Source organism: Manis javanica, chromosome 11, assembly GCF_040802235.1.
Source record: "Manis javanica isolate MJ-LG chromosome 11, MJ_LKY, whole genome shotgun sequence".
Classification (NCBI taxonomy): Eukaryota; Metazoa; Chordata; class Mammalia; order Pholidota; family Manidae; genus Manis; species Manis javanica.
In genome coordinates this window covers 34,186,579-34,330,757 of record NC_133166.1, presented here as the reverse complement: position 1 = coordinate 34,330,757, position 144,179 = coordinate 34,186,579, and the positions used below count along the sequence as shown (strand labels likewise).

The 144,179-nt window shown below is 38.8% G+C and overlaps 1 protein-coding gene and 1 long non-coding RNA gene across 5 annotated transcripts; one reads left to right on the top strand and one right to left on the bottom strand.

Moving 5' to 3' along the window:
* Positions 1-60,984: 60,984 nt before the first annotated feature.
* On the bottom strand, positions 60,985-124,796 carry FAR1 (fatty acyl-CoA reductase 1). 3 transcript variants are annotated; one of them, XM_037026828.2, is made up of 12 exons: positions 124,645-124,796; positions 97,647-97,842; positions 90,235-90,410; positions 84,276-84,455; positions 81,478-81,655; positions 80,420-80,464; positions 80,188-80,306; positions 79,150-79,217; positions 77,017-77,188; positions 70,781-70,910; positions 68,159-68,286; positions 60,985-63,926 (listed from the first exon to the last, which is right to left on the bottom strand). In XM_037026828.2, exons 2-12 carry the CDS (start codon positions 97,833-97,835, stop codon positions 63,764-63,766), a joined length of 1,548 nt encoding a protein of 515 aa, XP_036882723.2. In that variant the 5' UTR covers positions 97,836-97,842; positions 124,645-124,796; the 3' UTR covers positions 60,985-63,763. The 3 variants fall into 3 exon arrangements, with proteins under 3 accessions (XP_036882723.2, XP_036882724.1, XP_073072347.1); XM_037026829.2 differs by lacking the exon at positions 77,017-77,188 and adding an exon at positions 77,498-77,669 and having other exon boundaries at positions 124,645-124,795; XM_073216246.1 differs by lacking the exon at positions 77,017-77,188 and adding an exon at positions 77,498-77,669 and having other exon boundaries at positions 124,545-124,674.
* Positions 124,797-124,908: 112 nt separating this feature from the next.
* Positions 124,909-142,899, top strand: LOC108386179 (uncharacterized). Of its 2 annotated transcripts, none has more exons than XR_012122616.1 (3): positions 124,909-125,045; positions 133,821-133,963; positions 136,323-142,899. It is a non-coding gene; the product is annotated as an uncharacterized lncRNA (long non-coding RNA). The 2 variants fall into 2 exon arrangements; XR_001850503.3 differs by having other exon boundaries at positions 135,629-142,899.
* The last annotated feature ends 1,280 nt before the right edge of the window (positions 142,900-144,179 follow it).

Sequence of the window (144,179 nt, the reverse complement as noted above, 5' to 3'; positions counted from 1 at the left end):
GGGATTTTGTTCTTAGGTAGGTTTTTGATTACCAGTTCAATTTCGTTGCTGGTAATTGGTCTGTTCAGATTTTCTGTTTCTTTCTGGGTCAGAATTGGAAGATTGTATTTTTCTAGAAATTTGTCCATTTCTTCTAGGTTATCCAGTTTGTTAGCATATAATTTTTCATAGTATTCTCTAATAATTCTTTGTATTTCTGTGGTGTCCATAGTGATTTTTCCTTTCTCATTTCTAATTCTGTTTATGTGAGTAGACTCTTTTTTTCTTGATAAGTCTGGCTAGGGGTTTATCTACTTTGTTTATTTTCTCAAAGAACCAGCTCTTACTTTCATTGATTCTTTCTATTGTTTTATTCTTCTCAATTTTATTTATTTCTGCTCTTATCTTTATTATGTCCCTCCTTCTACTTTGGGCCTCATTTGTTCTTTTTGTAGTTTCATTAATTGTGTTTACAGTGTTGATATGGGACTGTTCTTTCCTGAGGTAAGCCTGTATTGCAATATACTTTCCTCTCAGCACAGTCATCCCTGCATCCCACATAGTTTGTGGTGTTGAATTATTGTTGTCATTTGTCTCCATAAGTTGCTTGATCTCTGTTTTTATTTGGTCATTGATCCATTGGTTATTTAGGAGCATATTGTGAAGCCTCCATGTGTTTGTGGGATTTTTCATTTTCTTTGCGTAATTTATTTCTAGGTTCATACATTTGCAGTCTAAGAAACTGCTTGGTACAATTTCAATCTTTTTGAATTTCCTGAGGCTCTTTTTGTAGCCTAGTATATGATCTATTTTTGAAAATGTTCCATGTGGACTTGAGAAGAATGTGTATTCTGCTGTTTTTGGGTGGAGAGTTCTGTAGATGTGTGTTAGGTCCATCTGTCCTAAAGTATTGTTCAGTGTCTCTGTGTCCTTACTTATTTTATGTCTGGTTGATCTGTCCTTCAGAGTGAGTGGAGTGTTGAACTCTCCTAGAATGAATGCATTGCATTCTATTACCCCTTTTAATTATGTTAGCATTTGTTTCACATATGTAGGTGCTCCTGTGTTGGGTGCATATATATTTATAACGGTTATATCTTCTTGTTGGATTGACCTCTTTTATCATTATATAATGTCCTTCTTTGTCTCTTGTGACTTTCTTTGTTTTGAAGTCTATTTTGTCTGATACAAGTACTGCAACTCCTGCTTTTTTCTCCCTATTAGTTGTATGAAATATCTTTTTCTTTCCCTTCACTTTTAGTCTATGTATGTCTTTGGGTTTAAAGTGAGTCTCTTGTAGGCAGCATATAGATGGGTCTTACTTTTTTACCCATTCAGTGACTCTATGGCTTTTGATTGGTGCATTTCATCCATTTACGTTTAGGGTGACTATTGATAGGTATGTACTTATTGCCATTGCAGGCTTTAGATTCATAGTTACCAAAGGTCCAAGGTTAATTTTCTGACTATCTAAGAGTCTAATTTAACTCACTTAATATGCTATTACAAACACAATCTAAAGGTTCTCTTTTTTTTCCTCCTTTTTCTTCCTTCTCCTTTCTTTATATATTAGGTATCATTCTGTACTATTTTTCCATCCCTTGATTGATTTTGGGTATAATTAATTTAGTTTTGAATTTGCTTAGTAATTAGCTCTTCTACTTTATTTACTGTAGTTTTATTACCTCTGGTGACAGCTATCAAACCTTAGGAAAACTTCCATCTATAGCAGTCCCTCCAAAATAGCCTGTAGAGATGGTTTGCGGGAGGTAAAATCCCTCAGCTTTTGCTTATCTGGAAATTGTTTAATCCCTCCTTCAAATTTAAATGATAATCTTTCCGGCTAAAGTAATCTTAGTTTGAGGCCCTTCTGCTTCATTGTATTAAATACATCATGCCACTCCCTTCTGGCCTGTAAGGTTTCTGCTGAGAAGTATGATGATAACCTGATAGGCTTTCCTTTGTATATGATCTTATTTCTGTCTCTGGCTGCTTTTAATACTCTGTCCTTATCCTTGATCTTTGTCATTTTAATTACTATATGTCTTGGCATTGTCTTCCTTGGGTCCCTTGTGTTGGGAGATCTGTGCACCTCCATGGCCTGAGAGACTATCTCCTTCCCCAGATTGGGGAAGTTTTCAGCAATTACCTCCTTAAAGACACTTTCTATCCCTTTTCTCTCTCTTCTTCTTCTGGTACCCCTATAATGTAAATATTGTTCCATTTGGATTGATCACACAGGTCTCTCAGTATTCTTTCATTCTTAGAGATCCTTTTTTCTCTCTGTGCCTCAGCTTCTTTGTATTCCTCTTCTCTAGTTTCTATTTCATTTATCATCTCCTCCACCATATCTAATCTGCTTTTCATACCCTCCATTGTGCTCTTCAACTATTGGATCTCTGACCAGAACTCATTCCTGTGTTCTTGAATATCTTTCCGTGCCTCCATGAGCATGTTAATGATTTTTATTTTGAACTCCCTTTCAGGAAGTTTCATGAAGTCAATGTCATTTAAATCTTTCTCAGGGGTCGTATTATTAATTTTACTTTGAACCAGGTTTCTTCAGTGTTTCATATTTGTATATGGCACCCTCTAGTGCCCAGAAGCTCTACTCTCTGGAGCTGCTCAGCCCTTGAAACAATGTTGGGGGTTGCGGGCAAGTGGTATTGATGCCTGGGGGGAGGAAAGAGCTGTTTCCTGCTTCCTGGCTCCTATGCCTATCTCCACTGTCTGAACCAGTGGGCCCAGCACACAGGTATAAGCCTCTATGCTTTGCATTTGTAGTTGCTGTAGACAGATCTTCCCTCTGGCTGGCCTAACACCAGGGTAGAGTTTGCCGGTTTGCGAGTCAGGTGGAGCTGGCTGGGAGAAAGGTGCAATAGGCTGCATATCATGGAGGGGGTTCTTGGAGCTGTGTAGCCAGCCAGGTACCTGGAACAACTGAAGATCATGAAAGCTCCCAACCTGCTGGGCAGAGTACACCTGGACAATTTTGTCTACCTGTCCTTTCTCCTGAGCAATAAGCTCTGTGCAATCCTTGCCCTTTTAGCAGCCCTCTTGCTAAGGGCTTCCTCATTAGGAAGTCTCTCAGACTGCCCACCTTTCTTTTGTCCCAGAGCAGCCAGATATGGATCCCTGCTTTCCACAAGTGGCTGGAATCTCAGTCCCTCCAGGAATTCCTCCTGTCTTAGCTTTCCAATCCCCTAATCTCAAGAGTATCATGCAAGCACCATGAAATGTAGGTTTGTGCTCCCAGAGAAGATCTCTGGAGTTAGGTATTCAGCAGTCCCAGGCCTCCATTCCCTCCCTGCTCCATTTTTCTTCCTCCCGCTGGGTGAGCTGGGGTGGGGGAAGGGCTTGGGTCCAGCTGGGCCACAGCTTTGGTATGTTATCCTGTTCTGTGAGGTCTGCTCTTTTCTAAAGGTGTATGCACAGTCCTCTTTCCTATTGCTCTTTCAGGATTAGTTGTATTAATTGTATTTTCATATATATATGTGGTTTTAGGAGGAAGCCTCTCACACTGCCATCTTTAATCCTCTCACCTTCATGTATTTTTTTAAAAAATCTGTTTCTGCTCTTGACGTGTGTTTATGTTTGTTTCCAATAAAACCATCAAATTTATATTTGTTAATTCCAATGAAACTATCAAAATGATCCTTTTAAAAAGCAAGTCAGGTCTTCCCAATCTTTGCTCAGAATCATCCAATAGGTTCTTATCTCACTATTAGTAAAGACCATTGGCTTATAGGCCCGCATAGATTGGACCAGTTACCTGTCTGACCTTACCTCCTATTGTTCTCCTTTTCTCATTTTTCTCCAGCTACAGTTTTTCCTTGCTTTTCCTCCCAGGCTTCTCTGCCTCAGGGCCATTACACATGCTTTTCTCTTTGCCTAAAATGCTGTTTTTTCATATGTACCCTACCTCCTTCCCTCCTTCTATCCTCTCATCCTCTCACCTCCTTTAGATCTTTACTCAAACATCAACTCAGTGAGCCCTTCCTTGATCCCTCTATTTAAAAATTTCTCCCAATACTTTCTACCATTTTTTGATATTTTTTCCCTACCTCTTATCACTCAAAGTACTATGTGTTCCTAAGAACTGTATAGACATTCAATAAAAATTAGTTGATGAAATGAATGAAAGTCCAAAGTCAGTGCCTTTTTTTTGTTTGTTTGTTTAAATACAATTTAAATGGAACTATTCTGGAATATGATTGCTAATTTTAGGTAAATGTGTTTTGCCAACTATTTACTCATTTTTTCTCAGTCAGCAAATCAACAACTATTTGGTGTTCCCTACATGCTTAACATTGTGCCAGGTACTGAGTACAGATTGGTAAGGGAAAGAACATTGTCCTTGCCCTCCTAAAGCTCATGGCTTCTCAAAAGGGAGAAAGACTATGAAGACAAGTTGATTGGAGTCTTGGCACTTCACCACTTCAACATGGATTTACTTATGACTGGGCAAGCCAGACCTGGAAACTTACTTTTGGCATATTTTACAGATCCATTAGCCCCAAACATACAATTAAATAAGACAGTAACATTATATGCAATGTCTTTTAAGTCAGGCATGGAAGATAATAAAAGCTTAAAAATCAATAAGTGCCTTAAGTTTCTTTTTAGTCTAATGTGCTGGGTTAATAGCTGTCATTATGAGATTTGATGACATCTGTATTTCTAAAAAAAGAAGGAAACAGTGGGGCTGGCACTTAGAGTTTTTGGACAGCACTCAAGCAATAAGATTTAGAATCTTTATCTAACTTAAATATTCAGAGAACATGTACATCAATTCCCCAACTCAGGCTGCCACAGATTTTCAACATCCTTTCTCACCCTGATCTCAGATGGCCATGATATTTTTTTGAATATGTACATCCTGTCTGCTTTAATACATAGTATTTCACAAGTTTTAATCATTCCAACTAGAGTGTGGGCAACAGTGGGGGTGGTGTGAGGGATGAGATTCTCACCCTGTAGAAATTTGAGATTGGTAGCTATTCAAATCAAAATTGTCTGTATGCCCTCTGGACTCCAAAACCACAATTCAGGGAAAAACAAATCACAGTGTCCAGCACATTGTAGGTTTTCAAAAACACACTATTAAATAAATTAACATTTTCAAAACTACATTCAGGAGATATTGCAGGCAGGGTCACACCCATTCAGGTTAGTAAACAGAATTGAGAACAAAAGGTTGTTTCTAATAAACTTAATTGCACTTTCTGTGATTTGGCTCATTTGATTGTAAATGTAACCCAGCTGGCCTCAAATCCACTAACATTCTGGACTCTTCATTCCTTCTTTTTTTTAATGTGCATGCATGCACACACACATGAGAAATAAAACACACAGAAAAGTAAACAAAATTTGGATATATGACCAAATGACTTATTACAAAATATACATTTTGTAACTAGCATCCAGGTCAAGAAATAGAATCCTGTCATCACCCAGGAGTCCCCCTCATGCCCCTTCCCAATTGTAGCCCCTTCCCTAGAACCCTGACTTTTATAATAATAATTTTCTTGAATTTCTTTTTAGTTTAACCACCTATGCCTATATCCTCAAATAGTAAAGTTTAACTATGCCTGTTTTTTTTAACGTTCAATAAACGGATTCATGCAGTATGCATTCTGTGTCTAGCTTCTTTAACTTAATGTTTAAGAGATAAATATTGTATAGTTACAATTTATTCATTTTAATTACTGTATAGTATTTTATTGTATGACTTATACCACCATAATTTATTGATAAGACATGTTTTCAGTTTTGGGTGATGACAAATAATGTTGTTATGTATATTCTCCCATGTGTCTCAAGGTACATATGTGCATGTATTTCTGTTGGGTATTGTGTTGTGTCCCCCAAAAAGATATGGTGAAAGCCTGACATCTGATACCTATGAAAATGACCTCAATGCTATTTCTGTCTCATCTAAGACATGAGTTTTTAATCAAGTCTAGTAATCCTTGATTTTTTAATCAGAGTGTTTAGTCCATTTCTTTTATTATTACCAATACTGGGGGGATTTTATTATTTTATTATTTACGTTTACTTTGTCCCACATATTCTATCTTCTTTTTTTTCTCTTTTCCTATTTTCTCTTGAGAAATTTGTAATTGTCCAATTTTTCTTTTCAATTAACTAGGACATCAAATGCTGTTTTATAATTCTTTTAGTGGTTACCCTAGAGATTACATCATGGTTTATGACCTTATCAAACCTAATATTATTTGCTGTTTTTATCTTCTTCTTGGACAATGTAAAGCTCTTACAACCTTTCAACTCTATTTACCTCCTGATTTATGTGCTCTTTATCATATAATTTATAACTTGAATTTAGACACTGTTAAACAGCAAATACTTGAAGTGGTTTTATATAGTAAATATTTTTGATATTTTTTTATTGCTCTCTATTCCTTCCTACATTACCAACCGCTATTTCCTTCTGCCCTTTATTATTTTGTTTAATTCAGGATTACTGGTTATGAATTTTCCCCACTTACATTGTATGAAAATGACTTTATTTCATGTATATGCTTGAAAGATGTTTTTGATGAATACAAAACTCTAAGATTCACACTTTGAAGCTCTTGTTCCACTGTTTAATGGCTTCTATTCTTTCTGTTGATTTGTCAGTTGTTAATCTTATAGTTGTGTCCCTCCAGATAATGTCTTTGTTCTGTTTCTGATTTTAAGATTATTTCCTTGCCTTTGGTTTTCAGCATCTTTTTTTTTTGATGTACTTAAATATGGAATTCTTCTTATTTATCCTGCAAGGTATTCCTAGGGAATCTTAAAACACTGGATTCATATCTCTTATCTGTTTTGGAAATTCACAACTACTATCTCTTCAAATATTGCTTCTTCCCCATTCTCTCCGTATCTTCCTCTCTCTCCCTCCTTCCCTCCCTCCTCTGCTTACTGGAATGTTAATAATACAAGTATTAGGACTACATAAGATATTCCTATACCACTTTCCCTCTTACATCTACTCTGTGCTCTTCCTACTTCTGCCTCTGCAATTCAGTCTGGGTGCTTCTTTTCAACCTATTTTCAAATGTAGTAATTCTCTCATTGGTTGTTAACCCATTCATTGAGTCATTAATATTGGTTTGATATCTAGGATATATATTTGGTTCTTTTTTAAAAGTAGTTTCCAGTTCTCTGCTAAAATTCTAGACATTGTATTTTATCTCCCTGAATACTATATTCATTATTTTAAAGTCTATATCTGATTATTTCAATACATGAAGACCTATTTGTTCTGCCTTTGATGGTTGTCATTCTTATTGTTTGGTCTTCTTCTATTTCTGACTAGTTTTTATCCATCCCAGGATGCTGTCCTTACAATATTGCTTGTGGTAATGATTTGTGACATACATAATCATATCTCCTTCCTGAGTGAATTGACATTTGCTACTGCTAGGTACTTAGGGCTATTGGTTCATCATTGTTTTTAAGGATTGTTAAAAAGCAAAGCTGAGTTACAGTCACTGTGATAGGCTTTCAAGCTCCATTTCATGCTTACTTATAGAGTACAACATTTGCCTAAACCTAAAGTAAGTGTGGCTCACCATGTTTCTCCCATGCCTAGCAAGCAAGCTGGTTACTAAATTATTACTCAGCTTCAAACCCACCTTTCTAGACTCTGCTTTGTGATGTTAGGGCTGAAATTCTGCAAACCACATTGCAAATTGAATAAAACTGTTATTCTGTATTATTAAACTTTTTATTTTGACCTACTTTCTTTTGTATTTAAAATATCCTAAATCCGGTGTGATCACTATGCTAATAAATGGTTGTAGGTGTATGTTTAATCTCCTTCCTTGACAAAATAAAAATTGGCAACCTTATGTTTGTCCCCATTGAATTTTCTTCTTATTTTATTGGGCTATGAAACTAAAATTTTTGGATCAAAACTGCAGTAGACATTGTGACTCTGGATTTCTGTTGGGTACTTGGCAAGCTCCTCATGATGTGCTCAAGGCCAAAATGGAGACAGGAGTTGGATGGAGGTCCTGTGGAGGCAGGGTGTCCTGATGGCAATGCTTTATAATGTGTCACCCTGACAACAGGCCTCACACCTTCTGTGCTGCTTTCATAAGCCTCCCAGTCCTTCCTCATGTGGTTCCCAGTCTCTCCCCTCTACCTCGTGTCCTGTCCTCCTTCTGATCCTTGACTTCATTTTCTATTTACAGTCCCTGCACCTGCTCTTTCCTTGATATCTGCATTTGAAAATTTTAACATAAATAAGCTTGGCATTCAATTAAAAAAATTAGAACAACAAAATAAATGAAAAGAAATATGAGGGAATCAATAAAGAGAAAATGTGGAGAGAAATGAATCACAAAAAAAAATGCCAGAAAAAATGATAATTTCAAGATTCTAGCAAGTTTGACAATGAAAAAATGCAGGACAAATAGATAAAACCATAGTCATAAAAAATAGTAAATATAATTATAAAATATCATGTAAGATGTTGCCAATGTATTTTCAAATGTAGATGAAATGTATGATTTTTCCAGCACAATATAAATTACCAAAATTGATTCAAGGAAAACTGTACTATCTGAACACGTTAAGAAAACAATACACTAGAGAGATTTTTCATAAATCTACCACATTAAAAAGTAAAAATAACAATGAATATTAGATCCTGGTTATTTTAGGCATGATCTAACTAGCTTAACCATCAAGGAACATATAATCCTACCTAAATTATTCAAAATGTTCCAGAATATATAAGTGGAAAGTTTCCCAAATAATTTTACAGGTCAAGCATAAGTTTAAACCAAAGCTTAATAAAGTATCCAAAGGAAAATAAGCCAATCTTACTTATAAATATCTATACAAAAAATTTGAAAAGAACATTTGCAGCTGGTGTATTAAAAGAGTAATACACATGATCAAGGATGATTTATACCTCAATTAAATACTGTTAGTATTATAGTTTTGTTAGCAATGTGTATGTGTATTCTTCTGCTGACTATGTTCTCCATAGGCTTAAATGCTTGGTCGGTCAATGAGATGTACCTACTTGAAGTCTTGTGTCCACCCCTTGCACGTAAATGACAATATGGGTGTCCCAGACCCTGGAGTTCCCTGCCCAAATGTCCCTGAAGCTACTTAACTGGGCTGCACAGGCTTCCTCACCTCTCCATTCTCCCAAGGGTGGACTGTGCTATTAGAATATCCATGCCTACATCCAAAGTGTGGCCAAGACTCTTTGCAAGGGATATAAATGGTGCATGAATGCAGAAGCTACTGTGTATACCAGTTGGGGCAGAAAGATAAGGGGAGCAGGCCATTCACCCAGGACTATCTTTTCCCATAGCACCACTTCTGATATAGAGCTCTGAGAGATACAAGAGTTCTAGGTTTGAATCTGGCCTTCCAGGTTATTATGAAAATATAATTGTCAGGATAGGAGGATAGGACACATTTATTTAACAGTTGATTAGCTTGATTTATAAATTTAAGTACTCAGTCATATGGTAAATAAGCCTTTCTTTTTACTCTTGCTTCAGGCCCCACAAAATTAAGAGTGAACCAGGCTGCTTCCTCCAGATTTGGCACAGGAGGAAAAGCAAGAGCAGACTAATAAATATAGAATTTATAAATATTAGTGCAACATATATCCATGGCATATATGTATATATATACCTGTGTGTATACATACATACATATGCATGTATGAATCTATCTAGCTATCTAACAAGAGATAGAAATAGAGAATGTGCATATGTACTTGTGCATGCATATGCACACAAATACTTATACATTGCACATACACAAACATATAACATCAGCATAAATACAGGAAAATTTGGAGCTTCCAGTCCCAGGCAAGATGGAAAACTAAAAGGAGCTGCTGTCCCCCTTCCTCCCTACCAAATTGGAGATTCCAGAAAAAAGAAAGGGAGACTGACAGAATGTAGAGCCAGTCCCAGAAACCTCATTCTTAGCCGACTGAAGGTAGTCATGTTTCAACATAGGAAGGGAATGACACGCTGAAGTTAGTAGAGTCCAGAAGTATAGGTGAATGTTGGCAGTCAATACAAAGGTGCTGCCTAGTAGTGGAGGCACTCTACTCCATATGGCCATGGGCAGTCCCTGAAGAAAACAGACTGGTCAGGTTCAGTCTCAACACCCCAGTTATGCTGCCCTTCCCCCAGCACTGTGCAGTTTCTGGCCTGATGTGCACCCAGCATGCCTGAGCTATTTCAAGAGGGATTGTGTCAGGACAAATCCATAAGTACGCTTCTCAGGCTGATGCCCTAATTGATGTTTATTGTCATTGTTCCAAGGGAAGAAAAGAAATGAGAAGAGCTGGAAGGGAGGGAACAAAGGCCTGAAGTGCTTCAGCCCAAGAGAGCAGGGAAGCCTACTGGAATGGATACAGACCAGCTGGCTAAGCCTTGAGTATCCATTCAATGCCCTGTCATGGAAAGTGGCTGTATCAATTAATTCTTGTCATATAACAAATCATTCAAAACTCTCGGGGGCTTAAAACAGCAGCAGTTACTTATTTTTGATCATAGATCTAAAGGTTGACAGGACTAGACGGATTAAGGCTAGGCTTTACTCATTGTGCCTCGCATCTTCCTCCAGAGCCTGCAGGCTAGCCTGGTATGGCCTTCTGATGGGGATGGCAAAACCTCCCCAAGGCAACTGGAAATACACAGGGCCTATTGTGCCTAGGCTTTGTGCTAGATTGCCATCCCTTCCACCTCATTGTATTGTCTGAAGCAAGTCGTATAGTCAACTTAAAAGGGCAGGAAAATATATTTTACCACTTTTATAGGAGAAATGGCAAGAACAGAAAATAATTTGCAATGAATTTTAAGAGATTGGAATCTTATCAAGTATGGACTCTGGCTGCAACAGGCAAAAAACCAAATACAAATCAGTAACAATAAATTGTCTATAAAATCTCTCCAAATATTTAGAAATTAAATAATAAATGTATAAATAATCCATGTGTCAAAGAAGAGTCACAAGAGGAACTGGGGAAATGTTTGAATGATAATTAAAATGCAACATATTTGAACATGTAAGATGCAGCAAAAAAAGTGCTTAGAGTGAAATTTGTAGCTTTAATGACTGAAATAGAAAAGAAAAAAAGCTTGAAATAAAAAATTCAGTATCTTCACCTAAAGAAGCTAGGTGGTGGGGGAAAGGTAAACCCAAGGGAAGAGGTAGGAAGGAAATAATAAAGATTAAAGCAGAAGTAAGTAAAATGGAAAATAGATGAACATTAGGAAAAATTAACAAAGCCAAAAGCTAATTCTTTGATTTATCATTAAAGTTGATAAATCTCTGATAGGAAATAAAGAGAATTCAAATTGCCAATATAAAATATGAAACTGGAGATATCAGTAGAGCTCCTATTTACATTCAAAATATAACAAGGAAATATTATGACCACATTTATGCCAAAAAATTTGATACCTTAGATGAAATGGACAAATTGCTTGCAAAACAGAACATACTAAAACCAACTCAAGAAGAAGTTAAAAACCCAAATGGCCATATATCTACTAAGGAAATAGAGCTTGTAGTTAAAAACTTAACAAATAAAATTCCAAGCCAGATGCTTCACTGGTTAATCCTATCAGACATTTAAGGAAGATATGATACCAATCTTATACAATTTCTTTCAGAAAACAGAACACCTCTCAGCTCATTTTATGAGGACAGCATTGTTCTAATAACAAAAACCAAAGATATTCTAAAAAATAAAATAACAATATAACTCATAAACATAGACACAAAATCCTCAAATACTAGCAAGTTATATCTAGGAATATATAAAAAGGATAATATATTATTACTCAGTGGAGTTTATCCAAGGAATGTAAGGTTGATTCAACATCTGAAAATCAATTAATGCAATCCACCACATCAATAAAGTGTATGGGAAAAACTACAAGGATCTCAAAATATGCAGAAAAATTATTGAAAAATCCCTACCAAATATTGGTGATACGTACATTTGATATGACATGATGAGAACAGCACTTTATGTCTGGGATCTTCCTCTCTGAAACCCATAACCCTAGTCTGATCAAGAGAAAAACATCAGACACATTCCAGGTAAGGTACGTTTCATAAAATATCTAATCAGTACTTCTCAAAATTGTCAAAGTCATAAAAAACAAGGTTAAGTCTGAGAAACTGTCACAGCCAGGAGGAGCCTAGGACACATTACGACTTAATGTATATGGTATCCCGGATGTGATGCTGTAACAGAAAAAGGACACTAGGTAAAAAATGAAGGAAATCTGAATGAAGTTATGATCTTTAGTTGATAATAATGTGTTAATATTGGTTCCTTAAATGTGAGAAATGCATGATATAAGATGTTAATAATTGAGGAAATTGGATGTGGTGATATATAGGAACTTTATTACCTAAACAGCTTCTCTGTAAATTTAAAACTACTACAAAATAAAACTTTATTTTAAAAAGAGCTGTACATGACTGTTCATATCAGCACCATTCATAACAAAACCTGGAAATAACCCAAGGTCCATCAACATGAAAGGAGAAACATTACTATGCATATTCATACAAAAGAATGTCATTCAATAATGAAAATGACTGAACTACTGAAACACAAAACATGGAAAATAGAAAGATATAAAAAAGATGCTTGAAAAGATACAGAAGTCCCCAGAACCTTCTTATAGGCAGGAACACACTGAATGCCAAGCAGGACTATTATTTCAATTTCTATTGTTTCCCTCCCTTACCCTAGGGTGTCAACTCATGGATGGAAACAAAATAAGCCCCTTAGCCCCCTTCTCAGACACCCCTGCCAGAAATGAACTTTGTTTCTTTCCCAAGTTTCTTCCTTAATGCTTCCACCCACTTTTAGCTCCCCTGTGTGGAGGGGAGGTAACTTACTCTATAATTATTTTTCCAAACATATTGTTGAAGTTCAGACTCATCTTAAAGCTCCAAAACAAAAACAAAAAAAATTATTTATTTATATTCTCATTGCAATGGTGAGAGCTGAGAATGCTCAGGTCTAGTTTAAGATAAATTAGGAAATAAAAATTGGAGGGATGGCAATGGGAAAACATGTCAGCTATTATTTAAAATTATTAATCTCCTCCCCCCGCCCCCCACTGCCCATCTACCTCTTGGAATAAAATGTTTTTTTAATCCATTATTTGCAAAATAAATGTTCTATGTTAGAAAGGGAAAATGAATCTTCCTTTGAGCTCTCCATTTTATTGGCAGACAGTATCAGCGAGAGATGGTTAGCAGTCTTTGGGTCTCTTTATGAAGTTGTCAGCACTTTTCATAAGCTCCATTTGCTTCTCTATCCCCAAAGAAACGCTTTGGTGCTCACTGAAAGCATCCTCAATAAGCAGATCTCAGGGCAACAGAAAGAGACAATAATGAGCTGTTGTTAATTGCTTCCTGTAAACATCCTGCTGACCCCCAATAATTCAGACTTCTTCCAGACCCTGAGCTGTAAGCCCCTGATGGGGAGAAGAGTGATGATATTTCAAATACCCCTCATTAAAATATAGAGATTATTCTAGAACCAAAACAATCCAACACCTGAAACTAATTTTCTTGACATAGTCATGGATTTTAATGACAGCTTCGTTGATTGAATTGAGTCATGTGGGGGCAAAAATCATGTGTTCCTTAATGATCTGCCATATGATGGATTTGTTTGGTTAGTTACTTTACTACGAAAAATTTTTGAGGAAGGAAAGAGCAAGAAGGATGAGCTCTGGGTATCATATCACAACTGAACTGGACCAAGAGGCCTTCTGGGGTCTTGATGATGAGCTAATGGGAAAACACATGGGTGGGTTTGGCTGGACAGGGAGGCAGTGTGATGCCATCGTTAGGAGCCTGTCATTCAAAAAGAAGTTCATGGACCCGTAATATCAGTATTACTAGGAAGCTTATGAGACATACAGCACCTCAGATCCCACCCTGTATCTACTGAATGGGAATCTGCATTTAACAGGATTCCTGAGTGGTTCTCAGGCACGTTAGAGTTCGAGAAGCACTGGTTGAGTAAACAATATTTGGGGTCTATTGGACCCAGATGGGGATTCCAGCTCCGCTTGTTGGTGGCTAGGACCAGGGAATGTTGTTAAGCCTGGCAGCCTCGGTTTTTTTATCTGTAAAACAGGTGTAATAGTATCTAACTCATAAAATTATGAGGATTAAACAAAATAAGCACTTAGCATATTTCCAAAAATGTAATCAGCATTGAATAAATGGTAGGTAATAGTACTATTGTAGCTTCTCCTGTCCATTTCATTTGGGAGACAAACCATTTGGGGGAATCAGAACTGAGTCCAAATCCAAGTTTCACAATTTAATAGCTTTGTGATCTTGTCATGTTACCTAACTTCTCTCACTTTCAAATTCTCCATCTGTAAAATGGGTATAATTTAAATGTCAGAGCCTCTCAAGTCTTAAGAGACAGACCAAGTACACAGTCTAGTGAAGTCATAAAAGTTCCCAAGATTTCTGCCACCAGTAAGATTTCAGCTCACTCCTGTGCTGCATCTACAGATGCCGTCCTTGTTCCTTTCCAAGTCTGTCCCAGTGCAAAGTTCAGACCCTTCACGTTTCCACAAGAAATCCACTTCAAACATGTCGTGAATCAGATAGAATTTTCTAAAGATGCAGGGCGTGGAGCACAAGGAAGAATCATATTACTTGGGCATGGCCTTATGCTATCTGCCTGGCTCTTTCCTTTCTCTCCTCTCATTTTCACTCATAATAGCCCCCTTGTCATCCCAAAGTGAGCTCAACTTCAGCACTTTCAGTGGAACAAGCAGTGAACAGAAAGATGTGTGCCATTCTAGTGCCATAATTATTACCTACTCTCCCTGGCCCTTCACTTCCTCCTCCATAAAACAGGGCAAGAGGGCCTCAGTCACACAGGTGTACAAGAACTAAAGGAGAGCTCATATTTGAAAATGCTTACAGAGCGCCTGGTACCTGGGGGGTTGCTGGCTGTGAAGCCGTTGGTTCTTGGCTCCCATTTTCCCCTCCTCCACACTCTACTCAGTTGCTGGGGCTGAGCTTCTGCAAACAGCTTTCCTTTGCCAGCTGGCTCCTGGTGGGCTCTGCCTCTCAGGGATGCCACAGGGAGCTGGAGGGTTGGAGGCAGGGATGGAGACTATCTCCTGTGTATGCTCCCTACTCCTATCAGTGTTGCCCCAGCAACATGCCTTCACCCTGCAGGAGCCGCTGCTTCCAGCAGTGCCAGGTGGATCTAGTCAGTAACAGTTCTACACACTTAGCACCAACCACGTTGTGCGCTCTCAAAAACACAGAACCAGCTGCTGGCACTTCCTCCTTAGTGACATAATCCCAGCTCCTACTAGCCTCTTCTCCAGGCCCCAAGCTCCAGCACCAGTTCCATCTGAACACACCTCCTCCCTAGACGACCCCTTCTAGAAGCTTCTAAGTTTCAGCAATCCCAGCATGTCTTCTAGAAGAGGCAGCTGCTTCCTGAAGCTACAACCTTTGTGATCCCTCATTATATCATTTTTGCCTGTCTCTGGTTCTCTTCTGTCTGGGAAACAGTTCTTTCTCTGTTAAATTCTCTCTGCTGAAATAACGGTGTGGTTTCTGGCTTCTGACAGGATCCTGTCTGATAGGGAAAGCATATGAAGGATACCAGTTTCCTTTCCAAACAAACCAACCAACAGATCTACCTTCTAAACACCAAGTTTTGCCACCAATAAGGATATTCAAAAGAACGTGCCAATGGCTTTGAAACAATTTCCAAATAAAATTTTCCAAACCATTTTGGGCTCCAACAGCATTGTTGGACTAGAACAGTAATACTGAGCATTTGGAACAAAAAGCCAAAACATGTTTCTAGGGAAGGAAATGCAGAATTAGACATAACTCACATGGCAGGGCTGATGAACACTCTGGAGAGATGCCAACCTGTGTAGACACCTGTGTAGGCAAGGCAAGGAAAGAGGAGAGGGGGAGCCAGGAAAGGACCCCCACGAGCCAGTTGCAGGATGTCACATTCCCAGAGGCCAAAGGGGTCTCCAGCCAAAGCTGAAATGGTAGGATTTGGAAGAACCTGGGAATAGCAGTTTAGATAGCAGTGCTTAAGAAATCATGAGTTCACCTTAATGAGAAGATGTACTTTGAACGTAGTGGCCATGACTTAAATAGAAATTGAGATGGAACTTAAAATAATATTTTATACATATTTAATTAGTGAAGATAAACAGGAAGTCAGAGCCCTTAATGCGGGTGATCTTGCTCTAACATAGGCAGCTATGCACAGTTGGTTCCATGTATATGAAGCAGGGTAACAATGGTTTGAGAGAGTCAAAGTGAAATTCATCTGCTTCAGCCTCCTGGCTCCATTAGTGAAAATTAATCCCAAGGAAGTATGCCAAAAGAACTTATAAAAACCTGTATTTTGTGAAGACATTTATTGAAGTTATATACAAGAGTGAAAGATCACATCATATAATTAGTAAATAAAATGTATTTATATTCACTTGATGAAAGATTGTTATAACAATTGTGAAGATCAGGTACCCAAACATGGAAGATTTTTAGAGTGTGATAAGTGGCACAAAATCAAGATATAAAATGTAGAGTGGACTGTATAAAAGAGAATAAGGAAGAAGGTTTGGTAATGTTACTGAATGACCATATGGAGCACTCTGAGAGTCCTATAAAGGCATCATGCCAACAATAGAAGTGAATAGGGCAAGTTAGGGTGGAGATGCCATGCGTGAGCCTTCACCACCCTGTGGATTCAGTATAGGCTGGAGCAATCTCTTGATGCTAAAATGAAGAACTGTTTTAATAATCTTCAGGATGATATGTGTGTATGAGTAAAGGTGACTTTGTTACAGACTGCAATCCTTCCCTTCTACAATAAGCAGCTGAGTTTTTAGGGTACACTGAGTTCTTTCTCTCCCAGGGTCAGCACTGAAGGTGGCTTTGCTCCAGGAGAAAAAGGAAGGAGAGGGATTGAAGGGTAGAATCTGAGCCAGGCAGGGACAGCATCTACAGTAGATTCCCCATATCTCAACTAGGGAAGGAAGTGATAGACCACTGAGTTAAACAGTTGGTCACTGGGGAAAAAAGCTGTAACAGTTGGCCAACGAATTAGTTCAAGAGACAGATGGCTGCAGGTGGTAAGCTATGAGCCAAGTCTGGACTCTGACTTACGGGATTTTGCCAGGGCTTGGTGTTCGGCTTTCCAGGTCAAACCTGGACCTTCCAGGGGCCTTGGCCTCCTGCAGGGAAGCCTGGAGGACTGAATACCTGTGAGTCTTAGAGACTCCCAGAGCTCTAAAAGCTATATGGGGTTGAGCTGCCATATAAGGCATAAAAGGAGTTATTCCAAATGGAGGAGATGAAGTGATGCTTATGAAGTACAAAGAGAAATCCCAGTTTCCCGGTGATATTTTCTATTCCTGCAGAATATCCATGAGGGTCAGTTTTGTTCCTTGAGATTGCCCATTAGCCTTTAGAGATGGAGAACAGCCAGGGTGGAGGTCTTCATAGGAATAAGCTGACTTTCTTGATTGTTGAGGGATAAAGAAGTTGAAGAGACCCACCTGAGTGAGGAACCTGCCACCACAACCACTTCTTTGCTCAGCAAGTGTCTGCTGAGCCCCTGTTCTACATGAGGCCCACACGGCATAGAAACTGAGACTGCTCCAATAGAAGCTAACTGCTTTTATAATCAAATTATACTGACTTCAGAAACAAAAGAATGAGTAGGTTATTTTTTTTAGGGTGGATTTCTGGGGAAGATTCCAAGAAGAAATGTCATTTCAGTTGGGTTTTGAAACAGGAACAGGTATTTTCTCAAAGGTGTGCTGGAGAGCACGTAAGGGAGTTTTGTGTGGCTGGAATGTTCAATATAAGAAGTGCAGGAGATGAAGTTGGAGGACATGTGGTCCTGGCCAAGGTCATGAAGGCTCTTAAATGCACAGTTAATGAATTAGACTTTACCTAGATGTTGAGAAGCACTGAATAGTTTTAGGCGGGGTAAAAAGATGATTAAACTTGCATTTTAGGAAAAGGATTCTGTTGTCTGTTGGGGGATGGAATAGAATGGAACAAGGCTAGAGGCAGAGATAGGACTCTTACAGTAGTCAAGGAAAGAGATAATGAATGCCTGAAGTAAGGCAATGGCCGTAGGGAGGAAAACCTTGCCTCTCCCACTGCACTTCCACTCCCTCATGCAGACGGTGCCTACCGTGCTCCCAGCTCTAGCGGTCACCCCAGCATAAGCTGGTGGCCTGCATACTCTAGGCTCTCTGCCAGTGGTCTGGCTTGGGATCAGGGGACAGATGCTGGCAGGTGGAGGGGTCATGTGATGGGACCAAAATAGAGGGATTTGGGTGTCAGAAGCGAGAAGCATAAATCCCAGTGCCACCCTATTATGGATGGAATTATGTCCCCGCAAAACGGATATGTTGAAGCCCTAACCCTGATGTGACTCTCTTTGCAGACAGGACCTTTAGGGAGGTAACTAAGGTTCAATGAGGCCATACAGAAGGGACCCTAACTTAATAGTATTGGTGAGATTATAAAAGAGGAAGAGACACCAGAGATGTTTTTCTTTCCCCATGTGTACATAAAAGAAAGGCCGGGTGAAGAATTAACAAGAAGGCAGCCATATAAGCCAGGAAGAGGGGCCTCACCAGACACTGATGGTACCTTGCTTTGGGACTTCCGGCCTCCAGAACTGTGAGAACAAATTTCTGTTGTTTAAGCCCCTGTAGGGTGGCAGATTCTGAGTGTGTAGGCCCAGAGCTTGGCATACATCACTTTGGCATAAGGATTATTTTGAGTTGAGGGCACCTGAGCAGAAGCAGATAGAAGAAAAGTTTTTTGCCTTTTCCTATTTGTCTAAAAATAGGACAAATTTTCTCCCCTATCTACCAAAAAGGGTAAGTTAATCACAGCAGACAACTTTAGAGCCTTGTCAGCCTGGAGATGGCGCCAGAGGAACACACATGACAAACTTTACTGACCAGCCTTTATGTCCGGTTAGTTTGCTGGGCCTACACACTTCAGGGTCTTTTCCTGTCTCGTTACTTCTCTGAAAATGTACTGTTTCTTTGCGAAGGTGCTATATAGGCTCAAATTCCAGCCAAGCCTTTGAGTTACTCATCTCTGAGCACACAGTGCCCATAAACTTCTCTTTTAATCTTGTTAATCTGTCTTTTGTCAGTGCCCTTGGCAGGGCCCAATCCAAGCATCTAAGAGGATAATAGGAAAAACAACTTTGATCCCTACACCATCCAGTCTTTGGAATTTTATTATTAATTAGGCAGTCTGAGCTGACTAATACATACTATTTGCAGCTAAGTCTCTCCAGCAAATCTTTTAAGCTGACTGAGCCTTAGTTACCTTATCTCTAAAATAAAAATGGTAAAACAACAACAGTAATTTCACATGGCCCTTGTTAGGGTCAAGGGAGCAACACAATTAGAAAATGGAGATTATGTTAAAGCTCTTTGTAAACTGTGCATAGCAAATAAAATAATAAATATTCCTCCCATGAGTACCCTGGATTAATTTAAAATTAAAATATTTCAATCATAGTATTAATTGAATTATATTTAACTGTAATATTTGTCTCTTGGATATATTTTAATGAATATAATTAGCCAATAGTCAAAAGCTAATTGATCACAGATGTTTAAAGATGTGATGTTAACCAGTGCCATTAAAACGATTTGGGGAATTTCTATGTTTTTGTAAAAAAGAGCACAGAGTTCCAAATATATGAAGTACCCCAAATATAGCCTGTATAAGAGACTTCCTCGAAATGGTGAACACTTGCAGACACATTCGGAAACAGTCTTTAACAGGTCTTCACCATTCATTTTGTTTTTACTAATATTTAGTGCACAGAAATCTATTAAGCATGGACAGAAAGATAATCACATAGAAAGGATATTTGTAATTGATGTAAATGTTCCTTTTATTTTAGGGTCATAAGAGCATTTCTCTACCTTTTTCATTATTGCCCCCAAGTAGCCGTTTAGGCATTTTCCCCTAATGCCCTCCCAGGAAATGTAATTACCACAGGTGTACTGTATATCGGCTTACATGTCTGTCTGTGCTTTATGTATAACGCACATAACCAAGAACCAATTTTCATCGCCTTGGGGTGATATTGCCCCTGTGGAGAATGCATGGCCTTAAGATGATTCATACAATAAAGCATCTAATTGGTCCTCACAATAAAGCTGATGGAAATGCATTCAGTGTGAGAAATGAACCCATTTCTCAGTGGGCAGACGTGGACATAAAGACAAACATAGCTGGAGGGGCCCTGCTTGAGGCCATGCTGTGGTTACCCTAGTAACTAGAGAGCACTAGACTTGGAGCACCTCTCTGCTGAGAACCTACTGGCATGAGGAGCCCTGGAGTCTTCAGGGAAGGAATTCACCCTAAAGGGAAAAAGCACAAGATTGTTCAGACCCTGGAGAGGTGAGAGGAGAGGTCTAAGCAGAGCATGGGGGCTGTTCCGTAGCTGGTCCCTCCTCCCAGGGGGCTCATACTGATCCTAAGGCAAAGATGCTGCAATATAAGAGAAATGAAAGCTGGTGACATGTCTTCCTCCCCATTTCCCAGGGCAAACTGAGAAGCAAGGCACCTGCGGCCAGGCAAGGACAGCATATGTACGTGCAACTGGAACGAGGGTTCTCATAGCTACTTCATGTAGGCAGGTGTGACTGTCACTGTCGCCCTCACACTAGTCTCAGCTCCCTCAGCTGTGTGGCCGGGGAGCCATGGATTGTGCCCATATTACAATAGAGGTGGACATGTCCGCCCACACTTGTATTCAAACATCTTAGCTCCACATTCAAGGCTCTTCATGACAGAGGCTGAGCCTATATTCTGAACTCTGGGGTTGAAGTCAGTTTTACTCAGGTTTGACTCCTGTTTCTTCCATCATCTAGATATGTGCTTGCAGGCACATTACCTAACCCAAGCTTCAGTTTCCTCTCTGTAAAATGGGGACACTAATAGTATTGATGGGATTAAATTAGATAATGAATGCAATGCCCCCTTTGCACATTGCCCAGCATGGGGTAAGTGCTCAATAAATATTAGCTGTTCTTAGCCCTTGACTGTGATCATTCTGCTCAATATTCCAGCTACATAAAATTGAGGAAAATTTCTCAGATGTGTTTTTCTGACTTTGTACATGTTTCCCCTGCCTGGAAGTTTTTTTAACAACGCTTCTCTGTCTAGACATCACCTAGACACCCTTTTACCTTTAACTCAAATGTCATCTCCTCTGAGGGGATTCCAGAAAAATCGGCAAAGCTCTGCAATTCTTTGTTAATCTCTTGTTAGAGCCCTAATCACACTGTAGGCTAATTCGCTCTCTTCTTCACCTTTGCCACTGGACTGTGAGCCTCTTGAGGGAGAGTGCCTGCTTCATTCACGTCCACATCTCCAAGGGTCTAACACAAAGTCTGGACCAAGAAATGATGCATTGATGTGTGACCTATTCATTATATTTCTAGAACAATACCTAACTCAGTGTCCCTGCCTTGCACAGCCCACTTTTGGCTTCCCTCTGAAGGCTCATAAAGCCTAAGGCACTGGATTTTTCCACTAACAAGCAGTCCTCCATTGCAACCCAAAAGTTTCTCTTCTTTCACACCAGGATGATATGCCAGTGAATGCTGCAGGTATTTCTGTGAAATTTAGTGCCTTATGATAGCAGGTTATAAGCACTGTGTTTGATACCTCAATCATTTATTAAGGGCCTCCTATGTGGCAGGCACTTGCCCTTTCAGAGTTCAGTTTGGAGCACTGAGGCTAAGAGAGATTAAGCAACTTCCCAACGATCACTAAACTGCAGAGCTGGGACTCAAATCCATGCCTCCTGACTCCTAGTTCCTTGCTCTTTTATTCTATCACCTTGTCTCTGATACTGAGGCAGACTTGAGGGTTGAGGAATGGTTGAGTCTGTTTCAGGAAGGCCTCTGAGGGGAGGATGGAGATGTTTTCTGCTCACAGGATTGGTGGTAGAGAGTGCAGAGTGGTAGTAGACATACCTAGAGGGCTGCCATCCTGTCCATATGTGAGGGGCCTTGAGTCTTTCAACTTCTACTCCTTTGAGTTCTAAACCACCCCATTTCCAGTCCTACACACACACACACACACTCTTCAGGTAAAATCAAAGAAAGAACGTACTTTTTTTTTTTTTTTTTTTTTTGAGAGGGCATCTCTCATATTTATTGATCAAATGGTTGTTAACAACAATAAAATTCAGTATAGGGGGGTCAATGCTCAATGTACAATCATTAATCCATCTCAAGCCTAATTCTCGTCAGTCTCCAATCTTCTGAAGCATAACGAACAAGTTCTTACATGGTGAACGAATTCTTACAGAGTGAATAAATTCTTACATGGTGAACAGTACAAGGGCATTCATCACAGAAACTTTCGGTTTTGATCATGCAATATGACCTATAAACCATCAGGTCAAATATGAATATTCATTTGATTTTTGTACTTGATTTATATGTTGATCCCACATTTCTCCTATTATTATTATTATTTTTATTTTTAATAAAATGCTGAAGTGGTAGGTAGATGCAAGATAAAGGTAGAAAACATAGTTTAGTGCTGTAAGAAGGCAAATGTAGATGATCAGATGATCAGGTGTGTGCCTATGGACTAAGTATTAATCCAGGCTAGACAAGGGCAGCAAGACATCCACGGATGCAGAAGATTTCTCTCAAAGCAGGGGGGGTGAGGTTCTGAGCCTCACCTCTGTTGATCCCCAAATTCTCACCTGATGGCCCCCCTGCGACTGTGCCTGTCTTAGGTTGTTCCTCCCTTGAGGAATCTTACCCGTCTCTGGCTAACCAGTCATCTTCCGGGGCCATACAGGGAAATGTAAAGTTGGTAAGTGAGAGAGAAGCCATATTGTTTGCAAAGGTTAGCTTTTTACTTCAGAAAGAACGTACTTTTAAACAAGTATCAGCAGGCCAACCAGAATGCAGGGGAACCCATTTCCCAGCACGGGTCTTAAGGGCCCTGACTCCAAGAGCAGATCAGCTTTGTGATGAACAAGGAACTCTTATATGTCAGAGGGTATCCTGAGCAGGAGGGAAGCTGCTTGGCAAGAGCTGGTTCTCTTAGAGCACATCAAAGATCTTCCTTCCTGCCTTTCTTTCTTAATGTATTTAATCAATCCAGCAATATCTTTATTTAGAAGACACGCCCAGTGGAAAGCCAGCCCAGCCCTGGGCAGAGGAATTGTCCCCCTTTCCCTGACAGGGAAGGTCCACAGAAAGGCTTCTGGGCAGGGTGCAAAGGTGACTCTTTCAGTGATTCTGAAAGAGCCAGTGCTTCTGAGAAATTCAGACAGGACTGGTCACAAGGCAGGCTTTCAGGGTGAGGCTAGCTGTCCCACCCCAGGGTCCCCTTCAAGCAGCCTAGCTAAGCCACATGCTTCTGGGAGCTTCAGCTTTCTTGGGCTTCAGGATGACTGCTGAGAAGACATGGAATGGAGAACAGGCAGACCTGGGCCCAAATCCTGACTCTGCTACTTACCAGCTGTGTGACCTTGGGCAACTTACTTTATCTCTCTGAGTCAGTTTTCTCATCTCTAGAATGAGGATGTTAATAGCATCAGCAGCTTATAGTTATTATGAGGATGGCATGGGATTTTATATGTGAAATTGCATAGCCCTGAGCACAGCACATGGCAGGTGCAGTGAAGTGACATCAAACCAGTACTCCAACACTGCGAGCACCCCCCCAGCCTTCTCTGACTTCCTGCTCACCTCAGCCACCGCTGAAGGCGGCCTCAGGCTCCTCTGCCCCATGTGTGACTTTCCCCACACAGTCCCTGGACACGTCCACACAAGCTGCTGGCTTCTCCTCTGCAAGAGGGCTTCGTTTCCCCTAAGTCCCCCATTCTGCCCTAAGGGGTCAGCACCAGACTCCACTGAGGTAGAGAGAACTGAAGAGGAAGCATGTGCAGCTGAGCCAGCACTGTGGGGGCCTCCAGGGGAGCCGCATCCCCCGAGGCAGCAGCCGTGGCGCCCTGTGTGGCCCCGTGCTCTCAGGTGGAGGGCTAGGTGCTGCCCGTGGCCCCACCACCTTCCCAGGAGACCTGACTCTCAGACCACCTCGCTCTCTGTAGAATATCTGCGAGCTGTTTCTGGACAGGCTTCCTAGCTTATGACACACGTCTGTAGCAAGGTGTCTACCCTGGGATGAGAGGATATTACTGTTTTTTTTAACTATGCTAAATATACATAACATAAATTTACCACTTCAACCATTTTTATGTGTACAGTCCAGTGGCAACAAGTACATTAATATAGTCATACAACCATCACCACCATCCATCTCTAGAGCTCTTTTCATCTGGTAAAACAGAAACTGTACTATTAAACAGTGACTCCCCATTTCCCCAGCTTCCAGCGCCTGGCAACCACTCCTCTATTCTGTCTCTGTGAATCCGACTTCTCTAGGAACCTCATCAAAGTGAAGTCATACAGTATCTGTTCTTTTGTGACTGGCTTACTTCACTTAGCATAAAGTCTTTGAGGTTCACCCATGTGTTAAGAGTTCCTTCCCTGTTAAGCCTGAGTCCTATTGCATGTATAGGCCTCATTTTGTTTAACCAGCCATCCGTCTACAGACACGTGCGTGTCTTCCTCCTCTTGGTTATTGTGAATAACGCTGCTGGGAGCGCTGCTGTACAGATATCTGTTCAAATCACTGATTTCAGTTCTTGGGGTACATACCCAGCAGTGGGATTGCTGGATCAAATGACAATTCCATGTTTATTTTTCTCAGGAAGCACCATACTTTTTTCCGATGTTAGTTATTTTTTTAATTTGAAACTTGTATCCTTTTATACTACTGTTCTCTATGTCTCCTCCCCACCCAACTGGGCTCCTGGGTAATATCTGTCAGGATATATACAGGCTGATTCTTGCTGCTTTGACCCTTTCCCTTCCATTTCAAGGACTCCAGCCTCCAAGCCTGTTTCTTTCCTGCCCTTGGAACGTACTACACACTTGGTGCAGGTGAACCTCAGATCCCGACTCCAGACTTTCCGTGGCAACCTGCACTCCTGCAGCTTTGGATTGTTGAGAAGACAGACTGGGGAAAGTATTGCTTAAATCTATTGTATGAAACGAGGGCCCAATTAGTGCAGCTCCAAAAAAGTAGCCATCCTGGTTTTCTCATTTGAGGAATGATGGACAACAAGATTTACACTTACCAAAGAATAAGATAAAGCTGAATTTAAAATAAGCAATGTTAACCTACATTTTTTGGTAAAATAAATAAATTCATTAATGTCCTTTGTTGTGATGATCCCTTAACTCCTCTCCCATTTTCAAACGCCTTCCCCGTTTCCTCTCTGTAGCATCCCCACGACCAGAATCTGCCTCCACTCGAGAACAGTGAATCATTAAACACTGACTGGAGCGCAATGGCCAGTGAACTCAGCCTCAATCCCACCAAGGCTGAGTGAAGCTAAAACTAAAGAGAGAAGAACACATAAGGAAACTTCTGGCTATGAAAAAAGAAAGAAAAGCATATTTCTTAATACACATCATGAAATAATGACCTGAGGCATGGAGCACTTATGCACAGGGTATGTTTGGGGACTTTGTAAGAAATGCTGACCCCACTTTGATGCCAGCTGTAAGAATCAAAGCCCAGCAGTAGATCCTCTTGGAATAATTATTTAATTTCTTTGGATTTTTAGGAGACAATTAAGCAAGAGAAGATGCTGAACCCAGGCTCCTCATAGGGTAAGTGATGTGAAGACACTTTCCAAGGATGGGAGAAATGTGGGGCTGCCGAAAGTCCCGTGTGGAATTTATATCAAAGGGGACCCCACCTCCAGTAAGCACAGACCAGTTTAGACCCCTCTAAAGGGGTCTGTTTGCCCCTTCCAGGCACAGGGATTGTGACTGTACATAGAGATGGGGTCATTCTCCTTAATGATATATCCACCAGTTATTGATTCAACAAACACTCATTGAATAGCTGCTTTGTGCCCGGTACTGAGGTAATCGTGGCCCAGCTAACTTGTTCATTAAGTGCAAGGCTCTGTACCAACTGCCTTATATGCATTACTGCCCAATTACTGCCCAGGATGATGCTGATTACCACTGACTCCATTTTACAGGTGAAATCCCTGAAGACTGGCAAGTCTAAGTAATTTGCTTAAGATCACAGTGATAGTGGCAGAAAGAGGATTTTAACCCAGGCACACAAAAGGCTCATATTCGTAACCACTTTGCTAGAATGAGGACAACCACTAGGGACTACTAAGGATACAAATCTAATAAAGTACGATCATTCCCCACTCCTCCCACCCCCTGCCAGGGAGCTCAGAGTCCCATCAAGATGACTCAAGGCGATACTACTTCACTACTCTTCTGGTAAGGACTGTTGCATGTTGTTCAAGACAGACATCAAAAAACAGGTAACAAAAGAAAAAATTCAATCAATTGGACCATCAACATTAAAAACTTCTGTGCTTCAAACATCCATAAAACATCCATAAAATGGAGAAAAAATTGCAAATTATATATCTGGAATTTATATCTAGAACATATGAAGAACTTTTATTTAGAGAGTTCAAATAAGCCCAGTGATAACTATATCAAGTGATAAAAAGACAAATACAATAAAAAATGAGCAAAGGAGCAAATGACATTTCTCCAAAGAGATATACAAATGCCTGGAGAGACACATGAAATGATGCTATCATTGGGCAGCAAGAAAATATAAATCAAAGCAGTAGATGCCACTTCATACCCAATGGGATGGCTATGATAAAAAAGGCAGAAAACAAGTAGGTGAGGATGTGGAGAATTAGAATCCTCATACAAATACATTCCTATAGTCAAATGTCCTCAACTACTAGATAAATAAAATGTGTTTGCCATATAATGGATATTATTTGGCAATAAAAAGGAATGACGTACTAATACACACTACCACAAGGGTGAAATCTGGACCCAGCATGCTAAGCCAGAGAAGCCAGTCACACGTACTGTACGAATCCATTTATAGGAGATGAGCCGAAGAGGCAAATCGACAGGGACAGGAAGTGTATGAGAGGCTGCCAATAGCTGGGGACCATTGATGGGGATGGGGAATGACCGAGAATAAATACTGCATTTCTTTCGGAGGTGATGGATGTGTTCTAAAAGTAATTGTGGTGATGGTTGCACAACTCTGTGACTTTATTAAAAACCATTAAATAACACACTTTAAATGGGAAAATTGTATGGTATGTAGGTTTTATCTCAATCAAGCTGTTATGTTTTAAAAGATATGCTGGTGACAAATAGAAGGAAGCAATCAGGAGAAGAAGAACGACATGCGCTCATAGTGCCTTCATTCAGGAAAACCTACTGGGGGCACCAGGTGCTATGCTGGGATGAGCAGTGACACAGCAGGGAATCAGATGCCACTTCTGCCCTCGGTCTGGTCTCAGTCTCCCCAGAGTACAAGGGGAGTTCAGGCAACCGTGAGAAGACCTGTATTTGGGGACATGCAGTCACCTTGAGAGCTCCTTGGGAAGGGCATACTTTGCCCTGAAAGGTAACGTTGCCTTCTGGGAGTGGACCTGGAGCTAGACATAATATGTAGGTGAACAGAGAGATGGACTGGACCCTAAGGATCCACTGGAGCTCATCATGACATGGTGCCATATCCAAAGTGGTGTTTCTCCAAGGGGACGAATTTGCCCCCTGAGGGACACTTGCCAATGTCTGGAGATATCTGCCATTATCGCAAGTCAGGGGGACAGAGTGCTACTGGCATCCAGTGACAATGCACACGACAGCCTCCCAGAAACAAAGAATTATCTGGCCCAGAGTGCCAAGAGGTTCAGAAGCCCTAATCTAAAGCAAGTCAACATTGGCCAGCAGGAGAATGGCCAGCCATAGGCAAGCTTAGAAAAGGGAGTCTCTCAGAAGCCAACTTCAGCAGAGACCATTCATTATGGGTTGAATTTTGTCCCCCCCACCAAAAGATATATTAAAATCCTGACTTCCAATACCTTCCATATTTGGAAACAGAGTGGTTGTGGATGTAATTAAAATGAGGTCATACTGGAATAGAATGGGCCCCTAATCCAACATGCTTGGCATCCTTATAAAAAACACTGTGTGAAAAAGCCTACACAAGGGAGATGCCATGTGAAGATGGACAAGCCAAGGAACGCAGATGACTGGCAGCAAACCAAGAAGATAGAGAAGAGGTATGGAGCAGGATTCTCACACAGATCCTCAAAAGAACCATCCCACCAACACCTTGATGATCAGATTTCTAGCCTCCAGAGCTATGAGAGAAGAAATTTCTGTTGATCTAAGCTACCAAGCATATGGCACTTTGTTAGGGCAGCCCTAGTAAACTGGTGCACCACCTGAGCACTGTTGATGGGAAATGATGCCTTGGCCACCGGTCTTGGCACATCCTGCATCCAGGCATGAGCGTCATTCAGTCCCTATAAGTCCCTTAACAAGTTATAGAAAATTCTGATACTCACTCCCTCTGTATCACAAGGGAAGGACGGGCTGATTGATCAGCACAAGCATGTGTCAGTCCCAGTGCCTCTCAGAGCCTGAGCTCTCCTGAATGTTGACAAAAGGGAATCTCACCCCCTCAGGGTGGTGGTTTCCAAAATGTACAAAGGCTATGCCCAGCAAGGGATGAAAATGTTCTACTGAGGGGCAGAGCATGAGCTACATTTCCAGGTTTGAAAATTCCACTGGAATCCAGGAAGAAAATAATGGGCATTATTCGGAATTTCTTTAAAACTAGAAATAATGGTTTACTAATATTTAATGTGTGAATTGAAAGGAAATCTGAATAATTATGAATACATATTCATGTATTGTGTATGTGTGCTTCAAAACAATTTCAGTGACAGGAGTCAGTGGTCACTGCCTTAGTTAATATCATTGCCATTTCTCTAATCTGTTATTGCTTGAAGCTGATTCATGAAAGACTTTGAGTGTCCTGCTAAGGGATTTGACTTCTATCCTGGGGGCTGTGAAAGCTGTCAGGAGATTTTAAGAAAAGAAACTGTAGCAGTTCTGGGGGAGATTAACAGAAGAGTAATGCCTGTGGATTCTGGAACCAGCTGGATAATTTCCTAGCTGTGATATTTGCTACCTGTTTAACCTTGGTCGTTATTTAGCTCCTTTCAGCTTGTTTCCTCATCTGTAAATCAAGAATAATAAAAGTAACAACTGCCTCTTGATGTTGTAAGGATTAAAAGATATACCACATTCAGAGCAGCATGGTCAAGGCACCTGACACACAAAGTCCATCAAAAATATTCATTACGTTTCTATTGGAGGACCTGAGTCTCTTGGACCCACATCTCAAGGTAAGATTCAGACCTGCACATCCTAGAACGTTGCCTAAATAGCTGTCTTTGAAGATACATATATCTTCATGGGTTTCAGCCCTGGGTAAGTTCACTCTGGATTCAGTGAGACCAAAAAATGACAATGGAATGTTCTTGGGGTGGAAGGGTTTATTCCTAGCTTTATTCTCACTGTGGCAGGTCAAGCACTCGAATCCCATCCCCTCAGAGCACGTCTGCATGCAGCAAGCAAGTCTCTGCCTCTGGGCCTCTCCGCCCCCACAGCCATCTGTCTCTGCCCTCAGTGCCGCCACCACTCCAGCCTCTCTGCTCTTCTGCAGCTGTGCAGCCCAGAGAACTGGGTAGAGCTCTTTATACAGAGTCAATAATAATGTATTGCCCACATGTGCGCAGTGAGCAAGCCGATTAGAGGCAGGTGAGAATCCTGGTCATGGGAACTTTCATTTTCTCTATCCTCCACCCTGGCAGGATTCTCACTTCACCATCTATATGCCCTCAATCTTCTGCAATGGTCCCTGTGCGAGAAAGCTGGAACACTGTAACCAAATTCCATGACAATAGAGGCTACAACAATATACAAATAACAAAAATTATGATACAGATAACAGAAATTATAATAACCCTCAAGCCTGAGATCAGCTGCCACCCAGTGGTCATTCTGGCTGTATTCAAACCAGTTCTACTCAGATGAGTTCATGACTCACACTTTCTGTGCACACCCAGCAAGCAGCAGTTTGTGCTGGGTGTGTGCCCAATCCACAGACATTAGAGGAGATTAACTGTACAGGTGATAAGCCACATGGTCTAGTGACACCAGCCTAGGGAAATTTCATCCACCAGCACTGCAATAAAGGGGCCATGCAGAGGGGGCATAACTCCACATAGTTCTCTGCAGCCCACAGTCACATGCCAGGGGCCATCCAGCTCTTCCACTGGCCACATTAGGGAACCAATCAGGCCTTACAAAACCCACCTTCTCTAGCCCCTGGAGGGCTTCTCCAGCCTCTCCAGCAGAAAGTCTTGCAGACACACAGGCCAGGCTTGTGGCTTTTTCTACAGTTTCCATTTCTTGGTCCTCAGCAGCCGGAACTGCTGGTCCAATTTCAATTGTTGCCACAGCTCCAGTAAAGTTTCTATTTGACTTTCCATCCAATTTCTCTCTCTGCTCCTGCCCCTATTAAATCAACACATGTCTGGGTCCTTGTAACCTTCACAGGGCCCTTTAAGTTCTTCCTCTGAGTAGCAGTCCTTACGTGCTCTCATTGCGTCAGCCTCTCTCCTGAGTCGGCTACCATACAGGTAACCTCACTTATGGGCTGCCCTATGCCCTAAGTGAGAGGCAAGAATGGCCACTAGGGGCCCAAAGAGGGATATGGGAATCATTTGAAGTACCACATTTCCTATCCCCACAGTAAAAGGCTCCTTATCTAGGTCATAATTCTCTGGACTATAAATGGCATTTTTCATGCCTAACTACTGTAACACCTGTTGGAGCTTAGAATACCTCTACCATCTAGCAAGGGTGGATGGTAAATCACCTTGCTTGGGCCACAAAGCATGAAGCATGGCCATAAGCCAATCGAGGAGGAAGTGATTTTCTGGGGTCTGATATGCATTTTGCAGTCACTGCGTCAGGGCAGAGTGAGTCATCAGGGAAGCTAGTTTTCCATTTCTAACCTGGAGAGAATGATTCCATCAGCACCTACATCCCAAAGACAAAGGAACGAAGCTGATATCAACTCTGAGGGCTTCTGTCCAAACAGGGAGCCCAAATCCACCAGCTCAGCCTTAGTACAGGGTCGGAGCATAGCACGCTCCATGACCAGGGAGAGGGCTGCACCTGTCCTGGAGAAACCCATGGTTGCTGCACCTTTATTTTCTTAACTACAACTGGGCTTTCAGCAGAGGGGGTGCCAGTGCCTCCAGCACCTGTACCGGCACTACCTCCACCCACTCCTGCTTGTCAAGCCCTGGCTCCTCCTCCATTTCCAGGGCTGCCGCCCCCCTACATCCTTCGCCTGCCTGACAGCACCTCGTAGCAGGCACTCTCCACCTGCTGCTTCTCTTGCTACCATGACATCCTTTACCATTTCCACAGCACCTCATAGTGACGTCATTTCAGCCATCAACAAACTTTTTACCTCCTCTAGGGCACCTCACAGCTCGTGTTCTCATGCTGCCTCTTCTCATGCTTCCTGCAGAAGTTTCTCCTTCCCCTTATGGCTTTAACACTGTGAGAAAAAGCCAAATGGTTCCTCCTGCCTCATGCACACTGTTTCTTTAAGGAATTGTTTATTTTGCTAAGGGTCAACTCTACTGCCTCAGGTGTTGCCCCCACCCCTTCCCAGTCCTGGGGTGGGGCCCAGTCCTCTAAGAGGCAAGCGGCCTTGGACGCATGTCCACTGGGGGACACTTGAATGTCTCCCCATCCGTAGAGGCAGACCGCTAAAGCACCCCTCCCATGAGGGCAGTCTGTTCTGTTCTTCGGTCTACAATGAATCCTGCCAATGTCACCAACCTGTCTTGCCAGTGGGTTTCAGCCCCAGGCAAGTTCACTCTGGATTCAGTGACACTGCAAAATGATAACAGAATGTTCTTGGAGTGAAAGGGTTTATACCCATTTTTATTCTCACCATAGCAGGTCAGGTGCTAGAACCCCGTCCACCTCAGAGCAAATCTGCATGCAGCAAGCAGGTCACAGCTGCTGGGCATCTCGGACTCCGCAGCCATCTCAGTCTCTGTCCTCAGGGCTGCCACCACTCCAGCCTCTGTCTCCTGCAGCTCTTTATATAGAGTCGGTTATAAAGTATTGCCCACACGTGTGTGGTGAGCAAGCTGACCAGGATCAGGTGAGAAATCTGGCCATAGGAACTTTCATGTTCTCTACAATACATAAATTTTTGGGCTCCAAAGCCTCCTTGTTTCCTCAGTCCTAGGCATAATGGTTTTGAAAGCCTCTGATAACATGTAAAGACTGGCCTGGAAAGTGTAAGCCATTCTGTCTGGCATTTGTGTATGTGGAGAGAGTGAAGGTTCCTGTGGCCACTATTCTCACCTGGCCCTGTCGGCTAGCTCATTACACACATGCGGGCAATACGTTGCTATTGACATTATATAAAGAGCTCTGCCCAGTGCTCTGGGCAGCACAGTAGCATGGCTGTAAGGCTGCAGGTGAGCATAGGCTGGAGTGGTGGCAGTGCCGAGAAGAGAGGCTGAAACGGCTGTGGGGACAGAGAGGCCCAGAGGCAGAGACCGGCTTGCTGCATGCAGACTCGCTCTGAATGGACGGGATTCTAGCGAATGATCTGCCACTGTGGGAATAGAGTTGGGTATAAACTCTTCCACCCCAAGGATGTTCCATTGTCATTTTTCAGTTTCATTGAATCCATAGTGAACTTGCCTGGGGCTGAAACCCTTGGCCAGACAGTGTATAAGATTTAAATCCCAGTCTACCACACTCCAGCATACCACACTATCTTTCTAATGTGGTAGGAACTAAAACTAGTTCTCCCTCGAATATCTTTTTTTTTCCCTCAAAATATTACTTCGTGGTTTAACATCACAGCACTGGGGCTTTACCTGCCCCCACTGCTAATCAGCATTAATTGGATTTTTAAATCCAAATGAAAAATTGACAGGTGGTGTTATGTTTATAGCTACTTCGCTTCTAGCTGGCTTTAAAATTGCATTCCCCTCCCCCTCGGAAAATCCACATCATTTTCTCATTTTAAGAAGGAAGTATTTGCAGGTGATTTTGTTCTTCCAGCACCAGCTCTGAGGGATCTCCTGCCAAATTGCATTTAAGAGCGCCATCTCCTGGCCAAGTTTAAAATAAAAAGAAATGAAAGAAGAAGCAGGTGCCCAAATGGTCTTGTGCCTTTAATCAGCCCCTTAACTACTTAACCATGAAAATGAGCTTCCCAGGGCTAATGAGAGTTGCCCAATTTGCTGAAACTGGGTGTTTTCTGTAGCATAATTTTCCAGCTGCCTGCATCCTTTACAATGTGTAGCATCTGCTTATGCTTCGTTGTTGGTGAATATTGTTTTGCTCTCCTCCTGAGCTAATTCTTCTAGGTTGAAAACTGAATTCGGGGATCCAGAAAAGCTTCTGTGTAGCCTATTAAGACCCAAAAATCAGGTACAAATCTCTTTATATTTTTAACAAATGGCTTAAACTTTGATCATACTGAGACGAATGAGAACTGAAGCAATGTGGTTGAGGGTTAGCACATCTATGACTATCTGTAATTCTTCTCTTTTTTAAAATTGCAGGTATTTCTGCAATAATGAGACAAAAGTGTTCCTGGGGGAGAGGAGGAAAAGATACTTTCTGCAAAACTGCAAACTTAGTAAGACTTACGGGAAAAATAGGATTGAGGCAGACAATTCAAAACATACACAACTTTGCAACCAGAGCATTAGCAAAAGCAATAACCATCTTAATAAAAAAATACCAGCAGAGTTTTAAAAGAATAAATTAAAAATTTCTGCAGAAAACTGAACTTTTTGTCTTGAAAAGAAAAAAGAAAGAAAAGATGGAAGGCAATGTAAAGAAGCTGTAGTCTTCTGAGTCATGGAGGTGAGGACTTCATGCACAGGATCAGGGAGAACAAGCAGAAAGCGCTCCTAAGTTGGAGGTTATGGTTCAGCTAAGGTGAGAGAAGCTACAGAGCCAAGTGAGAACTGTGCATCACTGCATCACTCCCTGCTGCCTCGCTACTCAGCCTGCAGAGGCCAGCTGTATTCCTGCACTTGGCCTGTGCCTCCTGACAGGCTGGGAGTATCACATATGAACCAATGCACTTCCACGTTTCACTGACATCGTTCCACTATTTAACTGCCACATATGAGCTAATTTATGTTAAAATCACTCACAAACACACACGTTATAGTGAAACGGACTGAATGTGAATGATTCCCTAGCACACATTTGACACTAACCCCTGCTGGAAGGGTGGATCTGCCAGCCTGATTCTTCCTCTGGCCTGTCTCCCTACAGCCTCAGTGTTGGACTTCCAGCCATGTGGGCCCAATGAGAGCTCTGGGCTCCCAGGTTTCAGTTATGTCCAAGATGCTATCAGGTAGTTAGTAACTCAGTATACATTTGACAAGCTTATTTTGGTTACTCAGGTGAGAATCCAAATTAAAACTTAAAGAGAAAATTTTTGCTAACTTAATCAAAAGTCCAGATGTAGACATAGCTTCAGGCTTAACTGGAATCGGGGCTTCAAGTTTCATCCTTGTCTCTCTTTCCCACCTTCACCTCCCCATTTGCTGCTTTCCTCAATGAGAGTGTAGCTTTTTTCCAGGCCCTCTCCCATTGGTGGCACCTGAACCCTCCGGATTCATAATCCTTGTAGCTAGTTAGCAATCCCAGAGGAAGGGACATTGTCTTTCCTAATAATTTTTGCAAAAAAAAAAAAAAAATCTAGGCACTGTCTTGTTGGCATAGCCTGATGCATGTGCTCCCCAATTTTGCCCCAGTCCACAGGAATTTGAAGGTGAAATTTCTGGCCAGGTCAGGGTTGTGGGCTGACTCTTGAATCCAACAGCTGAGTGAACCCCACCCAAACAACACAGACATGAAGAGGAAGAGGTCCCTAAAGAAGAGACAGGTCCAGTACCTGGAAAGTGGGAGAAGATCAACCCAGATAGACACCACCTATGGTAGGCCAAGCCAGGCACCTATCTAGTAGCTTGTGAGGTTGGGAGAATCTGATTTCTGATGTGAGGGGCTTAAATTAAAAGGAAAGGGTAGATCTAGCCTGCTTGTGTATTTTGTTTGGCTCAACAGTGCTGGGTTTTTTGTTTTGTTTTGTTTTGTTTTGTTTTTTGTTTTCGATTAGCTGCCAACATTTGGAACTTGCAAAAATTAGGGCTTCTCTTAAACTGGAGCTATACTGTGCCCATTTCTCACATGGTAACAATAGGCTGAGCTGAGCAGAGGCTGCCACTTTAGTGAACAATTCTCTTCTGTTCACAACAGTCCCCACCACTACTGTAGTACCCTGTGCTCCCCCATCAAAACAGGTTCACTGTTTTTGATGCCTGCCTGGAGGCATGTGAATTTGCAGACTGCCATGGGGGTTTAGCTCTAGTCACCAGCCCTCTCCAAGGGCAGCTGGTAAGAGTTCTTTAGTCAGGAGGGGCTGAGTTAGGTGCCTTCTGTTTTGCTCTGGTCCTGCCTTTATGGTGGTTCAAACATGCCTGAAAGTGAGTCAGTGGTCAGGTGCTCTATTACCAGGACTTTGTTGCCTTAGCATTACACCTTTAAAGTTAACTAGCAGGTAAATTATTGAGATATTTATTCTAGCTTATTTCCTAGCTGTAGGCAAATTAAAAGATAAACTTTCCTTCCCCCATTTCTGGAAGAACAACCAAGCATTTGTGTCCAAGAGCTCTAAGTAACCTTTGCCTTGTGGTAGAACTAACAGGCTTTTGTTTTCAAGGGCCTAGTCATACAGCACCTAGAACTGGATTGCTCCAGCGTGGAAAGTATTGCAAGGACAGAAGAGAGAAAAAACATCCAAACTAGAAAAAAATTCATTCTTTGAGACTTAAGGATAGAGAGGAGATGCTGGATTCATAATGGCCATGACATCTGCTTCATTTAAAGTCCCCAAGTAAATATTTGTTAGGATGCCCTCATCACTGGGTGCCACATTTCAGTGGCTACACCTGCCTTTTCTCTGCTGGCATTAAAGCTGTGTATTTTGTGCAGCCCTGGCTAATCCAGTCCTAAAGTACACAGCCAAAGGAGTTAGTTACATCTCTTCAAAAAGCTGCTTTATGTATGTTAGAAAAAAATGAGCCCCTTAACCAACACTATCTCCAATCAAAGACTTTTTAAATGATAATAAAAATATCTCTGACAAGTCCTTGATTGTGGCATTTGCTGGTCTCCTCTTTAGAATGGTATTTTTCTACCATTTTTAATCTCTGCCCTCTTTTGCTAAACACAAAAATCCCATACCCTCTTACTCTAAGGTACTTAGAAATTTTAAACCAAATATTTTGATTAAAAAATTAAATCAAAGCAGTAATACTTTTAGATCACACACACTCCACCCAAAAATTCTGAAACAGTGGGTTGGGGGCATTTGCCTAGCCATGCCCCCCAAAAAAGAAACTGCTTTGAAGCATCTCCCAGCCAGGATAAAAGCAGCAAGAACTTCATATCATAGCACATAAAGGCCTTAGGGGTTTTATCATCTTTTTAAGCCCTTTCTACTACAGTAAAAGTCTACGGGCTAATGGTACATTTGAAAAACAAGCATGGACATTGACCAACTGAAGTCTCAACCTTGTGCATATCAATAGATGCACATAAGCAAATATGCATAGACATATACATGTTCATTTTGTTTGTAAGTGCACAGCCATATGCAGATATATGTAACTTGCTCATTCACTCATTCCACAGGTATATATTAAGCTGAGTCAGACAGCAAAACCCAGACCCATCCTGTCATCACAGAGCTTGCAATCTAGCTGGGGAGACAGATATTAATCAATCGCACAAATGTGACAGTGGAGCTGTGCTCGCTGCTGCCCCAGCTCAGTGGCAGTTACAAATTGGTTCCACCCAGCCCTTCCTGGGAAAGGGCAAGGGTTTCCTTCTTACCTCCTGCCACCCTTCAAGGCATCAAGACCCTCTACCTTACATTCTGGGGGTTACTGCGTGTGCTGGGCCACAGAAACGGGGTATGTAACTGTGTTTTTCATCTGCCCCTCCCCCTCATCATCTCCCCAGGACAGGATTTGATCTCTTTTAAATGAATCTCTTAAAAAGGAAGAAAAAGAACATTCACTCTGCCAGTTTGCACTGGAATATTCGGTCTTGTGCACAGTCCAGAAACATTTTCTTCTTTGCTTTCAGTTGCAAATCTGCAGGCTTTCGTGACCAGTTCACAGTCAGGGATTTCTGTCTAGCTTTTCAGACCCGGCAGGGAGGAGGCCCTCAGGGTCCAGTCACAGAAGTCCGTGAGTGCAGGGTGGGGTTGGGAGAAACAAGCACATGAATACTTTGAAATGTGACCACTTAACACAAGGGAGGCTAGCATGGTGTGAGACCCATTATGGGGGATTTATTTATGGAGAATTAAATGAAATTAAGTGTTCTATGGAGAATTAAGGGGGCTAAGACTGGAAGTGAGGAGGCCTGTTTGGAGGTCATTCACAGTAGAGCAGGAGAGGTTGACAGTGGTTTGGACCAGGGTAAGGGCAGTGGCAATGTGGTGACTGGATGGGTCTGAGCTACATTTTGTTAAGTAGCACTGATAGGATTGGCTGAGCCAGATGGAGGATGATCCCGATTTCCAGCATGAACAAGCCGGGTGGCTAGGGACGCCACTTACTGAGATGAGGAATGCACAGCAAGGGACAAACTTGGGAGGGAAGAGGAGAAAAAAGAGTTTTGACTTGATACATCTAATTTCCATATTTGATTTTTATCTTAACAGGGTAGCAGCGTGTGCTGTTAAGGCACAGTGAGCATGAAGTCAGGCAAGGGTTTCAATCCTGGCTCTGGGGCCCACTACTTACTTCGCCCTGGGCAAAGGTTAATGACCTCTTGGTAAAACAACTGCTTAATCTGCAGGGTTAAATGGAATACTGAAAGTGAATGAGATTCCTTGGCTGGGGCCATGGCTGGTATTTAGCAAGTGAAATAAGCTAACATTCTACCCAAGTATCCATTTGCTGGACTCGAACATCCTGAGAGAGAGAGAGAATGCCGGTGTTGTACAGAGGCCCTCCATGGGACAAAAGGGAAGATGAGGACCAAGGTAGGGAGAAGAAAATGATGGTAGACCCCTGACCCAGTTTAAGGGATGGTTTGGACCATCCCCAACCACGGGTGGAGGATGGAAGATAGGATGTAGTGGGGATGGGTTAGGGGGGAATAGAGTCGGCTTGGTGTGGGGAGTTGGGTGAGGAGGTAGGGGAACAGGAGAGGATGGGGGCAGGAGCTGAGGACACTCTGTCCTTGAAGGGCTGTGTGCTGCTTCAGGAGCCAGATAGTCCAATGTGGCTCAGAGTGAGGGAAGGGGCCGTCACACCCCACCTGACCCCCCACTGAACAGAGGACAGATAGCTGTGCCCGACAGAGCTGTGTCATAAACCAAGGCACCACTGGCAAGGACAGAATGCTGTGCAGGCACCAACCTGCATCAAGGAGTAGAAAAGCAAGAATGGCCTCGGCCCGAGCACAGGGGAGCAGAAATGCCTGCATGTGACTTTGCAACCACCTGGAACTCTTTGTGAGCAGATGGGATTCACAGAAATCAAGATGTGAGATTCAACGTTAATTCAATCATGGCTTACACTCTCAGGCTGGCAAAGCCAGGCAGATTTGAGATTATATAGGTGAGGTCAATGGTGGCCTGCAAATAGTAGGTATATCCTATGTGGTCCCTACCTATACCTCTGTCGTCTTTACAATAAAGGCCCCTCTAGCCCAGATTCTACTCTGTGCTTTGGTAAGAACCCTCATTATTTCACCTTATTGGCATTACCTTGCACATAGCTCAGCTCATCCATCTTATATATGCATAAAGTGAACATATGCTCTGTTGCCTGGCAACATGAGAAAAGACTGATGTATGAGGCTAAGTGAATAAGCAGAGATGATGATGTTCATTCATTCAACAGATATTTAGCCTACTATGTGCCAGGCATCTGTTGGTTCCAAACCAAATTATACCTTTATTTCAAAATAAACCTAACAGTAGAATAGAATTGGCCCATCTAAAAGATACATTTTTTCCTTCTGCATTATGCTTTTTACCTTTTCTATGAGATTTTACTATGGAAAGAACTAGTATTTACCACTGATACTAAATACACATAACCAAAACCTTGGCCACTGCTGGCAAAACATCAGAACCCCCCACACAACTTCCTGCTTTCAAATGTCACCAACTCTTTAAATCGTGGTTGGATGAACCACCTCTCAAGCAGGTACTGAGCATGATCTGGGTCCAGACATGCTAGAAAGAAACAGTTCAAAAACATCTCTGTCCCAAGAGAGCTTACACCCCAGTTGAAAAGATAAGACTTACACCTGAAATAACTCCATTCCCCAAGAAGGACAGGCACCTCTCAGGCACTCAGTAGGACTGCCTTCCTGGCCCCTTGGTGGAGGTCTGAGATCTTGTGATATGTCTGGTATTACTTCTCAGGCCAAACATGATGTCCTTGCAAGACCCTCCAGAACTCTCTCTCCCTCTGGCACAAAGAGTGGCACACTGAGTTGTGTCATCTCTATCATTCTGGGTCCCTGAGGTCCTTTGTTACTGCAGCATAACCTGCTTATTCTGACTGAAGCACTGGAAGGATGAAATGGCCAAACCTCTAGAGCACGTTAGAGCCTAGGGGAGGATATTTAAAGAACTGAGACTGGAAAATGCAGTGATATCTTTTAAAAAGAGTGTTCCAAAAACTCCAGGTTGCCAAAATTGACATTGACTCTCCACAAGAACCTAGAAGGGATTGCAAAGTGAATGGTGTGTGAACACTTAAGATAAAGAAAGCAGAGGCCATAAGGAATCCATGTGGTTTAAAGACAATCACACCAACTAATTTTCATTTGCTGTGCGTATAAGTTTAATGTCAGTCAGGTCTCGGCAGGTAACAGATAGTGTACTCAAATTAGGATGGCTTCAAGAGAATGGTATGAAGGACTGCATGCAAAGATGAGCAGGATGTGGGGAAACCACAGGGAAGAGTACAGCATCTTGGGCTGGAGCAGGGGATGTTACCACCCTGAGCCTGAAGGGGTGAGGATGCAAACCTGGGGACAGAGCTACAGTATGCAGAGCCTCATCACCTGCTGGTGGTGCCTGGCCATTGTCTTGTATTAAGGGAGCTTGGAAAATAACCATCCCAACTCATCCTTCTCTTTCCCTCCAAGTTCTTGTCTCCGTTGGCCAAACCCAGCTAAAAATCCAATGAGAAGGCATAGGAGCCGTTGATGTCCTCCAGATAAGGCAGCCTTCTGGGTCAAGAACAGTGGGGAGAGCAGTGGGGAGAAGGAGAGGGTGGGGAGGCCATCTGGAAGGGCAATGTCCAGCTGAGGATTATGAGGAAGATCCAACATACATAACGTACATGGGCTTGAGTGAGGTATTTGACAGAGGTTGTTAGGAATTCCTTAAGGAAGGGATATTGGTCACGCCCTCTTCTGTACCCCCCTAGCACTTTGCACTTATGCCCTGGAGTGGACGGGGGTAACTGTAGTTTTATCTTCTCAGCATGCTTCTCCATCTTCCTTCTGGCAGTATATTCCCGAAGGAACTTGGCCCCAGTCCTTGTGGTTTTGATGTGGTCAGTCGCCACACCTTGTCTTCCCCTAATCCCTGACTCCAAAGGGTGGGCACCTGAGTCAGTGAGATCAGTCCGAGGAACACTCCTGCTGAGACTAGTGACAAAGATGCTCTCTTGCCCTGGGTTACAGAGCTGGAAAGATGCAAGTTTGGAGCAATGGACAGGCCACCTTCCCTAGCCCGGCAGAGGCAGGCATTTACAGAAAGACGGTTTGTGGTCCTCACACAGAGAGGCAGAAAAGAAACAAAATCTAAAAGATGAGGAAAGACCTAATAATTGTGTCTGAGTTCTATCTGTTCCTGAGGTCAATCACCTCAAAATGTCTCTTATATGATCCACTCCATTACTTCTTTCACTTTTCCGAGTTTGAGCTGGGTTTATTTAGCTTACAACAGAGATCTCTGATTAACCTACCTATAGTATAGAGCTTTCAACGTTAACCTCATAATCAGTAGATAGTGTTATCAACAGTCATTTACTATAACTAATTTTCATCCAAATAATAAAGGCCAGTGTAATGAAACAGCAACTGCTATTGTTGAGTGCTCAGCAAATAAATGTTCAGGATGAATAATTGCCACCCAAGTAAATGAAAGCCTTGTCAGGTTGAGTGTACACAGACCTGTGTCCTTCTCTAGGAATTTCAGTTCCTGCCTGCCCCAGCCCCCCAGATAACGTCAGCCACTACTGGAGAAGCCACAGAAGGCAAAGTCAGTCATGGTTTCTTCTCTCTTCCTTGCTCCCTTGCCTTCCACTGTTCGAGTTGCTACCTTGGGCCTCCTCCCAGGCCACATGCAAGGAGAAGCAGGAGATCTGAGGAAAAGGGCAGAGCCTCCACAGATAATGTTGTAATACAACTTGAGGGCCCTCTGAGAGGCAGGTGCCAAAGTGCTGGCCCTCTATCTCAGGGAGTATGCTAACGGGCTCCCCAAACCCCTTCAGTGCAGCTCTCCCATTGCACCAACCTCTGCTGTGAGTGATGCAAACTTTGGCTGACTGCTCACAACTTATTCCCTTAGCCCCTGCTCCCTTGCTGCATCCCACAGAGCCTCTCTGTACTGGCTGGCATGAGGCCCTCTGTGTTGGCTCCTTCCAGCTAACATTCCATGGAAAACATGCCTCTTGCTCTGCCACAAGCACAACCCATCTTATTCACTCTGTAGCCCTCTCTCCTTGCTCAGACATCAGGCTCAACTTGAGCCAGCCTCTCTCCTCATCTTTAGGCACTAGTTGGGCATCAGCTTCTTTGCTATGCAGAAGCTTTTGGCTCCAACTGGAGGAAGAAGACTACCCTCCTCTCCTCCATTGGTAGTGGAAGGAATTCACAATTCACACAGCACTCCAACACTCTTTTCAAAGGAAGTCCCATTCCCCAGTTCTCTTCCTGAAACCCCCTACCTCCTCTTACAAATGGTCTAGACACTGAAGATGCGCTAAGGCTCACAAGCTGGTTGGAGACTTCCAGTTACCAAGGCTACGTGGCTAAATTCTTTTTTCAAACCACATCATCCAATATGGCAGGCACACACAGGTGGTTACTGAGCACTGGGAGCGTGGTTAGTCCAAACTGAGAGGTGCTCTAAGTGTAACCAACATGCCAGCTTTCAAAAAGAATAATATAATATAAAATACCTCATTAGTATTTTTTTATATTGATTAGGTGTTGAAATAATATTTTCAATATATGGGATGTATTAAATATATCATTAAAATTGATTTCACCTCTTTTTCCTCTTTTTAAATGTGGCTTACATTATGTATCTACAGATAGTGCTGCTGCTGACACCTGGTTTTAGGGCCTGGCCCAAACTCTGAGACAGGAAAAGTCCCATCAAGAGCATTATATGGCATTTGTAAATCCCTTAGGCTGGCATCTGGCACATATTACACACTCAAGAGTTAGGATAGGGGAGAACCAGTAAAGGAAGGGTGGAAGAAGAAGGGAGGCTGTTATTTTTGTTGTAGCAGCTAATGCTATTGTTACTAATATTATTCATCTCCCTTTTACCATCTGTAAAATCATAATTGCCGCTTTGCCAATTTCACAAGATTGCAATGCTGTTGGAGTGAAATAGTGAGTGAAATAAAAGCTCTTTGAACTGTAAATAGCTGCAAAAACAGTGGTTGTCAGGGTGATAATAATCACGACAGCAGCTGTAATATCCTGGCTCTTGCCAGGAGTGCCGCCCTAACCAGGCCTCAAGAGCCCAGGGCCCTGGCGAGCTGCCTGCGGGGCCCAGCAGCTCTTTCCATTGCATCAAAGCTGAGCACTGGGCCACCGCCAGGTGGCAGTGGAAGCCAAACTGCAGTCCCGCTGGGGCCTCCAAAGGGGCGCCCCACCGCTGGGAGGAAGACAACTGGCTTCTTTGAGGACGCCTGGGTGAAGCACCTTTTGCATCACAAGACTGATGCCTAGACCTGTGAGAAGTACACAGAGGCTTCTAAGATGTGGTCCAACCCTTCAGGAGCTGCAGTGCAAGGAAGGAAATCAGCCTTCAAGCAATGGTCCAATAGTGGAGAGCCCTGCTCGGTCAGAGGGAGGGATGACAGCTGGGACTTGGCCTGCGGAGGAAGGAATTAGGAGCATCCAGAAATGTGACATTTGAGCTGGGTTTTCATGCAAGACTTCACTTGGTGGAGAAGTGGGAGTGAGGAGCGACATTCTAGGCAGAGGAACAAGAGAATGCAGAGCCTGGTACATTTGGAACAGGGAGAGAGAGCATTTGAAAACGAACGGTAAGGGGGTGCATGCTACAGGTATTTGGTGAATGGAGGCCAGTGAGGTTGAATATCCAGATACGTGCAGGATAGTCCTGACTGAAATGGTAGTAGCAGCCCTGTAGAGAAGCTGATAGTCTGGGAGGGGACAGGGAAGCTTGGGTGTGAGATTAAGTGGAAAGGCACAGTAAAGCCAAGTGGAGAAGGGCCTCACGGCTAGACTATGGGCCTTGGGCTCTCTTGCAGATAACCCAGAAACCACTGAATTCTCTCCTGTCTGCAGGGAAATGACATGTTTCCAAAACCCAGCCAGCATCCCTGCAGGGCTCTGGAGGAAAGTTGTGGGTGGATGTGCTCTCACATGCCTCCCCGTGCTCCAAGGGCCCTCCTCCCCCTTCCTCTCACTCAGATCCCCAGTTGTCCTGTCCCTAGTCCCAGAATGATGCCATCCTCCCTTTGAAACTCCAGATTAAGTGTGGACACAAACAGGCACTTAAAACACATTTGCCAAATCAAATTCACTTCCAAGACCTGGTGTACCAGCTCAGTGAAAGCAAAACTCTGTTTTGTGTTGCCCTTGGATATTTAGGCTCAGTAAAGGGAGCACCACTGACTGAGAATGTTTGTTGTGAGCCTGTACTGGGGTCTCTTCCTGGGAGGCAGCCAAACTTGCTCTGCCAGGCTTGCCTGATGGTGACTATAAGAGTCAGCACTTACTAAGCAAGTTGCCTTGAGTCAGTCATTGTCTTGGGTACGTTACACACATTATCACCTTCACAGCAGCTCATCGTACAGGTGAGAAAATGGAGGCTCAGAGAGGTAAATGAGGTGCCTAAGGTGCCCAAGTGGCAGAGCCAGGCCCTGATCCTAGATCTGTCTGACTCTAAAGGCCCTGGCCCTTTCCCTACACCAGCCTGGTCCTCTGAGTCATGAGGAAACAGTGGTTTTTTGAAAGGGACCCAAGGCCAGGCAACCCCCAGGCCATGAAGACAGGCATCTTCTTTCAGCAACATGTCAGGACTTGGTCTGCAGAGGACTGGAGTGGATTCCCTCTGAGATGATTCAAGGACTCCAGCCCACTGCTCTCCTTGCATTTGCCCAACTCAGATGGGGCCTAGGAGTGCAGTGGAATGGAAGCAAGAAGAGAAACAGAGCTTGGGCAGGGTGTTATCTTCCAGGGCTGCCCAGAGGTGCCTCTGCCAATTCTTTGCTTTGGACCGGCACCTTGGCTGCATGTGAATGGCCTTTTCGTGGGGGAAAAGGAGCCTGTGCCTTTGAAGGTAGGAGCTCTCCTCTCCCCAGGGGCACCAGAGCTCACAGCCACCAGAGCCATTGCACAAGCCCGATCCACCTGTGGTTGTTTCTATTTACATTCTTCCTGGGTGAAGGCCAACTCTCTCACTGTCAGAGGGCGATTATCCTACATGAAGAAACAAGAGAGATTAATTGCTGTTGGGAATGGCCTGTGCAGAGCTGTTAGGCCTCCCCAAATCCCTTAGACTCAGGACAAAGAATTAGCAAGATAGATTTTTCATCCATCTATCTTTCTACCTATCCATTTATTATCCTCTGCTGTGTCCAAGCACTCTGCCCAGCCCCATGGAGCAAAATGAAGGCGTAAGAATAGTCCAATCCTCAAATTGGGGATTTGTGGGGTCCAATGTGGGGGGATTAAAAATATACTCAATATCCCTAGTCCTCAGTAGCTTGTGAATAAAATAGGGGACCACTAATTCAAATAAATTACTCAGAGACTTTAATTTTCTGCAAAGTGCCCCTCAAATATTTCTTGAAGTTCCCAAGGACTGTTTGGCATAAAATCATGAACCAATCTATCAGTTTAACCAACACGTGCCCCCCATACTATAGATCACCCTCATTCTCCCTTGACAATTCCTTTGTTCCCACAGCTGCACAACGGAGCCTCCACACTCAGAAACAACAGTGCCCTTTTTGAAAAAGCCATGGCTATCCCAATAGGGCTGCCACAAGACCATAAAACCTGTGCAAAGCAGAGGAAGTTCTTCCTTGTTTTGGATGGACTTGGAGCCCCACTCCCAACCTTTTGTCCAGCTGCCCATGTGCCCTGTGCAACCCATACATGGTAGGCTGGGTGCCAAGAATGCCTCAAGCTCCCAGCCCCAGGGTGCCAGAATGATCCTGAGCTCCATGCTGAGGAGAGAATGGCTTCTTGTCATATCTACATCAGACTCTGTCACCTGGAGACCTCAAAGTAGATCTCTCTGAGCCCAGAGTCTCACCAGGGTGTGATTCACCTCTCTACCAAGACTCACAAATGTTTCAAGGGGTTTGGCAGAGAACAAATGCTTCCTGTGAACAGCCTCAGCATCCTATCTCACAGCTCTCTCTCTCTCTCAGTCTGCCAATCCTGGACTCAAGGCTTCCCCCAAAACTACTTTCATGTACATCAGGTTATGCAAACAGAATCCAAAAGGGTACTTGCTCTACCAATTCTAACTCCCATTCTAGGCTAAGCTAGAACACTCTTTTGCATAGGTAACTACAATGCAGTGGTGATAAAACAGAAAAGGTGTATGTAAATCAGACAAGCATGTCTTGGAGAAGGAACATCTGAATTGAGCCTTAAACAATGAGTAGGAAAAGTTAAAGTGTAAGGATGACTGACATTCCAGACAGAATGAACAGCATCAGCAAAGTTACAGAAGCATCAGCATGGTGTTGCTGGAGTGAAAAATGTAAGGCAGGGTGTAGAAGAGCAAGCTGAAAGCCTCCACAGGAGCCAGATCAAGGATGGTTTTATAGCTTTTATTGAGAAGATCATATTTTAAGGCAATGGGGAGACACTGGAGGTGCCTAGCAGAGGAGTGAGACGATCAGCTGTGTGCTTTGGAAAGATTGTTCTGGGCACACAGAATGAATCTGAGGAGTGCCAGATAGGAGGATGTGGGTCTACTCAGGAGGCTGTTGGAGCAACTAGGGTAAGAGATGATGAGGGCCAGAGGTGAGCAGTGCTAAAGGAAAAGGAGAAGGGGAGAGGGGAAAGGAGGAGGAAGGGGTAAGGAGGGGCCTCAGGCAAGTCCATAAGGAGCAAGGATGACGTTCAGGCTTCTGGTTTGGGCAACCACAGGCACTGAGGCCATTGACTAAGGCAGGTAACACGGGAGAAGGGAGAATTGGAAGTTGGGAAGACAACTAGTTCCTCTTTGAAAGCATCTGTGAAAAACCTGGAGGGATGACAAGCGGATCTGGAAATATGGATCTGACACTCAGGAGAGGTATCTGAGCTGAGGATATAAATTTGGGGTCATCAGAGGGGAACCTGTAGGTAGGTTGCTACCAGAGAGCATGTGAAGGAGAGCTCTCCTCAGCCTTTTTCCTTTAGCTTTTCTCCAAAAAGCAAGTATCTTGTGAACCTTTAGCTGTCTTTTTCATTTCATGGATTAAGCAAGTGCCAGGGCTTTAATGGAAAGCCTACAATTGCCCAAAAATAATAATACTGCTGAAGTTTCCAAAAGCTGAGCTTATGTAAAGAGAAGGGAAAAAAAGCAACATCAGTAAAGGAGGTTGGGAAAACCCAGGATGTAATTGTGTTAGGGAAAGTCAAGGGATGGGCAGTCAGTGAGAATGGAGTGGTCAGCAGCGCCAGCTGGTGCAGAGAGGTCCCATGGGGTAAGCATCCACTGATGTGACCAGAGCGCAGTGTGCTCAAGTGTGGGAGGGAAGGGAGGGCATTGAGATAGAAAAGCAGGCTTCTCTTTTAAGATTGGGGGTGACAGGAGAGAAATAAGAAGGCATTAATGTCAGAAGGAGCCAGTGGGGGGAGTGCCTATCTCTCAACAGGGTACATTTGAGCAGGTGGCTAGGGAAAAGGGAAGGAAGCAGGGAAAGCAGGAGGTTAGAAAGAACCAAAGATAAGTGGGTGTTCTGGAACAGTCAGGGGAGGAGGGCACCTGAACAGGTGGAGGCACACAGCTCCTGAGACCCAGGGTACAGGGGCAGCCCTGCAGAGCTGAGTCTCTAAGTAGAGGGGTCCTGCCTGAGGCTGTAATCTGGGGAGAAGGAATCAGGACTGATGTGGACAACTGTGGAGAGAGGAGACGGCACTAAATGACAACAGGCAGTACATAAGGCAGCCCACCAGGCCTGCTCAGAAGGGTTGTGCGGTTTTATTTTTCCCTGCAGCCTAGGTGCAAGATGATTTGCCCCAGCAGAAATGCACTGAGCACTCACGCTTTCCTTTAGCTTTTCTCCAAAAAGCGAGTATCTTGTGAAACCTTAAACTGTCCTTTCTGCACCATTGATTAAGCAAGTGCCAGGGTTTTAATGGAAGGCCTACAATTGCCCAGAAATAATTACTGCTGAAGTTCCTAAAAGGCCTCCTCAGGCCTTCTTCCGGACAATGCCTCTGTAGGCCCATCAGGCTACGCCTATTGAAAAACTGTCTGGAAGGTGCCAGAACTTCGAAGACAGTCTTTCCTCACAGTCTGACTGGGTCTGCCTGAGTGAGAAGGCAGCAAAAGTAGTCATGTTTCCTGTACAGGAGCTGTGTCTGCCTGCTGCAGAGAAAACATTTCTGGGTTGAAGAGTCTGGGGCCTGCCTCAAGCTCACAGAACAGCAGAGGCCTACGAGACAATGGCTGCAGCCCTCGGGCAGACCCAGGGCCTCTCCCTTCATGGGGAGGAGCAGTGGTTGCTCTAGTTGGCCTCGCCTCTCCTGGTAGAAGCAGAGGGTCACAGTCAGCCAAGTGAGATACTCCAAGACAGGTGCACGTTTCAGAGCTGAATCTTCTTTCTCATTCTGTGACCTTCTCTCTTTGAAGACCCTGGTGGACAAACCCCTCTTAATCCAGCCTCCTCCTAGGCCACACTTGTGTCAGGGGAAAGGCAACAGAACCATGAGACAGAGACCAAGGAATGAGCAAATAAGCCCATCTGAGAAAGGGCATTTGGAAACAGTTCCCTCCTACGCCAGAAGGAAGTTGACCTTGTCTATTTTCTGAACTGGTATTTTCCCATCACAGACACCACTGGTGTCCTCACCCTGCTCTGCTCCTACATCCAGCCAGCCTGCTTGCTCACCCCTTATTGCTGGATTCACTGTACTTTCACCAGCCCTTCAAAGCTCGGCTGCATCCTATGCTCAGACACCTCAGGGCTTTGGACCAACAGAACTCCCGTAAAGCCTGTGGCCTAGTTGTCCTGTGCCCCTGCACCCTGTGCATCCAAGGCCATTAGGCTTGGTTCTTTGGGCAGCTATTTCCAGCCCTGCCCATGGCCTCATGGCTGGCACTTTCTCCCTGTCGGCTGACTTCTCAATGCCTCTCACTTGCCTGACATTGGCTTTTGGGTCCAGAAGCAGTGGGAAAAATGGACTAGCTGAGGTATCCTTGCTGTCCATCTTGCTTGAGTACAATCATCTGCCTGAAGGCCACCATCCCTGTGATGTCAACCCCACTGACTCTGAGTTCCTTGAGGACAGAAAATGTGTTGCAGGCACAGTTACCTTCCCAACATCTGACTGAGAGTACAAGGAACATTTGTGGGTAGACACATGGAGAGATGGACAGATGGATGGATACATGGATCAATCCTGTTGGATGCATGCCCCTACTCCAACTTTACCCCAAGGAGGCTCTATAATAGTCTAGTCCTCACTACTTCCTGGTATTTTAAAAGATGAGTCTAATTGGCTCCAAAAACTAGAAAGAGCTTAGGCATGGCAATTAAGTTGGGAAGATCAGCAAGGGGATTTGTCTTAAAGTTTGATCTCCACAGCAAGCACCTTTTTTTGGTGGTAGACGTGGAGCTATACCACATTTCCCCTCAAGTTGCTTCATTACAGGGAGTGTGTGGTCAGGAGGCAGCCTTTGTGGCCAACTCTTGCCTCTGCTGAAGAGTGCCGTGGTTAGGGCAGCCCCTGTCTGGTGACTCAGTGAGGTTGGTATCTGGGCTCAGCCACTTCAGTTTGATGCAAGACATCTGGCAGGTAATACTGACTACTGACCTCTCTGCTGTAGGGCTGAAGCTTTGTCAGGCCTCCAACACAGCTTGATTTCCTTCTCTGCCAACCTTGCTGCCTCCCTTTTTCACAGGTGTCAATCCCTAATAAGCAGCTTGAAACTGAAACCCCAACAACTCAGAATCTGTTCTCAAGAATCCCAAACACCACATTTATTTTTTAAATTTATAAATATGAATAGCAGTATTTTTCTAAAATTCTTGGATTTAAGCTTTTCATACATTTAAGGAAAACTATTCCTATCAAAGAATACCAGCTGGTGTCTAGCAGGTGTTTAGTGGAGATAATGGAGGAGCCAGAGCCCCTCCAATCCTCCATTTTTCCTGACATTGACCTCTGGTGGCGTTCTCTGATTTGGAAGGTCTGTGGATACAGAACTCAGCAAGGGGTTCCTAAGGGGCAGGGAACTTGTTGCCCCAGCTGGATCTAGGGGGACAAAGGGAGCAGCAGGTTTCGTTCTGCATATCAGACACTTCCCTTACCAGATAGCCAGAAGCAGTCCCAAGATTGCCTGGCTCTCTCAGAAGGGGATTCCAGAGCCTTGAGGAGCCAAGGATTGAAGCTAGTTTTGCTGGGCTGAGGAAACACTAAAGATTAAGGTCTGTTGAGGTGCCTGGAAATTGAGTCGGAATACCAGAGAGAAGGGAGCTACACAGGGAAGTAACTCTTGAAATCTGCATACAGACCCTCTTGGGTCTTTAACCAAATACTAATCTGTGGAGGCACAGAGCGACATACCACAAATGGGCCAGAAAAGAGCTATCCAAAGGAATCTGTATAAGCTAGATGAAGATTCTGAAGGCTGTATGGTGCTGAGGAATTTGTGTTCCTACTAGTAACATCCCAGGCATTCAGCAGAGAGCTCAGAAGGGCAGCATATTGGCAGTAGGTCTGCTCTAGCCTTAGCTCCAATCCCACCCAACTGAAGCCTAAAAGCAAGTCTCAATTGGATCAGACTGATCTCCCAACAAATTAACTGCTGAAAAGAGCAAAAAATCAGTTGCTTAAAGGAAGAAAACAAAATCCAGACTCTCAATACTGTAATATTCCATATGTTCAGCAAGCCATGAATATTACTAGACATAGGAAGGAGCAGGAAAATGTGATCCATAACCAGGAAGAGTAACAACAAAAACAAAATGGCCCAAGAAACATACTCTGAGAGAACATAGATGTTGGAATTAACAGCCAAGGACTTTAAAACAGCTTTTAAAAATAAGGTGTAAAGGAAAAGATGTAAGGAATCTCAGTAGAGAAATGGAAAGTATAAAAAAAAAACTAGAAAAATTATAATATCTGAAATGAAATTTTACTGGGCTTAAAAGTAAATTGAACACTACAAAAAAAGAGTACACTTGAAAACAAGTCAATAGAAACCACCATACTGAAACACAGAAAAAAGACTGAAAAAATTAAAATAGAGTCTCAGTGACATATGAGATAATATCAGGCAGTCTAACATATGTATATGTGGAGTTTCAGGGAAAAAGTAAGACTGGCACAGGTAAATATTTGAAGAAATAATGGACAATATTTTCTAAATTCAGTAAGTCCTATATACCACAGACCCCAGAAGCAGCTCAATAAAACAGAAGCAGTATAAATACACACACACACACACACACACACACACACACACACACACAAAATAAACTAAAATCCATCATCATCAAATTGCTGAAAACAAAAGAAAAATACAGCAGCAGAGAAAAAAAGCACATTACTTACAAAGGACCAATGAGAATAATAATCACTTATGAGATGCAGTGAAGATCAAAAGACAATAGAACAATATATTTAAAGGGCTAAAGCAAAAAACTGTCAACCTAGAACTTTTTCAGGGGAAAATACCCTTGAAAATGAAGATGAAATAAAGACTACAATAAGTAGAAATATTAGCAAGCTGAACTCAGTATTGTATATAAAAAATATGTCACAACTAAATTGGCTTTAATCCCAGAAAAGTGAGGTAAAATCACTTAAAGTGGAGTAATTCACAAATTAAAGGGGAAAAAAAACACATTTTTCCTATTCTAGAATTGTCCTGTTGCATCCTGACAAGCTAACTATTGAAACTGTTTTAACACCAGGCCACTTGAAGATGTGCAAGTTTGACAGAAGTTGGAATTACACAGGCCATGCTTGCTTTCTGAACCCCTGACAGACACCATTAAATGATCATGCATGGCAATCTCTTCTGCTGAACCTCTCTTCAGTCTCAACATTTTTCTCAGCACAGGTATCAGCTATTAACTGATTGGCAATAACACATAAAATAAGGCCAAGATGTAGACAAGGAACTGTACCCAAGTCCAGACAGGAAACAGATGGAATGATGAGAACAGGGATAGAATTTAAGGGAAAAATTACAGAGGTATGAGAATGACTAAGGCAGCCAACGAGGGATGGTTAAAGGGGAAGAGCGACAGTGGATTGCTGAGGGCAAGGGGAGGCCGTGATTACTGGAAATGCTGAGAAATTTGGAGGTGGAAGAGGCCACCCAACAAAAGGAGTGGCATTTGGTGGAGGAAGCCAACCACTGCCAAACCAGAGCCCACAGGGAGTGCCTGAGGAATAAATACCCCCATCCCTTCTCCTACTCTGTCCTCTACTCCTGCCAGTGCCATTCATTGGCTGACTCCATCTGGAAGTGGAGGGCAAGGGGACCCAAAGGTGCCATCCACAAGGGCCAGCTTACTGTAGCAAAGAGCAGTGTGGAGGGGCGTGTGGGCCTGCAGGGGCAAAGGAAGAACATCCGACACAGGGACACTCTTAAGTGCAGAGGAGCGACCCCCAAAGTGAGATTCTCAATCAGAAACTCAACTCAAAGGAAGCAACTAGAAAGTTCTAGCTAAAGGGAAAAGGTAACTAAGACATTTATTACGTGTCTGTATTGGCTTAAAACTGCAATGGAAAAAAAAATTGTTAAGCCAAGAAAAACCCTGACCATTGGACGTGGAAACATTGTACATTCGCCTTTGAAAATGAAAAGCTGTATGGCCGGCCTGCTGAAACAAAGACCCAAACCCAGAGCTAAGCACCTGGGATTTAATCACTTCCAAGCACGTGTTCTCTCCGATGTCTAGTTGTGAAACTCTTCTCAAAATTTGATTCTGAGGAAGGAGCCTTGTTCAAATAGGAAGATTTTTAACTACATGTGTGAGGGTGGGATGATTTTCAGAGTTGCTTTCTCAACAGTTGAAGGCTTTTCTCAATTATAGGCCACTGATCATCCTGTGCTTTTCATTTTTTAAATGTTGATGACTTTACAGCTAATGGTATGTGACATGCTCTAGGAGGCACATTATATAAACAGTAAGAAAACCTTGGCAGTTTTGCATTTCATGTCTCTTTCTTTTAGATACACCCAAGAGGAGGGGAACTCTCAAATGTTCTTGCAACACAAATGGGGCCCAGGTCACATACTAGAAATCTCTTTACCCCCAAAAGAATACAGACTATTCTTTGCTTGACAATGGCTGACTATAGATTGATAGGGCAAAGTGGGGTTGAGTTGTCTCAAGGTGTGGCTAACAAGATCTGTGGATTCAAATGATTTGGAAATTAGCCATCTTTAAAAAATTCTGCCCTTGGATGAAATGAGTAAGTGGGAATTTTTTTTTGGTATCATTAATATAAACTCACATGAGCAACACTGTTACTAGATACGAATTGTTGTAAATGCAGCAGGACTAGATTTCCCCCATTATCAAGTCCCCACCACACACCCATTAGAGTCACTGTCCATCAGCATAGTAAGATGCTAGAGTCATTACTTGTCTTCTCCGTGCTATACTACCTTCCCTGTGCACCCCCTAAGTTATGTGTACTAATCGTAATGTCCCTTATTCCCCTTCTCCCTCCCTTCCCACCCACCCTCCCCAGTCCCTTTCTCTTTGGCAACTGTTAGTCCATTCTTGGGTTCTGTGAGTCTGCTGCTGTTTTGTTCCTTCAGTTTTTGCTTTGTTCTTATGCTCCACAGATGAGTGAAATGATTTCATACTTGTCTTTCTCTGCCTGGCTTATTTCACTGAGCATAATACCCTCTAGCTCCATCCATGTTGTTGCAAATGGTAGGATTTGTTTTCTTCTTATGGCCAAATAATATTCCATTGTGTATATGTACCACATCTTTATCCATTCATCATCAACACTCAGGTTGCTTCCATGTCTTGGCTATTGTAAATAGTGCTGTGATAAAAATAGGGGTGCATATGTCTTTTTGAGACTGGAGTCCCACATTCTTAGGGTAAATTCCTAGGAGTGTAATTCCTGGGTCAAATGGTATTTCTACTTTTAGTTTTTTGAAGAACCTCCATACTGCTTTCCACAATGGTTGAACTAGCAGCTTACATTCCCATCAGCAGTGTAGAAGGGTTCCCCTTTCTCCGCATCCTTCCTAGCATTTGTTGTTTCTAATCTTTTCTGTTGGCCATCCTAACTGGTGTGAGGTGATATCTCATTGTGGTTTTAATTTGCATTTCCCTGATAATTAGCCATGTGGGGAATTTTGTTCTTGGATGAAGAAGTTTTGAAGGATCCTCATTCTATCCCTGTAGGCAAGAGCTATTGGTTACAGAAAAACCAAAGTGGAAAGGGGTGTTTAATTAAAGTGATAATACTTAACATTGTAAGGGGAAGCGAACTAATTTCTTTAAAATGTTCCGAATTTGTATTCTTAATGATTAAAACGTGATAGAAGTTATCAGAAATGGGAGTCACAGTGCAAATTGGAGACTTATAAATGGGGTTGCATTAATATTCATTCCATTATTCCATACTTTTACCTCAGAGGGAAGTTACTGAACACTGTACCACACACTTTATATTCATTATATAACTGAATTCTTGCCACCACTCTCCCAGGTAGGTATTTTATAGATGTGGAAACTGAGGCTGAGAAGTTAAATGACTCACTCATTGCCACACAGTTTGCTAAGCAGCAATTGAGTCATTTTTAGTCTCACAGAAAAACTAATGCTTTTCCTAGTAAAATACTTCTTTGTCCTTATGGAAGAGTTTTGTTGTAATAGTATTTAATTAATTTTATAAGCGATTACTTTTATGCTTCACAGTTACCATGGTAAGGTATGTTACAGATGTTGACATGGAGTATTTATTTACAAAAACAATCAGAATATTTGTACTAAAATGGCAGTGGAATTTGCTGAAGAATGCTAAAGAATTGCAATTTTGCATATTTCTGTCATCTGCTTTTGTCTTACTTGGACAAAATCTAACTCTTTCCTGAGTAGAAATAATTTCTTGAAAAGGTTTGGTCAGTTCTTGAATTGCCCTGTGTGTATCCAATGACCCCCAAGCCTTGCTGTAAATACAAATATAGATCTGGTCCCATCCAGATCCCCTTGATTAAAAGGCTCCTGGGTAGAGCCCAGGCATTTGTTTATGGAGCTCCTCAGATGGTCCTGCTGCATTTACAACTGGCATACAGCTGGGAAAACCAAGTATGCATCACCATTACAACCACTGGGAGAGGAGTTTAACAATTCGTATCTGTAGGCTTCTCCCTAAACCTAATTAATCAGAAACCATGGGGGTAGGTCCTGGGAACTTCTGTGTTTAAAAAGTCACCTCAGTAGGTGAATGTAGTAACTACATTGCTTTTCATGTGAAACCTTCATAAGAGTGTATATCAATAGTACCTTAATTTAAAAAATTGTAAAAAAAAATTGCCCTATAGTCAAGGGAACTCAAGTTTCATAAATCCATACTGGTACATTCACCTTCTGGCTATTATCATAGTTTCTGACAAAAGGGCTGATTTTCAGATGCTATATTAATGCATTTCAAAAATAGTAAATTTGATAATAGATTAATATTTATGAGTAGGATAGTTTATAACTATTTTGTTCCTCACTTTTCTCAGCAGTCTAAAAAGGTTTTTTTTTTCTGGTTCATTGAAAACTGTAAAAACTGTATGTGAATGCTTCTATGAATAAAAATATATAATCTTTCCCTTCAAAAAAAAAAGGTCACCTCAGTAATTCTGACCCCTGGCTAATGTATGCGAGTCCCTAGTTTGGGGGTTAGCCAGAACGAACTCTGGGCTTGTAGAGGTTTGTAGGTTGCAAAGAGATCAGCAGCATGCCGGGAAAGATGGAAGTTTTAGTTTGGGACTTAATTTATAACATCATTCTTCAAAACCTCTAGCAATACTGTAAAGACTGTGAGCTTAGAGAAGTCATCTAATTCAAGGTAGAACTAAAGCAGCAAAATGTGTGACAAATCCTGACTACTTTTTTGCCATTATGTATTTACAGTTTAGGGAAGGCTTCCCCCTTCTCAGACATTCTTTCTCTGATACCAACTTTTATTCGCTGAATTACATGGCAAATAAAAAGGATCTGTATTTATACAAGGGTCAGTGATAAAACTGAAATCAGGTTAGAAGTTAGCAATGGACATACAATGCTCTTCAGAATCTTTTTGAACATTGTCTACATCTTTAACTGCTTAGTTGTTTCTAAAAGCAGCAAATCCTCCTGTGTGGACCTTACAGGAATCCAGTCTCCTAGAGAGAGTATTATTCCAATTCCCAGGAAGAATGTCAGATGATCCTGAAGCCCCATTAGAGCTGGAAGGGGAGCTTTCCAGTGGGAGATGGAGGCAAGAGCAGACAGAGGAGCTGTCAAGAACTATGTGACAAAAAGAACCAGGGAGGCCAAACAAGCAGTCATGACGTTAAGATGACGTCAGTTTTATATTACAGATCTGGGCTTTGTGGGAGTTTCAAAGCTGGAGTTTTAAATGGCTCCAAGTCAAAATTTTCCCTTTGCATTTGCATTTTCTGCATTAAGAGAAAAAAGGTTTCCTTTTAGATATAATGGGCTCCTCCATTTTCCTCCTAAAGATTATCTTGTGTGTGTCTTTTTGGATTATGCTAATCTCAAGGAGTATCAAGGAGGATCTCTGGATACTCCAGGACCCCAGTATTGACATTTCAAGAAACTGTCCACTTACTCTGTGATGACCTAGAATTTGATGATCTGTTAAAAGCTAACCAAGTATGGATATATATGATGATGCATGCAGGTAAAGTGCATCTGACACACAGGAGAGGCAGGAGGGTGCTCATAACATGGTATGGGTTAGAACAATATTGAAAGTATACAATTGGGAACTGCGGGTGGATGTCAGAGCAGGGTGGGAAGTTCTTAAAAGTGCACTGAGCACTACCTCTTATATCAAAGAAAAAAATTTAAAAATTGGCCAGGCCTACAAGATGCGTTCTTACATATCGGAGAAGACGGATGACATAGCCAGGTCAAAATGTTCCATTAGGCCATTCTCACATGCTGTCAGATGTCATATGCACTGCCCACCCTTCCAGCAGTCTTACCATTACTGAGCTAAGCAGAATTCATAAAGCTAACCAGCTAAGCAGAATTCATCAAGCTTCTAATCTAAAACACACACTTACTAGGAATCACCATACAGAAAAACTCTAAACAGCAAAGGCACCAGAATGGTACTTTATGATCTGTTAAGAATTCTGAAGATAGTATTTTGCATGCACATTAATGGATAACAGTCAATCATTGCTTGTTGAATAAGAGTAGTTTGTCAACTGTGGACTTTCTAACTTGGGGCACTTGCACTGTCTCTTTTGTTAGCATCTCTACGTCAACAAAGAAAAAGAAAAAAATGTATTGATGTAAACAACTTTTACATCCCTCTTGGCAGTCTTGATTGCAAAATCTTGTATATGAGCAGGAAGCTTAATCCTGAGACTGACAGAAAGACAAACTTCATGTTACTAATTAAATTGAATTAGTAATTTATAGAGTAATTTGTACAAGCCTGTTACCTTAAAAAAACAGGCCCTACCCTAAGGGAGCACCCACAACTGAAAGGAGGTAACGAAAACAAAGGAACAAAAGGAAACAGATATTTGTAACCTAGTGGGGGTGGGTTGCTTTCATAGAGCTTAAGGCAAAAGAACCTGATCATTTCCGATATCCTCAAATAAGATGTTCTAAAATTAGCAAAACTTTGGACTGCTTGCACCATGTTATACAATGGCAGTTAGAGATTCCCATGGCATAGGCTCTAGAACTCAGGTTTAGGGACAGAAAACCTGTTTACCAAGAGTTGAACAGTCTCTGCAGGGGCCACTTTTCCATGAACTCACAATTAATTGATGTATATTAGTATTATGAGAATTACAATGGGAAACTAAGCTAGCAGGAGGACTGTGATTAGCTGGGTGCACAGATGGGATGTACACTCACGGTTGACAAGGCCAACAAACACCTAGGAAACTAGTAAGCTCAGAAATAAATATATTTACCAAGTAAACCAAAAACATAACAAAAACCTGGACTTCAAAACCCACAATGAATGGACCATAACTCTTTATTGGAGAAAAAACACATTTTTACACTTTTGTTATTTTTCCAGATTCTGTGCACTCTCATCTGTAGATTTAACTTTAAAACATAAACTTTACTTTGGTTTTTAAAAAAACTCAGGCTTATTGCAGAAAACTTAAGGAAAAAATGAAATAATAAGGAACAAAAAGCTAGATACCCAAAACTCTACCACATGAGCCTAACTTCTTTAACATTTTGGCATTATTCTGACAGGCTAGACCTCTTTCTATGCATTACTGTGTGTTTTGTATCACATCTTACAAACTGATTGTTTCAAGTGGGACTTCCCAGGCCTTGTCAGTATCTCATGAGGACTGACTACATCCGCTGGTGGTTCTCCAACTTCAGAGTGCCTCTCAATACCCCCTGAAGGGCTTCTTAAAACAGACTGTGGGCACCCCTGTTTCTTAATCAATAAATCTGGGAGGAGTTTTGAGGCTGCCTTTCTAGAGTTCCCAGGTGATGCAGACACCAAAGCTATTAGTCTAAGGATGACACTCTGACAACCAGAAAACTTCTGAAAAACAGACCAGTGGTTTATAAACAGTGGTGTGGTCTGTGTTCTCTGAAACACTTAGTGACATTATATGAGGCTTTTTTCCTCTTATACTGATTTCAATTAAAGAAGAAATATAATAGGCCAGTTCATTTAAAGCCCAAAATCTATTCACATTTAATAGGAATGGAGTGTGCTTTGGCTAGCAAACCCTTTTGAGTGTTTGAGTTCTTGACACCAACCATTCCACAACCTACAGTGAATAATGAGCGTGCAAAGGCCCCAGCTGGCCCTCAACTGCCTCATCAGCCTCACTTTTCCTAAGTTATCTTACCTGTTAGCACCAAAACATTTCCTCACGGCTCTCCACTCTTCCCTGTCTTTACATTACACATGCTTTTCTCAATGCCTGGAATGCTTCCCAAACCCAGCATTCATCAGACTTAAAACCGCAACTTAGATGTCGTGTTTGTATAAGCTCTTCCCTGAAATATGAAGCAGTAAATCACTCCTCTGTGCTTTTAACATTGTTTTTTCTTTCTATGTCATATTAAAATTGTTTATTTACTTATATTAAATTAAAATCCTAAAGGGTAGATAGTGGTCTCAGGTTTGGACCACTGAGAGGCTTACAGTTTGATGAGTGATAGAAACTGGTAATTACAATATAAAACAGTGCCTAACCCACAATCAGTACTTAGTATTTGTTGAATAGATGAATGCTGGGATTTAGCCGTGAAAAAGCCAATGACATTTTAGTACAAAAGCATGTCAGGGAACCTCCCTGAATCGTCCAGAAAAATTTACACTCCTATAGTGTAAGACACTACAGTGTGGTGGGCAAGTGCAGCAGGATTTGGAGCTGGGCTGAGTTCAAACTTCGGCTCTCCCATCAGCAGTGTAACATGGGTAAGTTATTAACATCATATGCCTTAGTCACCACATTTAAAAAGCATGAGTAATAGAGGTGCCCTCCCCAAAGGGTGAGGTAAGGCATAAAGGGTTAATATATGTTAAATGCTTAGATTAGTGTCTGACACATATTAAGGGCTTAACAAATATTCACTAGTGGTATTTCTACCAATATGAAGTGCAAGGATGGTTTTTCCTATCAAAAAACCAGCAGTGAAATTGGGAGAAATGACAAAACCCTGTGAAACATATAATATAAAGCAGAAAGTCAGGTATTAAACTTCAAAATAATTAAGTACTGATGAAGTACAATAAATAATCTCCCAGGATGACTATTTTAAATAAAACCACAGTCATCTATATGCTTAGGTATGTTTGTTAACAAAAAACCTCGAATACTAGGGTGAATCATATGAAATCATCTTTATAGGTCAAAGACTACCAAATATTACCATTTTTATGTGGTTCAACTTAACACTATCCAGTGATATCTTCCTCATAAAGCTTAAAGGAAGCTCTCCAAAAATTTATGCAAGGGAAAGAGAATTAGGTCTTCTGTACAACAGCAGAAATTAAAGGAATTCTGTCCCAAAGTATCTGTCCCAAAGTACTTCAACCCTATAAAACTGTAATATTAAAAGTTAAATGTGTAGAAGGGAATCTTAAGGTAGATATTTCAAAGAAAATACTGAGGAATGTCTGTATAGCTTAGTGAATACAAACAATCTCTGCTGCCTCTCTTCTTGTATAAAATTACAGGTATTGTCTGTGATCTGTGACAAAAAAAATGGCAATTACAGCCTTAATCCTCTGAATTTAGGCCCACAGTAAAAATAAACTCATATATAAATGTATTATTTTTCTATATAAATGTAGTTTAGAGCCATCAACTTGCAAAGGAGCACGTCAAACTTAATATTACTCAAATTTTTCTTTAATAAAGAAAAATCAAAGGAATTATTTAACAGTTTTGCACAACTATGCTCAATCAACAAAGGTGATTTATTTAAGGATAGTAGGAGTAGCAAAGATGTATATGCTAAGGGGGTACCACCATAAAAAGAAGACAAATTCATTCTATGAAGAGAAAATGCTTTAAGGTAAAAATATTAATTCAGTAAGAAAATATATCACATCTTTTTTTCAGAGACTGTAAATTTAATTAAGCCACTTCTACATCAAGTTATGCAGCATATATTCCTTTCTCTGATTTCTCATGCAAAAGGTTAGAGAATTTTTCTCAAAATAGAGCAAGTCAGTGTGAATGGTTTCCAGTTAGGGCTTCAAGTCAGCCTAGAAAATCATGCCTGGAAGGCCACCTACACCCTATACCCCAGCCTGATACTCTCCTTTTTTACAGTTCATTTCTATTACTAATGAATAATCCCTTCTATTTACTCAATAGATAAATTATCACAAATGTACCTATAAATTAATATATCATTCAATGTGGAAGAGAGTAGCTGGAACCCAGTGACACCCTAGCAGCAGAAACATTACCTCATTCCAGCTAATACAGAACAATACTACTTTAATAAACAATGTTCATCCTACCCATCTATATGCTTCTCCTAAAATGCTGTTTAAGAAACTCAGAATTAAGTAAAATTAGGATACAAGTAGTCATGAGTACACCTAAAAAAGGGTAAGAAGTATAAGGGAGGATTGCACCCTGCATTTCTACCCACATTATCTCATGGGTAATTTCCAGAAAAATTACTGTAAAAATACAATAAATACTATAATGGAAATATAGGGATTCGTTTATTACTTTTTGGCTTACAAACAAAGGCACCGGATAATGCTTCTATTTACTTCTTTAAAAACATTATAATTTACATTTAAAACAAAAAGGAAAAACTCTGAACCAGGTCCTACAGACAAAACACAAAAGAGGGGAGAAAGAAGATTTTTTTCCTCCCTGTTTCAAAGCTTTATTACAGATTCAAAATTGCTTATTTTATACCATCCTTAAGTCAAAGGATGTATTACCAAGCATTCCATGTTGAGTTTTAGAACATATTAACGTTGCCAGGTCACACTGAAATACAGTCACAATTAGACAAGTGATGTCACAACTAACAAATGCATATGTCCAAATTATAAGAACCAGGAGTGAATAGCAGGATAAAAAACAAATGCTTTACAATACAGCTTTATCAATGAGTTAAATAGTAAGTTTACTTTAAAAGGCTACCCTGTTAAAATTTGAGTTTGTGTAGAAAATATAATCAAACAGAACTAAAAATGATGTCTAGCAAATGACACAAAGAAATGATTTCCAAACTCTAAATCTGAGTTAATTTTAAAGTCTAGTTGATGGGGATCAACAACCTACATATTATTTATACTAATTTTAGAACTTTAAGTTCCAGAATGACATATTAACTTACTCAGTAGCTTTCTTTTGACAACAGAATTCTAAACAAACACACAAAATGCTGTGGCCTCAGTACTCTCCCAGTTAGCATTTCTTCAAGTCAATAACAATGACAGAGTTCAGAAGATACATGCCACCCCTCACCCTCCACCATGTATTTCCCATGCCTGACAAAGCTAGCCTGACAGTTATACCTGATTCTTCTGCAAGAAACAGAGACAAATCATCTGATTCTACATATATTAGGCAGAAGTACTAAAATTATACAATGTGAGCATGTTTTCAACACATTATGGAAATGTATTTGAAGAAATGGACTATTCATTGCATAAAGTATCTATAGTTAATTGAGTGGGCTTTAAGTCAATGGTGTCATCATTTATTCCATTTTTAGATACTGTCATGGTCTCTCACACCTTATACAAGGTATGGTCCTAGACCAAAGTCTTTAGTATCATTCTGAAGAAGATTTCAGTATCATTCCAAAGAATATGTATGTGTGTGTGCGTGTGTATGTGCTGTATACACACATGCACACACACACACATTTCTTTTAAAGCAATGTTTAAAAGTTTACTACACAAAATCTGGCTCCAACACGGAAACATTTTTCCTTTTCAAGATTAAACACCTGCATGAAGAAGGTGATTTCCTTTACATTTAGTTTTCACAGTACCAAAATAAATTTCTTATACATGGCATTTAATTGGCAAAGAAAACTAAGATGTGAAGTTCTATGTAACTTCTTGTATTGTGAACTGACCTTATTAAACATATTAAAGATACACTGCTGATGATTTGAATATAGTACAAACTTGGTCAGCTAAATCAAAACATGTTATGCTGACCAATCTGTTAAACCAAATGTATGTTTAAATGGTAAGGAGAGTTAACTTTAAGGTTTAAAGGAAATTATAGTGTATCATTAAAATATACATTAATTTTCTTGTTAATACTTGTTTCTATAATGCATTTCTTTCTAAAGCTAAAATCACATGCAGAAAAATAAATGATATCTCAAACTAATTCAACAGTTTGCTACTTTATGTGATATGTAAATAAAGTCCTTTATTTAATTCTATACACATATTTTTCTGGAAGGAATTCAGCTCTCAAGGTCAAGAGTTAGTATGTGTTTACAGACACGTGAGAACATTTTCTTAATGTTATGACTACCTGCAAATACATTCTTCCATAATAATGCACTTTCAGTTTTCACTGGAAAGACAACAGAAGCCTTTTTAAAGTCCTATTAATAGAATTTGTAAAGGGAGGAGAGCACAAGTATGGTGAACTCCTCCCTAACCCCACTTACCAAAGCCTTAGGAAATCCTCCAGTTTCCAGACTGATTTTTATTTGGTCACAATGTGGACAAGGAAAATATATTCCTTTTATTTTTGATATTAGTAGTCTTATTGAATTCATTTTCATTTTCTTTCAAAAAATACATAACATATTGATATGGATTCTCATGCCCATTTACACCCAGTAGGGTCTTTAGAATAATATATAGTCTTCTGCCTATGAAAGCAACTGATTGCTTACAGAAAAAAGACGCGATCAGACTTTCATCATAGAAAGAAAAATAAGAACATGTTTTTTATGTTTGAGATTATTCAATAACTTACAGGATGATGTAAAAATGGTTTGGCTATAATTTTAACAAAACTAAAACCCACGTTAACCAATGCAAAAAACTGAACACCGAAGAATCATGTATCTACCAACTTAGCTAGTATTCCTGTCCAAATAAATGCTTTCCACTGCACCAAATATTAGAATTAGAAATTCACTATATGTTAAGGCATATTTTAATTACTATGTTCCAGAATTGCACAGTTATACTGGTCAGTGCTCCTGTTTCCCAACTCCTACCCTCACCCCACCCCTTTTCCCCAGGGATCAAATGTTAAGTCATAGTTTTGGTGGCTATACAGATTTGAGCTGGCATACCACAGTGTGTTCACTAGGTTTTTATGAGCATAAACATTAAAATGTTACATAGAATGTACCATAATTTATTCCACATTCTGATATAAGATGGTTTACTCTCTTGACAAAAAGGTGAGATGACTTAAGTACATTTTATATTTTGTGCATTTAGACCACCATATGCATAGATGTTCTAATGCTAAATTCTTGTCTTCAGTATCTCATAGTGCTGGATGCTCGGAAGTATGACAGAAACTTGTAACACAGACTAACCACAAAGTACCAGATGTTTCTTGCCATTTGTGATCTTGCAATAAAAATGCGCCAAATCAGGATCACAAGGATAGTATTGAAACCATAGCGTATGTTCCTTAACCTGGAAAGCAAAACAAGACATATCAGACGATATCTTCTAGAATAAAACATTGCTGGATGGCAGATAATTATGCTCAGGTTCTTTTTCAATCTGAAAAAAACTATCCATTTAATTGAAAAACCTGGAGTCTACAACCCCACTCCCCTAGATGTGAGCACTGAAGAGACAAGACCCTATATATCACCTCATTAATGCTCAGTTTTTAATCTAGTCAAACTTCAAATCCATATTAATTTAGAACTTACTTAAAAACTAACTAGAAGTCTTTCAGTTACAATGTTAACAAAACTCAAACAAACCTAACTGTGCACATTCTGGACAGCAATACACGCAACAATGTGTTACCACTATTTGAAATGAGTAACACAAAGTTTTTTTATAGTAGTGTATCTCGCATGTAAATTTATTCATCCAACAAGTATTACTGAGCATCCTTCAGCATATCCTTTGTACCTCTGGAGTGTCCTATCAATCTTAGGTTTGTTCACTACATACATCATTCTACAGGCACAATAAACATTTTTTTGGCAACTTTAGCAGTTTACAAGTTATAAAACAAGCTAATTTACACCTTCAGTGATAGCTGACAGTCACATGGTAACCATACAAATTCTCAATCATGAATGAAATGACACTGATTTAATAAGAGGACCTTCCCATTGTCAAAAAGGAACATGAGTATTATCTTGTTCATATTTCAAAACATTTTTTTGTTTTTTTAATGGTGTTATAAAGGAATACAAAACCTTTAGATATGTAGCAAATATTTACACAAATTTCATTAACTTCAACAAGGAGGATAAGACTAAAATACACAAACAATAGGTACAGATAAAAGAGCTCTGAATTAGGAGTTAAGATCAGTATTCAGGCAAGAACCAAGATGGTGGCGTGAGTACAGCAGCGGAAATCTCCCAAAACCATATATGTTTTTGAAAATACAACAAATACAACTCTTCCTAAAACAGAGACTAGAAGACACAGGACAACAGCCAGACTACATCTACACCTGCAAGAACCCAGCGCCTCGCAAAGGGGGTAAGATATAAGCCACTGCCCGGCAGGACCCGAGCACCCCTCATCCCAGCTTTCAGTGGGAGGAGAGGAGCCGGAGCGGGGAGGGAGAGGTAGCCCAGGACTGTTAGGACCTGGGAGTCCAGGACCAGCCCTAGCCATCCGCACCGGAGCGCAGACACACAGTGCGTGCGTGGGGTGCTGGAAACTAGGGAAACAGGACAGTAAGCGGTGAGCGGATCCCCGCAGCCGGTGCCCCCAGGACAAAGAAAAGCGAGTGCTTTTTGAAAGTCTTAAAGGGACAGGGACCCCACAGCTGGACAGAAGTGCCCTGGAACACTTAGCCCAGCAGCTGAGAATCCCAGGGAACTCTGGGCACCCGAACCCCTGCAGCACAGCTCCGAGGCCCCTCACCACGATAAACAGCCTCCCGCCTGTTCCCCCTCCGACGCAGCTCCGCCATATTGGAGAAGCAGCCTGAGGCAGGCCACACCCACAGCAAATGCAGAGCTAAATAAACTCCATAACGGCCGGGCAAGATCAGAAGCCCCGTCTGCATGCAGCTGCCCAGCACAAGTCGCTAGAGGCTGCTGTTCTCCCAGGAGAGGAAGGCCACAAACTGGCAAGAAGGGACTTTCTCTTACCCAACACACGCGCCAGCTCCTCACAAATATATCTATCACCAAGAAAAGGCAGAAGAAATTGATACAGACCAAGATCACAGAGGCAAACCCTGAGGAGATAGACCTAACCAGTCTTCCTGAAAAAGAATTAAAAATAAAGCTCATAACCATGCTGATGGAGCTGCAGAGAAATATGCAAGAGCTAACGGATGATGTCCGGAAGGAGATTACATAAATGAAACAATCTCTGAAAGGATTTATAAACAGAATCGATAAGATGCAAGAGGCCATTGATGGAATAGAAACCAGAGAACAGGAACACATAGAAGCTGACGCAGAGAGAGATAAAAGGATCTCCAGGAATGAAACAATATTAAGAACTGTGTGACCAATCCAAAAGAAACAATATCCACATTATAGGGGTATAAGAAGAAGAAGAAGAGAGAGAGAGAAAGGGATAGAAAGTGTATTTGAAGAAATAATTGCTGAAAACTTCCCCAAACTGGGGGAGGAAATAATCGATCAGACCATGGAAGTGTACAGAACTCCCAACAGAAAGGACCCAAGGAAGACAACACCAAGACACATAATAATTAAAACGGCAAAGATCAAGGACAAGGACAGAGTTTCAAAGGCATCTAGAGAGAGGAAAACAGTCACCTACAAAGGAAAACCCGTCAGGCTATCATCAGACTTCTCATCAGAAACCTTACAGGCCAGAAGAGAATGGCATGATATATTTAATGCAATGAAACAGAAGGGCCTTGAACCAAGGATACTGTATCCAGCACAACTATCATTTAAATATGAAGGAGAGATTAAACAATTCCCAGACAAGCAAAGTTGAGGGAACTTGCCTCCCACAAACCACCTCTACAGGGTATTTTAGAGGGACTGCTCTAGATGGGAGCACTCCTAAGACTAAATAGATGTCACCAGAGAAAATAAAATCACAGCAAAGAAAGCAGACCAACCAAATACTAACTAAAGGCAAAAAATAAAATCAACTACCCACAAAAGCAGTTAAAGGAAGCACAAAAGAGCACAGAATAAAACAACCAACATATAAAGAATGGAGGAGGAGGAATAAGAAGGGAGAAAAATAAAGAATGACCAGACAGTGTTTAAAATAGCTCAATAAGCTAATTAAGTTAGACAGTAAGATACTAAAGAAGCTAACCTTGAACCTTTGCAACCACGAATCTAAAGCCTGTAATGGCAATAAGTACATATCTTTCAATAATCACCCTAAATGTAAATGGACTGAATGCACCAATCAGAAGACACAGGTTAATAGAATGGATAAAAAAGCAAGACCCATCTCTATGCTGCTTACAAGAGACTCACCTCAAACCCAAAGACTATAGGAACAAAGAAAGACTGAAGGAACAAAACAGCAGCAGAATCATAGAACCTAAGAATGGACTAAGAGTTACCAAAGGGAAAGGGACTGGGGAGAAAGGGAGGGAAGGGAGGGATAAGGGTGGGGAAAAAGAAAGCAGGCATTACGATTAGCATGTATTATGGGGGGGTGCATGGGGAGGGCCGTGCAACACAGAGAAGACAAGTAGTGATTCTACAGCATCTTACTACGCTGATGGACAGTACTGTAATGGGGTTTGTGGGGGGGGGATTAGGTGAAGGGGGGACCCTAGTAAACATAACATTCTTCATGTAATTGTAGATTAATGACAACAAAATTAATTAATTAATTTAAAAAAAAAGAAAATACGGGTAACTGTTGAACCACTGTGTTGTATACTTGAAACCAATGTAAGATTGTGTATCAATGATATTTCAATTAAAAAAACTTATTTAAAAAAAAAGATCAGTATTCTAGTTTGCTTTGCCACTTAATACAATATGATGTTGGCAAATACAACTTCCCTAAGCCTATTTCCTTATCTATACAACTAGTTGCCCTCTAAAGCCTCAAAAAGTTGGAGGCACAAGAATACTGTAAAAGTCTTCTGAACTGTTATGAAAATTATATTTAAAAACACCACAAATAAAAGAGATTATTATTAAAGTTAACTGCACCTCTGAATGATTAATTAACAGTGATTTTTCCTATTCTATTTTCTGATTTTTTAAACAATCGATACATGTTACTTTTATGAAGAGACTAAGGAAATAATTGTAACTATTTTATAAACAAAAAATTCTATGCTGAATGATGTAGTATTGTATTTCTTTTCCCCTTCCAATATTTGAGTAGGGTAAAAAAAATTTCAAATAAATAAATTACCTCCAGTTTAAAATGTATTTTTATTTTTTTCTAATATCTTTATAATTCTTCAGTAGCAATATAAGGGAAGATAACAGTGATTTTAAAAATCCAATTCCATGTGAACTTAGTGCTAAGGAATAGTATAAACTGCTGAAGATAAATTTCAATTATCTTAAGCCAAATCAATATTATCAAAGTTCCAGTCTGAAGGTAAGTGCTTTTCCTAAATACAGTAAGTAGTTCATTAGCAATATCTTTCATTTACTATACCGACTTACCCAAAAAAAAACAAAAACAAAAAAAACCCTTATGTAATACTTCATAAGGAAGCCAAGATGAAACCAAACTCAGGTACAACTACTTACTTGTTCAGATGTTTTCTAGCTGCAGGGAGGCCAGACATTTCTTCATTCAATACATATTTTTTAGTTCCCATGCAGTAGTTCTCTATATACTCTGCCCAATGTAGTTGCCGTACATCAATATTAAAGGTCTACATAAACAATAAAATTCATTGGTTATTTCAATGAGGAATTTTTTCACCATTAGTCAAAAATTCATGCTTTTTCTAAAGGTTAATTCCACATTGCATGATCACAAAATGTTTACAGTACTAAATTAAAAAAAAAATTTTCCCCAACATAGACACATTTATTACTTATCTTTAAAAAAAAATCATTAAATTTGAGAGGTTCAAAAGCAAGTAAGGATTCCCATCAGAATCTACAGCACACATTTCATCTAATCCTCTGGACTGATTGGAATCTTAGGGTGGTAGGTTTGGAATGTGCATTTTAAGAAGGAAAGAAATAATTTAGGGTAACCAAAATGAAGAAAAGATAAAAAATAAGATCTACTAAGAAGAATCTGGAGAGAATACAGTATTAACTTTTAAAATCTTACTACTTATTGACAGAAAAGTTCTTATTCCTACTTCATACATTCCCTTAAACACAAAAACATTAAAGAAGATAATCTCAAAACTCATGTCAGCAATTTAAGAGTATATGAAGTATAAGGATAAAGAAGCCTGCACCATTAAAAAAAAAAAGATAAAATCCCATTGTCCAAATACATCTATGTATTCCTCACCACTTTATACACTTATTAATACACTTATTTCCAATTTCTATCTCCTCTTGTTGAACATCCTGCATACTATACAAATTAATTATCCTGAGGAATAGAACTGACATCAAGAGAACAAATATGAAAGCTGGCTTAGGAGTTTAGATAACAAACAGTAAGTAGGCCATTTGATGAAAAAGCTAAAAAAATCTAAAAAAGAAAGCCTTACAAAAATGCTATTTCATGACAAAATAAGGGGGCTATGCACTACTCAGTGCTCCTCTACACATAATCAGATAATTTTTTTAATGATAAACAGATTATTCATTATTTACTACCACTTATCTGAAAGGAGTAAGCTCTAGACCAAAAAACAAAGTTTCCTTAAATAAATCATTAAGGTGACATTGCACTAAAAGGAGACTTGACTTAAGATAGGAGATACAAGAAGGTAACACATATATATAATTGGATTCCCCTATGACGAGTGAAAAGGCATGGAATAGTAGATTGATCAAATGCTGCACAGCCTTTAGAAGTCTGAATTATCAGAAACTGAATTTAAGACATTTATGTTCAGCATGGTTCAAGATAAAAGTTCTAAAGGTTATTTAAGAAATGTCTGTAAGATTTGAAAAATTAATTGAACTTCTCAAAATGACATAACTGAAATCCAAAATTCGGTTGGGTGGTTTAGGCACAGCTGATAAGACTGCCACAGAACTTTAATCAAACATCTAGAATTTAGGCTGGAAACAAAGAAATATAAAATATGAAATAAAAGACCTGAAGGAGAAAATGATCTAACATATACTAAAATTTCACAAGATAATGGAATAGTGAAGAGGCAATATTTGAAAAAACAATGGCTAAGTATTTTCCTGAGTTCAGGAAACCCAACCAAAACAGGATAAATTTTTTAAAATTACACCCAGACACATTCATATTGAATCTGCAGAGTACCAAACATAAACTCTGAAGAAGAGCCAGAAGTAACAGATCACCTGTAAAGTAGCAGCCAATTAAACTGACTTTTAAAAGCAATAATGTAAGACATTTTTTATAAAAAGAAAGGTGTCTCCAATGTGCTGAAATGATATTATAGAATCAAAGGTAAAACAGACATGTCAGACAATCAAACACTCAAGAATTCACTACTAACAGACCCCCTGATAAATTATATTCCAGTATTCTGGGTATATATATTTCAAGCAGAAAGAAAATGATCATAAAGAGATCCTGAAATGATAGCAAAGACATTGGTAAATATACAGTTAACTCTAAATGAAACTAAACACAATAATCATTTCTAATAACAAGGCTTAAATAGAGAACCAAAGTAATATATAACCATATTAGTTAGTAGAGGTGGTAATTTCAGTTAAAATATTTTAAGGTCCTAAATATCATTAAGGAGGAGGCTATGGAAATTGCTTAACTTAAACTTTGTTAGGTATGCATGTTAAAATACGTAAAGTAACCTCCAAGGCAGCACACACAAAGAGTTCAAATTTCAAACTAACAGAGGGCAAATGTGGAAGGATAAAAAGAAGGCAAATAAAAAACAATTTTGGAGAGACGGTTTTTCTCAAAATTCAAAATATGTGGAAAGAAAATGCATAAAGAAGTCAAAAGTTCCCTTTTAACCTGACATTAAAGGGAAAAAGAGAATTAACATTTCAGTCATACTTTGAAAATATTTCTGCCACTCTGAAACATTTACATTATAATTCTAAGATTAAGCAACTTTATTTTACCAATAACAATTATGATTAAAGCTTTAATAAGACTATAAATAGATCAATGAAATTCTTGTTGCATTATATAGTTGTGGAAAATATCCAATTATTTCTCAGGCTACTAATGGTTTTCAAATCAGTATGCTACTTATTCTCTAATATAAAACAGTAAATACTTGCTTTTTTATCTTCAGGGTTTAGTTGGTTCATTAACATATTGACATTGTCAGTATTCCAAACCCAAGAATTACTTGTAAAATATTCAAGAAACATCATAGCTTTGTGAAGACGAGTTATTGTTTTCATCATCCTGTATTATAAGAAAAATAGATAGACTCATAATTTGCATAGATTAGGAAAAAATCTCATCACCACCCAGGGTACCATTTTCTATATAGAGACATTAACAGTAAAATTATAATATGTAATTCAATAAGGAACCAAACACCAGGGAATAAGAATATTTCTGCATCTTAGAACATTTTGTAAATCCAAAATGAAAAAAAACTTTAAGGAGCAGCAAATGAATTTAAGACTGCTTAACAGAATTGTTGATAAATGAAATTAATTTCAAAGGAAATACAACACTTTAGTTCCAATCTTCCACATACGATATTAACAAATGGATTCAATTAGTATTCTCTTGCTCTTTTGTTTCTTAAACCACATTTTAGTTCAGCTGCATTTACTAAGATTTCCTGTGAATTTATAACATACTGTGTTACATAACAATCCCAACTCTTCAGCCTCATGGAATTTAAGTATACAGAAATATTCGTTTACCATTTAATCAACTCTTTCTACATATATTTTCTAAATAACCTTCTCTTTAACACTGACAGGTACCACTCTTGATCATCTGGATGTGCTGTGAAATCAATGACTCATGCTGAAAACTTTCTGAAATAGATATTCAAGATATTCATTCATCTCCCCCAAACCCCAATATCCACCTTTATAGAAATAAGGGAATTCCATACTTTTTGCATTTTTTAAAGGGTGAGGAGCCTTACTCTTTAAATCTGTCATTTTATGTATCATGGCTCACTATAAGTCATTGATATCATAACACTAGCCAGAGTAGTAACATCTATATAATAATTACCTATGATAAGTAGGGAAAAGGAAGAACTTTTTGAAACAGAACACACACCAAAATATTCCTAACCTCTGATAATCAGAAAAATAATGTGTGGAGAAATACTAAAAATAATTCATTTATATTCCCACAATAAAGATTAGCATGAAGTCCCAAAATTAGGGGCTTTAGAAATGGGAGAAAATTAGAACGTTAGAAATGTGAGAGGAGATCAAAACAGTAACATTAGCTAAGCAATTCTGATGACATATTTAATACATTTAGGAAGAAACCCTGAATCCATACTCCTGAAGAAAAATGAGACAACATGACTATGTAGAAAAAAACTGTAGCTCATGCAAGGAAGTTATGAAATGAAATCTCCATTAAACATGAAAAGAGTTCTTGAGCATCAGAGGCTATATTTGGGCAAGAATAGTTCAGATAGACAGAAAGCACTTGGGGGAAAAAAACAAGACATAGTGCTTTTAGAAAAGATATTAGACAATATTTTCCTAAAAACAATAAAAAGATATAACGGATTTGTAATTGAATTAATATCTACTATCAAAACCAGAAGAGTATACTTGAATCACACACATATAAATATTTGGTTAACATGGTTTCCAACATACATTTTATTATTGTTTTTCTTTCTTACTCCTTTTCCACTGACAATTCTCACCTAGTCTTTATCTTCAGATTCATTCAAGTAAATTACCCTAAAACAATCACAAATTCAGCCATTCAAAAATTATTACAATAAAACTGGAGGGGGAGAAGGAAATTTGAAAGGCCACGTATGTGTGAAGTAAGTATCCACAGAATATTTATCAAGTAATGAAAGTACTGGATTGAATACTACGGGGGATAAAAAGAAACTTAAAACTCTGCACCATCATCTTTTGGTTAAATATGCCATAATAATAGATGCCTGGTACTAATGACCACGTATGTTCTGAGTATTTATTTATTCCTAAGGCAACCTACAAAAATTAATCACAATCCTTTGGAGTAGGGCAAGACCTTAATGGTCATTTAGTCCAGGTTTCTCAACCTCAGTACTACAGCATTTGGGCCAGGCAATTCTTTGTGGTTGGGGGCTGTCCTGAGTACTATAAGATGCTCAGCAGCATCCCTGGCCACTAGATGCCAGAAGCTCCCCACCACCAGCTGTGATAACGAAAAATGTCTCCGAATACTTTGAAATGTCTCCTGACAGGGACAAAACTGCCCTCCATTGAGAACCACACAGATAAAAAAGTATCAGATTCAGAAAAGTTAAGCTAGAGAGAGTTAAGTTAAATAACCAAAAAACAAGACCATGGAATCATTTTTGTAATTGTCATTTTTAAGAGTGATGAGATATCTATTATATTTTAAGAGCCATAATGAGTCATTTACACTGCTTCTACATGCAACAATACCATGCATTCTAGTCCCCAATAACTATTAACCAGGAATCCATATGACCCATTTCAGAGTTTATAATTGAGGTAATAATATGTATGAAGTATATAGTTATATAATTTTATGTCAAGATATATAGCAAGTCATACTTTTATCTAGCTGATGCTCAGAATAATATAATGGACACCATCAATGTCATGACTGACATTACTTTAATGAAGGAATAGGCATTAATATATTAAGATCACAATAAAGAATAAAGCCTAGTACCTTAATCAGTAGAGAATATAATTTATTGAATAAGAACAAATTAGGTTATTATAAGATTTTGTGTTTAACATTTTTAAAATGCCTAGATAAAAAAACTTTGTCTCTTATAGATAGCTGCAATATTAGTTCCGATCCTAAATGCTCACCTACAGTATCACCTTGACTATCTTGCCTTCAAGAGGTGACAGTAACTACGACCAACAGAATGAGGTAGAAGTGACAGTGTGTGACTTTCAAGGGGCGGTTAGAAAATATGACAGAGTTCTATGTCGTGCACACTGGAATACTCACCCTTGACACCTGGAGTTGCCATGTGTGCCGTCCAGCTGCCCCTGAGTTTGCCATGCTGTGAGGAAGCCCAAATTAGCCCACATGGAAAGACCACATGGAGAGGCTCTGAGACTACACGGAGAGGGAGAGACACCTGGCTACTCCAGCTGCTTTGCACCCTCCCTCTTCTTTACTGCTCCTGATCTGACTGCAACCACTCAAAAGACCCTGAGCCCGAACCACCTAGCCAAACCATCCTGTAATTTCTGCCCACAGAGATAAAATTTTTGTTTTAAGATATGAAGCTTGATGTCAACTGTACCTCAATTTAAAAATATTAAATTTGAAGTGATCTGTCACACAGCACATATAATGGGAAGGAGGGGCTGCTATAATAAAAATCTAAAACATATAGTACTGTCTCTAGAATCAGGTGGTAGACAAAATATGGAAAACCCCTGAAGAGACCACTGGTGAAACCTAGAACCAAGAAAACAATGTTACAGGAAGCCTTAAAGAGCCATAGGGAAGTTGTTGGTGAGGGCTTACAGTAATTGAGTATTGTTGGAGGTTGGAAGAACAAAACTGCTACCTGTGGTAACATGGAAAATAGAAACTGTACCTACCAAACTTGATGATCTAGCCAAGATTTCCTCAAAAAGGACAAAGATGACCTTAAGCACCATTTTTTAAGTGAAATTTGGAAAAAAGGTAAAATACCAGGCAACAATTCTTTAAGAAATGGCTCTGAGCATAGATCAAATCCCAAATGCAGATCTAAGATTCTTTATTAAAACCCTAGAAAGATCTAAGGTAGTACCTAGGACCTTTCAGACAAATAAAGGCTCATTGCAGATCTTAAAAACATGTCTACTAGAAACCCTATTGTTTTTAAAAGGTAGAATCTAAGAGTCGAAAGATCTAAGAGGAATGGATCTATGATGTAAAAGTAGTGTCTCAAAAGGAACCCAAGATAGAGAAGAGCATGTCTCAGAGAGATCTGTGAGTATGGCTCTGGTCTAATGGACTAGATTGTTTTAAAATAGATATACAGGAAACCCACAGTTTTAAAAGGAATCATAGCAGTTTATATTTAAGTGGACGAAGACAGGACAAAATGAAGAGTCCTCAGGATCAAGGGTCAGGAACCGAGAGCCAAAGGGCCAAATCCACCCATTTTTATAAATAAAGTTGTATTAGAACACAGTTATTTTTATTCATTTACATACTACCTATGGCTGCAGAGCCAAGAGTCTCAGAGAATACCCAGAGAGTAGAATGGTCCCTAATTAAGAAATCATCAAACATATCTGGCTGGAATTCAAAACTGTTATGAACCACTGATGGCTGTGTGCCTCTTACCTTCTCTCTTTTTAAACACACTGCCTAAAGTCATTTTCCTATTGCTTGTCTCATAGGCTTGTTGAGTATATGGAGAGCAGATACCTTGTCACTTTATTCACCGGTTTCCAGACCAATATTTGAGGAACTATACCTTAGCAAAACCACTCCTGAGAGCCTCATATGCAATTGTACCAGATACAGTCAACCGAACACTGGCTTCAAGCTGATGCAAAAAAGGTCTTGGGGGAGGAAGCAAATGTATTTTTCACATGGAAGGAATACGAATTGTGGCCAGAAGACTGACTGCTGCAGACTGCACTTTCCAAAAATGGCTGCAACCGTATCTTTCATCTCAGTTGCTCTAATTTTACAGTATGATCTTGACCATTCTGTACATCCTGTTTCCTTGAATCTTGGAGGACTTGTGACTTGCTTGAACCTAAAGTGGTCACAAGTGGAAGCAGTGGCAGAAGTAGTGCTGCATGATTTCTGAAAGTAGGCAAGTAAACGCATGCAGTTTCCACCTTCCTGCTGAAAAACGTCTCCTTGAAGCCTTCAGTCATTATGGAAGCAGTCCAGTTCCCCTAAGGCAACCTCTAGTCTTAGCAGAGGCTATGTAACAAGTTCTGATATTATGTGAAGAGACAGTGATACCAGCTATTCCACTGCACAACCTTTCTTACACCATCTGACCATAATCACATGACCACCCGCAAACCAGAACTGCCAGCTGATTCCCTCCCAAATTCCTGATAGAGAAATACATTGAAAGAAAGAATAAAATGACTGCTGATGTTTTAAGCCAAAGTTTGAGATGATCTTTTATGTAGCAACATCTATTATTAATTTTTTAATAAGCCTTGGCTATTCACTCATTTTTTGCTTACTGTGCCCTTTTCTGTGCAAGACCTTGTGGTCTATTTAAGCTGTTTTACTCTTCTGACATAGTTTTGACTTGCCTGCTCTAACTTGCAGTAACTATATTAATATCAAGAAAGCATGCACTGCTGTCACTCATAAATTAAATATGCTTTTTAACCACAAAAGAATGCTGCCAATGACAAATATACTTTGCAGATCATTCCAGAAAAACTTGAATAGTTTTGATATATTTTGGATCTTTCTTCCACTAAGTATTTCTTTACCTATTCTAAGGTTGTTCAATTCAGTATCTCTCACATAGTTCAATATTTAACATAAAGGGTTAGGAACATAATGGACAACTGAATCCACCGAAATCCCTACAAGTAACTCAGATCCTGATATACTATAACTGGCTGATACCTCACTCTTATTTTTTGAGCAGTTGATGGAAGTTCTGTAATCAGCATCTTCTTTATATATAAATACTCAAATCCTGAACTCTCCAATCAAAGGCTCCACTGAAATGCCAATATAATTTAAAAAATTAATATTTTTAGAGTACATGTCACTATAATTATGGTAAAGAGAGTAAGAGGATTTTAAGTTTGTGGGGTTTCAATAAAAATGAAAAGAAAGAAAGGCTACAACAACTATAAGATAATAGGAAGTTTTCAATTTGTTAACTTTTGTCTTAAACTATGACATTCTCAACCTGGAATGTTAGTCAAAAACTGTAATTACCATATTATAAGCTGAATGGGCAGCTGAGATATTTCAAGTAAGTAATTTCTAGAAGGATCCTATTTTTTTCACATAACACTACATAATCCATTTAAGGCAAAGCATTTTGCCCTTAAACCCTATAAAACTCACCTCTAAGTTTTTAAAGGGGAAAGGAGATGGGCTCAATTTCAGCTTATAATAACAATGACAACCTTGATGTTGGACATTTCCTGTATTATGGGGTTTTGGGGGATCAATGGCACAAGTAAGATGAGATTCACAGGTAGTCTTCTCAAATATCCTCAATTTCTAAGAAATGTCCTAGCATCCTGATTGTGATTGTGATTAATCAGGTTAGTAATTCTAAAGGTAAAGCTCATGCTAGCGACGTTTTGTCTCTCCAGCAAGCTTCCACCACCTTACCAATACATAGTGTATTTACTGCTATTCTTCTTACCGCGGTTTCTGACCTGTCAACCTGAGTGCAAGATCGAGCAATAATGCAGGTACTGTATGTCTGACACCCTTCCAATAATGAAGCAATAAGTTGTTGGAATACAACTTAATATTGGGGCGCCTGAATACTTGGTTTAAAGGATTCATCTTGAAGAAATGATTTAGATAATATCCTGTAGGAGAAATAAGCGTCAAAGCATTTTGAATATTACTTGTCATTCAGAAAAAATACCTGAAGTTAGACCTAGAATTCAGCATGTGACAATAATTTATCATCCAAACTTTAGAATAAATCAGAGTGAATTACAACACTACCTTTGCTTTTCTGACAAAGTCTTAAATTCGAGGGTCTTCTTCATTCGCAAAAGGCCATTAAGCCTTATCATGAGCATAAACAAATACAGAGTTAATATGCATTTCAGTGTAAGCATGGGTTGTTTCACAGTCAGAGGAACAGATAAGACAGAGCCAGTCACCATTACCTTGGGCTTCTTCCCGTCATCCTGAGGTAGATATCATACAGGAATGCTGGGGCCTTATGGCTTACAGCAATCCAGTAATGATATAAAAGGTGATTGGAGGTTAGATTTACATTGGGCCGTCTGAAGGCCTGTTCGAGAGGATTCCTCTTGAAAGTGGAAATTACATGGTATTCTGAGGAAGAAAAGTTGTGTAACAGCTTTGATAATAACCATGTAATGAAGTTTTGAAAAAAAAAATGTTTTTACAAAGCACAATATTTTACCAAAATTGTCAGAGTTCGTTCATTTAAAAAACAAACTTTTCTACTCTATAGTAGCTAGAGTATGGGTACTAGACTGCTGAACCCAAGTGGTTTTAGAACTGCCACTATTTATGAATTTTAATTAGATGAATAAATTTTTGCTAAAATTCACTCTTAAAAATCCTTTTAATATTTTACCTATGTCAATTTACAATGTCACTTTCTATATTTCATCCCTCACGATAGCTTCTTTCTTTCTGTTCCTCTTTCCAGATTCTTATTACTGTACTTACTTAAAAAGAAAAGGAAAATCATCATCTTTGTTTATGAATAATTAAGTTGCTCAAATTAACAAACATCAACAAGCTTAAAACAACACAAAATTAACTAACGCTGTAATTTACTTAGGTAATACAATATCAATAAAAACCAAATCTATTACCATCTATGTTAATACTTTCACAGAAATGTATATTGAGATATTCACTAAAAAATAATGCTTGACTTGATTTTTACCAAGCTTTACTACACAATGATTAATAACCAAAAAACTAATTTAAAGTACTTTATAATTCTTAAAAGAACACTATTTAAATAATTATCATGAAATTAAATTCACCCTAGATTTTTTTTCTTGGTATATGTCCTAATAATCAATCTTTAAATCATAATAAAAATGCCATAGAAAAATCCTAGGACAAATGACCTAAAGATTCACTTTAAAATTAAAATGGTTCCTTAAGGGTAACAAAAATCATTCAATTAGAGATACAATAAGACCTATTACTAAATCAGTGTCATAAATATATCTTGTTTCAAACTTGAAAATATAAACCAACAACTTAAGAATGATTCAATTTCAGTATAGGCGTTAAGTCATACTATTCCTATTTTAGAACAAGAAACATAGCATATACACTATCTACTGTGATTTGTGAATTTGAATAGGTTAAATGAAATAGAAAATATCCTGGCAAAATGTATCCTACTTGCTAACTGCTTCATTTATTACTCTTAGGACAACTAGCTATCTCCTGTGATATACTAACTCTTGCAGTTGGAAGTGATATTGCCTATGGATAGGCAACATCAGAATTGAGAGTACCCATTACAGAGAAAAAAAGCAATTTCCACACCAAAGGTATCTATGAAGATTGGTGCAGATGGCAGCAGAAAAATAATGATAGGCCAAGGGTGGGACAGGAAGGAAATATACAGCAGGGTATTTTTAAGCTGTTGAAACATTTAAGGACCACACGACAATACTGGTAGATATTCTAACATGCCAATTAAGGATAAATTGGTACCTCAGGGGCTTTAATGCATCATGGATTATTCTAACATAAAAATTCAGTGAACAGTTTAAGTTCTTTAAGTTATTCTAGTATTCAAAAACAGGTGAAATCATACCAACTTCACCCCAGTGGAAAGGATTGGTGCTGCCTGTTGTGCAGTTATACACCATGATGTTTCTTGGTCTGCAAAGACAAAGATCAAAGCAATGAAACATAAAAAGACACCAAATGCACCCAATCTAAATCTTACATGATATTCAAGTAGGAAGAAATGAAGATAATGAGTACCTTTTCTACACTGATTATTTCAAAAATTAACCTCAAAGAATTTTTGTGTATGAATGACTATTTCCAACTATGCTTTTACCCTCCCCTATTAAAACACATTATTATTTGTTAAAAAATAAAGTTTATTTCTTTCCATGTTTTTCCTCCTTATATCAGCAGGAGTATCTGTTTTTACATATAAGGAAAAGAGTAACAACAAAAAATCTCAGTTCTTTCTATCTTATCTCCTTCCCATTTTCAGAAGTGCTAGTTGAAAAGAAATTTGGACTGAGTTCCTTTTTACCAGAAACACTATATTCACATAATTATATCCCTCCTTTTTTTAGGATATAAAATACTGACTTCAGAAATAAGAGCAAGTTATTAACCAGGAAAAAAAAAGGTTACTGAGAAGCTTAAAGTTTAAGTGTTATTTGTAAATGCTTACAAGAGGAACACTTTAAAAGGAAACCCTTTTAAAAGGAGGCCCATGAGTTGATGAAAGCTGCTCTAGTGAGCCATGTTGGGTATGTGTAGGCCATTCTCTGTGCATTGTAGCTCCTTATATATGCCAAGTTTACACCAAGTTTTAGTTTGGATCATCTGGGGTGGAGAAGGGCAGGGTTTTTTCCCACTCTTAATTCCTAATGAACTTATCCATCCTATACATAGTACACGAGAATTAATGTTAATTGTTAATTACAACTGAAGGAACTATTTGCTACCTCGCCTTTGATAAGCCAACTTTTGCAGTTGGAAGTGATAATGTCTACATATACTCGTATGGGAATATCAGTCTTGAGGGATTAATTAACATTAGTCAACAGCTCTGTTTTCCTTTCTCAGTTACTATATACTTAACAAGCAACATCATCACTTCATGTACCTATTAACTCCAGAATACCAGGCTGCAGCGAGACTTGTGTTGACAACTACATCTACAGGAACGAGGTCTGCAAGGGCATTGTTGGAGGCACGCATTGTTCGCAGAATTCCTTTTCCTGCCTTTGTTGAAATTGAAAACAAGATATATAAGCCAGAGTGCATACGTACATAGAAAGATATACAGACAACAGAAAAATATATAGAATATTAAATATATCAAAAGGTTTACTTACCGCAATAAAGAGACCGCTTGGTCCATTAAAGTTATCAATCCATCCCTAATATCAAAAATTTTTAAAAAAGGGAGCTTAGAAATACCATGAAACTAGAAGTTTATTATTTGAAATCTATATACACACTTAGTAATTTTCTTGTAAAAACTACAAAAATTGACTAGGCCAGAGTATTTCTCCCCACTTGAAAAAGAAGCAATCTTCCTCTGGGATTGAAAATGACTATCTTAAATCATTTTCAAGGGGTGACCTATTCTTACATTAATTCTCTACAATGAGAATTTTTTAAAAATCTGTCAAATATTTTTGCTAAATTAAGCCTGTTCAAGTTTGATTTTGTACTATTTACTGAGGCACTATCCTGAGATTAGAGGGAAATGGAAAATCCTCAAGACTATTGAAAACAAAATAAAATAAAATAATTATCAAAGCAATAATAGAAATGCTATTACTACCATTATAAGGAGCTAGGTTTCTCCTAAATTAATTCATCTGTTAGTTTATGTTTTCTCTTACTCCAGGGATTCACAAATACCATAACATCCTGCTTTCCTATAGGAATTTCATAGAATCCTACAGGGGATTATCATAGAAATCTCGTTTGTGATCTTTATAGGGAGGAGTTTACCCCTTGAAAGGCCTGCCTCTTTTTGGTACTAAATAGCAAAGGAAATAAGATCCTGAATATTCTCACCTCTGAAAGGGAAACTAATCAGCAAATCATTTAAAAAGCCAACAAATGTTGGCGTGTCCAGTCTCTTCTAATCACAAAGAAAACTCAAAAAGCATGATCTCCTTGGACTCCACACAACATTACAGCCTTTGGTTTAATTTTCGGTTAAGATTTTTGAAATGTTTTTCTGCATTTCTATACATGCAAGCATTACATTAGAAATAAAGGTACCAATGAAAGTGTCACTATGTATGGAAACAGTGTTGCCATAGTAAGCCATGTTCAGTAAATAACACCTGCTCTTAAACAACTGCCAACTCTTTTTATACAGGTATGACTTAAAATTCAAATTTTCAGTTATTTACAAAGATTTCTGACTACTTACTGGAAAAGGTTCTTTCCAACTGGCGCCAACAATTGATGGCCTTACAATTGCCACATTTAGTTTTGCTCCTTCTTGTTGTACAACATATTCTGCCAAGGCTTTCGTGTATATGTATGTATTAGGTCTGTCTCCTATCAATTTGGGTGTGATATCATTTACTAGGCCATCATCCATCCACCTAGTAAACAAAGAAATTGCATGCAAAAATACTTGTAAATGTTTAATCATAAAATGAAAAAACATTCTACTTTTTGCATATTCATACATATCTGTTGCTTTGACTCAACTGATTTGACAACATACTGAAAAAAATCCTAGTCTTACTTCCATTAAACATCAGCTATAAGTCCCTATCTCTTGTATCTAATTTCTATATCCAAAAAGATTTGAAAACTTAAAAGTTCTGATATGAGTCATAAGACAGGTAGCAAAAGCTGATTTGAATTGATTTATGGTCTTTTAAAAAATACTTCATGTAAATGTTCATACATCTCATGTGTTTGATAAGGGATGCTACTCCAGATCTAGAGTATGTACATTACATTTCCTTTCTGAAGTCCAAATAAATTCCAAAATCTGGCCCCAAGGGTTTCACATATTAGGAATCACTCATCTGAATATAACCACTGCCACATCAGTACATGTTAATTATGTATGTTTGCAATGAACATAGATTGACAATTAGTATTAAAAGTTCTAGTAATCTAAATATTTAAGGTGAGGATGTGGAAATTGACTATCTTCTCACTAGTAAAATTAATACTAGGGTAAAAAGATAAACTAAACCATGATAATAAAATTCAATTAGCATCCAACTATGAAATCACAAGATTCCCCCAATTCTCTCAGTGTCTGAAGAAAAGGTCTAATCTGACCATCTGTAAAAGGAGAGTACATTAGGTGATATCTACAATCTTTCCCAGTCTAAATCTCTAATTCCAGTATGTTATACATAGTTGACTCTTGAACAATATGGCTTGAACTGTGCAGGTCCACTTATAAGTGGATTTTTTTCAATAAATATATTAGACATTTTTTGGGGGATCTGCAATAATCTGAAAAAACATTTTCTCTAGCTTACTTTATTATAAGAATATAACATGTAATTTGTATAACATACACAATATGTGTTAATTGACTGTTTATGTTATGGGTAAGGCTTCCAGTCACAGAGGGCTATTAGTAGTTAAATTTTTGAGGAGTCAGAAGTTATACATACACAGATTTTAGATTGCTCAGGGGGTCAACAACCCTAACCCATGCACTGTTCAAGGGCTAACTATACTTGTTTTCCAATAGACTTCCTTATTGTATATAATGCTATGCATACTTTTATACTTAGTATACTGTCACACTCTAATGATACACTAACTGAAAAGGAAGCATAAAACTGAGATTATCAACATAAATATATATGTATATAAGTAAAAGAACATCTGTGTATGGAAGGAAAAGTATATGTAGAAGTATTTTTTGTGTGTGGAAGGAAAAGAATACTAACAAAACTGAAGGGAGGTTGCTATTCAACTTAAGAAAATTCCATAATGGAGATAAGTTTTAAAAAATAGAAGAGATAGCTGCTACATTCAAAGAAGATAAAAAGAAACTAGATAAACTTTAGCCAGTAAGCCTTATCACTGGACTGAGTCAACAGAACCACTCTATGTGTTATTTTAAAATTATATGTTAGCTAGATTTCTTTGTAAACAAATAAAGGAGAAACAGATTTATAAGGTAACAGCCTCTTTCTCGGCAACTTGCAATGTTTGGATATACCAACTGCTAAAGAGATAAAAAAGTAAAAAGCTTCAATGGCTTCCATACTCAACCTTTCTAAGATATTAAACATTTCTGCCTACTTATCTGTGAAGAAAATGAGGTAGATAGTTGGGACCATCTAAGAAATGGGAGTCAGAAAAACAGAAACCAGGGAATTACCGTAAGGATGCCTCAGTAAGCCAAAAGTGGACAGGATATTTGGAAGGAAAGGAGAACTAAGTGGAAACATAGAAGAGGAAAAGAGGAAAAAGCCCACAGGTATATTATATGAGGACTAACAAATACGTAGAGATAATTATAGATACTAGAATTTTCTGTAATTATAGGCTATAAAAGAAGAAAAGACCCTTCTTTTGGTCTTTGCTCTGATCCAGTGTGTTTTACTAGGTCAGAGAGCAGCCCAAAGCAAATGAAATCTTGGCCATACAAACTACACTTACTCCTTATCCATCAAATATAGTACTCCCAAATATTTCTCAAGCTGTAATTGTGGATAAGGCCCTAGTCCTCATAACGATGATAAATAATAGCACTGGAAGTATCAACTGGATGATTGATTCCCAAACAATTCAAGGCCCCTCTCTAGATATACTCCATTGAGCAAAATGAAAAGAATAATCTTTTAATAAATTAGAACCTTGCTACCAAATAGGCAGTCATTCATTTTCTTGGGTGTCAGGTACTTCTTAATCACTAGAATTGATTCCCTGGAAAACAGAAGCCCTAATATGGATGAGTTGTATGAAGGGCTTCCTCCAACCATCATACCTGCTCAAAAGTAAAAGCCCCACACTGATTTCACCAACGGTCATTTAGGTATAAGTCTATACAATAAAAATAATAGAGCAGATACATAATAATTTGTTGAAAAAGGAAGAGACAAATGTATATTATAAATATGTGTAGAGGCTGGAGAGAGAGAGGGAGAAACTGAAATAGACCAAGAGATACATATAAATGAAGTTGGATCCAAAGTTTTGGGATCAAAGCAAATGCATATAAATTTCAAACAAACATACTCCAAAGACTCAATCAGCTTCTTGGGATCCACAGGGGGTGGATAAACTACTTCGTCAATATGCTTTCGATTGCAGTAGGCATATGCTGTTGATACATGCATGAATACTTCCAGATTCTTCATTTGTTGTGCAAGGAGAATAAGCTGTCGTGTAGCAATTACATTTAACTGAACAGCATCTCTGTAAAAGAAAAAGTGACAATGAAAAATCGGTAAGCTACGCCATATATTTCACCTGCTAAAAAAAATCTATTCCATTAGAGACAGAGACAGAGACAGAGGAAGAGACAGATTTTTGTTTCTTTACAACTGACTCCTCAGGTCTCATTCTGTGTAGTTTGTTTCAATATGAAGTACATCCATTCTATCAGTTGTGTTAATAAAGATTTTCAAATTATAAAATAAATTTCTTATTAGGATTTAAAAATTAAAAGTACAATTTAAAAATCTTAAATTAACCCAAAATATACACAGATAACTTCAGTCTTGGGCTTTTGTGCATATATTTGGTGTCATGATAAATTTTTTTTTGCATCTTGATTTTTAAAAGTTCACTGTTTCATGATATGGGTGTATAAGAAGAAATAAGAATGGTTAAGTAATTTAAAAATACTAAGAAAGAGTCACGAATAAGGGTAAAATAGTCAAAAAATAACCCTCAAAAACACTAAATTATATTAACATATACTCAAGTAAGAATGTTCACTTCCTTCTTTATAGTAATTACTCCAAACAATTTTTTAAGACTACTTTACAAAATTCAAAGTGGTATTATAATAAATTGGTACATTGGTTACAAGAGGCACATTCAAGACCCCAAAATGATCCATATATTCCTTTCTTGAAATTTATTCAAATAATTTCACAAATGCAAAAGTATATATGCATAAAAACAATCAATGATGCATCATCTAGTAATAGCAAAAGTCTAGAGACACCAAATATTCACTATGAATAAAACAGTTTAATAAAGTAGGTCCTTTTATCACAATGAAAGAATATAACCATTTACATTTATATGACAACCATAAAAACACTGAAAATTTGTATGAATAATATTTTTTTAAATACATACATTACAAAGTAAAGCAAGATTACAAGCAAGACTCTGGAATAAAACCTGGGTTCAAAAACCAGCTTGTTCTACCTATCAGCTAGGAGTGAGTGACCTTGTAAGGTCCCTCAAGCACACAGGCCTCAGTTTCCTCAACTGTAAATGGGAACAGTAATGAAGTCTACCTACTAGGATGTCCATAAAATTCAATGCAATAGTTTTTAAGTATTTAGCATTATTCCTAACATAATCCTGAAACATGCATTCAATAAATATTACTTGAGGTAATGAGACAGATGGTGGGTAGTTTTTGCTTTTATTACATTTTTGTTTACAGCTTGTTATTTGGGGGAAAAAAAAGTTGAAATACTCAATACCAATAATACTGTGGTAAAAATGGCAAAGAAATACACTTGGTGTCACTATAACGTGACACAACTGATTCAAGAATTAGGACAAACTACCAGGAATTATGAAGATAGACAATTATTAATCTAGTTAACCTAATGAAATTAACCCAGAGGAAAAAACCTGTTCAAACCTTAATTTTTTGGTAAGCAAAATTACCTAAATTTGCTATGCTAAGTGAATATTACATCAGTCATAGTATATCAACCTGATGGAGTACCACACCATAAAAATTTAACTATGAAAAAAATTAGAAATACGGAAATTGTTTCTCTAAGTAAAGTTAGAAAGTCTGCTTTACATTTTATGTTAAAACAAAATATGCTTTAAAAATAAAAGTTCTGAGTACTTTCTAAAATTCCTACATTTTCAGTATTTAAGAAGAGCAAAAAAGTCCAACTGCTCTTTTAAAAGGCCAGGATATGTCACAGAATCTGGTCCACCCTACTGTAAAGCAGTGCTTTGATGTTATCACATTTGCAAAACAATGGAGATTGAGAGGGTTCTGTTTTGGAAGAGGTATACAGAGAATATTCTGTTACAGGTTTCTGAGGTCAGGACAAGTTCTGGGTCACCAGAAACAAGAAATAATTCATGAGAGGAAAAACTCCAGTGCTTTTTGATTTAATAGTATCTGAGAGCCTATGAAAATATACTAGAAGGAAATTTTTTTTTAATGAAATAATTGGGTTGCAGTCTTAATAAGTGTATGTTTTCTTTCTTCTCTCAACTGAGGATATATCTGTTCAAATGGAGATCCAGTAAAAACAACATTTCACAGAGGATATACTGTCCACTAGACTATAAGGATATTTGTTATTTTCTTTTGCTCTTGCAAAACAATGGGGGTACGTAGTGTAATGTTTTGGGAGCAGCACAAAAAGGATATATTCTGTTACAGGTTCCTGACAATGGTGACAGCGTTTCTAGGTCACTGAAAATAAGAACTACTTTGAGAGAGGAAACACTCCTGTACCTTGCCTACCTTCACTCCTGCCCATCTGCACCTGAGAGCCCAAATCAGAAGGCATTCTGTACCCACATAAGTGACTCTTGGTATCTCTGCCAGGTTAATAACCTCACTCTATTTTACTACCATACAATTTCCTTTCCATTGAACTTCAAGTTGAGACCCTGACATGTCAGATTGGAAAGCATTTAGTACTAAACAAAAATAATGTTCTCATTATATTTTGGTTATATGGAGTCATAAATTCATCTTAAGTAACATTAGCTTTTGTAGGCACAAGGGGTGCAAAATAAGCAAATCTTTGTAATTACGGTCCATAATTCTATGGTCCAATGTAGACATAAAAAACACTTCAAAAAACAAAAAAAGAAACTCAACTTGAACTGTCAACACATTTTCTTGTTCATCTACAGACATGTTGTTCAAAATCTATGTTGGTATTTCTTCTAAGACCTTAAACCAGAGATCTCGTGTTACTGGCATGACAGACATGTGGAAGCTTATTAAAACTGAAGACTGCTGGACCCCATCCTCAGACACTGTTTAATGTCTAAACAGATGCCTGGGAAACTACATTTTAAATAATGTTCTCCAGGCCATTCTGATCACTCTTCTTCCTCTCCCCCAGGCCTCTGAGAAAATACTCCTGAGAAGAGATCTCATCACTTTTGCTGACTTTTTTTTTAACTTGAAGATACAGACAGATATCTAGGGACCAACAAAGCAATCTTAAGATAGGGGACCCAGATACCTGTAACTTAAATCACACATAAAATATGAAAATTCCTGGGTTATTATCCCAAAACCAGAGGTTCTAAATTTGACAGGTAGAGCCCAAGGTTCTGCATTTTTAACACAGTTTCCAGGAATTCTTAAGATTTATAATACATTCTAGAGTTTGAGAACCAATGCCCTTAGACTCAAATTTTTTTATTTTTTAAAAATCATCGATCTTTATTTCCACTCCTTTCTGAACACACCTCCTCTCAAATTCATATCCTGGGCCACATGGCCCCGAATTGCTCCATCTCTGAAATCTCACACTAGGAATTTATCCTTCTGTTCACACTAACTGCCCTTCCATTTATCTCTCTAAACCTGTCTTTATCATGGTCTCTAGTTTCTTGACACTTCTTTACTCTCAACTCCATTGGCTCTCAACTCCAACTCATTACCCTTCACATTCCTTACTACCTATGGTATACCAGACCCCACGGTCAACTATTTAAGTAAACTGCTTTATTACGCTCAATATCACTGTCTCCTCAATTCGTGTCAGTATATTTTTAAAACTCCTAATCTCGATATCCAAGATTTATAAACGATCATATCTGAAAACAAATGAGCTCTACCATCTCTCTACTCTCACAGAACTTAATGTATACTCTTCAGTAACTCCTTATTTTCTATCATATTATAGTTATTTCAGCATATTATGTCTCCTCCACTAAACCATACAGACTTTGCAAACAGAATGTGTGCAATTTATCTTGGTTTCTCGCAAATATGGTATAATGTTGGGAGTAAAGTCTGTTTTTTTTTGTCCCACCAGTACAGGCTTTGTGCCATTTTACATTTTTGAGTTAACTTAGAAAGTAGTTATAAAGAGTAATTGTTTTACGAGTAGTTATTACATGTAGACCTATAGCAGTTAAGAATGTCTGGACCAAATCTAATGCTGCAACATCACCACTTAGAAATCAATATCCAGAAAAACTGCCTCACAGAAAAAAAAATGACTTCTATGTGATTACTATGGTCATGTCAACAAACATACATTACTTCACAAGGAACAGAGCAATAAATTTTCTTGTTCATCTACATACCCCTTCCACTATGGTATCTCTAGTAAAAAAAGAAAACATAACAGTGAAAAGATTTACCTTTCATTAATGGTAGGCTTATTTACCCTGAGGGGAACAGAAAGAGAGGAAGAAGGTTCCCTGAAAGAACTGTACTTGGTCTTCCTCAGAAAGGTCACTTTGATGAGTCTGACCCTAATTAAGTTGCCTATTCGAAAATCAATGTCCTCTGTAAAATAATCTAAATTTCCCTTTAAGCTAATGAGAACTATGCCACAATTATCCAATACCTATACACCTTTTATTCTTGAAAACAGTTTCAAAAGGCTGCATGAACACTTTCTTTTGGTCATGAAAAAAAAAGCTAGACCTATGAGGGGAAAATATCTGTTAATCTACTATTTTATACTAAAAACCTACCTGTAATCACACTAACCAAAGATAAATAATTGGCCAATATCGAAAGACATGTATATAAATACACATATATGTAACACATGTATTTTTATGAAAATGAGACTTTACTATAGTTCTTAGGAGATTCTTTTGTCACTTTTGAACCATAAACACATAATGACTGCAAGGAGAGAACTAAGGTACGTCATTCCGAAGTTCATGTTCTTTCAGCTACACAGTGCTGCCTCAGCTTCCTCAAGTACAAAATGGATTTGCCCCTAGTATTACAGTGGGTAACATCAGCAGAGAATAAAGTCATGAATGAGAAAACACCAGAAAACTCTAAAGCACTATTACAGAAATGCAAAGGACTATTACAGTGCCCTCACCAGGAATATAAACAAAACACTGTAATTAATTTTGACACTGACCTGTCACATTACATAATGTCAATTAGGGTTTATACTTTTATATTAAAGACAACTTTAAATCAAAACCCTTTATAATCAAAATTTAGTTTAAAAACATTTAAAGAAGGTCTTCAAGAAAAAAAAAAGTCCTTCAAGTAATTATGAAACCTAAAGGAGTCTGTACCATTTTAATTGGTATAGGACCATATAATTAGATTAATATTATAAAACTGTACATTTTAATATACCATCAAAAAGAATGCTCTGAATTAAGCACCATTATTGGAAATGCATTATTTGTTGGATTTAAAAAAAAAATAGCATTTAGAATGTTATTTTTTCCTGAAACAGGCACCTTGGAGGAACTTCAAATTTCTTTTGAATTAAATAATTTATGTCTGATGCACCCTGCCCCTAACAATGCTACCAAAGTTTTAAAACAAAAACAATATGTGACTTAAATTGACAAGCCATTTTATCTTACTCTACAAAGTCTGAGCTTAATTTAAAAAAATTTTCAGATCATTATGTATGGAAAATAAAGCTGCTGGGGTATAGGATTCTGAAAGAATGGAAGGAAGAGGATGCATAAACTATTAGTTGCTACAACTAACAACTCCTACTCAGGGAAACTTCTCTTTTTTCTACTCCACACTTTGCATTTCTTGCCTTCTCCCTGTCTCATATTTAATTCATGGCAACTTCCTCTAATGAACATATATTAGCTATCCAATGTTTTTAAACTGATAACAAGAGGAAGTTCTGTTAACACTCTCTGAACACTGGAAACCATAATTACCATAAAGCAAACAGCAAACAGTTTCACATCGCTTTCAAAACAACTTGACTAAAACACAGAATTCAAATTAGATCTTTTAACTATGCTGAATTTAAACACTATAAAATACCTTTTTACTTACCTTAAATTTTCATTAAACCTTACTGTAGCTGCACAGTGGAATATAATATTGATAGAATCTATGATGACCTCTTTATCTTCTTCACTAAGAGCCAGTTTAGGTTGGGTAAGTTCACTGTTGATTGCTATGACTTTCTCCCTAAAATCTGGATTTTCATCTCTCAATCTGTCAAAGAGCTATCAAAAGGAAAAAATGTTTTATGATAATTATTTTCAACTTTCGAAACCCATTATCAGTCTCTTTTCCCCACCACGGATCACCCTTTTTAAAACTTCAACCATGCATATCACAATATAGGTAGGTTATGGGGAACATAGTAAAGCACAGAGAAGACAGTTAATGACTAACATCTTACTACACTGGGAGACAGTGACTGCAATAGAGGGGGTAAGGACTTGATAATATGGGTGAATGCTGAAACCACTGTGTTGTTTATATGAAGCCATCATAAGATTCTGTATCAATGATATTTTAATAAATCAAAAAAAAAAGGCAATGACCTTGTCTCAAGCTATTTAGAGTCTAATTGGAAAAACTAGACAAGTAAACAATTAAAATAGAGAGTTAAGTAATGAAATAGAAGCCCCATTTCCCATAGGACAGCATGAGAAAATCAATTAACCCAGCTTGGAAGGACTTGATATTGCAAAGCAGAAGAATAGTGTTACAGGCAGGGAAAGTAAAATGTTTAACCACTAAAAGTGAGAGAGTAAGTAATCTGTTTGAGAAGTTAAAAATAATTCAGTAAGACTTGGCCACTGACTGAATATGAGGGATGAGGAATGTAAACTCCCTGATGACAGGGACCACATTTAATTTGCTCAGCCCACAGACCCTAGATAGCAGAGTTTCTGGCAAGATAGAAACATCTGTTAAATGAATAAACTCATTAACTGGAAAACAGTAGAAGAGAAAGAAGTACAAGTATAGAGACACAAGTTCAGCTGTGAATGTTCAATGTGAAGTGCCTGTGACACCCAGGAAACAGGTCTAGTAGAGGTCACTGGCTCTGAGAGTCTGAAGTTCAGGGAGGAGAGAACCAGACTACTGTTACAGATTTGTACTAACACACACAGGAAGCCCTGGGAGTAGATATCAAGAGAGCAGAAGTGACAAGCACCCAAGGTCCAGACTATATGAAGTTTTCCAAATCTAATTTAAAATACAAGCATTCATCTCACATAAGAGAGGGTGCTGAGTAATCACTTAACTGGACCTTGCAAGAAGAGATCAAGGCCTAGGACAGAACCATGAATAATAATATCTAAGGGGCAAGAAGAGAAAAGGAAGCAAAGGAATGGCCAGAAAAGTATTTCCAACACCTTGAATTCATACTTTTTCATTCTCCCAGATCGCCAAAGACCCCTGGCTCCCTTTCATATCATACATCTCCACCACTACCACCAAGACCTTACATGCTGCTTTACAAGTTACACATCAAACATGAATACTCTTCTCTTCTCTAGCCCCAATTTCTTTATTCAATACCATCTTCTTTGGTACTTTTAATCCACTGGTACCCCAATTAGTTCTCAACTTACTAAACTCACTAATGCCCTCTTTAGTGTATTTTAGTCCTTTTCCAGGATTTATTTCATGGTCAACTACTTTAATCCAATCCTCACCATCCAATGGATTTTCTTTTCCTAGAGACATTCCTGTAAATCAGGAGTTCTCAACTTGTGGCAATGCTGTCCCCCAGAGAACATTTGGTGATGTCTGGAACCATTCTGGGTCATCACAACTGGGAGGATGAAGGCAGGGAGCTGCTGACATCTAGCAGTAGAGGCCAGGAATGCTGCTGATCACCACACAATGAACAGAAGAGCTCCTCATAACAAAGAATTATCCAGACCAAAATGTCAAAAGTGCTTAAGTTGAGAAACGCTGCCATAAGATAATGTTTCTCTGTAGTATATGCTCTTTGCCTATGCTCTTTATCCCTGCTTCAAAATCACAGTAGGCTTTACCTGTAAGTTGCTTACTAATTTCATGTATATATTCCCTGCTACTTGACAGAAAAAGGACTAATTTTACTGATACACCAGCAATGTTATTTATACATGATGGGGAATGAGTGACCCTAGGATTAAGTGGTAAGAGATGCCAGGAGGACACTAAAGGTATAAGATAAAATCACCTAATTTTATGGAGTATTTTAGTCAAAATTTATTTAGACAGATATTTGGGAACAAAGCTTTTTTATCTGAAAATAATGGCCACAGGCTTAGGCTAAACCACAAAGTTCAATGAAATTTCAGTCTTTAAGTAGAAGGTATTTGTTTTCTTTACAAAATAAACTTATTATAGAAGAAACATTTTTGGAAGCATTGCCCTGGAGACCCCACAGAAGATGCTCAAATCTTTCACATTTTATTCAGGCCTCAAGTCCAACCAAGATATCAACTTCAATACTTGCTCCTACTCAGACTCTCTTTAATACCTCTACATTCTCTCCCTTCCTTCCTTCTCCTTAAAAGACCTCTAGGCTGTAGGCTCTATCTTATTTATCTCTGAACTCAATTCTTGTATCAAGTCAAGTGCCCAGCACTGAGTAGGCATAATAAATATTTCCTGAAAAATAAAAAATGAATAAAAATAAATAGCCACTCAACAGGGGAAGAAGGCATGTTAGGAGGAGGTTTAAAGCATACCAATTACAAGTGGCTCATGATAAAATGCCAAGATGAGCAGACAAAGGGCAGAGACAGCAACAGAACACACATACAGACATTTTTCCTTAAAATAAGCCTGAGTCTTAGAGCCCTCTCGACTCCCTTCTCAGAGGTTTTAAGAGAAGGACTCCAAAAGAATTCAGTAAAGAATCAGAAAAAGAAAAAAAAAAAAAGATGAAGATAACGTAAACTAATCTGAAGGTACAGGGATAATTTTGAAGAATCTCACAATTCACAAAATAAAAGCAGTATGGTAGGGAGTATCTGCTGCATGATGTCAAAGAAATGTTAAAGTGATACCACAATTAGTTCTAATTCAAAGAATTACCACAGAGACATATAAAGTTCATTCAAAGTAAGAAGTCTCATGGGTAGCTGTGCAGGGATTTGACACTATATATATATATATTTTTTTTGCGACAGGCCTACTAAGAATTTAGATAATCAAATGATCATCATTTTCATTCCAAAATAAATGCTATAATTGAAATTCCTTTTGGGGATATACCTATAGAGTCAGATTCCTTACATGTACCCAAACTGAGCTTCTAGCTTTCTAATCACTGTTGTTTCTGATCCCAACTTCATTCTCTGCATGCTTACTGCCAAGTCTGGGTTCTAATTAATTCTGGATATCGGCAAAAGTCAACTTTTTCCTTAAAGCATGAATATTTGTCCCTATTAGGTACATCTGTAAGAATGTGGCAGAAGGCTGTCCCCCAAATGGTCTAAGCAACACTGTAGACTGTAAATCAGCAACAGTTCTTCAAGTGTGGTTGAGGATCCGAGGAGTCCCTGAGACTATTTTAAGTAGTTTACAAGGTTAAAACTAAGACATTATTTACTCTCATTCTCTTGCAAGAATAGTGTTTCAAAGGCTTCATGTGTGATGGCATCACTCTAATGGCAAATGGAATGTATGCCACAGTTTCTTAGTTTTAACTTCTCTGGTGATAAATATCAGTAAGATATCTGAAACAAAACTTCACAAAACAAAACCTCTTTGAAGTCCTCAATAATTGTTAAGTATAAAGGGGTCTGGAGACCAAAAGACAATCACTGCCTTAAATAAACAGAACCTTCCCACCTATTTGGCAGATATGAACAAGCAGACAGATACCACTCTGTAATACAACTGCCGTCAATCTACCATTTCAAATAATCTGCTCAAGAATTATAACTGAAAGTCACTTAAAAAAAAGCTATAAATTCTATGCCTTTAAAAAATGTCCTTGTAATATGGAAGTAACCTAAGTGTCCATCAGTAGATGAATGGATAAAGAAGATGTGGTACATATTCACAATGTAATACTATACAGCCATAAGAAAACAAATCCTACCAGTTGCAACAATATGGATGGAGTTAGAGGATATTATGCTCAGTGAAATAAGCCAGGTGGAAAAAGACAAGTACTAAATGATTTCCCTCATTTGTGGAATATAACAATGAAGCAAAACTGAAGGAACAAAACAGCAGCAGAGTCACAGACTCTAAAAAGGGACAGCGGTTACCAAAGGGGAGGGACAGGGGAAGGGGAAGGAGGGAGAAGGAGACTGAGGGGCATTATTAGTGTACATGGTGTGTGGCACATTAAGTAAGACAGTGTAGTACAGAGAACACAAGTAGTGACTCTGTGACATCTTACTACACAGACGGACAGTGACTTCAATGGGGTATCGGGGGGACTTGATAATATGGGTGAATGTAGTAACCACATGTTTTTCATGTGAAACCTTCACAAGAGTGTATATCAGTGATGCCTTAATAAAAAAAAATGTCCTTGTACTAGTCTGATACACAGTTTCCATTTTAAAATGATATGGAGTACAGCTTAGTTTGTCCTCTCAATTCTTGGGAAAAAAACTGAAAATGTACTTTGTACCTATCATACTTCAAGATGGCAAACTCTTCAAGAGTAGCTATTATGTAGCTACCTTTCATGTTGCAAATATTAACTCACATCTTACTTTTAAAAATAAGTACCTAGAAATTTCATGGGATAATTCTTTAACAATTTAAAGTTAGTACTAGCTACACTTTTCTCAAGTGTAAGTATATTTGTCTGAAGCTCTCTTCTTCGAGTCAAACCAGCAAAAATTTAAAAGACTGATAAACTAACAATTTTAATTGTATTTTAAGAGACAGAAACTCACTGGGAGAGAGCAGGAGGGTTGGTAGGGAAGACCCCAACACTTAGTATTTACTTTACATGCCTTATACAGGTCCCAGTAAAACAAAACCACAGCTGCCCTTACCTTCTTAAACCTGTCGAGCAGTTAGCATTCCAGAGCCTTCGTCCTTGCTGTTTCCTTGTCCTTGAACACTATTCCCCCACATACCTCCCTTCATTCAGTTCTCTGCCCAAGTGTCATCTCAGAAAGAACTTTTCTGCCCCTTGTATCTACACTATTACCTCCATCACCCTCAATCCGCTTGATCTACTTTACTTTTCATCACAGCACACACATCACTATGCAACATGGTATGTACTTACCATCTTCCAAACTAGGATGTAAATTCCCTACATGCTAGGACTTTGTTTTGCTCACTGCTGTATCTCTAGTAACCTGAACAGCCCCTAGTATATATACAGAGCAGGACTAAGGATATCTTCGAAGGGAAGGAAGGAAGAAGACAAGTCCATGAGAGTTAGAGGTAATGGGGGGAACACTGTTAAAGTATAACTAGCTATGTTAGTTATACAGTCCCTGAGTAGCTCTCAAAGGAGACTTTTTTTAAAAAAGCAATTTCAAGGAAAGCAGTGTTTTAGTTGAAGTTAGGATTAAAGTTTTGATGTGAAGACAATTAAATAAGGAGACAAAGGTAAAACTTTATTCTTTAACTATTAATAGTATGAAATAATTTATTTCTAAAAGGAAAAATATTAATTTACACCTCATTGTTAAAACTCGGTAGGTCTAAGAATACCTCTTTATGGGGGGAATCAAACTACAAACAAGAAAAACATCGATGCTATACATATAAGTAAAGTTTATCTTTTTGAACCAAAATTATATGTGAATGACAATCATTCTCAAACAACACAGTACCTCAGTGAAGAAAACATTCTAAATATAGCTAACCTTTTCTTAATTCACCATAAGTTATCACAGTTAATAATAGTTTATGTATTTTATTACAATACTGTGATGTAAAGACAAGTTATATTTAAACACCCCCAAACTTCTATACAGGTCTTACTGTGTATCTTTTCTCTCTTTTCTCACAATTGTTCTTCTGTTATGTCTTGTCTCTCCTATGAGATATGCTTCCCATTATTGCCCTAATCTGACTCTTCTTCCTGCTGTGTGTTGCTTCTCTTACTCTCTGCTCTTCACTCTCTTCTGTTCTGTCATCTTCTTTTAATTTTTGCCAACTTGGGCACCAACTGCCATTAGTTTTGGGAAATTAAGCTACTTTTACTCAGTGTGTACCAACTACAATTCTGACAACTAGTAAGCTCCCCAATGCTATAAAGTCTACTTTTCTCATTGTAACACAAAACTTTCCATCATCTTTCCTTGCTTTCCTATCTATTGGGGAAGAAATGTTATAAAGTAGAAAGATAATAGGGATTTGTTATCAAGTCATCTGTGTTATCTCCAACATCTATCAGCTACATAGCCTCAGATAAAATTACAACCTCTGAGACCCAATGCCCATATTTGTAAAATGAGATATACCAACATCTGCCCCTACCAAAGCATGAGCTCTTGGTTCGACTGCCAAAGTTCACAGACATCGGCTGTAACACTCACTAACAATATGATCTTGTAAAATGGGAATAACACCAGTATTTACCTTAAAAAATTGTTTTGATCATTAAATACATATAAGGTGCTTCACACAGTGCCTGGCACAAGGTATATATTTAATAAATGTTAGTCACTATTAACTACTTTATGGATTTCTACTCAAAGACCAAAATAGACTGGAACACAAATCATGTCTAACAGATTATTTACTTGTTAACTCTGGAGAGTTGTTACTCTATAATCAATTATTTTATCTTTTGATACATTTCAGCAGTTCTTCACTGCTCAGAGCCACTCAGAGGTTTCTGGTTTTGTTTTGCTTTTTAAACATAGGTCATAGCTATTCTAGAAGGTTAAAAGGGACCAGACACCTACCTGATTACTAAAAAATTACACAGCTACTACACTAAACTTACTGTCAATGGATGTTATTTCATTTGAGAGTTCAGAAATTTCTGACTGTAAAATAATGTTCCTCCAGCTCATTTGCATTTTTCCTTAGCAATATTTTTCTAAAGGTTCAAAATATATGACATTATTATATTTTATGACTTCTCTGCCATCACATTCTTATTTGTCAGTGGGAATATGCAAACTTTTCCTACTTCTGATTCCTGTTGTGGGAGCAATTGGTGCTTACAAATTTTTAAGTGTTATCACAGCAGAGCAGATAGTTAGAAACTACTTAATTATTATTCTGAAGACTACTTAAAATATCTAGTAATTATAAATAATTTGCTTCAAATATTCTACAAGCACATTAAAGACCTGCCATACAGGTAATTTAGAATTTATTATACAATTTTGTCCATCACAGAGGAAAGCATCCAGCTTATTGCCATCCTGTACGGGATTTTGAATAAGTTTTTTCAGGATACTGAAGACTATACTAGGCTGTTGATGATTAGCTGTTGAGGATGTGAACAATTAGACACACACACACTTTTTTTCTCTCTTTCAAATGATCATCTCCACACTTACCTTGCCACTAATGACTTCTTCTACTCGCTCTTGGGGAGTCTGTCCAGCTTTCTGCCTCACCAAAACATATACTGAATTCACCTTAGGACAAGACCTCAGCAACTTTTCCAAAAGTACCTTCCCTAGGAAACCGGTAACTCCAGTGAGGAGGACATTCTTGCCTTCATAGTATTCTGGGATTGAAACCATTCTGATCCTAAGGAAAACATAGCAAATTAGCATCAGTTCAAAGATACATGTTCATTCTTATGTACTGAGAATCTCTTGATATTCAATTAAGTATTTTAAAGGACAGGCAAAAATCAAAGTCGAATGTTAACAAAAAGGAATTTTAGTCTCTTGTTCATTATAATAAGTGGAAATAACAACAAACTGCAACAAGGGCTTCTAATCCCTGTGCTCTTCCCCAGATCACCTTAGACAAGTCACTCACCTTCTCCAGGCCTGGGTTTCTTTAGTACAGCTTATACTAAATGGCCCCTAAAAATTCCTCCCAGCAACAAGAACCCAAATCTTCATTTATACCTCAGTTAAACCCTAAACACGAATGAATGGTGTTTCTCTGTCTCCAAAAGGATTTATAACACCAGATGGAGGTCAGCAGCACTCAATGACCTAGCTTATATAACACAGGGTGGTGTCATATTCACCTATCATCACCAGTTGAAACAAAAAGAGGTAATACCAAGTCCTCTCTCTTCTACATGTCTGTAGTGACAATGTATTCAGAAAGTGCTCAAACCTCGCTTTTATTTATTTATTTATTTTTTTCTGGTAACCTCAATGGTGATTCATTTTTTTCTTCATGAAACCTCACAATTTTATGATGTTTCCATCATAAACTATGTGCAAGTATGAACTCTTTCATGGCATTAAGGTTCAGTTATGCTACATCTTAACAGTTTGTTCCTTTTCTTCTTTCCTCACTGAAATCTCAAATTTTATATACATATAAACATATACATGTCAAGTTTAGAAAAATCAGTGAAAATATTCTCTTAAGACTGTCATTTTTTTAAACGCATTCTAAACTCCCAGTGCTAATTTCAATGAAGTGAACATATCCTGAAGGATGACGATCATCTAATCTAAATGTGTGAGAAAATTCCACACCTGTATTTTGGCACCTATGGTAAGCATGCGTTGAAGTAATTAATTAGCCACTAATTAACTTACTGAGTATTGCAAACCTATCTTGACAGATGTGGACTGGCTGGCTGAAACTACATCTCCTTTGTCAGGTGCTCAGGGAAAGATAATCATACAACATTTCTTTTTCTATTTGTATTTGTATTCCTAACTTAAAAAAAAAATTTTTTTATTAAGGTATGATTGATATACACTCTTATGAAGGTTTCACATGAAAAAACAATGTGGTTACTACATTTACCCATATTATCAAGTCCCCACCCATACCCTAATGCAGTCACTGTCCATCAGTGCAGCAAGATGTCACAGATCCACTATGTGCCTTCTCTGTGCTACACTGTTCTCCCCATGACCCCCCACACCATGTGTACTAATCAAACCTCCCTTTTTAAAAAGTCATAGTAATACATAGGCTAACTTATCCCCCTGTTCAAATTTACTGACACTGCAGAAAAGATATACTAAGAGAAAGAACAAACCAAACCACCATGACAAATGGAAAAAAAAACAGATGCAGAAGAAGGATTCATGTAGTATGTCATTATTCAAAGCTCAAACACCTTCAGAACAATGCTCTTTATTGTTCAGAAAAATAAACACATGATAACATTAACAGATGAATGACAGGAAGTGCAATACCATCAGAGAAGAGTAAGGAGCTTCAATTATGTTTTAACTTGGGGAGTAGTTGCCATGTATTTTTTGTCCAAATATCTCATAATTATAAAAAGAACAAATTCAGAACAATCTGAAAATAAGAAACGGACCAATTAACAAGCAAAAAGAGATAAAAGAAGGAAAGAATTTCTAGAAGAAACAGATAAGAGGAAATTGATAGAGAAGCCATACAGAAGAAATAGCAGCCCAAGTAAAACATAGGAGAGGACTATGAGGAGGCAAGAGCTGTTGAAACTCCCTAAACAGAAACCAACAAGCTCAGCATCAAGAAGCTGAATTAAATCATAGGGAAATCAAGGTAATTAAAGGATTGCTCACAGAACAGCAGAGCTACTTATGATGGTCTTCCTGTATAAACTTTGGCTCCCAGGCTTTATATCTAGATCTGCTGAGAAGAGCATCCAGCATGGGTGCTAGCAACAAAAGAGACGTTGAGCTGAGCCTGAGGTTGCTCCAAACATCCACAAACGGAGGTGTGAGAGGTAAGGGATCAGCACAACCAAAAAACCAAAAACCAAAAACCCCCCAAACAACAACAACAAAACAGGATCAAACAACCCCACTCCCCCCGAAAAAAGTCTTCATAGCACTCAAGCCCCAGAATAAATTCTAGGTTCTCAGCCTATCTGGCTGCTGCTGGCCCTTAAACTAGCAAAGAACTTTCAATCAGTAATCCCATTTGGAGAAAAGCTCTCTTGGAATAACAGACCTCAAAAAAACTGAAAAGCAGTCAATATTAGCTATCAAAATGAAACATTCTACTCCTTAATAAATATGAATATGCAGCCAAGGACCACCAGATATTTAAGAAATACCTACAAAATTAAGAAGGACCAAAATGAAAAGCAATAGAACCAACCACAAAGGAAACTAAGATAATGAAAAGTTTAAAGAGAATTTAAATTCTAGTAAATTTCCTCAATGTCACTCACAAGAATATTGAATCCATAAAATACAAACTACTATGAAGAAGGAATAAAGAATAAAGCATCTGGAAATCACAAATTCAAGTGTACACAGAAAATCCAATAAATACATAAACAAACTATAAGAATTACAAAGTTAACTTAAAGTCACTAGATACAAGGTGTATTTCACCAGCAACACACAAAAAATGAAGTTAAAAAAAAACTCTACCACTTATAATACCATTCAAAATACCTAGAAATTACAGAAAATAGATGAGGAGAAACTGGAACCTGTATGCATTGCTGGTGGTAACATAAAATGGTTCTGTGGAGTTGGGAAGGTGTGGTGGTTCTTCAACAAGTTAAACACAGAACTACCAGATGACTCTCCACTTCCACTCCTAGATGCAGACCCTGAAAGAACTGAAAACACACTCAAGCATGTGTACACACACATTTACAGCAGCACTGTTCACAACAGCCAAGTAGTACAAAAAGACCAAATGTCCATCAATGGATGGATGGATAAACAAATTATGGTATATACATACAATACATTTAAGACAAAAAATAGACTAAGTTTTCCCTTATTTAGAAATAACTGAGGATTTATAGCCTGAGTATGTACTGGCTCACTCCCAAAAAAATGCAGCTATAGAATTTCTTCCCACAACTGTGAGGACATAGTTCCTATAAAGCCTAAGTAGCAAATATATTAACAACAAATGGCAGAAAATTTTTACCAAACTTAATTATCTTTTCTCAAGCTTAACAGTATAAAGATTGTTTGCTAAGAGAGTTGCAGCATGAAACTGCTTCTTACCAGTTCCAAGTAACTAGCTCAAAGCTATTTGTATGTGATTTTACCCTACTATCAAGATTTGGTGGTTTTTTCCATGCAAGAAACCCTCTCCCACCTTTGCACAATGCCACCAAAAACTTCATGTACACAAAGTATTTTTAAACTCTGTTGCTAGGTATTCTTGATTGCCCCATTCACCAGGACACATCACACTAACTCATTGGCAAAGCCAGTGCAAATGAGAATTCTTTTAAGGGAAGTTGAAACTCGTCATATCTTCCACATAGTCCTGCCAATGTGGCCAGAAGCTACTGGAAAAGCAGACACCAGGAAAGTAATGCTGTGTGATTCTACCACACAGAAAGATATCCAAAGCTCCTACCATCTACCTAAAACTAGCTGCAGTACTGCATACTGAGAAAAGCAGCAGCATCCCCATTTCCCTGTGCTGTGAAACGTGATTCACTTTTATTTTCACTGTTCCTGAGTTGCTTTAGGAAAACACCACCTAGCAGTGGCAGCTGGGTATTTTCTGCAAAAAATACCTTCTTCTATGGTTCAAAAGTGAAAGAGAATGGAAATCTTCCGTAATAGCAGCAAAATGCTGGGTAACAGATATCACAACTATTTTCTTGCTCAAGTGGGTTTTCCCAGTGGGTTTTATATTATGAATTTATACTTACATTAAGAGAACATATTACAAAACTAAGTTATGACACATTCACTTGCTTGGAGTTCAAGCCCACATTCTGTCACTTTGAAGCCATGAGATCCTAAGATAAAGCCACTATTTCCTTACTTGTAAAAGAAGAACATGCAGGTCTCATGGGCAAAAGAGCCTGAAATGACCACATATGGAGAAACCACAGAGAATGTCTAAGAGAGCACTCTTCCAATCAATATAAACTGCACCCTTGTAACACACTTGTACTTTGCTAACAAGTGTCCCAATATTAACGGAAAGCTAATCATATGTTAGTGTTAAGTTTTAGAAACTTAGTTAAGATAAATGATTAGAGACAAGATTCTCCCCTTTTCATTTTCAACTTTTTTAAAAAAGGTTATTTAAATAGACTAAGCAATTGATGTGAGAGACAGTAACCAGAAAACCATAAAAATCTACCACAAAAAAGGGCAGCTCTTCAAGTGCCAAGAAATGGGAACTCCTTTGCCTATATTAGAGCTAAAAACAAATCAATTACAACTTTTACTTACTGTCAACTAGTTGTTTCAGACTTGCTAAGCAGAAAGAGAAATGTGGACAAATATATGGAGAGTAGGGTATGGTCAGAGGAAGGAATATAAAGCAATTTCATAGGTTTGAAAAGTAGTTTTACAGAAGACTTAACAGCAATGAAAAATATAATAGTTAAAGGAAGAAAGGAAACAGAAAAATATATTAAGCACAAAAAACTCACTCTCATGCTTTCAGGTAAAATTTAATAATTTTTCTTGCCTAAGGTCACTCATGAAACAAATACATGGCAGAGCCAAATTTGAACCAGTATCTTCAAACTAAATTCAGGGTATAAAATGCTTGTCCTATAGTGAGGTAAAGGCCTCAACTAGCACTGAAGAGAACTTCAGAGAAAATAAAGAGGTTGGAGTAGATGGTCTTGAGGGTCCTTTCCACTTCTTAAGTTGCATGATTCCCTATAGGAGGAAATGAACAGCATTCTTCACTACAGGGTCTTCTTGGCATATTATACACAAGAATTTGCTCTACAGAAAATTTTAACATATGAAATAAGGCAAATTCTTTAGAATCCTTAAAATTCCACATCGATCCATAATAATAGTTATGGACCAAACTAGCAACACAGTATAGATATTAACTATTTCAGGTAAATGCTTAAATAATTAAAATTTAAAGGCGTTTAGACTTTACCAAAATTTCCTTGAGGGCCATTTCCAAGGCAGCCAGAAAAAACAGAACATTAAGAGGTCAAGAGGTCTATTGTCCAACATAGAACTTGACTCACAAGACCATCTTAGTTATTGCCACTATCAGTCTGGATAAAAAGACATCATTCTGAAGTTAAGAAATAAACACCTACCAAAGGCTGGTGGATTCATTTCCAACTTCTCTCTAGCTGACCTACTGAAAGACCTTACCTAGACAGAATCATTTATTGCAATATTAAGAAACAAAAACCCAGGACAACAGAGGTAGTACAATAAGGTGGAAGACAAGAAACTCTGGGTACTTAAGATTAATAAAAATATTCAAACATGTTTCTACAAATATCTATACCAATGTAATCTATGGCTCACTGAACTTCGAAAATAATCTCTTGGACTTAACTGCCTTTGAGAAACACTTTTGTGTGAGGGAGTATAGGGGATCAGAACATACACCCCATACTTTGGCACATGGATTACACTGAGTTAAAGACGGCTGAGATTCAACAGATGCAGAAAGACGTCTTCTCAGAGCTTACCTTATCTGACTAAAAGCAGAAACTTCGAGAAATGAGGACTCCCATAACAAGGACTCTAAGGGGGTGTATGGGCATGAAGATGGAAAGTTAGCACTGTGATGAGCCTTCACAAACCTTTACTAAAAAGACCCTTATCTTCTATTAGTTTTCCCACATATTTACTGCCCCTAACTCCTTTTCCTTTATCTAGTCACTTTTCCATAATGTATCTGTTACCCTTTGCTAATATGGCATATAAGCTTTCAAGTACAACTACCCCTCTGGGTTTTTACTTTTTTTCTATGAAGTCCTCATGCATGCATGATTAACTGATAGACAGATAAAAGATTAGCATTATGTTAAGGAAAGAAGCATTACCTTTCTTCGGCTAATTTTTATTACTTAAATTTTCATTTTATTTCTTTAGTAGATGGAAACTCACCATATTAAAAAGCAGATGAACACTTCACTATGAACTGTTGGGATGAAAAGCACTCTAACAGGCTGGATTTCCTGAATGGAATATGAGAAATTCATACCCTCCACCCCATCAGTATAATATCTTGGGATGAGAGTCCCTTCTCTTCCATTTCCTGAGAGATTCCCCTATGTTCACCAAACAGTCAAGTACAGAGGACTACCAAACACAGTTCTGCAATGAAGTCTACATTTGCTCTACTTGCATGTTTCTTTCTGTACCAGCATTTACTGAACACAAACAGTAAAAACTGAGAAAGAGTTATTTGTAAAGACTCTAGTTCCATGTTTTAGACACTGAAAAACTTAGGAAATTAAGCGCTAAATATGAAAGTCTCAAGTTAATGTCTAACCATTAAATTCAGCTTCCTATGAACTTCCACACGTAGAGCTACAACTTAAAATAGGGTCCATTTCAGTACCTCTCTATTAAAAACTGGCACATTTGTGCCTTCACCCCAAATCAAAATCTACCAGTTGAGAGAGTTGGGAGAGCAAATGAACCAAGAATAAGTTATTTCACCTATCTTTTCATTGGAAGTCACTGATTGACTCCCAGTCAGGGGCAATTAATCTGTATTTCTTTAATCCAAGGCTATTTTGTCCCACTGTCCTACACCTCTAGGTTGGAGGACCACTTGACAAGACTACTGAAGGAAATTGAAGTAACAGAAACTTGAGTTAAATGTCTTTTAATATCCCTTGGATCCCATGACTGAAAAAGTAAGAAAAAAACTTCAAATACCCTTAAAAGAGAAAATAAATTAAAAATAACCTAAAGCAATAGTTGGCAAAAGTTTCTGTAAAGGGTCAAGAGCAAATATTTTCAACTTTGTAGGCCACACAATCTTAGTAGCAACTACTCAACTCTGCCATCTGGGACACAAAATCAGCCAATGACAGTAAGCAACAAATGTGAGTGGCTGTGTTCCAATAAAACTTTATTCACAAAAGCAGGAAGATATCTTGCAGGCCACAGTTTGCCAACTCCTGTTCTAAATAATGATTTTCAATATGCCACATTCAGAAAGAAAACTAAAAAAGAGAAGGCATCAGGGGGAAACCAGTTCTACAAACTGATTGTGTATCATTTCAGTACTACTGGAGTTACTGTGCATATCACTATAAAATGCACAGTAAATACTTGTTTGACATAGTTATTTTCAAAAACATACCAACAAAGGAATGCCAGGCTTCAAAAATATAAATATGCCAGAGGCTACATGCAAAACAAAGACATGACCTATACAGCATTCTTAAAGGTGTATTAAAAATCTGTGGTTACTCAAATCTAAAGTCTGCAATGGTAATAAGTACACACATATTGATAATCACCCTAAATGTAAATGGACTGAATGCACCAATCAAAAGACACAGAGTCACTGAATGGATAAAAAAGCAAGACCCATCTATACGCGGCCTACAAGAGACTCACTCTAAACCCAAAGACATACACAGACTAAAAGTGAAGGGATGGAAAAAGATATTTCATGCAACTAATAGAGAGAAAAAAGCAGAAGTTGCAGTACTTGTATCAGACAAAATAGACTTCAAAACAAAGAAAGTCACAAGAGACAAAAAAGGACATTACATAATAATAAAGGGGTCAATCCAACAAGAAAATATAATCATTATAAAGGTCTATGCTCCCAACACAGGAGCACCTACATCTGTGAAACAAACACTAACAGAATTAAAAGGGGAAATAGAATGCAATGCATTCATTCTAGGAGACTTTAACACTCCCCTCACTCTGAAGGACAGATCAACCAGACAGAAATAAATAAGGACACAGAGACACTGAACAACACATTAGAACAGATGGACCTAACAGACATCTACAGAACTCTACAACCAAAAGCAGCAGAATATACATTCTTCTCAAGTGCACATGGAACATTTTCAAGAATAGATCATATACTAGGCCACAAAAAGAGCCTCAGTAAATTCAGAAAGACTGAAATTGTACCAACCAGCTTCTCAGACCACAAATGTATGAAATTAGAAATAAATTATGTAAAGAAAATGAAAAATCCCACAAACACATGGAGGCTTCACAACATGCTCCTAAATAACCAATGGATCAATGACCAAATAAAAACAGAGATCAAGCAATATATGGAGACAAATGACAACAATAATTCAACAATGCAAAAATCTCTGGGACGCAGCCAAGGCTGTGCTAAGAGGAAAGTATACTGCAGTACAGGCCTACCGCAGGAAAGAACAATCCCATATAAGCACTCTAACCTCACAATTACTGAAACTAGAAAAAGAAGAAGAAATGAGGCCCAAAGTCAGTAGGAGGGACATAATAAAGATTAGAACAGAAATAAATAAAATGGAGAAGAATAAAACAAATGAAAGAATCAATGAAAGCAAGAGCTGGTTCCTCAAGAAAATAAACAAAATAGATAAACCCCTAGGCAGACTTATCAAGAAAAAAAGAATCTATACACAGAAACAGAAACAGAAATGAGAAAGCAAAAAACACTACAGACACCACAGAAATACAAAGAATTATTAGAGAATACTACGAAAAATTATATGCTAACAAACTGGATAACCTAGAAGAAATGGACAACTTTCTAGAAAAACACAACCTTCCAAGGCTGACAGAGGAAGAAAAAGAAAATCTGAACAGACCAATTACCACCAAAGAAATCGAACTGGCAATCAAAATACTACCTAAGAACAAAATCCCTGAACCAGATGGTTTCACCACTGAATTTTATCAATCATTTAGTGATGACCTAGTACCCATCGTCCTTAAAGTTTTCCAAAGAGTAGAAGAGGGAATACTTCCAAACTCATTCTATATAGCCAGCATCACTCTAATACAAAAATGAGGCAAAGACACCACAAAAAAAGAAAATTACAGACCAATATCCCTGATGAACATACATGCAAAAGTACTCAAATTATTAGCAAACCAAATTCAAAAATACATCAAAAAGATCATCCATCATGATTAAGTAGGATTTAATCCAGGGATGCAAGGATGGTACAACATTTGAAAATCCATCATCATGATCCACCACATCAATAAAAACAAGGACAAAAACTACATAATCATCTCCAAAGATGCTGAAAAAGCATTTGACAAAATTCAACATCCATTCATGAGAAAAACTCTCAACAAAATGGGTATAGAGGCCAAATACCTAAACATAATAAAGACGATATATGACAAACCCGCAGCCAACATCATACTTAACAGCAAGAAACTGAAAGCTTTTCACCTAAGATCGGGAACAAGACAAGGATGCCCACTTGCCCCACTTCTATTCACCATAGTACTGGAGGTCCTAGCCACGACAATCAGACAACACAAAGAAACAAAAGGCATCCAGATTGGCAAGGAAGAAGTTAAACTGTCCCTAAAACTGTCTGCAGATGACATGATATTGTACATAAAAAACCCTAAAGAATCTACTTCAAAACTACTAGATCTAATATTTGAATTCAGCAAAGTTGCAGGATACAAAATTAATACACAGAAATCTGTGGCATTCCTATACACTAACAATGAACTAGCAGAGAGAGAAATCAAGAAAACAATTCCATTCACAATTGCAACAAAAAGAATAAAATACCTAGGAATAAACCTAACCAAGGAAGTGAAAGACCTATACCCTGAAAACTAAAATATACTCTTAAGAGAAAGTAAAGAGACCAATAAATGGAAACTCATCCCATGCTCATGGATAGGAAGAATTAATATTTTCAAAATGGCCATCATGCCTAAAGTAATCTATAGATTCAATGCAATTCCTATCAAAATACCAACAGCATTCTTCAACAAAAATCATTTTAAAATTCATATGGAACCACAAAAGACCTTGAATAGCCAAAGCAATTCTGAGAAGAATAAAGCTGGGGGCATTATGCTGCCCAACTTCAAGCTCTACTACAAAGCCACAGTAATCAAGACAATTTGGTACTGGCACAAGAACAGACCCATAGACCAATGGAACAGACTAGAGAGCCCAGATATAAACCAAAGCATATATGATCACAATTAATATACGATAGAGGAGCCATGGATATACAATGGGGAAATGACAGCCTCTTCAACAGCTGGTGTAGGCAAAACTGGACAGCTACATGCAAGAGAATGAAACTGGATTATTGTTTAACTCCATACACAAAAGTAAACTTGAAATGGATTAAAGACTTGAATGAAAGTCATGAAACCATAAAATTCTTAGAAGACAACATAGGCAAACATTTCCTGAGTATAAGCATGAGCAACTTCTTCCTGAATGTATATCCTCGAGCAAGGGACACAAAAGCGAAAACGAACTCATGAGACTACATCAAACTAAAAAGTTTCTGTACGGCAAAGGACACCATCAACAGAACAAAAAGGCATCCTACAGTATGAGAGAATATATTTGTGAATGACATATCCGACAAGGGGTTAACATCGAAAATATATAAAGAACTTACACACCTCAACACCCAAAAAGCAAATAACCCAATTCACAAATGGGCAGAGGATATGAAGAAACAGTTCTCCAAAGAAGAAATTCAGATGGCCAATGAATAGGTGCTCCATATCACTAATCATCAGGGAAATGCAAATTAAAACCACAATGAGATACACCTCACACCAGTAAGGATGGCCAGCATTGAAAAGACTAAGAACAACAAATGCTAGTGAGGATGGGGAGAAAGGGGAACCCTCCTACATTGCTGGTGGGATGTAAGCTAGTTCAACCATTGTGGAAAGCAATATGGAGGTTCCTCAAAAAACTAAAAATACAAATACCATTTGACCCAGGAATCCCACTCCTTGAAATTTACCCAGAGTACAACTTCTCAGTTTCAAAAAGACATATGCACCCCTATGTTTATCGCAGCACTTTTTACAATAGCCAAGACATGGAAGCAACCAAAGTGTCCATCAGTAGATGAATGGAAAAAGAAGATGTGGTACATATACACAATGGAGTACTATTTGGCCATAAGAAAGAAACAAATCCTATCATTTGTAGCAACATGGATGGAGCTGGAGGACATTATGTTCAGTGAAATAAGCCAGGCTGAGAAAGACAAATGCCAAATGATTATCCTCATTTGTGGAGAATAACAATGAAGCAAAACTGAAGGAACAAAATAGCAGTATACTCAGAGACTCCAAGAATGAACTAGTGGTTACCAAAGGGGAAGGGTGTGGGAGGGCGGGTGGGGAGGGAGGGAGAAGGGGATTGAGGGGTATTATGTTTGGTACACATGGTGTGGGGGATCACGGGGATAACAATGTAGCACAGAGAAGGCACATAGTGGATCTGTGGCATCTTACTACACTGATGGACAGTGACTGCATGGGGACTTGATAATATGGGTAAATGTACTAACCACATTGTTTTTTTCATGTGAAACCTTCATAAGAGTGTGTATCAATCATACCTTAATAAAAAAAAATCTGTGGTTTTTTTTTAACAAGGAAAGACAGCCGAAGTAAGATATTCAGGTGTGAGGCCTGGGTAATATTATTTTGGAGAAAAGGCTACAAAGTATGAAGAAGAACACAGAACATAATCCTTCCTGTCACAGACTCAGAAACCCTAGACCACTACCCTGTTCAAAAACATCTCGACACAATAATTAAAATAACACAGAATTTAAAAGTCAAGAGCTAACCCACCACTGTAGCAAAATATAAAAGTGTGTTTACATAGTGTGTACAGGTCTAAAATAACCTAGATTATTGTTCTCTACATTAAAGTATAACTTTATTTACAATTTTACTTAACCAAAGGTTCTATATGGGGAATGGGATGGGACAAGAGATTAAGCATATGGTACATATCACATAAATATGAAAATTGCCCAGAAAGCTAGAAGTTCATGAACAGATTTGAGAGGAAGGGGTTCGAAGAACATGTTAGTTTCACCCAAAATATTGCTTAATCTTTGTGTGTGGGTGTGTGCAAGTGTGCACTCCCATGCACACATCTGTACATCTTCCTAGGGGAAAAATCCACCACTTTTATCAGATTCTCAAAAGGCTCAATGAGCCTAAACCATTAAAAACTAGTATCAAATTTTATGTGCGTGCTGGTGGGAAGATGGACTTAACAGAAAAGACAGTTTCATGGGCACTGATTAAAAACCTTATTCATATCTAATCTGTAATAAAAGTGTTTAAATGGTTAAAACATAACTATACCAATTTCCTATACCAATCTCCCTTGAGGCCTGGATTGAATTGTGTTCCTAGTTCTAAAAAATATATGTTGAAATCCTAACCCCAGTACCTCAGAATATGACCTTATTGGGAAACAGGGTCATAATTAGTTAAGGTAAATGATGTCACACTGGAGAAGAGTAGGTCTCTAATACAATTACCACTTGTGTCATAAAAGAGGGCCATGTGAAGACACAGAGATACAGAGGGAGAACTGCATGTGGTAACAAAGGAGAGATCACAGTTATGTAGCTACAAACCAAGGAATGTCACTGCCAACAAAAAAACTAGGAGAGGCAAGCAAGTTGCCTTACTCCTAAGGGAGTATGGATTTCGGACTTCTAGCCTCCACAGCTGTGAGACAATAAAGTTCTATTGTTTCAAGCCACCCAGTTTGTGGTTACTTTGTTACAGAAGCGCTAGGAAACTAATAGAAGGCCAAATAGCACAGCAACTAAAATTAAGGTACAGAGCAAAAGGCCTTCTAAAGATAACGCATATGCTCTCATGCCATAATAAACATTACCATCCTTTCCAACAGACGTGACAGTTTCAGTTTCCAAAATATATTCCACTAAATACTTAAGGATGGTGGTTTTTCCAAATGGGTGCAGGAAAGAACAGTAGAAAAGAGTTTTATATACCAAAGGTAAAAGAACAAAATAAGGTTAATGCTCAGATCCCAGAACAAATAACTGGGGTGTATGTATTCCTGACTATACATCTGTACATTGTCAAATTTCACTGTATAGTAGCAGATTCAGAAACATAGTGTTCTATCTATTGCTGTATAACAAAATCACTCCAAAACTCAGCATCTTAAAATAGCAGTAATCATTTTATTCTCTCTTACCAAGTCTGTGAATTAGGAATCTGGGAAGGGCTCGACTAAGCAATTCTAACTGAACAATTATACTTCCTGATCTTGCAATTCTAGCTGAACTGTTCTAGCTCCTGATTTAGATCCCCTTTGCATGGTCTTTCCACATGAGCTAATTTGAGCTTCCTTATAGCAAGGCAATCTCAGGCCAGACTTAAAAAGCTGCTAAAGGCTTCAAGACCAGTAGAGAAGCTCTTTTCTGATTTCACCATGAAAGTCACACAGTCTAACTTCTGCCTCAGTCTTTTACAAATGATTTATAAGACTGCCCAAATTCAAGGGGAGGGGATGTAAACCCCACCTCAGGATGAGAAAAGAGTCAAGGACATACTGAAAGAACATGTGAGGTGGGAGATTCTGAAACAACCACCTTTAGAAAATATAATCTGCCACAAAGAGCATGGTGAAATAACTGCTTATTACTCTTAACACTGTCAACCATTGCATCTATGTGGGACCTATTTCATGGGTCTAGGGACAAAAAAGATTTTCCTTACTACATTATTTTCTAGACACCTGACATTCCTTTAAAAAATATGTTCCCATGGGCCTTGTACTTCGAAATATTTTCCCTACCAAATAATCTCATCTACTAAATAAAGATTTCATTTTCTCACATTCACTTAAGTGTAAACTTCTAACAAGCAAATTACCACTTGGAGTTGACACACTTTTAGCCAAAAGCAAGCCAACTCATTTTAGTTAAACTGAAGAGGCCTCACCTAGTAGATAGGTATATGCTTTAAGATGTTTGATAGACTCCCACCTAGAGGAATATTTGAGAACCACTGGTCTAGTGTCTTTTCTACTGTATTTTAATAACTCTGGAATCTTTATTTAGTGTTTTGATTAAGACTCAACATAAAAGAAAACCTCCTCTGAAAGTAAGCTATAAGAACAAATAATGGGCCAATCTGGAAATTCAAACTGTAGAAACTATTTACTGTAGTCAAGCTAAGAATAGTGGATTCTTTTTTCCTTTTTCAAAAAGTAAGGCTTATAAGGCATTTTTCCACAAACAAAAGAATAGCTGTAACATCTTGGTTAACATTTCTTTTTTTCAATTAAAAATGCTAGTGTCCTACCCTGTTATAAGCACCCATTGAAACAGATATAATGGCCACTCTGTGCCTACACAGACAATGATATACCAATATTTAACTCTCTATATCCTATTTTCCAGAATGTCTAAGGTACTTCTTGCTGATAAACTCTCAGTAGGCTCATTAGTTCTTAGGGTACTAAACAACTATTCTGTACACTGATGTTACTCTGTAGGAGCGGCATTTTGGCATGAGTTAAAATGCCTCTAAGGCTTCATTTCTGGGAAATATTAGACATTAAGAAAAATCAGACTCAGAATTCATTTGCAATGCAAAACTCAAACACATAGGCATCTTAAAAAGTTAAGCTCTATTCCATTAGAAAGGAAATTTCAATTCTACAGCATAAAATTATTTGTTGACAAGAAACTTAAATTGTTTCAGGAGTACCCATTTTCCTTTATTTCTATCCTCAAAGCCTATGCCAGTGTACCCATTTCTCTATTGTAAGCCTACCGAAGCAGGTCTGTGCAGGAAGCATGGTAATAAACAGTTTCACTGTTTGAAAACCATGTATTCAAGTCCATTCTGGAAGAAAACAATTTTTAAAAAGTGATTTCCGTAAGTCACACATGATTCTTCTTTAAACGATTGTGCTATAATCTCTCTTTTCCTTAATAAAAATATTTTCATATTAAGACATGAAATTTTTATCCTAATGCTTGCAGACTCAGAAAAGTAAAATATAGTACTCCAATATACAATGATACACTAATATTTCAAGTGTGCTAACAAAGGCAGCATTCTTGAACTTTTCCAACACAATCAAAGAAACTGAAATACCTTGAGTCCATAATAAATCTAAGGACTAATATAAAAATATTTCAAATGACTCAATAAAATTGACATTAACGGGAAACTACCATGTTTACCCTGAATACTACATGTACACTACATAGAGGTTTATCTAAAATTTAACTTAGGCAGATTACTAATTATGTATCTTGTGCGGTCTAATTTAAAACTACAACAGCCTACTTATGAAAACTAAGATCGGATTATTGTCTATCCCCATACACAAAAGTAAACTCAAAATGGATCAAAGACCTGAATGTAAGTCACGAAACCATAAAACCCTTAGAAGATAACATAGATAAAAATCTGAATATAAACATGAGCAAATTTTTTCTGAATGTAACTCCTCGAGCAAGGGAAACAAAAGCAAAAATGAGCACATAGGACTAAATCAAACTTAAAAGCTTCTGTACAGCAAAGGACACCATCAACAGAACAAAAAGGCATTCTATAGTATGAGAGAATATATTTGTGCGTGTATACACACACAGGGGTTAACATCCAAAATATATAAAGAACTCACATGCCTCAACACCCAAAAACCAAATAACCCTATTAAAAAATGGGTGGAGGATATGAACAGATAATTCTCCAAAGAAGAAATTCAAATGGCTAACAGGCACATGAAAAGATGCTCCACATCACTAATTATCAGGGAAATGCAAATAAAAACCACAATGAGATATCACCTCACACCAGTTAGGATGGCCAGTATCAAAAAGACTAAGAACAACAAATGCTGGAGAGGATGCAGAGAAAGGGGAACCCTCCTACACTGCTGGTGGGAATGTAAGTTAATTCAACCACTGTGGAAAGCAATATGGACATTCCTCAAAAAACTAGAAATAGAAATACCATTTGACCCGGGAATTTCACTCCTATGAATTTTACCAAAGAATATGATTTCTCAGATTCAAAAAAACATATGCACCCCTATGTTTATTGCAGCACTATTTACAATAGCCAAGATATGGAAGCAATCTAAGTGTCCATCAGTAGATGAATGGATAAAGAAGATGTGGTATATATACCCAATGGAATACTACTCAGCCGTAAGAAAGAAACAAATTCTGCAATTTGCAACATGGATGGAGCTAGAGGATATTTTGCTCAGTAAAATAAGTCAGGTGGACAAAGACAAGTACCAAATGATTTCCTTCATTTGTGGAGTGTAACAACAAAGCAAAACTGAATGAACAAAACAGCAATAGACTCACAGACTACAAGAAGGGACCAGTGGTTACCAAAGGGGAGGGAGGGAGATGGGGATTCAGGGGTATTATGATTGGCACACATAGTGTGGGGGGTACCAGGGGGAAGACAGTGTAGCACAGAGAAGGCAAATAGTGACTCTGTGGCATCTTACTACACTGATGGTCAGTGACTGTAATGGGGCATGGGGGGGACACTATAACAGGGGTGAATGTAGTAACCACATTGCTTTGCCATGTGAAACCTTCATAAGAATGTATATCAATAATACTTTGATAAAAAAAATAATTTAAAAAAAGATAATTAAGATCTTTCAGAACAGGTTGGTAGAATCAGGTTTCACTGGTAATAGAAGCAATTTAGACTCAATTTAAAAGCAGTTTAGACTCCCTCTGATTATTACGGCAAATGACTTGCAACCCTTAGCAGCAGAAAAGTGTTCTTAAGTTCCTCCTATATGCTGTATTTCCTCTCCATTTCTCTTACGTTACTTTTTTATGCACCTTCTGAATCTGTTCAGAAGGATGAACCAAAAAACAGGCTCCAGTCTTCCAAGACAGCATTTCCCAGATCATGGTAAATAGGGCTGGGAAACCATATCCTCCATCTTTAACCAGGAGATCAAAGAAAGTAATTAGCATATCAAAAGACTACAAAAAGTCCTGAGGTAAAGAAACCCACTGAACTCTACTTAAGTCCAGCCCCTCACAAATTTCCCAACACAACTAGAGAAATAATGCTCAAAAAGTTTACCTATTATCTTTCAAGGTAATGTCTGTCCAAAAATGGGTCAAACCTTCCATGGACTACAAATGATTTAGAAAGAATTACCTTCCTTTGATCAGTAAGGCTACTGATGAATGACCTATTAAACCAGTTATTAAGAGTTGCAAAAATGAACAAGTTATTAGAATGTACCAAGGACTTCAATTTGTATACGATAACTCTGGCTGCAAAGTTCCTACCTCTATGCACACTCAAAGGTTGGAATTCTGTAATTTTTAAAAGGAACTTGCTGTCAGTGAAGTTGTGTTGTCTTTAGCTGGTCGTGGTTTTCAATTATCATTATTCTTACTTTTTAATTAAAAATTGCCACTATTGAGCTTCATTATCACTTTCAGTTTTTTACTAAATCTGCAAATATATTATACAATTGCATCCCTAGGATTTAAGACTACAGCTTTCTAACTAGCCAGAAGTTTTAAGAAAAGTTTTTTCTGTGTGGTTCAATTAGGAACCACCACCTGCCTAACTGCTGAAGAAAATCCCTTTCCCCGCAAAAATGCTTGCATATTGACAATTAGTTATTATTCCACTAAACAGTGGAAATTATTGAGCTCAAGAATGACCCATTTAAAGGGCCAGGATTAAAACAGCTTGAGAGTCACTGTTCTAAGAGTCTTTACCCTGGCTATGGGGCCACTATGTAGGGGCAGGCTGTCACCCTGGCCACCCCGTCCACACCAACCAAATGTGGCATAAGGACTTGAAATCAGGGCCTTTCAGGGAAGAAATAATAACTTCTCCGAACTTTGGATATCAATGATCCCCCTCCCAGTCTTTAATTTAGAGTGAGAAGTTTCCAGGAATGTCTTAAAAAGACCATAACAAGTGCTCTTCTCAAAAATCTTTTCCTGGTTTACCTTAAAAACAGCCGACTTCAGATACAGCCTGCCAACTAAATGCTGTAAGGCAGGCAACAGCCCAAAAAGGCACAGAAAACATGAGGAAAGTATCTGATGACTTTTTAGATTATTAATACCTGTTTCCACATGTGAAACTGACTGAATTAAGCTCCTAAGAAGCCTACTCCAATAAGCCTTGTAACCATAGGTTACTGTGCTAAAGATGGGATGAGACCATGTAGAACAAAGTAGAATAACTTTACAGTATAAAAATTCAGGATATTCTTAACCAGTTTATTAATTGAGAATCAAAGTATCAATGCTAAAAATCCTAGTAAGATCTTCCTTCTGCAGAAACCGAGATCCAGAAGGAAGACAGCCAAAAAAACAGCGCAACAAAATCAGGTAGAATAATGAGTAACTACCCTATTGGGACCTCTGCCACTAACTACCCGAACTTGGTCAAGTCAATTAACTGCTCTGATCATTTGTAAAATTCACTGAAGTGGAGGCCAAATCACTATGGTTAGTTAAACACTCTTCTAGCTCTCAAAGTCTATTTTTATTACTATGTATCACAGTAAGCTGTTCGCTAGTAGTACATTAGATTCTCAGAGAATTATTAACTTTACCAGGTCACAAGGTTATCACTTTAAAGCAATACATCTAATACTCACTGATCTTCAAAGAGTCTATGCACTGCTCTGCAGTCAAATGTTCCATTAGCAGCTAATCCACCTATTTCTATCTCCTGAGGAGTCTGCTTATGACAATAAACATTATTATGATTACATTTTAGTTGTAATCCACAAGTGTTTACAATCACATCATTCTAAAAAATTTATTTAGGACTACAGGTAAAACCGTAATATTTCCAGAATATCTCACCTGTCTTTAGTGCATCTGCACATCAACAGGCATTCCTCAAGGGTGGAGAACAGTTCATCTCCATATCAATGGGTAATTACCTGGGCAACTGATGACTTATCTGAACCTGAAATGTTATGGGGAGGGCTGGTTTTGCTTCTGCCAGAGCAGGAAAGAGAGACAGACCCAGACTGCAGTTTATAAGCAATAAATGGGTTTTAAACTTTATTTCTCCCTTTGACTGATTTTGGTTTTAGAGGTATTTTGCCCTAGGATTTACTCTCCCCATAGTTACAAGGACCATCCTTCAAACTAGATGGATGATAAACACTTATGATCATCACTGAGAATCAATCCTTTGTAAACCTAATACCCATTTCTTGGCCCCTGTAACACATCTCAGAATTATTTTACCACAAATGTGAACCTCAAAATACTTTAACAGACCCTTTCCTCCACAGATTTTAACTATGTAAGGGTAAGGTAGGTCAAAGTTTTCTTCTTTACCTCTGAAAAAATGATTTATGCATTTATTCATTCTTCAGTCATAATATTCTACTTACTGATGATTCAGGATGGACAGAAGCCATTATATATAAAGTACCATACACTTATTCCAAAACGTTTGGTAAAGTCATTCCTACATACTTATTAAAATAACTACAACTTGTTTTTCCCTAAGAGTCCAATTAAGAATTGGTCTGTTCAGTGATTGCAATGGAATTGGGGGGCACTTGATAATACGGGTGAATGCTGAAACCACAATGTTGCTCATGTGAAACTTTCATAAAATTGTATATCAATGATACATTAAAAAAAATACCAACAATAATAGCAAAAAAAAGAATTGTTCTATTTTTTTAAATTAGGCATTTGCATAATGATTTTTATAATTTTATCACTCAATAATGAAAAACACTTGTTTGAAAAGGTGAGTTAATATACACAAATAAATTTGAGTTGAATTTTAGCACTATGCTTTGTGCCTATACATTAAAGAATGGATTATTAATCCAGAATCCACAGATCCCTCACCAAGGATATCTGAACAGTATGAGTCTTTTAACCCCCTGAAATTATATGAAAAATTAAAATTAAGTGTGTATGTACAGTAGTCCCCCTTTATCCACAGGTGATATGCCCCAAGATTCCCAATGGAAGCTTGAAACAATGGATAGTATGGAACCTTATATATACTGTATTTTTTCCTATACATATATACATACCTGTGAAAAAGTTGAATTTATAGATTAGGCACAGGGAGATATTAACAATAAAAAAATCGATTATAACAATATTCTGTAATAAAAGTCATCTAAACTCTCTCTCAAAATATTTATTGTACTGTACTCACCCTTCTTATAATGACGTGAGATGATAAAATGCCTGTGTGATGAGATGAAGTGAGGTGAATGACAAGCATTGTGACCTAACATTAGACTACAACTGACCTTCTGACTGTAAGTCAGAAGAAAGATCATCTGCTTCAGGACCAAACTGAAATCATAGCAAGCAAAGCCACAGAGAAAGGGGGACTATTGTGTATTTTTCTGAGGAGACAGCACAAAGCTTTCAGCAGATGCTTAAGAAGTTCATGACCTTTGACTAAGTATCTCTGCATTATGGAATATATTTTAGGATTTTATACTAATATGTAATAATTCAAAGTACCTAAGTGACTACTCCAGAATAATAAGATATGATGGTAAGGATTCCTTAAATTCAAGAATGATTTCTCATGTGACCATCACGCCAACATTTCTGGCAAAAATTTCATGAAAGAGAAGAATGACATAAACCAGATTATGTCAATGTACTCTTAAAATGGACAAATAAACACACACACACATACACCCCACCATTTAAAATCTCAAAATGACTTATACTTAAAAGCTGATGGCACACATATATTCAAGACAAAATGGATTCAGTAATTCATGTGATACTAAGATATTTAGAAGGCATTTTAATGGAATGTGTCAAATAATTCACTAAAGACAATGATACCTTCACAAAGTAGGTGTCCTAATTTATAATATAGCAATTAGCTTTTCTCAAGTATTGATGAAAGATCTACAGTATATCAGTAACATTTTGTAGGGGTCTAAAAAACATAGAAAGATACAGATTTAGATACAACTTATTCAGGCAAGCCAAAACTAAATTTTTCTAATTGTATGATTTTTTTTATGTGATCACCCTCACCTCATCCCCTAAATGTTATTTTTCTGTCAAAATCCTACTTTCATTCAGAAATAATGTCATTTCCCACTTAGAATCTCTACCACCAATTTTGGGATATGACCCCATGTTGCTACATTATATTTTATTATTTTTATATTCAGCCTCCCAATTGCATTATTCCTGCCCTACCTAGAATTTCATACCTAATTTTTCTTGCCCAACACAGTATAATAATACAAGTCTCAAAATATATTTATATGAACATATTTCCACTTCACTTAGATTAACATGTATATTGTTACACTTATGCTATATGGTAATAACTGGTAAAAATGTCTAGGGATTTGCTTCAAAAACAAGGGGGTGGAGAAATTGGTGGGGGTATAGATGAAACAAGATTGACTACAAGTTGGTAACTGTTAAAGTTGGTGATATGTATATTACTGTATTTTTATGTTAGCAATTTTCCATAATACAAAGTGTAAAGTTTTTTCCATAACAAAAAGTGCAAAAATAAAGTAAGTTTGCCTTTCCTATTAGAAAAGAGAGCTTCTTAAAGACAGGCCCAGTAGTTTTCTTTCTGTACATCTGCCTAGTAGAGAGGAGACAAATTTACTAAACAAAGTTCATTCTTTAGGCAGAACTATAGTTTTTTGATGGTATCTAATTTATATGATTCTTTTAACTCAGATAAAACATATATTCATTAACTACTTACAAGGTACCTACTTTCTCAGCTTATCTTCGTAAATGAAGGATATCAAAAATAATTCATCTTCTCTAAAGAATCTGATAGGAACCACAAGGATCCATGGAAAAAAGGGAAAGGAGGGAAGACAGGAAGATGGAGAGAAAGAAAAAAAAAGTAAAAAGCAATAAAGACAGTTTTTAAGAAAGGGATTTAAGGCAGCCACATTTTTTTTTATTAAGGTATCACTGATATGCAATCTTATGAAGGTTTTACATGAGCAACATTGTGGTTACTACATTCACCCTTATTATCAAGTTCCCTCCCAACACCCCATTGTAGTCACTGTCCATCAGAGTAGTAAGATGCTATAGAGTCACTACTTGTCTTCTCTGTGCTATACTGTCTTCCCTGTGACCCCCCTACAGTATGTGTGCTAATCATAAGGCAACCACATTTTTAATCAAAGAGGACATACAGTTTGTTCAAACGAAACAGGTCTAAAAGTTGCCCTCCCCACTCCATTTTACAGATGAGGAAACTAAAGCTCAGAGGGGAAGTGACTTGCCTCGAGTTACACATCTAACTGCTAACAGTACCAAAATTAAAATTCAGATTTGCTGATTCACAGTGCAATGTGAATTTTCTACATTAAAATATTTTCTTCCATACCATAATATTCACTAAAGACAATGACTATTTTATTACTAACATATACTTTATTTCTGTATTACATCGGACTAAAAAAGAAATAGGCTAAATAAAGGAGGGAGGATGGGAAGAAAATGCACAAACTGCTAAGACAGTTATACATGAAGACTATATGAGCACCACACTTCCTCAATTTTGAGACACATTTGACTTTAAGACATAGTATCCATTTCCTAAACATTTAGAAATAGAAAGACACTGTAAAATACATCTTCCTTTCACAAATAGTAAAATGTGAAAACACATCTCTCAGTATAAGATAATGCACTTTGCAAGACATGCAAAAATCACTATCATTTAAAAGCCAGTGTCACAAAGCACAAACACACAGAGCAGGAGTCCAATCTTCTAAAGTAACAAACAGTTACTAAATACCTAATGTTATGTGATATTTTTTTCAATTGTAGGTATTAATATAAACAAGTCCTTCTCCTCATCTGTCTCACATACATGGGTTTTAGAGTTCGACAAAGCAAGATTTCAATCTCAGCTCTAACACTTTGACTCTCCAACCTTTGGAAGGTTACTAACTTCTCTGAGCCTCATTTTCTCCATTTGTAAAGGAGGAACTCCACCTCAGAAAACTGTATGACAATTAAATGGAATAATTTATTTAAGGATCATAATATAGTGCCTAGATGTAATACTAAGCTTCCTCCCACAATCCCTATGGGCCACATGAAATTAAACTAAAATTAGATCCTATTCTTGACTTACAAAAAACTCCTCTCTCCACTTTAGAGACTGGACTAAATGTGCACTGATCCTCAGGTAAATCCTGCTTTGGAAGAATTATTTGATAAGAAATGCTTAGTTCCTTGTATTTTTGTCTCTTCTTCAAATTGAGAACAGAAAACTGATGAATTTTAAGTGCTTAAAATAGTTATGTGTAAATTCAGCACTTTCACATTGTCTTATGAGCTGAGACTCTAAGCTCATTATAAACCTACTGAAGAGAGAAACTATACAGAACCGATGTGTGGGAAGAGGGAGGAATATAAGGTCTAAAGACACAGTTAAGACTCAATTTTATGAGTAGTTTGGTTTTTTTTTTTTTTTTACCTTAAATTCATTTATTAAACTCTAGAAAACAATGTTCAGGAGACCCAAGACTGTATTTCCATGATTCTGGGCGTTTTAGTAATCTGATGCCTTAAGCAAAGGCCATCTTTTCTACGTGCAGTTTCCGGACGTTTCCAATAGTAACAACCCAGTCATTTCTAAGATGGGAATATGCCCACCAAAGTTGCTCATGTGTAGTAAGCTCTGAAATAAAATACCTATTCCAAAACATAGTTCATACTAGCCCACCCAAATTCCCTCACCATTAGCTCAATTCAGCTGTTTTTCCCCACTAATTATAAAAATGATGTTTTTGTAAACTTGAAACAATACAAAAAGTATGAGCATTTTTAAATTACCCATGATCTTACCAGCCAAAGATTAAATATTACAAAGTGACTTTCCAACATCTTGCCTATGAATTTGACTACTACTGTGATACCAAATTTTAAATTTGTATAGAGCCCCTGCCATTAAACATGATTAACTATCAGCCTATATCTTAATATCTTCATTCCAGTGTTCTTCTGACTAAATTCACATTATTTTTTCCTTACTTAATTCAACATCTCTCAATTTTTGTTCTTCTGAATCCTCAGTTAGGTATTTTGCTGCTGACCACTTCCTCTTTCTAAAAACTCTTTCTATCCTAAGGTTTCCTAAAAGGTACATTCCTCAGTGTCTACAAAAGACTCTCCAACTTTTTCTTTCTTCACTGGCTTTCTCCTGTTAACAACCGTCTGTAAAAAATGACTCAGGCCTGACCTTTCGATTTGCTTGTCAACTTTGAATCTCCAGCACTTCCCACAGTGCCTGCCATGAAGTGAAGCTCAACTGCTTTATAGTAAACTAATGTTTATTGATTGACTTTGCCAAACCTGACCTGACACTTTAATTAGTTGTGTGACCTTGGGCAAATTTAATCTCTCTGAAGCTCAGTTCCCTCATCTATAAAACAGGGATAATCAAAGGAAGATGATGCTTGGAAAGTTCAAAATAGTCTCAGGCAAAAAGTAACACCCAATAAATTTTGCTATTATCATCAACATAATCTAGTACAGGACTCAAAAAGATTTCTGATTATTATATATATAACTGAACTCCAAACCTACTTCTCAATAACCGACTTATTTTCACCATATTCTCTTTATTGTAACTATCAAAAAAAAATTTTGTGCTCTCCTTTATCTATCTTCAATCCATCATCAACTTCTCTCCTAGCCACCAGACAGAAACATCATTTTTCAACTATGCTACAACAGACTTGGTTGATTTCTACACCCTTAAATCTTCATTCAAATTTTCAATCCTCCTTAAAAATAATTTTTGTCACTCTGTCCACAGCTGTTTATAGAACGTTCAAACTACTGAAATGTCATTCCCATGTCTTCTGATAACCCATATCCCAATTCCTAGTTCAAAAGATGGCTCACAACTCACCTCTTCCAGGAAACCCCAGATTAACTCTACACCACCTGGATTACTTCTCTCAGTTGCCTCAGTATTTAGATACTGTTAATACTAAGCTAAAATGTGATCAGTGAACAGCAATACCAAGAAATTAACTTCCACAAAATTATTTCTACATCCTAAAGAATGATCCATTAGCTATAATACTCTGTTGACCTGGTTAATAAGAAAACATCCTATACAACAAATGCCTTCTTTGATATCTGTCCTTGGCACTGTACTATTTTATTTGTCAAGAGGTACTTAACTCTTCACAATCCTTACATCCTATCCGCAAGCAGAAATTATACTTCAATGCCTATCACCTCTTCCCATTTAAATCCATTGTAAATGTGGTAGTGGGTCACTTTCTTTTCTACTACCTCTTCTCTGCCCACAACCCACAAATAAAATTTCAAAATCTTCAAGCAGAAAGGCAGTAGCACTGGTACACACGTACCATAACTTCCTTTACTCTAAGCGAAAAAAACTTTGAACCTACTTAGCTACAAAACTCTTCCCAAGGCTCAAAGGTTTCCCAACAAGCATGATACTTAACCAAATTCTACTACATCAAAATGATTAATCCTAAAGAATAATAGGATTTTACTTTTATGTTGATTCTTGCTTGTGTTATTGTATGATACCTTGCGTCATTTTTATGCTGTATTACACTGCCCAACAAGACAGCTGAGAAATTCCCCACTAGGACAGGTTTTCTGAAACTATCATCTGATGCTGCCTTTAAATCAACACATTCCTTTTTTTAATACAAAGAATTAAGTGATTCCTCAATACCATCCAATCAAAAGAAAAGAATACTTGTGCCATTATTTCTGAGGGTAAGTTTGTGTGCTGCTGAGGCAAAACAATTAGATGAACTGTTCCAGGCGGATAAGCCTCAGTAATAAGAGCTCATTCTAAGTGTTTGGCCTTCAATGAGTAGTGAATGAACCTATAAACCTAGCTGACTGTGACTCCAGCCTAAGCCATTCGACTCTCCTGTCTCCACCAAGACGGAGTTACTTGTAAAAGATCCACACCCTTCAGTTACCATACACAAATCCACCTTGTTCACTTTCTATGTAATTTCTAACTGGCCACCTAACGCCTTCTTGTCAAACAGCCTCCATCCATATCTCGTCTAAAACCTTCTGTCACCTTCCGGTTTCAGTAGGTGCTTTTACTTCAGATCCACGTGTCCCCTTTCGTACAGAAATCTTAACCTTCAAAACCCAAACCTGTTCTCCCTTCACCCCCAGCTGATTTTCCCCCACCCTCTATCAATGCCTACTTCCAAGAAGCCAGCCACACTCCCCGGCTCCGCACCTTCTCCCAGGGCACACTTTTTTGAGCATCCCCCTTTACCCACTACATCCTTTCTCCCCAGACCCGAAATCCTTCCATCACAGGCCTCTTCTGACTGCCACACTGGAGCACACCAGCCCACTCCTCGGTTTAGTACCCTGCCCCACCTTCGCCACCTCTACGCGGACTCCCCACCCCAGGCAGCGCCCCCAGGCTCCGCGACTGCAAACTAGGCCCCTCTCCACGTTCCCAGAACTCTGTCCCGGCCCTCTGGAGGGCGGCGGCCCGGCCAAACCGCGCAGTGACCACCTGCCTGATGCCGGAGCCCCGAGCACTGAGCCGCCCAACGTGGGGGCGGGGACGGAGTGGCGGGTCTCCTCCTACCTCGGCCGACCCGCCGCTGCCGCTCCCGAAGCCGCGGCCCGGCTCGGCGAGGAGGGGCCCGCAGGCCTGGCCTCTCCAGCTCTGCACCCCTGCCTCTCACCTAGACGCAGAGGCTCCGGCCTCGCTTTCCCGTGGCAATCCAGCGATGGCTCCCCCGCCACCGCGCGCTCTCCTCACTTGCTCTTCTACCGCCCCGGACCGGCTGCTGAGATCGGACGGGCAGCGGCACGCCCATTGGCTGCTGCCCTCACTCGCGTCAGTCGACCCCGACCCGGACCTAGGGATGTGATTGGTTGGCTCGAGGGAGAGGGGGGTCTCTTCTCCATGTCTCGTTCTGATTGGCCTGTCTTGTCTCTCGCGCCCCCTTGCCTGGACGATCGCTCACCCCCGGCGCTGGTTCGGCCTCCCACCCGCCAACCCCGTTTCCTTCAGGACTGAAGGGAGGCGGGAATGGGCTGGGGTCGGACGTGAACGGCCAATGGGAGTGCGGAGAGAGAGCCGGTAGGTGGGCTCCGCCGCTGGCCGGCCGGCCTGCCGGCGGGGGGGAATTCAGCCAATGGACGCGCGCCCCACATCCCGGGCTCAGGAGCGCCCCCCTGGCGGCTCGTGTTCTGGCAAGTCGCGCGGAGGGCCACGCCCGGCCCCCCACCGCGTCCACTGGAAAGATGGGGAGGTTGCGGGGAGGCCGTAGCCAGAGACGGTGGGCAGCCATTGTGGCTGCTTCGGCACTGCCAACGTGGGGGCCCGGCGAGCTTTTTGGAGGGGCTGCTTCGGGTGAGAGCGGAGCCGTCGCTCTGTGCACCCGTGCAACCTCCGCGCGATGCCCTTTAGGAAGGCAGTAAAGTGTGCATCTTCTTCAGCCCCGAGGGATGCTGGGCCAAATCATTACACTTTCCACTTTCTCTAAAATTTCGTCCAAAACTTACAAATGGTGAGAGAAGTTAGGCTAATGATTACTTCTTGCGGGGGATGGGAGTCTGCCTCTTGATCTAGGTGGTATACAGAGGTGTATACATACGTAAAAATTCATCGAGCCGTGTAATTAATTAGTGCATTCAGCACACTTATGTATAATATCTCAGTTTTTAAAATGATAAAAGTGTTGGGGGGTGTTGCTTATTTTCCTTGGTTCTTGTCCCCAGTGCAACAAAGAATTGAAGGGCAGAGAAGCGTAGTGCAGCAGAGTAAAAGTTTTACTTAAAAGTTACACATTAGAGAAAAAGTGCAGGTGACCTCAGGGAGGAGAGGCGCTCTGAACACATTTAAGTTTTATTTATAGAGAGAATGTGTAGGTGACCGCAGAGAGGTGCGCCCTGAAAGACTGAGAAAAAGTTTCATTTAAGGCAAAAAGGTGCACACTCAGAGAAAGGGGAGTATGGGTTACCTCAGAGGTGTGCTGAAAGATTAGGGGTTCCCTCTTTTAAGGATTTTTCAGGAATGTGACAAAAGGGCTATGGGTGTGGACTTGTTAAGTGGTTTCAAGATGTTTATCATTCATGAGAGACATTACATCTCTTCTATTATTAGTCTTCTAGGTAATTCTGCAGGATTAATTTAACACAAGAAATTTACTGATCCCATTCCTCTGCAGCTAGCAACTTCCCTCTGGGAACATGTCAGTCAAGACTGCCTGCCCTGCCTCCAAGGTGGGCTGAGTTATTGTCTGTTTGCTAAAGAATAGGTTAAGAATCTTACCTCTTAACTTCCTGGGTTTTAAAATGCAATCTCAGCTTTAAGATGGAATATTTCCTGTTTTTACTATGCTGTTTATACCAGGGCCTGTTTGCTAAATTAATCATGGTGCTTGTCTCCTGCCCAGGTTGCAAATTACTTGATTAGGGGCTGGAAGAGGAAAAAAACAGCATATAGGTTAAGTTAAAGAATAAGCGGGGCCTTTTAGTAGGCTAAAATAAATCTTACTATAGCATGATCTATTGACACAAAGAAGACATGGGCTATGTGCTCTGATACTTTTCTTTATCTGGAGAATAGCTGGATATTTCAAGTTACTCCTGGCCTTTGGAGCTTCAAGTGATTTACTCATTAACTCTTGTCTTTTCTGGCTCTCTAGTTTTATCTAGTAAAAGGAAAAGAAGGGATGTGAACTCAACAGTCCAAGCGAGTTTATTCCTAAACCTGAGAGGGTCCCTGTTCTAGTGAGCAGAACAAAGAAGGCATCTCTTACAGGCTAAGAGGCTTTTTATGGTCAGGTTTTTTGGTGGGCTTTTGCAGGGATGGGTCAGGGAAAAGGTGGGTTGTGGCTTGCTGACATGTTCTCCTGAAAATGCTTGTAGCCTAAGTAAGATGAAACCTAGGTCTCTCTCAGATGGTGTGTGGGCTTATTCACAGAAGTGGTACTATCACTCCTGGCTCTAAAGGGGTATAGGAAGATGGGTCGCCATTCTTTTCTTGGCTACTTCCTGCTGTGAGGGAGCAATGAAGGGGATTTTCTGATATTTTGAAGTAGGAAGGCCGTTAGAGTAGTTGCCTGGGAGATGGCTGCCATTTGATCCTGTAAAAATCTTTGGAATAAGTTAATTAAGCAGGGAAGGAAAAGGAGAAGGAGGAGGGTGATAAAGGCTAATGGGGCCAGAGAGGTAGAAGGTAACTGAGGGTTGTAAAAGCTGAGAGTGTAAGACTTGGAATCAGGCCAGGGAGAAAAAAGAGCCCACTGGCAAAGAAGGGCAGAGAGGTTGTGTGACAAGTGTACCTGTAGGGGCTGGTGGATGGCAATTTTTCTTTTGGGCTTTGGGGATAAGGAGTACAGCTCACACTAGGACCTGTAAGCAGAGAGACCAGCATTTTATCACAAAGTCAAGTTGTTTGGACAAATACGCAACAGGCTGGAGAGAGTACCCGGCTGATTGTGCGAGTAGCCCTAATACTTGTCCCTTTTTGCTAGTTAAGAATAGAAGGAAAGGTTTATTGGGGTTAGGTAGAGTTAAAGCAGGTGCCTTGAGGAGTGCTTGCTTAAGGGCCCAGAAAGAAGCAGGAATTAAGTCTATCTCTGGCACCCTTTCTTGGGGATCCCTGTGGGAGGCCTCATAAAGGGATTTTGCATTGAATGAGAAATTTGGGATCCAGAGTCTGAAATAGCTAAGAAGCTCCAAGAAGAAAAGAAGATCTCACTTTATGGTGGGGAAAGGGAGATTATTAATAGCTTGTTTTCTGATAGTGGGTATGCAGCATGTGGTAGGGGTAAGGTCAAGACCAAGGTAGGTGACTTTTTGCTGTACCAGTTGAGCTTTGTGTTCTGAGACATGGTATCCCTTTTTCCCTAGGAATCTAAGAAGGGAGATAGTGTAGAATATAGAATCTTTTTTTTTTTGAGGGGCTGCAAAGCAAGAGGTCATTCACATATTGGAGCAGGTGGCTAGGGGCAAGTTTGAGAGTTTAGAGGTCCTTTTGTAGTGCTTGGCCAAAGAAGTGGGAGCTGTTCCAAAATCCCTGGAGAAAAACTGTCCATGTGAGGGTCCCTGCAAGACTTACTGGGGAACAGTAGTCAGGCTCCTCCTGGGCCCTCACTCCCACAGGATGAAAATTGGGTGTTACAGTTCAACTGAAGGGAGGGTTAAGGCCCCCACCTTGGGAGACAATGTGGGGACGAGAGGCCACATGTAGAATGATATTTATTAGTTCCCAGTTAATATGCAGTGTGTCCTGGCCCTGGTGGACATAGGAACTGAATGTTCCATGATTTATTGCTCTTCTTGGGGTGTTTGGGGTCTATTTTCTAATTTTTGGAGCTTTTTACGAATATCTGGGTAAGACTGAAACATGAAGAGGAGGTTTAGGAGAATGAGACCCTCAGGAGGATTAGGGCTGGTGTTTGTGTATTTGATCATGGCCTCTGAAAGGCGATTCATAAAGAGGGCTGTGTTTTCATCTGCCCCCTGGGTAATTTCTCTGAGGTGCTCCTAGTTGACCTGTTTATTTCCATCCCTGCCAGGAGGTCAGTAATCATGTGATCACAACTGCTCTACCAGGGTCACGAATTGGTATATTCATTCAGGGTTTTGGGTCTAAGCCCTGGGGACCACTCAAGCTGCCAGAGCATGATTGGCTGGGTGCTGGTGGTGCAACTCGTCAGCCTGATTTTTGGCCGCACACCAAATGTGTTCCCTCTCATTATCTGTGAGGGTAGATGAGAGGATGAGGTAAATGTCCCCCCAAGTGAGGTCATACATTTGAGTAACATGGAGGAACTCTCTCCTGAATTTATCAGGATTTTCTGAGAAGGACCCATCTTTTGTTCAATACACTCCAGATCATTAATTGAAAAGGAGACATGAATATGAACAGGCCCTTCAATGCCTGGAGGACATGGAGGGGTGGGAGAGGGTGGGAAGTGGTCTGGGAGGTATTGGGTGGGAAGCGAGAGTGAGAGTGTCTGAGTTGGGGAAAGGGATGGTTTGGAGAGGGGGTTGGGTTAAAAGGTAGACAGGCTGGGGAATATGGAAAGGAGTGGGGGAGGGGTGTTGGGGGCAGGGAGCCAATGGTGGGTAGAGATTTGGACTTTGCTGAGGCTGTTGGGGAGGAGGGGAACGATAGGGCAGAGGGTTGCCAGCCGGGTCGAGCTTGTCAGCAGAGGAGGGAAGAAAGGGGTAAAGGCACAGTGTTGTCAGGGTAGTTTGATGAGAAGTTTAGAGGGTTTTTGTTCAGCAGGAGGAGATTTAGGGGCTTTTCTGTGAGAAGGATTTGAAGACAGGAGAGGGAGGAACAAAGGAAGGGTTGCTCGCGGAAGGTGAAGAAGGCTTGGATTTAGGGAACCTCTGACCATTTGCCAGTCCTCTGGAGTAAGTTATCAAGATCTTGGAGAACTTGGAAATCAAAAGTGCCCTCAGCTGGCCGGCATGACCCATTATCAAGTTTATACTGGGGCCACACGAAAGTGGAGTAAAAGATCAATTTTTTGGTTTAATGTCTTTTTTTAATCCCAATTTGGAAAGATTATGTAGGAGACAGCTGAGGGGAGTGTCTTCCAATGCTTTTTGAGGGAGAATTGCCCATCGTAGGAGGGTGAGAAAAGGTGGCCAAAGTTGGGAAACAGGCCACCGGGACATCTCCCAGCAATCGGCTTCCCAACTGGAGTCTGTGGGCTCCCAGAGCCAGAAGAGATTGTTCTGCATGCTGAAATGAAGCATACCCCCTACTTAGAGTGCAGGAGGTCCCCTTTTGTTATAGTGTTCTGAAATGGAGAACAGAGAGGAAGGGAAAGAATAAAGGGGAAAACGGGACTACGGATCAACTTTCTCTAGGCGCCAAGAGAAAGCCAATGAGGCCAAAGTCTTACTCTCCTGGGAATGGCGATGGATTAGTGGCCAGTGGTGGATGTGTAGATTGAGGTCTGGCAGGACAATCCCTGCAGTGGAGTTCGCAAGGGGGGTGTTGGGTAAGGGAGGGAAGGGAAACAGGGGGAGACACAGAAGGCTCTCAGGATCTAGGAGATAGCCTGGGACAAGCTGCCACTGCCCACTGCCTCCTAGGTTGCAAAAGAGCTCCTGCTCTTGGCTCCCACTCCCAGGTTTCAGCACCAGATAAAAGGAAAAGAAGGGAAGCAAACTCAACAGTCCAAGCAGGTTTATTGCTAAACCTGAGAGGAACCTCTCTGTTATGGGAGCAGAACAAAGAAGGCAGCTCTTACAGGCTAAGAAGCTTTTTATGGCCAGTTTTTTTGGCAGGCTTTTGAGGGGTTGGGTCAAGGAAAAGGTGGGCTTGTGGCTTGCTGACGTGTCCTCTGGAAAATGCTTGTAGCCTAAGTAAGATGAAACCTAGGTCTCTCTGAGATGATGGGTGGGCTTATTCAAAAAGGCGGTACTCCTGTCCAGGCTCTATCATCTGGTTAACGCTTTGAGTCTCTTTTAGTGAGATTTACTTGCCTCACTCATTTCTATTCTGCCTAACGAAAGGATTGTGAGAGTAACTGTGTAGTAACATTACCATAACCTTAGGCTCTGTGAGACTCATGGTATAAACAATCCTACCAGGTTTAGTTATCATTCAAAACTACAAACCATAGGAAGAAAGTGAAAGAATTGTGAGAATTTAAAATGAGTGAAAGCTTCTGGCATGGCGAATAACATATACGGAGTGGTTACTATAAGGATGAGCCAAGAGGGTCCAGTGATTTTTCTCTGAGTATTTAGTGCTTCTTTCAGTGCCTGGCCCTGTCGGTAGCACAAAAGCACATGGTGCTGCACCCAGCTGCACTCCTATTTTAATTACAAAAGGTTACTGAGCTGCCTAGTTTGTGGCTGACCTAAATTTTAACTTGAATAACATGGCTTCTGCCCTGGAGGAACTCAAGGTCCAGCACCGACCAAGTACAGTCATTCCTGGGGGGAGGGCACAGAACACAAAAGCTTAACACGTCTGCTTACCCTCCAGGTTCAGGCACTAGGTTGGGCAAGATGCGTATGCCTAGAACCCAGTCCAGTAGCAGAATTTTGAAATGTCCAGGGCCAGGTGAAACACTGCTTAGAGCGGGCCAATAATAATACCCCTAAAACAAACATAAGCACTGTGGGCCTGTGAAGAGGTACCAGTGACAAAACAGTTAAAGATTACAGGATTCATATTTATTAATTTAGTCATTAAGTTGTCAATTCAGAAAAATTCCTTTAAACTTTAAAGTACTTGTCCCTGGACTAGGCACATGAAGTTAGGTAAGACAGTGTTTTATAGAAGCTGTAGGTTGTTAATAGGGAGACAGACATAAACATATCACCAGTATAATGCCAGATGAAGGACTGCATATAAAGAGGAGCTAAGCCAGCCTAGGGAATTTCCAGGCATCTTAGAAGACATGGAGCTAAGTTAACCACTGCTAAGGTTTATCAGCATACCATATGCAATTAGGCATTGTTTCTGGAGAACACTTTGATTATAAATATTTAAATGTTGTGCAAATATCTTGATTTTTTTTAAAAAGAGCTATATACAGCATCTTACTACACTAATGGACAGTGACTGCAATGGGGTGTGGGGGAGGACTTGATAATATGGGTGAATGTTGTAACCACAATGCTGCTCATGTGAAATCTTCATAAGATTGTGTATCAATGATACTTTAATAAAAAAAACTATATACAAATACAGAAACATAATACTTCTGAAGAAAACACATGAAGAAATTAAGTAATTGTTTAATAGTACATTATGATTTTTAAAAATAAGGTTGCGAGCATAATGGCATCTCATTTGTTTCAAGTCAATGTCTATGTAACATGTGCCTCCAGCAAAGACCCCCACAGATGGGCAGTGTGCTCTCCAGAGGAGGACTTAAAGTAACGATTCACACTCCAAGATGTGAATCGTTATGGCCAGTGTCCTTCATAATGCACCATCATTCATGAGTGAATTCAAAGAATTCATATATCTACAGAAAGTGAGTGATTAATAGCCTTCACACAGGGCAGTGAAGGATTTTGTCCAGAGTCAAACCTATAAAATGTAATACCAAAAAAGTAATCATTCATTCTGATGTTTTCCCACCTTCCTTCAACAGGAGCCCTGAAAATTGAGCTGCCGTATATTGGAGTTAACTTCATTGTAATTTTATTCAAATATGGAACACCTATATGTGCTTTTGTTCCTTGCTATAGAAACACAGTTCTGTAAGTGAAGGTAAATAACACAAAGCCAAAAATGTACTATTATAGTTTATAGCCTGAAGAGAGATATCAAATATTACTGAGATAATACATAGGAATAAGTACCAAAACACATATGCTATATATAATGTAGTTACAGCTATTTATTTATCCCTCAGAATTTTATAACTTCTTTAAAAACAGACAAGCTCAAGCATTAATTATTTTATGCAGATACTACCTCTGGCTGCTGTGAGGAAACACTTATGCCATGTATCATTTTCTAACTCATGTATTTTTTTGTCAATGTCTTGCTTAACACAGTACTGATGAGATTCTTCACTCTGTCTTCACAACAACCCTATGCAAGCATTCATCTGTTCATCTGAATTTCATAGAAGAGAAACTTGAGACTCAATAAGACAGCTAACTTGCCCAAGTCACACAATTGTTAGGTGGCAGAAGAGGATTGAAATCTACATCTATTTGATGGCGAACTCCATAATCTTCCTACTATACCACATTTGCATCCTTCAAAATAAAGTCAAGTCATTTTGCGTTGTCCTCATACATCTTTGTACCTCCGACAATAAGTAGCAAAGAATTTTAATATCTCTAACAGAAGTCATGGAATCAGTCATTTTCAATATGCTTTATGCTTACAGATTTCATGACAAAGGAGAGTGTGAACTATTCAAAAGTAACTGTTTCACATGAAAATGTCTGTTTTGACAAAACTAAAGGGAACACAACTTTCTTTGTAGATGCAGTGGAGACCCGTCACAGCTATCCAGAATGCATCAGAGATGCTTACTTTCATAGTGCAGTTTCAGGAGAAATTTTCAAACCCTTTTCAAGAGAGCCAAGTTTCTAGTGAGGGCAGTTATTTTCTGCAATTCATTTGGTGATCTCTGTCTTGCCTTGTACTCATTTATGACATCCAGGATTGGTCAGCTTTAAATAGATATTTAAAGCCTGTTGTTAGAAAAAAAATTTCTGCCAAGTTTCTAACATTTCTACTGGTACGTCGATTGCTGAGCAAGTACACACAAGTCGTGTATTTGTGGCTTCATTTCCTCATCTATAAAAAAGGGTGAAACTTAATGTCTAATATCGTTTCAGAGATCTGTGAAATAAATTTTGTTTTCACTTGGTGGTGAATCATCAGACAATTATTCAACAGCTTTAATCTAGATGGAACAAAAATGGAGCTGCTATGTTCTTGGCTATTCTAAATCATTTCTTGTGTCTGACCATTGACTCTTTGGTTCTTATAGCACCCCAAAATGTGCCATTTTGCATAAGCGTTGTTCTGAGCTAAAGGCACTTAAAAAGCAGCAGATGTGAGAAGGCTATTCTAATCTTCCCTGTTTTTCCTGAAAACAGGAGATAAAAACTCCCATATTAGAGATGCCCTCCCTATGACATGAGAAAAGAAACATCCTTCAGTGGGGAATCAAGACCAAGAGAATCCTGTATAAATAGACCTTGTTACAATAATTCTAGTATTCCTTTAGCCTCCCCTTCTAGTTTCTTATTCACAATTGCCTTACTTTGTTCAACCTAATAAGAAAGCCTATAGGTTTTGCCATTTCTTTAAGTCTTCATTTTCTTGTGAGCACTCCTGTGTCATGTAAAACATGTAAATATGTATACTTTCTCCAATTAATCTATTTTGTGTCAGTTTAATTCTCAGGTGCAGTTGAAAAATTATGAGAATGTAGTGGTAAAATGTTGCCTTCCCTATGGTTTCTGATGGCAAGGCTGGGAATTGAATGGCTAGTACACTGAGAGATCCTGGGACATCTGACAAAAAGCCATCAGAAGGTAAGAATTCTTAGCACATCATTCTCTCAGATCTCTGCCTGTGGAGCCCAGCTAAAACAAAAGTAATAGAGTAATAAAAGTCTCTCCTTATCTTTTTCACTTTCTATTGTAGATTGGCAAGAGAAAAACATTTGTAAAAAGTATTTCTTTGAAGTATGACTCTTTGGTTCTGGGTACCCATGGGTTATGATCCACAGTCTCTTACTTTTTGTTTCCTTTGTGGTATTTGTTATAAGGAGGAAAATCATAAGACCTTTCCATCGTGTTTTATGCCTTGAGGGTTTGGCTTTATGATCAGCGGGAGTGTTCTCTCTGGTCTGTGTCAACCATGGGATACAAGTTTTGGCTTGAGTCAGTTAACCAGCCAAACAGGCTGGAAACCCAGGACACAAAATGACAAGCAACATTATCTTTCTCCAACCTTGCAGCTTTTAGGGAAGTTTGTCTTAATGAGTCCATAAGGGACCTGATTGGTCTAACCCTTATCATCTTCATAGTGTTTGGAAACCGTCATCCTAATATCACCCTCCTAGTACCACAGATGAACTGGTCCATAGCTGGAGGCATCTCAGTTCTTCTAGGAAATGAGATACCAGTTTTGCAAACACTACTAGTACTACCTGTGACAATAAAGATCTTTGCATTCTTAGGCTAACCCTGGGCATGAAAGTGATGGATCTTGGGAGGCAGCATCTTTTACACTCTTTGAGGGGATATCTTTTGTGTCCAAGGCTAAACCATAAAGGGCTTATTGTTTTTAAGCTATAAAAATGCTTATTGGTTTTGAGTCACAATTAAAGTAAATATATTTTGAATATTTGACTATTGAGCTCTCATCCTAAATAAGTGTTCTATTGTTACAATGTTCTAATAACTCTAATATAAGTTAGTAAGTTTTGTGTTTCTGTATTTATACCTAACTCATGGGTGAGATTTAAAATGAAAACCAGATCTCTTTCTGCATCTGTCTGAATATGGCTAGGTGTATATGTTATGTAATGTGATATTGTTCTACTTCTGGGTGATAATTGCCAGAATTACTTTGTAAAAGAGCTCTACTTAATTGGTTTAAAAAAATTAGTGATCATATAAATGAAGTGTTCCTAAAACTCACAGAAATATAAAAACTAACCCAAATGTTTCTCAAGTTCACAGGAACTGAGATAATCTTTGGTAAATAAAAGCTAGTTTAAGTTTGTTGGTCTAATAAAAACAGTCATGCATTCAGAGTTGTAGACATTAAATCTTATGAAGACATGCAACTTTTTCTACTTGGGTTTGCTAGTCAAATGAGTTATGTTATCTCCATTAGATGTTTAAAATTGTAAAATTATAATTCAATTTAAAAACAAGATATACAAGACATACAATAAAAATAAATTGCTTGATGGATGTCAAACACATCAGTATAAAATAAGTTAGTTCTTCTGTGATTTTTTAAAAAAATATTTGTCAGATTTATCTACAAGAAAAATAAGAGTATGCTAGCTTTGTGTCCTTAAACAAAGTACTGTACTTAAAGTTTCCAAAGTCTTTTTGGAAATATGAAACCTTGAAGTTATGTTAAGTTAAATGATGAATATTCATTGAATATTTAGATCATTTCCAAATAAGATAATACACTAAAACATTAATTTATCTATTTTGGCTTCTTAATTTTTACAGAGAGAAAGAAGATATTTGGATCTGTTAGTAATCATATCCTTTGACAAATTAAAAATAATTGTGCTATAAAAAGGCATATATATCTAAAAATTATATATTTGTATAATTATATATTCATAAATTTACTAATTTAATACAGGATGCTAATATATGACAGTTTACAATTGCTTCCTAATTTTCACTAGAAAATAAAGGTTACTTATGGTTAAAATTTATAATCTGTATATAAAAATACAACTACTAAAAATGATAACAGAAAAGGAAAATAACTTGGTATACAAACTATGGGAGAAAAATGGGATGTGTTTTATAGAAGAATATACAAGGAATGTAGAGGATGATTTTTGGTAAGGAAAAAAGAGTAATTTTGTCCTAAAGTAAAATGACTAAATGTTCCAGAATGAGAAAAAGAAGAGGAATGAGACAAAATCTAACTGGATAAAGAAAATTGCAGAATATTTGTAGAAAATAAATTTTATGTTGCAAGGTCAAAGCTGGCTAAATGAGCTCAATAATGTACTGACATAAAACTAGAGTTTAATTTTCCATTAAAATGACAGTTTCTTAGATTATTGGTCTACTCTCAATAAGAGATTATTAAAGTTTTCTGTTACCTTTTGTGTGATCTACCAGGGAAACAAAGATTCTGTGTCTTATCAAAATAATTTCCTGTGCTTCCTATTGTCTTTAACAGGTTTTTAATAACTGAGGAAAATGGAGTCTTCAATATTAATGAAGCTGAGGGTTTTTTAAATAACAATATAACTCTCTGTATTTGCCTTTAAAATCTTTTGTCACTTTGATTAATTAGATGGATAACTAAGTATTGTTTCACAGTGACCTATATACTGCTTGTTTCACAGTGACCTTAAATTGATTTAAGTTATTACTTAAACAAGTGTTTTAACCTTTTGACATTTTTGACAAAGTTCCCAAAATCAAATTCAAAATGAAGTCTTTTGACTTTGAACTAACTCTGGCATTTTCCAGAGGGTTCCTGAAAATCTCAAAAGATTTGTTCTCTTTCCTTATAAAATGAGAGACGTTAAATTTATTAGCTTATTTGATTTGTTAAATTACATGGGAAACGTTGTCAAATGAAAGTGATGATTAACTTTCTTTAGGCTATATTTGTATGTGTATATATTATCAACATTTTAAATATTGTAAAAAATTCCAGGAAATTGTCAATGCCTGATTGTCCATATAATCTGTCATAATTCCAATTATTACTTGAAAGCATTGTATGTCACAGAAATAATCGAATATCCTTATGAATTATATTGTATTTTATACTTAATTTCCCCAGATCTTTAACCTTGGCTATTTTTAAGTTTTTTGTCATTCATGAGCAATTACTGTTTTACTCTTGGTTCTTCTCTGGAAACATTTACAACCAACTATAGGCAAAAATGCTTCATCTTCAAGGATCCAAAGAAAAGAACATGACAATTGCTGTATAATATAGGTTTCTGATCATTCTAAGATCACATCAGTAAACTGGAGAAGAATTTCTAGAATTCTAATGAAGAAACTGATTGATTCATAAAACTGCTAACTTGAGATCAAGCAAACAAAAAGTAGTTAGGTGGGACTTAATGAACTAATAAGGAGGATGATTATAATTTTATGGCTTTTTGTTTAAAGCACTACTGGTCCTTTAAAGTTTTGTTTTGCAGATTTAAGAAAACTCTTTTTCTCCTCTTAAGCTATGTAACTTACAACAATTTGATAGATTATACTTTGGTAAATAAAAATTAAAACACCTTTTTCTCTCTTCCTGATCCCTCCAGAGTTTGGAAACTCTTCATATTCTCATTCAGGGCGGTACAGTTGTTTGCATAAGTACAGGAAGAATCTGTTCTCTTTAGAACAAAACTGGAAACATTGGTTATATTATCAAGACTTTGACTGTAATGTCATATTTGGCAATGATGTACATAGACTCAAATGTGACTGGGCAGATTTAAGTAACTAAAGTTGAATTTATGGAGCCAATTTATAAAGCCCCTTGAAATACCAGTATGATACCTTGCTTACAAGGTTCCCAGCCCTACAAATGAGTAAGGCATGATACTTCCTGGAAAGCCCAAGAAACTTAAGATATATTGAGTACCTCCAGAAAAGAGGGGCTCACCCAATTCTATGGGTGTGACAGGCTAAGTCTGATGATGAATATTTGACTTGGCTCCTTAGCCTTGAAAGGGTTTTAAAGGCTCTATGATTCCTTGTTTGAAGTTCTAACAATGCGTTTTTAAAAGCACATTATGATCTATCTCTAGTCTTACAAAATAACATATAAATAATCAGGCCAAGTTTAATGAGACTAAACTTCTTTTACAAACAAAATAGTCTTACTGTAATTATATTTAATAAAAATGGATTTGATCCTAGACAGAAAAATTTATTTCAATGAAAAGCTATAACCCACTCTTCTGATTATTAGATTCTAGCTGTTGTTCATTGTCTTCAGGGTTTTGCTACCTTTAAATCGGTCCAGATACTGAATTCTTCTGGTGTCCCCCACTATATGGCTGTAACTCTCCTAACTAACATTTCCAATTCTTCTCCCACCCTTCTCACTTGAAATCACTAAGGACTAAAACTATCCTTTTACCCAAGTTCTACAAACTAAAGCTAGGTGACTTAATATAAACATCAGAAAAATCACTACAACAGATTATATGCAAACAGCCTTCATGTCTACTGCTGTGTGGGCCACTCAGAAATTTCACAACATCCAGTGCCATAACCGGGACATTCAAGCTACAAACCAGGGAATTCATCAAATTATAGCTGCCATCATTGTACCACCTAAAGAAGCTCCTAGAAATCTTCTCAACTGGCTGTCCTCTGGACTCAGAAATGAAGTTTCCAATGACCATTCCCATCATACAGAGACCTAACTTAGCTGAAAAGCTACTCCCACCTATGCCAGTGCCACCTGAACTAAGACACAACTGTGTAAATGAATTGATTTATACTCAACATTAAGAGACTAATTTGATAAGAAATAGAATAATCTGCCAACTCAGATTATAGACTGCAAGTCTTTTGAGGATCATGTAAGGTAGTAGATCATATAAGGCAGATCATATAAGGTGGTAGAATATGCCACTTTGGCACAAGGATTATTTTGAGCTAAAGGTACTTAAAAAACATCAGATGCAAGAAGGGTATTCTAATCGCCCCTGTTTTTCCTGAAAACAGGAGATAAAAACTCCCATAGGAGAGATGCTCTCTCTATGCCATGAGAAGGGAAATTTGTCAATGGGGAATCAAAGCCAAGATAATCCTATATAAATAGACCTTGTTGAAACAATTCTGGTATTCCTTTAGCTTCCGCATCTAGCTTAGTTACGTTTCCACAATTGTCCTTCTTTGTTCAACCTAATATGAAATATATAAAAGTTTAGCCATTTCTTTAGGTCTTCATTTTCTTAGGAGCACTCCTGTGTCATTTAAAACATTTAAATGTGTATACTTTTCTCCTATTAATTGTTTTATGTCAGTTTAATTTTCAGATGCAGCTGAAAAGCCCTAAGAAGGTAGAGGTAAAATTTTGCCTCCCCTACATTCTCAACTATCTCCTCTAGACCCTGTTTATTGATAAAAGTGTCCTGGTGTTACCTAGCTCCCAGGTGTTGGGAAGAAGAGGAATGTATTTGTAACATTCTTTAAATACCATCTGTTCTATTTTCCAAGCGTCATTGTATAAAGAAGAAACCACCTTACTCGCCAATATCTTTCCACATCTGATTAGACGGTCATTTTGGCTTTCATTTGTGGGTGGCTTTGTCATTGCTTGGACCTCATTTTTGGGCAGCAGTAACTCAATAGAACCCTGAGATATGGAGATTATTCTTTTCTTTTCTCTGTCTCAGTTTTTTCTTTTTCTTTCTTTTTTAGGGGATTTACTCCCTTTGTATACATAAGTCAGAACAGAGCTGATGTGCATGTCCAGAAAGAATTGCTAGTTAATCTAGATGTTAGATGATATTCTACCATCATAGCATGTCCAAGGGGTAAGCCACAGATTCTCACTTGCCTATTTCTTTCTCTGTGGGTGTTATGTTTTGAGAACTGTGCCTAAAGTCTCTACGATCAGTACCAGCACAGTCTAGAGTGTCTAGGGAAAGGCCTCTTTCCAGAAATACTTGCAAATAAAGCCCTAAACTGGCAGTAGTACTTCAGGCAGCAGACCACACCTGTGTGTGAAAGAATTGCCAATATATACAAAGTATGACTCTTTAAGGAAATAAAACTTGTATCTGACTCAGTCCCTAATCTCATATTCTTCAGAATGGAGAACAGTGCACAGATTACAGTTTCTAAATAAACAAAGCCATTATTCTGTTACGATACATACTAGAAGATATTTTTTTTCCAAAAAAATTCTACAGGTTATTCTTTTTGATGTCAGTTTTTTCTAATGAATTAGGCAATGATTGGCTTGTTAGGGAGCAAGAACAGGTCACCCCAAAATGTGCCATTTTCATATATTGATTATTTTAAATTAAAAGTTACTTAAGAAACAGCCAATGCAAAAAGAACGCTTAAACCCCTTAGTCTCCAGAAAGCAGGAAATAAATCTCCCATGTGAAAGGGGCCCTCCCTGCCCCAGGAAGTGAGGAGACCTCCTTACAGTTAGAGAAGGAATTCAGATCAAAGTAGGCTATATAAACAAACTTCATTACTTTTCACTGTCTACAAAAAGATGACTAAAGTCATCTTGAAATAAACAGTTTTATTTGATCTAAAACAGAGGACGTAAGTCCAGCAGACACGACTTCTATAGATAGGAGTGTTCCTGGGGGCTACAGTCATATGAAGGTTTTATATTCCCCAGGAAGTGGGCAAGAAAGATGTAACTTCAAAGGGGTACATTTCATTTACATAACGATATGCAAAGCCAAAAATAGGGTTGGGGTCAAATATATCCGGGCACCAAAGGGAATTAGGGGAAGGGCAAATATTCTTGCTTATCTTATTGAGGCTGAGCAGCAAATTCCTGACTGACTGCATTTCTGGGTGAAGTGAAATGCAGTTAGGTAAGGTATTAAGCCCTAATTTGATGTCTTGGCCTAGCAGAAGTGACCCTACATTGGGCCTATGGCTTTTTTTTTTTTTTAACAATTCCCACCTCAGGCTAACTGAGAGATGTGATCAAAATGTAAGGCAGTAAGTAGTGCCACTCAGCTACTGGTCTTTAGGTCCCCCAGCTTTTGTTGATCTTCTGTGTGGTATTTATAGGTTATGACTTTTTTTTTTAAGGTATCATTGATACAAATCTTATGCTCAGTTTCACATGAGCAAAATTATGGTTACTACATTCCCCCTATTATCAAGTACCCACCACATACCCCATTACAGTCACTGCCCATTAACACAGTAAGATGCTTTGGAGTCACTACTTGTAGGTCATGACTGTTTTTAAAATCTCTGAGCTACTCTCAGCATGACTCCAGGCTCACAGTCATTCATTCTCTTCACTTCTTTTCACTTCTGTTCCAACTTCACTTCTCTTCCCATGCTCCAGTCTCAGGGAGATCATCTGCTTGGTAGTTAGCAGATGCTTAATGCAATTAAGGCTTTTGAGAGGATATAACATGCCAGGGAGATTATTTTGATAACTGTAAGCAGGATAATTCCCAGTGTTTGGAGTGCACTATGGAGCCAAGTGGTCATCTCTTGAAGCCAAATGGCTGGCTCAGTGATCTTATGTTTCAGTCTCAGACTTGAGTTTCAGTCTCCCCAGAAGTGTTGACTCAGGTACATCAGGTGGCATTGGCCATGGTATAGACAATGTCCTTACTCAGCTAAAAGATAATCAAGGACCATCCTGTGATCAAGGACAACTTTGATGAGAGGGTTTAAGTATCTCTGTTGAGGAGCTAGTGCTTCAACAGCAGATTCTATAAAAATCAGGAATTGAGAAGTTCCTGATAGCCTGATCTACATTTACCCCTAACCTGGGTAGTAGGGACCTGCCAAAAAGGAACCATGAAAGCCTGGTAGGTCCTTTCTAACTTGATGATGTAAATTAAGGGGCACAGTTAGCTTTTTCTCATAGTCTGAAATAAAAGGTTGTTGTAAATTTCAGAGGACAACCAACCCCCTTAGCAATGGCCTAGGAGATACAGATGAGGGCATTATCCTTTTAGGCCAATGTCACAGTAAAGGAAAAGGTGAAAGTATGAAGTTTTTATGTGTTGCCTTGGGTTGAAGCAGTCTATCTTGGTGTCAGCTACTTCTCTTCCTCATTAGTTTGATTTGGAAGTCTCCAGCCTCTACATAGGACCAAGTCTCAGGTGGAGCCTTCTTTAGCTATGAGGTGTATATCCTAGGCATAAGTCCGGGGAGAGGAAATCCGGGGCAAGATACCTCTAAAACCAAAATCAGTCAAAGGGAGAAATAAGTTTAAAACCCATTTATTGCTTACAAACTGCAGTCCAGGGCTGTTTCTCTCTCCTGCTCCAGCAGAAGCCAACCAGCCCTCCCCTTAACCTCTCAGGTTCAGATAAGCCATTAGTTGCCCAGGTAATTACCCATTGATATGGAGATGAACTTCTCTCTTCTCCTGAGGATGCACTAAAGCCAGGCGAGATATTCTGGAAACATTACAATTTTACCCACAGTTTTTACCACTGTTTTGCAGCAGTGTCAGGGGTCAGGAATACTTGGTAAGGACTGTTCCAACAAGGTTTGAGGGCTGTCTTCCTTTGATTACATTTACAGAATACCCAGTAACCAAACTAGACTGTTTCCAACAGGGTCCTCCAAATTAGGATCTGGGAAGGTTTCTTTCACTTGATAGGCTTGAGCACAGAATGTTAACTCACAATTGTTTACTACTTAGTTTTCACCAGAAATCAAGGCTTTTAAAAGTTAAAAATTCTGATTAATCATAATTAAAGCCAATAAAAATAACCTCTTCATGCAAAAAAGTAGGATGTGTGTTTGCAGTAAAAGGAAATATGAGAAATGAAAATGCATTAATAAATTTTATAATAATTACATGATGATAATATTTGGGATATATTGAGTTAAATAAAAATGTTACTTAAATTATTTTCATCTGCTTTTTACTTAATGTGGCTATTAGACAAGGTACATTACATGTGGCTTGTATTATATTTCTATTGGACAGCATTGTTCAAGATGGCAAAAAAGATGAACTCAATGAGATACGTGTTATGAAAAGAGTTAATAGAACATTTTGCAGGAGCACAGAGGAGCAGCTGCTTAGTGGAATCAAGAAAGGCTTCACAGAGGAGGTAATGTTTGGCTTGTATCCCAACGGTAAGTAAGGGTATTGGCAGATGAATATTTTCTGGACAGAAGATGACCATGTAGAATGTCACATAAACATGGAAAAGTAACCAACACATTGAACTATGATAAATGGACTTTTTTCAAGTTAGGTATAGAGAGGAGGAGTGCATGATGAGAAGTAGTAAGTGATGAAGTTGGAAAAATGGATTGAAGAAAGATTATGAAAAACCTTCCATGATGCACTATTTGAAATTTTTGGTAAAGAGGACTGATGTTGGAGCTATAGTAAGGTAACTTTAGTGGCCATGGAAGTAGGAAAGAGACTTGGGATGAGAGAATGGAAATTGAAGATAGGAGATTTAGGTGACCATTATTTGATCAGTGGTAGCAGGAACTCAGAAGAGGCCAGGGCAATAAAGCATATCACAGAACTGATGAGACCAGGTAACTCATATTAGAGAAACAACGAAAGAGCGGGATCAAGAAAGACTCAACCAGTTGTTTGTATCTGGCTATGTATATTCTGTTCATTCAACAAATATTTATTTATTGATGGCCTGCTTATGTGCCAAGTAGGAGGTAGTGGTGCTTGGTGGGGACCTGGTGACAATGTCTTAACATTATGTGATTATGTCTGAAACATTTACTAGGGATCAGAAAAAAACTAATTATTAAATTCATATTTAATGATTGGCCCACTAAAGAAACTTTTTTTTACTTCTGTAGTTAAGTCTTTAAAAATTTTTTTATGGAACTATGGTTAGTACACAGTATTATATTGGTTTCAAGTACAGAATACAGTGATTCAGCAATTAAACACATTATGAAATCCTCATCCCAACTAGTGAAGTTACTATCTGTTAACATAGAAAGATGTTACAGAATCATTGACTATATTCTCCATGCTGCAATTCCATCCCTATGCCCAACTTATATGATGATAGAGATTTTTGTGCCCCTTTATCCCCTCAAACACTGCATCAACCCACTCTAACCCCTCCCCATGGTAACTACCAGCCACTTCTCAGTGTTTGACTCACTGGCACACTGTAGTTTTCAGTATAGGGCTTGATGACCTTTGAGTAGTAAAGGTAAGCTCTCATTTACAATACTAAAATTGTTATTATTTTTTTGAATTGCTTTCTTTTAAAAATTGATTTTGGTATCATTAATGTACAATTACATGAGCAACATTATGTTTACTAGACTCCCCCCATTATCAAGTTCCTACCACATACACCATTACAGTCACTGTCCATCAGCATAGTAAGATGCT

Coding starts and splice junctions, on each gene's coding strand:
- FAR1 (XM_037026828.2), bottom strand. CDS start 97,835: ATGGTTTCAATCCCAGAATACTATGAAGGCAAGAATGTCCTCCTCACT. Junction 81,656..84,275: donor AAGCTGATTGAGTCTTTGGA/GTATGTTTGTTT, acceptor TTTGTTTACTAG/GTGGATGGATGATGGCCTAG. Junction 63,927..68,158: donor GCTAGAAAACATCTGAACAA/GTAAGTAGTTGT, acceptor TTTGCTTTCCAG/GTTAAGGAACATACGCTATG.